The 143,803-nt window shown below is 49.3% G+C and overlaps 2 protein-coding genes across 3 annotated transcripts; both read left to right on the forward strand.

Annotated features, from left to right (window-relative positions):
• The first annotated feature begins 29,639 nt into the window (after positions 1 to 29,639).
• Positions 29,640 to 78,574, forward strand: PMEPA1 (prostate transmembrane protein, androgen induced 1). Of its 2 annotated transcripts, none has more exons than XM_080925273.1 (4): positions 29,640 to 30,072; positions 70,927 to 71,081; positions 76,667 to 76,717; positions 76,970 to 78,574. In XM_080925273.1, exons 1-4 carry the CDS (start codon positions 29,973 to 29,975, stop codon positions 77,489 to 77,491), a joined length of 828 nt encoding a protein of 275 aa, XP_080781399.1. In that variant the 5' UTR covers positions 29,640 to 29,972; the 3' UTR covers positions 77,492 to 78,574. The 2 variants fall into 2 exon arrangements, with proteins under 2 accessions (XP_080781399.1, XP_080781400.1); XM_080925274.1 differs by having other exon boundaries at positions 29,882 to 30,076.
• A 7,968-nt stretch (positions 78,575 to 86,542) lies between these two features.
• ZBP1 (Z-DNA binding protein 1) lies at positions 86,543 to 96,676 on the forward strand (the record flags this gene model as incomplete). The annotated part of the gene is made up of 7 exons (XM_080925533.1): positions 86,543 to 86,576; positions 88,109 to 88,345; positions 89,312 to 89,500; positions 92,297 to 92,464; positions 94,115 to 94,318; positions 95,295 to 95,510; positions 96,516 to 96,676. The coding sequence occupies 7 exons, from the start codon at positions 86,543 to 86,545 to the stop codon at positions 96,674 to 96,676; spliced, it is 1,209 nt and encodes a 402-aa protein (XP_080781659.1).
• Positions 96,677 to 143,803: the final 47,127 nt, after the last annotated feature.

Raw genomic sequence — 143,803 nt, forward strand, 5'->3', positions numbered from 1 at the left:
CCTCTGCTTATACCTGCAGGAGATTATTGTGTCTGAGTGAACTGAGAAGACCTGCCCACTGTGAGTGCTGCTGTTCCCTAGCTGGGGATCCTGGACTGTTAAATAAAGAAAGGGCACTGGGTAGCAGCATGTGTTCATTGCTGTCTGCTACCTGACTCTAGATGTGTTGTCGCTTCAAGCTCCAACTGCCTCAACTTCCCCACGGTGATGGACTGTACTCAAGAACTGTGAGCCAGAATAAATCTGTTTCCTTGGGATGTTTTTGTCAGTGTATTTTGCCACAGCAATAACAAAGTAACTAACACAAAGTCCATGCTTCATGGTGGAATAAGGAGGGGTACAAATCGTCTCCTGCACCCTGCCTCAATTAGCTACAACTATCTGGCTGCATTCCCACAAGGGTGGAGGAACAGAGAGGCCCTGCTGAACTCCCCGAATCATAGACCAGGGCTGCATCTGGCCCACAGAGCTGGCTCTCCACACTTGATTTATTTTAACTTACTTTAAACTGGTTGCCAAAATTGAAATATCAGGACATTTCACATATAAATCAGGATTCTGTCTTCTTTTACATATCCAGAAGGCTGAGAAGCATGGCTCACATCCCTGTAACGGGTGCAGGCAACCACTAAGGCCTACACTGGAAGCCCTGCTCTGTGCTAACCAGCCCCATGAATTTGGACAGAGCACTGTGCCTCAGCTTCTCCTGAGGTAACATGAAGACGCCAAGATGGTGTGTTCCCTCCATCCATGGCTGCTTCGCAAAGGCCTCACCCCCTGCATGGCCTTTGTCCATGCCAGAGTGTACGGCCCCTTAGCCAATCCCCAGGAGATACCTTCTATGTGAGGTTCTGGTCTCAGCTGAAAGGTCTTGGCTTCAGGGAGATCCTCTCAGACCTGCCAACACAAAACCAAACCCCTCCACTCCTACCTGTTCCCTCAGACGGTCCCAACAAGGCCATGATCCACGGCTACATCACTTTCTCTTGGCTCATGATTATTTGTTCCATCTTCCCAAATGCTCACTTGACTCCTTCACAACAGCCTTTGAAGAAGAGGGGTCGGGATTTGACCCTACGTCCCTCTGGATCCACAGGTCTTTTCTCCCATTATGGTGATCCATGCTCGGTGTGCCCACAGTTCTGCCCCTCCAGGCCTCAAGAGGAGAGGCAACAATAGGTTACCTGCCCTTCATCTGAATGTAAGCCTCGAGACCCATCTCCTAGGCTCATACAAGAAGTGTATGAACCAGAATCAAGTAGCAGTACCAAGTCCCAAACAGCTCCCTTATAAGGGTGAACACATTGGCCACCATTATGCTCCTGGGTGCATCTCCTGCCAAGTACCAAAGTCTCTGAAACACCTTCAGAGCAGGAAAGCGCACTGGGACCTCTGATTCTTTGGGATGTTGGCTGGCTTCAGCCCTCGGCATCCTAAGTTTATTCCCATTTGTGGACTACTTGGTGCAACTCAATCAACCCACCCATTTCATTTATTTTTCCATTTTTATGTGTGTATGTGGGATGATTTGTGTGTGTGTGTGTGTGTGTGTGCGCGCGCACACATGTTTGCATGTGACTAGGTTTTGAGGATTTGAACTCTGTGACATTTGCATTGCATGACAGACACTTCATTGCCTAACCCAAGCACTGGACAGACATGCACTTGAAGCTCGGAGATCACAGAAGAAACCTGTCCCAGACAAGACAGTTGTTAAGAGCAGAACAGACCCCCTCTATGGCCTGGGCTCTAGACTGTCAGTTAGAATCCTTAGACTGGAGGACACCCACAGACAGTACCATAATGTTCCCTGCTGAGCCACTATGCACTGTGGGGTCAGAGCTCCTGTCCCTCCATGGTGACTGGGAATCCCTGCTGTGGTTTTATTGGACAGGCCCAGGTGACTGCTTCCCATACAAAGCCACCGGTGGAACCTCTGTGGAATCTTCTGCCAAAATCCCAAGGCAAAACCCAAGGATCCAAAGACATTTCCATCAAGTTCCCAGTTTCCTTTTCCATAGGTGAAGGGCCCTAGGGGCTTTCGCCAGCCTTACACCTACTGCCTCAGGTCAAGGCCAGGCCAAGTTCCATTCTCCACCCACAGTTCACAGGAGGAGCAGAACATCTTGAAAAACCACAGAATGTACTGACTGATAGTCACCTGACCCTCTGGTCCCAGATAGAGTTCTAATGCCTGTCACATGCTTGCTAGCCAATAGATTCAAAGGCCAATACGCTTAGTCAATAAGTTTAAACTGTAACCTTGCTGATGTAACCTGTACCCCTGAAAAGTATAAAAAACTTCTTGTAACAGCCTTTCGGGGTGGCCTCTCCCCTGGATGTAGGCCACCCCAGTGCACTGAACTAATAAACCTCCTGCTTTTACATCGATCCCCAATCTCTCTTCTCATTCATGGAAGCCTCAAATATATAAGACTCAATTTGGGTCTTACAATAGAAACTTTTTTTTTAAACCGAGCTCCCATCATGCCGTGTTCTGTCTTTCCTGCCATGTTCCATCTTTCCTGCATCACTACAGTGAAGTATTTCAGTTGTACAGTTCCCAGTCTGGCCTCAGCTCGCTTGGATAAAACTTTGTTATGTGTCTTGTAAGGCACAGATTTTATATTGCAATGTTCTAGGCAAAAGAAAAAAAATTAATGAAATTGTAAATTTTATTGTTTTCACATGTATGCATATCTAGTGACATTTACATTTTAAAATAAAATTTATGATTCATTTAAAAAGAAAAAGGAATTTGTAGACTGCCAGATCATATGATCTGAGCATGTCCTTCAAAGCAGTAATCTCACCTAGAAGGAGTTAGGCCTTGACTCAGATAGCCAAGAACCTGGGAATAGCTGCCCTAAGGACCCCCTGCTGCTGCCTGATGTCCAAGCTCTGGCTCTGAAAGCTGACTATCTACCTGTGTTCACTGGCTAGAAAAGCTGTGATAGTTAAGGAGGGGGAGCAATCCACTAACCAGCATTCGTAGTATGGTTCTATTTTTGCTTCAATATATATTTAAACACGGGGAGAGAGAGAGAGAGAGAGAGAGAGAGATACCCATGTGTGCAAAGCTGCATAGAAATGAGCCTGGGGTAAAAAAAAAAAAAAAAAAAAAAAAAACAGCAAAATGTTAAAAGCAGCATTGCTGGGCAGTGAGATTCTGCATTCTTTCCACTCTCTTTCTCCTTATAATTTTCTGTTTTGTCTATTTTTTGCCATGAGCATGTACTGCTTTTATATTTGGGGGCGGGTGGAGATTTAAAAAAAAAAAAAAACAACTTAACTATTTTCATTTTCAGAAATGTGCAAATTCACTTTCCGTACTAAGGACAAATCATGGCTCTCTAGAGCCACGGGGTGTGGACAAGGCCCCTCGACCTCTGCTGCTCTCTGCACTTAAGCAACTGATGGCCAGAGCTGTGGGGGGAGGGGAGGAGCTGTGAGATGCTCCCCCATCTAAAGAGGGTGAGTGGGGGAGAGGAGTGGGCCGGGAAGGAGCAGATGGACGGGTGGGAGGCGTAGGCCTGACTGTGGGGCCGAATGTGCCAAGCAAGGCCCGAGGAGGAGGCTCAGGCTGGTGGTTCTTGCCCATCCACAGCAACGCACATTTCTCCATGAGTCCAGCAGGCCGTTCTTAGACTTCCGGGGCAGGGCAGCTACTGTCTTCCATTAAAACCATTCTCTTCAATGATGAACTCTGGGGTGCTGGTATTATATCCCCAAACAGCCATTGCAACCAGCAGCCTTTGTTCTCATGGCGTGTGTGGTCTGGGAACTCAGGGTGGTGAAGATAGAGGGTCCGAGCTCAGGGCTTCTTCGGACACGGGTGGCAGACGGGCTGCAACTATCTGCAAAGACCACGCCGAAGTTCAAAGTCTCCTAAAAGATCCAAGGCGGTCTCTTAACTGTGAGCCCTTGTAAAATCAAAAAGTAGGTTACATCCTTCCAGTACGCAGTGGCATAGAATAAGTATTTCCATCACAAGAGAGAGGAATGGGGGCAGAGCAAGGAAAGAACAGAACAAAACCAAACCCAGTAGAGCCAGCGTCAAACCCTCCAGCTCTGTGTGGTATCCTGAGGACTGCAGAGGCAGCATCTGGGCACCAGCAGGCTTAGACAGGACCCTTCCTACCTCAGTGCAGTTACCTAGTCTCCCTTGTGAGCCACCCACCCCCACCCCATGCTTGTAGCTTTCCTCTATAGATAGCACATGGTCTTGGCATCTCCAACATCTTAGGGTCCCCACTGTCACCTGAACTTTACCTTCACAGCCTCACACAGTGACCTCCTAGGACCCCCTGCGGGGAGTCCAACCCTACATATATGTCCTGGCCCCATACACTTTCTAGAACCTTGCTGCAAGTTTCCATGACCCTTGGGGTTTTGTGTGCCTGTGAAACCAACACCCGTGAGAGGTTCGAGAGTTCAATGTCTGTGACATGTAGCTTTGTCCCCTTGGATCATAGCTGGGACAGTCTCTGGATATCTTTGCCACCAGACCAAGAAAAAAACAGTTCCAGACGTGCCATTCTGGAGCAGAGAATGTCTATGGTATTTTTCTCACTTCAAGCTCTCTCTTTTCAAGTGGGAAAAAGTACAGGGTCTATCTCCACAGAGTACAAGGTTTCCCCTTAACGGTATCTGCTTTATTTAAAAAAACAAAAACAAAAACAAAAACAAAAACAAAAACAAAAACAAAAAAACATAGCAACGTCATCTGCACCTAGTCAGTCTGGCCTGTCAAAGATTTTAGTATCACTCATGCCCACTTCCTTAGTAAACTGCACATTCCTTGAATCTCTCTGCTTTGAACTGTCACCATAAACCTCAAGAGACAATGAGCAGTAGCCACACGCAGCCTGAATGCACTGCTATCCTTACATTCCCTCTGTCAAACAACCTAGCTTATTACTTCTGCGCTCAGCCTCAACTACATCTTCAGGATGGATCAGAAGACAACCACATTCTTCACCAGGACAGAGTGGCCCTCATCCCGGATTCTTTGTTCATGTCGTCTCTCCCCACCCCCAAAACCTCCCAAGTACCTTCTCCTCTGCCCACATTTCTCTTGGTATCCACATCTTCCAGACTCCTACCAGAACAGCCATGAAGATATTTTAATAGTGTCTCTGGTCAAATCTCCAAACGTTTCCACATTCCTCCTATAAGCCAGTACCAAAGGCCTGAGAAACAGCTGGTCAGGTTAGTTGTGGCAACAGCCCCACTCCTGGTAGCAAGTTTCTCATCATTGTGTCCAAATATCTGACGGAAACCTGCTTAAGGAAAGGGTTCTATTTTGGTTCATGGGTTTGAGCATGCATTCCTCCACAGCATGAAAGGTGTGGCAGAATTCACAGCCTCAGGAAGATGAAGCTGGTACTCCCCTATCTGGACAAACTTTTCGTTCATCCCAGGACCCCAGGCCCATGTGACATGTTACACACATCCAGGGTGAGAGGCATCCCTCATCAGCAAAGCATCTCTGGAAGCAACCTCGCAGACGCCCCCAGAGCCATCTCCTAGGTAGCTCCAAATGCAGCCAGGTTGATGATGAACACAGATGTCACAGGGTCTAGGGTAGAGTAGCCTCCTGAAGCCTAGTATTCCCCAAAGTGACCACCAGCAAGACCCCGGGACTCAGAAGTTCCTGGCAGTGAAATGGTGACAGAGAAAGGGTGGAGGAGCGGGTGAGACAGACGGAGATGTTGCCCGAGTTAGAGAGGGAGCACAGCTTAGAAGCCCACGCTCTTGCAGCAGGGTGTGCAGCTGAGCTTCAGACTCTGCATAGAGAAAAGGGAGAGCAATGCTTCTGTCCCAAGTGACAAAGCTGAAGAGTTGAGGCACAGCCCTTGGCAGGACAGACACTAAGGCCCTGTCTCCTGCTAGTCAGACTTCTCTCCGCTGCGGTCAAATGACCTGGGGTTTGCTACTTAGCAGCTGAATACAGCAATACTATGAATGAATACACACTGCATGTCTGTGAGATTCTGTCTGCCGCATACATTCCCAGTATGTCCCTTCCCTCAGTGGCTTTGGATGAGCCAATGGCTGCAGAGACACCATCTTACCAAGAACCCAGAGAAGCTGGAGATTGTTTCTTTTCCATCCTACAGTTTAATGTCAGAGAAGCCCACAGCCCGGCACCATCTTGCTCTACCTGGTAGAAGAACCTTCATCATCTTGACCCCTGACCCCTGACCCCCTCACTTCAAGAGCTCTAAGATCACAAGAGCAAGTTCTATAAGCTGCCAACTCCATGGTAATTCATTACACAGCAGGAAATATCTTATACACACTTAAACTTAAAGATCTGTCTGATTTTTCTCTGCTAGGTAGGGTTACCAGAAACGGCCAATCAGAACAGGTGATACCCAGTTAGCTATAGGTTTCAGAGAACAGAGAACTGTTTTCAACATGAACATTTCCCATAGATATTTGGCACATAATTATACAAATGCATTACCCATGGCTTAACTGGAAGTCAAATGTAACTTGCTGTCTGATGTTTAACCCCACCACTAGACCTGTTGATAAAGATTCCCAAGAGATTAGAAAGCTGAATGCATGCTATCTCTGCCCACATGGTTTTGTGGGTACTTCCAGGGACCCTAAAGGTAATCATATAGACCACTTTGGGAAAGTGTGTCGTGGCCGTGTCTTTGTGCGGATGAGTCCCTGCGTGTTGGATCTCCAGAACTCCCAGCAGAGGGCTGAAGCCACTGCCCACCCAACACTCTCCTGTCCTCTGGGAATAAGCCAGCCACAGCCACATAGCAGCTGGAGGCCTGCAGCTCCGGCTCTGGGTGAGTAAGATACAGTTCCCATCACCGGCACAGGACACAGCAGAGGACAGGGAAGGAGAGAAGAAAGGAACAGAACAAAAGGCAGAAAGGACAGAAAATCAAAGGGAAGGAGAAGGAGGTCAGTGTGCTCTTCTGCTTCTCCCGGGGCATGATGGGAGCTGCACACACACACTGGCTGGGAGATGAGCAGATGCTTCCTGGAGAAAGTGGTGGATATACTCACTGATGCCTTCTTCCTTAGGAGAGCGCAGCAATCTACCAAACAGTCCCATTCATGTGGTTCTTAGACCTTGCTGGATCCCAAGCTTTAGTAGAATGGATATTACTGGTTGATGTTCACTCAGAGAAGACAAAAGTCTGGGCCAGACACTGAACATCCCTGTCGACTCGCCGCTGAGCCAACGAGCAAGGATCCCTGAGGGCAAGAGCCTTTCAGCAAGACCCCAAAGCCACTCAAGCACTGAGGACACAAATTCACAGGCTGTGCCTGGATACTTGCTGGGTGGAGGTGGTACCAAGGATAGTGATGGGTCTCTTTGCTGCACCTATGGCCCAACCCACAATTCTACAAGAACCAGACAAATGCAGGGTGTGGGGTGAACACCTTCAGTCCACAGATCTCTGTGTGTTTCCAGACCAGCCAGGGCACCAAGGGGGCCACACAACATGATGATTTCCTATGCGGGGAAGACAGGAATAGTGCTCATCAGGAGACATTGTGGAACTTCTAAACAGATTCTACCAGGCAGAGCTGGGACTATGGGTCTGAGATGCAAATGTGAATTTGGGGTACAGAGCAGTTTAGGGGAGTCATCCATCTACAGACAAGGCCGTAGACATCATGCCTGTTGCACTAGTTTTACTCGGGGACTCAACAGTCACTATCAGTATACTCAGTCCTTAAGGTTGAGCCAGATCTTGCTCACCATCCCAACTTTGGAGATAGGGTGTGACTTACACTTGGCCAATCACAACACTCCCTCCCCACGGCTAGTAGCTGTGTCAGGAGTAGGTGTGTGAGTCAATTCCAGCCAGTGCATACCAGCCCTGACTCTGGGTCATAAAATGGACGGGGTATTTTCAGAGTCCCCCAGCCCACAAGTGACACACACAGACCAGACCGCATGTGCCTGGGCTTTGTTCCTGAGCTGTGAGGGTGGTTCCAGGGATGGTCGGCTACCCTTGTTCTTGATACCCGTCTTCGGTAAGAAGCTGGCTTTGCCTTACAGGTGTTCATTCTGTATCACCACAGTGTGTGCGTTCATGTCTCGAAGCTCAAGGACAGTGGCTTCTCAGAGCCACGACTTTCTTGGTCTGTCACGGCTCACCCAGCTGACATTTGGTGAGAAAGTGAGCGAGTGGTGAAGCCGGACTCTGACGGCAGAGGTTGGCAGCTGGTCTCCGCTTCTCCCCCAGGTTGAGTGGCCTTGGGTGACCAAGCAGATGAGGTTGGTTCACATCTTGTCTGCAGAGCGATTGTCATACGGTGTGCTGTGTGCATGTTGGGACTGGAAGGGACAGGGGTGTCTCAGGGTGCTGGGCACACTGGTTCTGTTTTTTAAATATTTGTATTACGTGTGTGTGTTTGTGTGTGTATGTATGTATTCCTATGTATATATACCGCACCATATGACAGTCAAGTCAGAGAATATTCATCATGGGATCTAACTCAGGTTAGCAAACTTAGCAGCAAGGACCTTTACCCACTAGACCCACCTTGATGGTCCAATTCTTTTTTGTAATTGTGTGCATGTGTATGCGTGTGTGGTATACATGTGTGTTCATAGTGAGGGGGAGCACACCAACGCATGTGCATGCAAAGGACAATAAGTGTCCTGTTTTTCTGCTCTTCACTCCCCCCCCCCTTGAGACAGGCTCTCTCGTGAAAGCTGGAGCTAGGCTGGTGGCCAGTGATAATATTTCTACCTTCCAACCAACACTGGTGTTACAGGCTCATGTGCATGGTCCCAGTTCCTAATGTGGGTGCTGTGCATCCTCATCTGAGATTTTGTGCTTGCACACGAAGTGCCATCACCTGCTGAGCCATCTTCCAGTCTCTTGTGGTGTCCCTTTCCCTGGGCATTAGTTACCTGAGGTGTTCACATGAAGGACATCCACTCACCTGGATGCATGTGTGCCACACACTGTCCTGTATGGATGTTAGACTCAGATAGAGAACCGCAAGGCAGGTATATGACCATGGTATAGCCTCGAAATGGGAGGGAATAAAGTCAGCTTTAGCTACAGTGTCACAATCAGGTAACAGGAGAGCAGGGCTGTCAGGACATGAAGAACTTTCTGGAGGTTACATCAGTGCGTGGGGTCATTTTGAGATGTTGAGTCCATGTGGTTGTGTCTAGACCAGAACTTACCAAACTGTACAGTGTCCCCAGGAATGCCGCTTAAGACAGAGTTGGAACCCAGAGTATATAGACAGGTGGCAGAGGGGGAAAGAAGGAGGCGTCAAGGGACCCCAGATCTGTGGACCTGGGGACAGGGGAAGAGGGGTGAATTAGTCACTGTCATAATGTTCTGAAGTGACACATAACCGTGACAACTCTCATAAAAGAAAGCATTTATTTGTGGCTGGCTTAGTTTCCGAGGTTTAGTCCATTATCCTCATGGTGATGAGCACCACACAGGCAGACATGGTGCTAGAGAAGGAGCTAAGAGTTCCACATCTGTGTCCATAGGCAGCAGGAAGAGAGAGACTATGGACCTGACTTGGGCTCTTGAAACCTCATATCCAACCCCCAGCAAAGACTTCCTCCAACAAGGGCACACTCACTCCAACAAGACCACACCTCCTGATCCTTTTCAAGTGGTGCCACTCTGTCATTACTAAGCAGTCATACATATGAACCTTTGGGGCCATTCTTATTCAAACCACCACAGCAGATGTCTTTAAACACAGACCTTACTTACTGCTCTCCTTTCTCTGTTTATCTGGAGACCTTTCATCTCACAGAGCCAAGGCCTGTGTGTGTTTAGAATCACTATTGATCCCCAGTGCAGGGCACAGGACCAGGAACTAAGAGCCCGTAGGGTAAATGCAAGCTCTCCATTTGGGTTTCTATGGGGCACGGCCATACTGCCCATTCTGAAGGTGTTGGCCTATGTAGCAGTAAATATTTTAAAAAGGAACTACCATGGGCTGGAGAGATGGCACAGCGATTAAGAGCACTGACTGCTCTTCCAGAGGTCCTGAGTTCAAATCCCAGCAAGCACATGGTGACTCACAACCATCTCTAATGGGATCCGACGCCCTCTTCTGGTGTGTCTGAAGATAGCTACTATATACTCATATAAATAAAATAAACATTATGAATTAATTTCTAAAAAAATAAAAATAAAAAAGAACCACCAACCCTCCCTATCGCTGGCATCATAGAACCACATGGCATCTGCCGGGTATCTCCATCTCAGTTAGCTGGACTTGGCAGACTCTCTGGTCCAACGCTCTTGAAACCTCTCTACCCTACTCGCTAAGTTCCCATGGTGGGTCACTGCCACACCAGCCCCACACATCCCAATTCTATGGTGAGATTGGTGCAACCCACCACCATACCTTCCTCTTGAACTCGGTTAGTTGAGTCACCAAGTGAAGAAAAATACCACACAGTAAAATCAAATCCAATTGATATTGGTGTAAACTGCCCACCTAGATAAGATATTCATAGCTACCTGTGGCTATTTAAAGCCATATGGAGATGGATTATCCTCTTCCTCCTCCATCTTTGCTTCTTGTTCTCCTCTTCTATCACTCCTGACTTTCCAAAACTCTATTCCCGCCTTACTTTTTCACTGCCCAATCACAGGCCTTGCCTTATCTTGTGCCTGCCCTCACCTGCCTATCAACCACAGACCAGTGTGTGTGTTTGAGTTCAAGTCACCTGAGGCAATCCAGGACATGGGGACAGAAGAAGGCGAGAGAGAAAAATGAGGTGGCTACAAAGTGCTACATCTCCGAGGCCCCTAGAATGTGCACCAGAGAACAGCAACTAGCATCACTGAGCTCTCTACATGATGTCACACTACCTGCACAGCCCAGGAATGCTCAGCACAGGCCCTGAGAGTCCATGTGCTTAATAGGCATGAAAACTGAGGCCTTGCAGTTAAGAATTAAGACTCCAGCCTATCCAGGAGCCACACGAAGCCCTTCATTCCTAGTGATTGCTAACTGATATTAGCAAATAAAAACATAGGGTACTCAGTTAAACTTGAACTTCAGATAAACAATGAATTGCCTTTGTAATACAGGTGTGGGTCATGCTTGCACTGTATTAACGGACACTAAAAAGCACTCACTAGCTAAAATGCAGATGTAACCAGGGCTCTTGTGTTTCATCACATAGCTTCAATCCCAGAGGACCAGTGATGCGGTAGGGAGACATTTTGGTTGTTGTACTGAGGAGGGAGATGGAATGGGACTCCAGGCTTTGACAGTCAGGAGAGTGCCCACCCAGAGACAAGGCTTGTCACCAATATCAAGAGCACCAAGGGTCACTGTCATCTCACAGACTGCAGCAGTGAATGTGAGTACTCCTAGTCTTGGGAGGTGGAGGCAGGAAGATCAGGAATTCAAGGTCATCTTTGCCTACATAGCAAGTTCCAGGCCAGACTGAGATACACAATACCATGTCTCAGAAAAATGAAATAAATAAAAAAGAAAGAAGGAAGAAAAGATAGGAAGGAAGCAAAGAAGAAAAAAAGAAAGGAAGGAAGGAAGGAAGGGAGGAAGGGAGGAAGGAAGGAAGGGAGGAAGGAAGGAAGGAAGGAAAGGAGGAAGGGAGAAAGGAAGGAAGGGAGGAAGGAAGAGAAAAAAACTGAAGAAGGGAAAGGAGGTGAAACAAAGAGGGAAAAGCAGAGGAAGACATGGAGACCAACGGTCAGGCAACTGGGAGCTGTGGTGTCTCACTTGTTAGTCACAGGAGGAGCTCCCAGGTGAGAGATAAAGTGTACGAGCACGTTCAGAGATGCCATGCACAATACACATGACAGACATATGCCACATACATCATACAGGATAGACCACATATGCAAACACCATGAGATCACAAACAGCGCCCAGGCTGTGATAAAACAGACACCTTGACAGCACAGAGATCCCATGCAGGCACATGGTGACATGCACAGACCACAGCAATACACACAACATCAAAAGCTCACACACAGATAGCTCAGACGGTAAAGGCACATGTCTCCAAGCCTGACAACGGAGTTGGATAGCAAGGCACCTCATGATGGAAAGAAAAATGACTCTCCTGGGTTGACCTTTGACCTGCACACATATGCATGCAGGTCAAAGCATGCCATGTCATGACAAGCGCACACACAACACATACAAGTAATAAAAATCTAAAAGTTTATACATAGTCAATGCAGAAAACAAATGCAGGCGCAATACACAGCAAACATTCACATGGCCCATATACACAGTACGAAACATGTCATATACAAAACATGAAAACAAACACACTCAGAGACACAATGTACACAGCACATAAATATACAGACATGTAACACATATAACACACACATATACAGAAAGGGCACACAATCTATTACACACAACAGATAGCACACATGGAACAACACACAATACAAAACCACACAACATAGCACACACATATATGCACAGTGCCAACAATATATAACACATACATACAATAAATACCTGTATAGCACACATATGACACACTACTCAGTGTATGCAAAACTCACATATATACCATACATATACAATGTCAACAATGCAAACACATGCAACATATATACATATAAAAATATATACCTACAAAAATCACGCTAATATACAGACACACAGTATACAACATGAAAAGATACAGCATATTACATAACCACGTAAAAACACACAGAGATAAACACAGCATACACACTACATACAATCAGGGACATAACTTATATGTCTGTATCCAAAAGCACATGCATATAATGCTCACATACAAATAAAACTTGCATAGCTCACACCACATATGCAGAAACAGGCATACAATTTCAGGTCTGCACATGTGTGTCTGGTGGTGGCATTTGTCAGGAAAGTGTGTAAAATGACACTCGGGGTCTAAAAACAATCAAATAAATACCAGCAAGGCCAGAATTAGCTGTGGAATGGTTTTAGCATGGAGATTGGGTACAGCTTGCTCTGAGCGTCCTGGTTTCCTTGGAGATGTTGGCCACACTTTAGCTGTCTTGGGCCAAAAATAAAAGATTTGTGTGAGAGAAGCCACAGGACGTTGCTGTGGCCATGGCTGAAGCATTTGTCATCTTCAGAGCAGACCAGTCTCTTCTCTGGGCACCAAGTGCAGGCATGAGGAGCCTTGGGTGCACAAAAAGTCATGAATACATGACCTGGCTTGGGGCTGCAAGAATCCTGGGCGAGGATTCCTGCCTGAGGTGGCCGGTGGCACAGAACAGGTTACCTAGCCACCTCAGGTCTCAGAAGATGGCCTTCTGTGATTAGCAAAAGGGGGAAACCCACCCAGCCAAAGGACCCTGGAGGTGAGCACAGAGCAAGCCTCTGGGACGGGACACAGGAGCCATTTTAACCATGGTCAGCAAGCAGGCCCATGATCAATGTACAGCAGCTGCAGGTCTGGGTGGTCAGTACATAGCAGCTGCAAGCCCACATGGAGGAGACCACTCATGCTGGCTGTGTGCATGCTGAGGAAATGTAAGGCCTGAGATACCTGCGTTTGCCCACCTGTGTGCCTGTCCACCTGTGTGCCTGACCACCTGTGTGCCTACCCACCAGCATTCTTGCCCATCTGTAAGCCTGCTCACCTGTGTGCCTGTCCACCTGTGTGCCTGTCCACCTGTGTGCCTGCCCACCTGTATGCCTGCATACCTGTGTGCCTACCCACCAGCATTTTTGCCCATCTGTAAGTCTGCTCACCTGTGTGCCTGTCTACCTGTGTGTCTGCCCACCTGTGTGCCTGCCCACTTGCCCACTATACCTGTGTCTGTTCCTCCAGTAACCCCACAGCCCAGGCCTCTGTCAGCCTTGTTCAGGGATCAATATGACACCGGTGCCCTAAATGTGCTCTTACAGTGGAACCCATGGTAAACAAGAGCCATAGCTTCCAGCAGCTTCCAAAGCAGCACCTAACACCCTAGTTGCCCACTAGAGTCTTCTCGAAGCTCTTTACATCTCAGTTGCAGGCTGCACCCTTAATCAACCAAGTAAGACTTTGTGCTACCAGTCCCTGGGCTCCGCGTGTGACGACCCCTGTGGGTAACCACTTGTGACCTATGGTTCTCGTCTGGGAATGAAGCAAGCTTTCTTTAAAGGGCCAGAGAATAAAACCATTTTAAGTTCTGTGTGCTGAAATGTCTTTATCACAATGTTCCTCTCTACCACCCAGAAGCAAGAGCTGGAGTGAGAATGACACGGGCTCCCCACAGACCTGACATGGGCTCCCCACAGACCTGACACAGGCTCCCCACAGATTTGCCCACAGGCCAGTCTTGTGGGATTTTCTCAGGTAAGACTGCCCCATCTCAAATGACTCTAGTTTATGTCAAGTTGACATAAAAACCAGCCAGCACACCAGAGAGACAAAAATCAAGACATGGCTGTGAGAGATTTTGCAGATGGGTTGGCTGAGATGGGAAATACCATCCTAAACAGAGACACCAGCACCTAAAGGACTGGATCCCAGACAAGAGAAAAAAGAAATGGTGGGCCGAGCCCCACATTCTCTCTGCCCTGACTGGGTGCCTGAAGCTCTTGCTGCCGGGACTGACTGCACTCTCCGATGACAACCAAGCACAGCCTTCCTCCTCTGAGCTGCTTTTGGGAGAAACAGTTTAGTGGCTAAAAGTGCTACCACAAGCTGGGTGTGGGGGGGGCACGTCTTTGATCCCAGCACTTGGGAGGCAGAGGCAGGTGGATCTCTTTGAGTTCCAGGACAGCCAGAGCTACATGATGGTGAGGCCCCCATCTCGAAAAGAAAAAGAAAATGGTTCCCAGCACCCATGGCAGGTTCACAACTGCCTGTATACATATGCACACACATAAACACACACACAGACACAGACACACACACAGTTATGCACGTGCACACAGGTGAATATCTTTTTAAAGAAAAGCAACTATTACACATACTGAAGATAACTTCTCTAAATCTAAAGGCATAAAACACAGGCCAGGGACAGATCTAGTTTGTCCTTTCTTTTGTAAGACCCCATCAGCTAAGAGTCCAGTAAAGAAAATTCTGGGATGGTTGGCCTCATTTCTGTGCCTCGATCCGTAAATGAGTTTTATTGCAGACACTGACTATTGTCATACTGCCCATGGGGTGAGTGGAAAGGGACGGGGGTGAGGGGGTTACTGCTTCAACCAGAAAGGACGGGGCAGCTCATGGGAACCGGAGAAGAAGCTGAGAGTTCTACATCTTGATTCTCAGGCAGCTGAAGGAAACTGAGCCACAGGGGGCAGAGCTTGAGCAAGAGAACTCAAAGCCTGGTCCCACAGTGACACACTTCCCCCAACAAAGCCACTCCTCCTAATAGTGCTGCTCCTTGTGGCCAAGCTTTCAAACACAGGCGTTTACAGAGAGCCACACCTATCAAACCACCACAGCCACTATCACTGAACACCACTGTCTTCTGGTTCCAAATCTGTATTCTGTACTAATAGATCAGGGCGTCCACACCCACCATATGTACTTACGCGTGTACGTATCATTTTTGCGGTGCTTATTCCATGACTCCACGCCAGCCAAGTGCCCTGCCTCCTTGGCTCCCTCTGTGTTTTAAATCAGCTTCGTGAGTTCGAATCCTGAGTTTACTCCCCCAGGGACAGTTGTCAGAGCCACTTCACAAGGATCTGGGGAGGTCTAGATGGAAGTCTGGGGAAGGTATTAGGACAGCACATGGCACACAGTAGGAACAGAGGCTGAGTCTCCGACGCCTTTGTATTGTTGCTGCCAACACAGGCAGATACATGGTGCAGCCCAGTGTCAGTCTCTGTGCCTTTTCCCCAGTCCCCTTCACAAGTCTATGGACTGAATGACATCAGGAGCCTCAGATATTCTTGGCCATGAACATGGAGGCCCTGCATGGCTGTGTGCACTGACCGACACAATGTTGCTTCTACACAGAGAACTTTCTAGAAAGAACCCAGCATGCTTCATGCCACAAAGAGAGGTCTGTCTGCCTGTCTCTGCCGTGTTGGGAACCACTGTCCAGAGTGAACCAAGAAAGCATTGCTGTTGACTGCCTGTTGATGCCGCTGCCTTCCGCTCATAACTTTTGTGGGACTGGGGGATATACATATCTCAGACAATCACTCAGACACCAAGCCATACCCCCAGCACTCCTTTTATTTATTTGTTTTTCTTTAAATTTTATTTGAGACAGGATCTCATTAAGTAGCCCACATGGGTCTTGAACTTTTGACCCTCCTGTCTCCTGCCATTGCAGCTACAACCACAGGTCTGTGCTACTTGAGTCCTCTCTTCTAAAGACAGAAGGTGTTCCCTATCACTGAGACACTTGAGTCCCTCCACCACAAGGTCCCGCCTACCTCAGACAGCTGTCTCTAGGCCCCCTGCACAGGCTGCCCTGGTAACTTTTTTGAACCTGGGACCTCACCAAAAGGAGCAGAGGCAAATGGTGTTGTAAATGTGGGGTGTGAAGGTCTACTCTCTGGAAGATGACCGCACATGAAAATGGCCTCTGGAGAGGCCGGTTACTGTCATCAGAGTGACCCCCACAGCACCTCCATTGAGTCTTCCCTGCACTGGGCTGGAGGTTGGAGTGACAAGTGAACCAGACAGATTCTTGTCTCCATAAGGGGGTAGCTAAGTGGGGTCAGGTGAGGGAAGTTCCTGGGTACAGGCTCTTCTTGTACCCCCAAGGGAAAAAGGAAGAAGTGGGGATCCCAACCCAATGACACTTGAGAGGTTGCTTGAACGAGAACATTCCAGGCGCTCACTCCAGAATGGAAGCACAGGCCTTGGAGAGGAAGCTGGCCACACGCAAGGCCACGCAGCAACTGTCATTAGTTAAGAGGGACTACAGGAGGAAATCAAATCATCCAGGTAGTGGCTTGGTACTGGCACCCTGAGACCCAGGCATAGGGCGGGGACATCATTTTAACCTTAAGGGCTCTCTCTGGGTCACCTGGAGGGGTTTTGCTGAAAATAGGTTCTTGTCTGCTTCCCAGATGTCAGTCTAATTTGTTTGTTTCTCAGCAGGGGAAAGATGACTTTCTCCTTTGTAGTCAAGAAGTAGGGACTCGATAGTTGCTCGGTCATACTTGGGGTGAGGAAAAGGAGACATAGGGTTTGGACTGTGTCGGGCAGTTTTAGCTTTGTCTGTTCTCTGTTCTGAAGGACAGGTTGTGTCTGGATTTGTGTGTGCATATGAGTGTGCGTGTGTGTGTGTGTGTGTGTGTGTGTGTGTGTGTGTGTGTGTATTAGTGTGTGTCCATGCACCCTGAGAAGTCCCTTCTGATCTGGGGACATAAAGCCTCACAATTAGTTCATAGCTGTTCCTCTCCCATCTTGGGGACCCGAAGCCTGAACATTAAAAAACCAAAAATGTTCACAGAAGCACAGCTGAAGCAGCCAGCCAGGGTGTGAGGAGACAGGAGGACGGTAGGACAGTCAGACAAAGGAACACCCCTGACAGGGAAGAGGCCACACATCACGGTACAGCAACATGGCCCTCACTTACAGGGGGTGAACCCAAGAGAACACACAGGGAACTGAAGTGGAAACTTCTGGTCTCTTTGGAAAGTCAGTTATGTCCAATGACGCTTCACCAGAGCAGACACATGAAGGACTGTTTTCCTGAAGCAGACACTCGTGAAAGGACTCCTGGTGAAGGAAGATATATATGACCCACAGACAGTGGGAGATGAACGTTGGTTTGCTCCGCCTTGATATTCTTTGCTAACGACACGCACGCATTGGCTTGCCTTACATAGCTTCGTTGAGCTCAATTTGTGGTAAGGCTGCCATTGAGAGAAACTCACTCAGCCTCACTTCAGGCCAGTTGGTGAGCCTGGTGGTTTCTTCAGGAATGAACTACAGCCGCTGGTTCATGTGTGACACCTGCCCACCTGCCTGCCCAGAGGATCGAATTGCAGTTGTACTTGGTGTGTCTGCTACAGGACTGGACTGCAACCAAAGAAGACCGAGCTCACCCCCAAAGAACTATCGCTGAGCAGGACCACTTCCCCCATATCCTACTAACTTTTCTCTTCCACTGCCTCTGCTGGGGGATGAGCCAGAGGAGAGGTTAAACCCTTATTAAAAGTGGGTTGCAAAAAAAAAAAAAATCTATGCCTACAGAGAACTGTTTGTGAACACGCCCACAGGGAAGAATTCAGAATCCTGACTACTACAGCCTCAACATCAGGAGTCACCAGATCTTTCTAGAAAGTTTAAGTGAATGTGTCCTGGATTCAGGTGGCACTGTACCTTACACTCTAAAGTTGTTCACTGTGATTATAGGGAAATACGCTGGCATTGGGAGTGCCCCTGTGAACCGGGGTTCCCGCCTAAGCTACAGCCACAGGAACCAAACATTGTGCTCTGGTGGTCTCTCTGATCCCAAGGGAGACAGTCCTCACCCTAGCCCCCTCCGGTCTATTGTTCTTAAAGATGTTGCCGGAGGTGGGGCAGTGTGGACTCTGCCATACAAGGCTCTGCCCTCAGAAGGACAATGGTCATTGCTGTCACCAACTTGAAGTCCTTCCTTGTTTCCTTCCTTTCTAGGCAGGGTTTTGTGTCTTCCAGACTGACATCAAATTCACTATGTACTGGAGAACAGCCTTGTACTCCTCCTGAGCCATCATGTCCGGCCTCTATTGTTCTGAGGATGGGACCCATGGCCTTGTGCATGCTAGGTGAGCACTCTCTGTGATTTCTGAAGAGAGCCGAGGTTGGCTTTTGGTCTATGGAGAGCTAGCTCTACATGTGTAATGTTGAGCTAGGCCCTCAGTTTCTAGCCTGTTCTGAGGAAGAATGACACATTTGTGCCTCTAGGAGTTCAAAGTTACAGAAACTGTGAAACAGGCCGAGCTCGCTCCAGGTTAAAAAAAACAAAACAAAACAAACAAAAAAAAAAAAAACAAAAAAAAAAAACATGGCTTTTGAGCATCTGCTCTGTTCAAACCCAGCTGCCTTCAGAAGAAAAGCAGGAAGCCACTGTGAAGCCACTGTGGAGTATCTGCTGTGTGCCAGGCACTGGCCTATACTCCTCCCCTCTCCTCCCAACAAACTACGAGGACAAAACCAAAACACTTAGCAGAGGAAAAATCAAGGTTCAGTAGAGTGTTACCCCAACACACCATCTGTGCATTCGGTAGCCAGTTATGGCTCTTACATGTTCAAGTTGCCACCTATGTGACATGGGATTCCAGGACAAGCCGACAAACTGAAAACAGTCACAGCCTGCCCCCACAGAGGTGTTTGGGTCACCTGATGGCTTTTTTCCCTAGGTACACTGAGGGACAGATGTACCCAGCGGCACTCAAGGTGGATAGGTGAAGATGGATAGGTACGATAGGAAAGTTTGGGCAGTGATAGCTTATTGGAAAAAGTAGCCCTGGTTAGCCTGGACTTCAGTCTGTAGACCAGGCTGGCCTCTAACTCACAGAGAGCCACCTGCCTCTGCCTCCTAAATTCTGGGATTAAATTCATGTAACCACCCTACCCAGCATGGGAAAAAAAATTGTTTTTAAGTCATGCAGGCAAAATGCAAAATGTGTGCAGACTGTCCCCAGCTGGTGACTGCCAACTGACACTTCCCTGGTGGGGAAGGACGGGCTCTGTGTTGGTCATGTGTCCAGCATAGCACAGCCCAGCACAAGTCTGGCCTGGGGAAGGTCTGAATTTGGGAGAAATGGCCCAGGGGCAGTCAGTCCGCTCATGCCTCTGATGTCACCGCCCTGCAGAGCCTGGTAGGTTCAAGCAGCTGCTTTCTCACCTCATAGTAGATTCAGTAGGACTCTTCCTGAGGCCCTAAAAAATGTAGAGTAGTGTTGTGGTTAGGACCAAGGGCACAATGGGGCTGGAGAGATGGCTCAGCAGTTAAGAGCACTGACTGCTCTTCCAGAGGTTCTGAGTTCAATTCCCAGCAACCACATGGTGGCTCACAACCATCTGTAATGAGATCTGATGCTCTCTTCTGGTGTGTCTGAAGACAGCTACAGTGTACTTATATGTAATAAATAAATCTTAAAAAAAAAAAAAAAAGATCAAGGGCATAAGCTTGTCACACTGGCACTCAGGAGGATCAAAAGTTCAAGGCTCCTGGAACTACACACAAAAAGGAGATCGGTGAAGGCCAAATGCCGTTCCTGGGTCCTCAGAAAACCATGCTGATAGAAACAGGCTCAGCCAGGCTGAGTCACCTGGCTAGGATCCTAAGCCTTGCTGGGGGAGATGGCACTCACAGGAAGGAACAAGGCCTGGAGCTGCCTTGGGCTGCCCTACCGTCACTCCTGGCGCTCGTCCTCCATTGGTCCAGACTACTGGCAATTGTGCCCAACTGAACTAGCCTCTCTCAGAATCTGAACTTGGCTGCCTGTGATGTCATCAGTGTCTGGCACCCTAACCACTTTTAAAGAGTCTTTGCCTTTGTTAAAAGAGCCACGGGGAGAAGAGGCTTAGGCTTGCCTTAGCATAGTTAAGTAGTCTTTAAGTGTTTGTTTGCTGTGTCCTGGAATTCTTGGTAACCCTCCCCCCACCCTCCCAGGATTGGAAATGCAGGCACTTACCACCACCAAGCCAATGAACCCAGGGCTTTGAGCTGCAAGCTCTCTACCACATATAATATTTATAAAGACAGTTGATGGTGATGATGATTATGATCCTTACCCCCTCCAACCCCTCACCCCCCCATGGCTGGCCTGAAACTTGCTGTGTAGACCAGGCTGGAACTTGGGCCTTTTACATGGCAGGCAAACACTCACACATGCATTTATTTGACAGGACTTTACTGTGTAGCCCAGGCTGGCCTGGAACTTGTTAGGCTAGGCTAGACCTAATTCACAGAGATCCCCCTGCCTTTGCCTCTAGGGATTAGCGATGGGGTCTACCCTTTACCACCTTTAAAGTTAACATTTGTTGTAGAAAGCAGAAAAACAACATTTGAGAAACTTAATTCTCAGTAGTCACATTATTTTTTAAAATTTTATTTTGCTTGAGACAGAGTCTTGGATAGCCAGGCTGACCTTGAACTCTTGACCTTCCTGCTCCCTCCATCTCTCTAGCTCTGGTTGACCCGAATGCACCACCACACCCAGCCAGAGCTTTATCTTTGGCTTTATTCAACTATTGCCTACCCCACGCCCTTTATCTTAAATTTTTTCTTTTACAAATGAATAGAATCAACATTCTTGTCTTTTGAGGTAGAGAGAAAGCTGTAGTCAGGGCCCAGTCTACATTGCTATTCTGGAGGAGAGGGGTAGTTTGAAACAGGAATTCACGTGGTATCCCCAGTTGGCCTAGAACTCTCCACCCAGGCTTGCGTCAGACCTATGAAAATCCTCCTGCCTCCAGAGATCTTGGATTGCTGGCATGTTGAGGCAGGCCTGTCCACCACAGAGCTTCCCTCCTTTCCTTCGTTGAGCTGTTCTTTATTGAGCCTTGCCTTGTGCTCGGCGCTGTGAAGAGCCACGTGGGCAGCAGAGGGCAAAGCCGAAGCTGCCTGCCTGTTTTATAATGCAGCACCAATTTCTCTGTGAGCTTGGAGCCTGGATACTCTTTCCCAAAGCCTGCAACGACTGAGGGCAGTGTCCCTTTGCTGAAGGCTCCTGCTGCAGCTGCAGCGGCTGGCATGTTGACCTGGCACCACCTTCTCGGAAGGAAGGGGTTGTTGGGGTGCTGTGCTGCCATATTCCGCTGGTATTCTGAAGGCCTTGGGAACATCTAAGCTTCTATTCCTGGGACAGATACTAAGGACAGGCAGGGACAGCCAGCTGGGGCTAAAGACACAGAAGAAGGCACATAGCAGATACAGGACACTTTGAAAGGGAGACACCTTCGGCTTAGTGTGTCATGGATGAATGGGACTGTGAGACTTTTCTCCAAAGTGTCTCCTAGGCAGGCCTGGCCATCCCGTGTCAGTCCCCACTGAGTCCTAACAGTGGCCCTGTCAGTAAGTGACACATTCCAGAGCTCCTGTTAAAAGAGGAAACTGAGGCCCGACATCTCCAAACAAGGCCACACGGTTAGTAGTAGTAACAGATCCTTACGTAACCTCACAATTCTGGAAACTCCGAATCAACGTCTGGGAAAGGAGCCCATGAAAGTGTGAGCCCCTCAGAGGGTGAGCTCTGCAGAGGCAGAGCCTGAGAGACAACTACAGTCTCTGTACTGTCCCCCCAACCCCCACCCCTAAGCCTGGTGCAGAGCCTGGTATATGATACACCTTCACCTCATGGTTTGTAGCTGGCTGCCTTTGCATACTTGAGACCTTTCTACCAACTTTCTTCAATACAGAGCCACAGATGCCAGGCCCTGGCACCCTGCATGCAGAGGTGAGACTGAGGCAGGATAAAGACTTTGAAATCAGCCTGGAGCTCCTACCTCAAACAAAATAAGGGAAGGAGGCAGAGAGGGGGAGGGAGAGAGGAAAGAGGGAACAAGGAAGGGCCAGAGGGAAGGAAGAAAGAAGCCATTCATACAGGTGAGAACCACTTTGCAGTATTAACCAGTAACATGTATTAGTCTTGACAACATATGAAGATGTTTTTGCAGGTACTTCTGACCCATGAAAGTCAACTTGAAGATAGTTCTTTTGGGGAGTGTTTTAGATGCAGACTGAACATCTAGACTCAGGCAGTCTGAGGTTCAACCTGCGGTATAAAGGTGTAGACGCTAGGCTACTGAAGACTAACAAGGAGCCTGAGGGTTTGGGTCTAGGGCCAGGAGACAGCCTGGGGTCAGCTCTGGTTTTCAGAAACACATTGACTAAAATGGTGTCCTTCCTGGGCCAAGGTTTACTAGTGAGAAGTCAGGACTGTCTAAGAGGCTTCCTTCTCATCCTCTCTCCTTTCTGCCTCCTGCCTTCCTGCTGCGGTTCCAAAGCCCATCTTCTCATGGAATCAGCTCTTCCCTGGAGTATGGAAGTTATGAAGGACAGGGTCAGACAGATGACATTGTCTTGCATGTGGATGTCATGGCTATTGAGCCAAGCCTCTTTGACATACTCTTGGGACCTTCAACCATGTGCCCTACAGCTAAGTTCCCATGTTTGCACCTAGCGTGTAATACACAAGCAAGAAAATTCAGTCCTCTAGACACACAGGGAACACACTTCGTGAATCTGCAGATGCACACCTGTGCATGAGAGCAGTGTGTGTCCACTAGCTCTCCACACGTGCACACACACACACACACACACACACACACACACACGTATGCACGCAAACACTCTATGGCTCTATTGAATAACCAGGCAAATATTTATTCTTGGTTGGTGCTGAACAGGCTTCTAGCTACTTGGTACACAGTAACTGGAAAATGGAGACGAGTAAGCAGGAAAAAAAGAAAAGAGTTGTTAGGAAGGAATGAAGTTGCCTCCAGTATGGTCTGCATGCTTATGTAACTGGTCATCCTCAGAGAACCACAGAGCCTCTACTGTTCCACAGAGCTCAGTCAAGGCCATAGGGACCCACAAGGAAGAAGCTATATGGGTTTGCTGGTTTTCCTGGGACGGTCAGGCAAGTGCTAGCAACCAGGACCTCACAAACATGCTTAAGCTCTTCACCCTCATTGTTAAAAATCTGTCTCACCACCACCCAGGTTCGGCTAGGTGAGGTCACTGGGCCAGGTCACTCACAAGGTATCCAGAAGTGTCTGTCTCTCACCTCACCAGATGCTCTGGCCTTTCTGTAAACACAGCCATTATGCCTCCCAGATAACCTTGTACCAAAGGGGAAGAATGAAGAAAAGCGAATGAAGATTTTGGGGTCCAAGGGGCTGGGTGGCCTGAGATGTCCAGCACCATTGAGACTGATGGGTCCGGTCAGGGCAGGGATGCAGAAGGCTATAATTACTGAATCTAGCTACACCCTGCCCCACTGTGGTTTCAGACCCAAGCATCTCTTCCTAAACTCACTCCTATCTCAAACCCCAGTATCCCTCCGCTGTCAAACAAGAACAAGAATAGCTTAGACTCCAGGTTTTGTGGGGCACAGTGCTGTAAGAACTAGCTCTTCCAGTGTGACCCCAGGCATATTTATGGGGTTACAAAGAAAAATGTGAGGGGGCAGGCAGGTCCAGCCCAAGGCAGGCCCCGGTTAACATTAAGTAAAACAAGCCTGGAGAAAGTCCAGGGAGACTAAGCAGAGCTCAAGGCATGCTGGGAATGACCTGGGGGAAATGCCTCAGCTGGAAGGACTTTCAAAGGTCATGTAAGCCAGGAGAAGAGCTGGGATGGTGAGTCACTAAACCACTTAGAGCTGCCTGGGTCTGCTTCTCCAGAGGTAGCTTGGTCCCCATGAAGGGGGTGGTGACCAGAGGTGAAGGGAAAGGACTGGCCCCAGTAAGCCCTCTCATAGCAAGCTCTTTGTTGACTGAAGTATGACCAGCATTCCAGAGTGCCCAGCCTCTGGCAGCCAGTGGGCACCATGAAGACATTGCCAGCCTCCATCGGCCTCAGCCAAAACCCATGCTGACTCCTGTTCACCCTCATCTGGCAGCCAGTGTAGACCTGGCATCTGCACAAGGCTGGCCACAGGATTTCTGAGGGCCCTTGCTCAAAAATTATTAATGACCACACAGTTTGAGACAACGTGGTCAGAGGAGTAGGGAGCTGAGCCCCAGGTCTTTGGGGTGAGCCTGGGGTCCTGTGAGTGTGTGGTGCTTGGAGGAGCCTACCCTGAAGCTGGTTTCACACTGGCTGAGAAGAAAGCAAAAGACCCTCATGGACAGGACAAGCCCTTTTCTCTCTGCATGTTCCTCTGGAACAGATCCAGCTCAGGGGTAGGGCACAGGGCCATGCTGTCTGGAGTCTCTGAAAGGCCTGTCCCGGCTGTTGCCTGGGGACATAAAACCATTTCATAATTCTGTGACTATAGCTGGATTGGGAAATAGATCCCCAACTCCAGACTTCCTGAGACCAAGAGTGCCCTTAGCTCCAATGCCACCCACGGCTTTAACCCTGGCATCCCCCTGCCTTGCACCTGGCTCCACCTTTCCAGAAAGCCTGCCCCAACTTCCTGGCCACAGTCCTTCTGGTATCTGATCTTCCATTGCATCTGTCTCTGAGTTACCACCAGAACTGTGTTCATACACGTACAATCTGGTCTGCCTCACCTCCAAGAACATATACCTCAGGAGGGTCAAGTCCCAGGACAGGATGACTCCTACCTGGACTCCAGAGCAAGAGGACCGCTGCACGTACGTACCCCTTGTCTCCAGCTTAGCTGCCATGTCTGTGGTCCCAGCGTTTCAGTCCTAGGCCAGTGGGCCGCACGGAGCCCAGCACAGACTAGAAGGGCAGTTTGTTGTCTAATGAACAAATAAACTAGCCAGGCATGATGGCACAGTTACTCGGGAGGCTGAAGCAGAAGGGTTGCAAGTTCAAGGCCATCCAGGGCAACATAGACCCATTTAAAAAAAAAAAAAAAAAGGAAAAAGGAAAAAGAAAGGCCATGAATGTGGCTCAGTGTTGCACAGAGAGGTGGCAACACCAGGTACCTGACAAAGAGAAGGAGGGGGAAGCCCTTTCTCTGACTTGTGTCCCTTAGCCTGGTGGAGAGGAGCAGCCCACTCCTAGCAGAGGGGCTCCACCACCTCCACTTAACACCATCTTGACACGACCCCACTCCCTCTGGACAGAATGCTCCCATCCCGACACCGGGCTCTGACCTCACAGCCAAGTTCTCAGGACAGTTAGAGGTACCCGAGCTGGCAAATAACAGCCGTCCGGGTAATTTTAAACTGTAACGAAGATATACGTGTTAGTACAGGCGTGCCCCAAACACCGTGAGAGAGATACCGGTACCGAACAAGGTGTATCTGAAATTCAGATTTAATCACATGCCCTCCATTTTCTCGGCAGCCCCCCTCACCCGAAAGCTACCGTGAGTGTGAATGGTGCAGCCCATGTTCCTTCCAGAACTCTCCCCTCTCCTACCGACTGCCTTAGTCAAGGGCCTGTCCACAGGTAAGCCATCAGTCTGCTGGCTTGCAAAATGGACATTAATGATAAAAGATTCCTCCCTCCCCAGGGCCGCCCTGAAGATTCAATGAGCGAGAATTGCTATGCCCCCCCCCAACTCAAAGCCCTGAACTTCAGGCCCATTATGGCCTTGCCATTTTGCAGAGGGGAAGACCAAACTGAGGTGAAGACACTCAACTGAGACCACACAGCCATGGCCACTAAACTTTATGCTTTGTAGGTAAGCCAGGAAACCATGAAGCTATCCAATCTTTTTTTTTTTTTACTGTGATGGGTCAACATGGTAAAGTCATGCACTGTAGCATCCAGTAAATGGTAGTCAGAGCTGTCACCCCAGACAGGGCAATGGGAGGTCAGGGCAATGGGAAGGTTGGTTGTTTTCTGACTCACTGATTTTATTGGTTAGTTTAACCTGCTATCATTTAAGCTTCTCCTCTGTGTAAAAGCTGCCTCGTGGGCTGGAGAGATGGCTCAGTGGTTAAGAGTAGGAACTGCTCTTCCAGAGGTCCTGAGCTTGGTTTCCAGGGCCCATTTCAAACAGCTTACAACCAACTGCAACTCCAGCCACAGAAGATATGATGCCCCCTGCTGACCACCCCAGGTACCACACACACACACACACACACACACACACACACACACACACACACACAAATACACAAGTGAGAGGGCTCCCCAGGTTAAGGAACTGGCTGTCAATCAAGCCGGAGTACCTCAGTTCAATTGTTAGAGACCCACATGGAAGGAGAAACACCTCTTGCAAGTCATTTTCTGACCTGCACTTACACACATCACACATGGGACCTGAGTGAAAAATAAACAGAAAGGAAAGGGAAGGACGTAACCATTCCTAAGTAAGAGAACCTTTATTATAGATATGTGGGAGAGCATAGCTGGAGGCAGACACGTCTGGGAGAGTCTTGAATGGTCATGACCTTGAGATGGGGGAGGGGAAAGGAGAGAAGAGAACCAAGAAGAGCAGCCAGGAGGCCAAAGGTTCAAAAGGAGGTCAGGTAACTAAATTGTATGTGCATTATATAGGGAAGAGCCTCTCCAGGAGGGGCTGGAGAGTTCAGGGTAGAGGTCAGGGGTATGCTGGCCATACTGTGTAATGGGTAGGGACTGAGGGATGCTGGGAGAACTTTGCAATGCTAACTAGGCACCTCAGCCTCTTGTCCGGGGTTTGAAACACACATATGCGCAAACATGCACACATGTAAAACTAAATTAAAAGCTGCCTTATTTCCAATAAAACCAACAGTCAAGGCATTTCCCATGGATGGAGAAGCCAGATCTCCTGTAAGACCTCTCTGAAAGACAAGAACTACACCATTGAATTCCTTTGCCAAAGTCCCAGGCTCTCCCAGAGTTTGTTGACGGAGCAAACTATTGGAAGAAGGGTGTAGCCATAGTGATCTCCATCAGCCCCATTGGGGAAAAAATGCTTTTTAAATATTTTTCTATAAAAGGAAGCCTGCAAGGGGCCAATATTCCACAACAACCCTCCCAAACCAAAACCACGCACACCTTGTACAAACTTTTATGCAAAAGAATTCAAATCTTTAAATCCCTCCAACTTCTAAAATCTTTTTGTAAATCTCCCCCACCTTTTATTTTTGTAAAGTAACCCCCCAATCCCCTTCCCAGAACGGCACAGCCCCAGTGCAGCAAAACTCGCTTTCTTGCCTTTGTCAAGATTCTTTTAAAACTAGTCAATCTTGAAAGGCTGTGAGGTTGGGCTCCCGGCCCATGGGGAAAAGACACAGTTGCCACCTGTGTTAGAATAAGAAGAAATAAACTCCCTGCCCTAGTCTGGGTCAAGGCCCAACCCTTTTTTTGGGGGGGGGGCGCTTTGGGAGTTACTTTCAATTTGTTTCTTTGTGCAACATGAAGGTTATTCAGTGCCAGCATCTGAGGTGAGTAGGCCTGGGCTGACCACCCATGAGCAGTCCACCTTCTCAGCACCTTCTTACCGGAGTCAAATGTCAGCCAGACCTTCCCAGGCCAAAGACTCTCTGGGGAAAATGCTGGTGCTGAGAGAGAGGCATCTTGGCGCCAACAGGTGTCATGGCTTTAAGATTGAGCATATACCTGGAGAGCAACGGCTCAGCCCTTGAGGGTACTTTACTTTCTTCCAGAGGACCTGGGTTCAGTTTCCAGCACCCTCATGGTAGCTTACAACCATCTGTAACCCGTAACTCCAGTTCCAGAGGATCCGTCAATGGCTTTCTGCCCTCTGGCAGAAAAGTAATTACATGGAGCACAGAAATATACATAGGCAATGCATTCATACATATATTAAAAATAAATATTAAAAACAAAAAGCAAGATTGAGCTGCTACTTCAAACAAATGGACCGGAGCATCTCGGAATCTTCCTCTGGAAGGACCCCGGGCTCCAGGGTGACTCCTCCGGGAAAGTCCCAGAAGGTTGGGCAGAGGAACCCACTTCCTGGGTTACTCTACAAACTACTCTCTCAGCTCCACTTTCTCCTTCCAGTCTATTGAAAACAAAATAACAGGAATTTGTAAAGGCTTTCCCACTCTCTAAAGACAAGAGGCAAGGCCTGGAAAGACTTAAAGTAGGATCACTTGTAGGCAGGTACAGGCACTCCACCAGCTAGGGCAGAACTGAGGTTCAACCTTCCTGAGCCCCCAATCTGTGCTTAGCTGAACACTTTTCCCTGGCTGTAAAATGAAGCCAAATAATATTTTGTCTCCCCAACTTGCTACGAACGACATTACTCTCTGATGTGTTTCTAGCACACAGTAGGCCCACCATATTCACATTTGAAGCTCGCATTGAGTTTCATCTGAGGCCTCTTATGTAACTGTTTAATATCTTTGAAGCCAGAGCATGGGTTCCCACAGCTCTCCCGTAATTAATTAAAACTTAATGAACAAAAAGCACACTCCCATGACCCCCTTTTACACTCTGAGCCACACAACCCAGTAGGTGGCCCTTGGGGCAGCAGATAGGGGGTGAGGGTAGGTAACTGCTTGGGTGGCCCATACTAGTGACCCCTAACACATACACTCCCAGTCCTGGGCACTAATTTACAAGGCAAGGACCAGGGGGCACTTCTCGGGACGTATCTACAGAAATCCCAGTCTATCCAAAAGGCCCAATTAAAGATGAGCGCTGGGTGCGCGCGGGGCGGGAGTTAGGGGTTGGGGGGTGGCTCAGCCTATTTCTCAGTCTTCTGAGAAATATGGCCATGGGTGGGGGTCTTCATTCCGGGCTCTCGATGCTATCTATGATTTCCATACATTAAACTCTTCCAAGGCGCCCCCAAAACCTTGTAGTCTTCGGGAGCCCCCAAAAGCCTGAGCGGGAGTTGGAGAGGAGAACATCTTAACTTTTCGTCTTGATTCTTGTTCCGGGTTGTGGCCGCCTCCGGCACGTGTTGGGGGGGTCGGACTTGGCCTGCAGACTCCCGAGAGCGCCGGGTCTACGCAGCGCGGGCGACGGGTCTACACGGACGCGACGCTCGGGCCCTTTAAGAGCCCGCCCCGCGCGCGACGGGCCCGCCCCCCGGGCCGAGGAGGGTGCGGGGGCCGTCGGCGGGGATTGGCGCAGCGCGCGCCCCCTCCGCGGCCCCCGCGCGGTGGGAACCGGCAGCCCCGTCTAGCGCTGACGTCAGACCGTCTGCCTGCCTCCGACCGCGGGCGCGCGGCGCAACCCGATCTCCTTGGACTTGAATGAGGAGCAGGCGGCGGCGCTCAGCTGCGGATCGGCCGGCGCACAGGCTGAGCCCGGTGGCCCCGCGCCCCGGCCGCCCGCCCGTGCCCCGCACGCCGCCAGCGGCCACGGCCCGCCGCCCCGGGGCTCCCGCTCGGCGGCCGGGGGACCCAGCTCGCCCCGGGGACCTCGGCGGCTCCCGGAGCCCGCGCCGCGCAGCTCGCTGTATGCGGGGCCGGAGCCCCGCGCGCCGGCCGGAGCCGCCCCCGCGCCCCGCGCCTCGCGCCCCGCGCCGCCCGTGACCGCTTGATGGGGGTCAACGGCACCGCCGCCGCCGCCGCCGCCGGGCAGCCCAATGTCTCCTGCGCGTGCAACTGCCAGCGCTCTTTGTTCCCCAGCATGGAGATCAGTGAGTGAGCCCTGTTCCCCTCGGGACAGCCCCGTGGGATCCCCGGCCTGGGACATCGTGATCGCGTGGGGACGCGGGGGTCGCACGCCTGTCTCGCCCAGGCTCCCCGGCTGCGCTCGTCGCGCCCAGGGCGCGCCCTCCCGGAGGCTCGCGGCAGCTGGCGGCCGGCCCGGCTTTGTCCCGCGGCGCTGCGAGCCTGGCACGGTCCCCGCCGCGCGCGCCCCGCCCGGCCCGACTCGGACCCGGGACTCGGCGGGGACGTCGCGCCTCTCGGGAGGGCTAGGCGGGCCGGGTCCGGGAAGTTTCCATTCCGTTTTCCCTAGGGACCGTGGCGATGGAGCAATTAGGCTCTTTATCAACTTTGGGCGGGGGAGCGGGCGGGGGAGACACTGTCTGGCCGGAGAGGTGTCTGGGGCTCCTGGCGTGCGTCTGGAGTGGCCATGGCGATGCGTCCCAGGTTTTCGTGCGTGTATACAGTGCGCTGGTCGGTCTCTGCGCGTCTCTGGGTGTCTGGATAAGAGTCGCGTTCTGTGCCGGCTGAGTGTGTGTCCGAGTGTTCCTGCATCTCCGTGTGTCTGATTTAGTGTGTGCGCGTGGCGGGGGTTGGGGATATGATCTGAATCAAGCCAGATGTAAAGAGCGTTTGTGTCCAGGTGTCTGAATCCAGGGCTCAGCGCTTGGCGCGACTAGCCCACCACGGTTCCCCAGTGTGTGTCATTGTGAATGTCTGCCCCGGACTCCTATAAATAGCCTCTGTCTGGACTGCTTGGCTCACTCTGACTGGGACGGTGGATACGAATGAGTCAAAGTTTGGGGGCTGTTTCTGTTGAGACCTCCTTGGAGGTGGTAGACCCAGGGTGGTGAGTGCCCAGTTTGAACCTCACGCTGTGCCTAGCAAACCTGAGCCTCCAGAAGTTGAGATCAGGGAGCATCTACTTCCTTCTGTTGGCCCACCCAGGTGGCTGTTGGGTTGGGTGGAGAATTGAGACCTCATTCCCTGCCATCTGCCTCCAATCTGCACCCTTCCCCTAACCCACTTTTTTGGGGGGAAGAGGGGAGCACCTTTTGCCTTTCTGTTTAGTTTCTCCCTCTTACCCCCAAAGCACTTCCAGCAAAAGGGCACACAGCCTCCCCTAACCCAGACAGCGTTCCTCTAGTGGAGCCCAGGGGCAACTGCCACAGAACTGGGCAGTCGCTAGGTGACTCATAGGCTGGTTTCTGCAGGCAGCTGCCACAGTTTGCACCCCCACCCCAACACCTCGGTATATACAGTAAAGCCGAAGGCGTAAAAACATAACCTATGCTGGCCTCACCTGAGCAAGGTAAGTAGGTTTGGGTGCTGGGGTCTTCCTGTCGGCTTTGATTCACTGTCTCCCAGTCTGGAATCGAAAGCCTTGGTCTCACCGAATCCTACTTCTCCCCAGCTGCCTTGCTGCCCCAAGCCAGGAGGTGTCAAGAAAACCTGCCAGGGGAGGTGTTTGTGATCTTTCCTTGGGACCAAACCCTATGGTTTCCCCGGAGCCCCTGTGAGATCTAGAGAGGTTCATGAATTTATAAAGATGTTAGTTGTCTTCACGTGTCTGGCAAGAGGCTGACCCAGCTCCGAGGAGTTCAGTCTCCTTGAATTGCCTTAGGGAACCTCCCAAGGAAGTGAGAGACCCACTTCATACGACAAGGACGAAGCATAGTGGGACATTCTGGTCTTGTCTTTTTCTCTGCTTTCTAGACTTTGAGAAACAACAAAAGACTTCATTCTTAATTGTGTCCCTTTGTTGAATCAACTCTAGCGACAGCAAGACACTGCCAAGCCTGACAACCTGAGTTTTGTCCCTGGAACCCACACGGTGCAGGAGAGAACAGACTGGTAATTGGCCCTAATGCTGTCTTGGTTGAGACCAAAATGGCCTGAAGCTCTTGATGGTGCTGGGTGTTCTCTCCCATCAGCATTGGAATAAGAGGCTCACCCAGGGTTAGTGCCGGGAAATGCCCTGCCACCACCCCCGTTAGTCCAGGATCTGCCCCACATTGTGTGTGTACAGTCTACTTACTAAAAGACAGAGCGAAAGAGGGAGAGGCTCGCTTTCATAATGTAACCGTTTGTTCCTAGTGTTCCCTGAAAGTCTGGGTGGAGAAAGCCTTAAGGTTGGTGTTTTTCCTGGAATTTCTTTGTTTCAAAATATAAGAATGGGGTGGGAAGAAAGACCTGAGGCTGTTTTACCTGATGGAATATAAGTTGGTACCTGCAAGGGCATGCTCCCTGGGGCTTCTCTAAAAGACACTCTTCTAGAAGGCACTTTAAAGCCTTCCTTGGCTAAGTAACCTCTTCCTGATTCCATCTCTCCTTCAGCATCGGCCACAGTGCTGGTGGCTTCCCTCTGGGCCACTGTGTACTCCTCTGAGGTCCTATGTTTCAGACCCAGGAGGAACTGAGTGAGCTTGGAGCTCTTGTACTTCAGGTAGACAGGAGGGAAAAGGAGGCTGGGAGCTTGGCTGAGTTGTTTCTCTTGGACCGAGTGTGCTGTTCCTTGAATTAGGAACTTGGGTGGCAGAGTGGGCCTGGCTTAAGCTCAACACCTAAAAGAGTTCTTTGGGAATCAACCTAAGTCCACAGCCCATGGCTCACACAGCTGTTTTGACCTTTTTCTTGGTTCTTTCCACCTCTTTCCCAATCTATTATGTCTCAGAGTCATAAGCCTGGCTTTCTACTCCTGCTTTATCTGTGCCTTGCAGAACAGACGGATGCACACTGGGAATATTTTCAGTACTGATTGGGGCCAGTTGGTTTTCATTTAGCCAGGGCTCTAGAGGCCGTCGTCGGTGGTAGAAGATGCAGAAACAGCTCAGTTTGTTAACACCAGTGTCTGCCAGGGTCCTAGAGCCAACGGATTACTTCTCCAGCCCTACCTCCAACCATTCAGGGCTCGGTGCTTCCAGAACGCACCTGAGGTTGGTGACAGACACACGGTTATAGTCCCAGCACTGCGGAGGTGGAGACTGAGGGTTTGCTGGCCAGCCATTCTAGCCTCCGAAACAAGCTGTCTCACATAAAATAAAGTAAAATAAAGTAGGGGTCCACAAATGGCTCAGTAGGTAAAAGCAATTGCGGCCAAGACTGATCTGAGTTCAAGCCTCGGGACCCACATGTTGGAAGGAGAACCAACTCTCCAAAGCTACATGTACACTCACACACCCACACACATGTGCACAAAGACACACTCACACTCTAAATGAATAAGTACATGTTGGAAAAAAAAAAGCATTTTACAGTAAGGTAGACAGCATCTGGGACTAATACTCTGGTCTCCACAGTCATACATGGGTGTACCCACATGCACTCACCTCTACCCCTAACCCCGACTCACACACTGTTCTGAACCCTTAGCCACGAATAAGACATCCAGTTTTCCCTTTCTTGGTCTGTCTGACACACGCCATTTGTGTTTAATACTGCTTGACTCCAGGGTGACTTAGCCTCTAGACTGGGCCAGAGAGCTCTCTTGTTGGGAGTGAGAAGGCTAGCCCATGCAGGTGGCCCTCTACCCACCAGATGTCACTACCTTTCTCCTAGTGTGGCACTCAGACTGTCTCAGGCCGTCTGCAAGTGCCCTCCTGGGAACCACTGCTTGCTTCAGCAGAGACGCCTGCTAGAGAGGGACCGTTCAGAGTCATCTACTTTTCCTCGAAGTTGACAGCTGCCACTCACTGACTCAGCTTTTATTGATCACACACCATGTACCACAGGGGAAGGAAAGAAGTGTCTTCTGGAGATGGTTTCAGCCTGGGTGTGTTTGGTGTAGGTTCTGGCTTCAGGGCAGATGGGTGTTTCTAGGTCCAGGGTGAATGGTGTGTATTGGACAGCAATTGCTTTCTTCCTTCTGGGCAGGGACTTTTAACCCACAGGTTTTCTGCTGTCTGGGTTTTAGGTCACTAGGCAGCAAGGGAGCTGTGTGTTGTGACTGTGGTCTTGGGCCAGTCAGGCCATTTTAGTGTTTGTCAAGGTACAAAATAACTGTTTGTTTGCACACTCGGGGATGATCTCACACTCGAAGGAAGGTATGAGGTCGTGGGCATAGTGACTGACCTCCCTTGCTGCCTTCCCTCTGAAGGGGAGAGGGAAGAGGGTCATCCTGAAAGTTGAGATCTAGGTGTCAGGAGTGCGTGTGTGTGTGTGTGTGTGTGTGTGTGTGTGTGTGTGTGTGTGTGTGTTTGAGACAAGCCCCAAAAGTAGGGGCTTCAGGGGAGGGAGGGGCTGAGGCTGGCAGACCCAGAACACTGGCTTAGGTGGGTGGCCAGGCAGCCAACTGTTTGAAAGTAAGGAAGTATCCTAGAGGCAATGCTGGTGGAAAAATCAAAGCAGAGTGCTGTGTGGTGTGGCCTTCTCTTCTGGGGTGTCACCTTCCACAGGCAGACCCGGGAGTCTTACAGTGGAATTCGAGAGTCTGATCCCCTCTCCCACCAAACCCCACCCCCAGCATCATCTTCTTTGAAGATGCCCAAACTTCGGGCAGGAGTTTGTCAGAACCAGACCCTCCAGCTTGCTTTCTGAAGTCATAGCCTAATATAGGCGTGGCACACACACACACGCATACACACACATACATACACATGGAGCTGTGTGTCACCCGTCAGCCTGTGTTACACTCGGGGAGTTAGGGAGCTGGGAAGTATGTCCCTCAGGCCACCATGGATTGGAAATATAGCCCAGTGGTCAAGTACAGGGCTTCACCACAGTGAAGCTGTGGGTTCCGTCTCCAGCAGCACAATACAAGTACATAATTAATTAATAGGAATTAATTGATAGGAAGGTTCCCTGCTTCCACTCAGCCCACCATCAGCGCATGCGCATGTCCCTGTGGACCAGACCTTTCAATTACAGAGTGCCTGGGTGGCAAAGTGGTGTGAAACTCGTAGATTAATTAATGGGTTGATTTTTCTGGGCTGAGGGTGGAACCCACGGCTTTGCAAGCCAGGCAAGGACCCCACCACCAAGCCACAGGCCCCGTTGCTCCTGGGTTCAAAACACTGGCAGCTTTTATTTTATTTTGTTTTTCCTCTTTCACCAAGAACACCTCCAAAACTCACCCGCAGATGTAGTCCACCACTGAGTGACCCATCCTGCAGAGTGACCAAAAGTCAGAGGACAAGCCCAAAGTCGTCACCGCTTTGTCTCCGGTCAGAATGTGGTGTCAGAGAATAGTGCAAAGATGTGGGGGCTGTTGTCTCTTCTCGGGGTAGGAGATGGGGGTGGGCGTAGATGAGATGTGACTATTTTGCCTGTGCTCTGCCAAGTCACAACCAGGCACTTTGCAGCTTTAGAAAGCTTTGTTGCCAAAGGCAAGTTTCTCCGTCTTCAGACCAACTGGGAATGCTGGAATCTGCAGGCCCACCCGAAATGCTGACCTTGAATGCGGTTAATTAAACGTTGGTGTCATGACCCTTGTCTTTGCCAGCATGCCTGCTCTGGTGCAGGATGCCCAGACAGTGTCCTGCAGGGCCTTTCAATCCCAGAAGCTTTGAGTTACGGATGCTGGGGAAGAGGCTGTGAGGGGTTGCTAACTTGAGCCATGGAGTCAACATCTGTGACATCCGGATACCCCCACTGGGTCCAGTTCATAAGACTGGCATCCTAGGGGCAGAAAAGAGACCCACAGTTTGAGAAAACAAGGTGCCTACTTAGCTTCCAGTACAAAGGCCCAGTCTTCAGTGCCCCGCTGATGGTGTGGATGGGAGGGCTATATAGCCTCTGTTCTGGTTCTGCCCTGACTACTTCCCAAAGTGGGCTGTGACCCATCTCGAGGTTGTTCTCACCCTGTGACACTACTAAACCAAACTGTGACACCGTGGGTGGGGCTGGGGTGGTCTCACCAGGGCCTTGTTGGTCACTGGCAGAAGCCACTGTCATCAGGCTGGGGACAATGCCCAGGGAGGCTTGCTCACAGCATGGCTTTGGCATCATGGAGCCTGCAAAAGTTTGGGGTGTCAGCTTTCTGGGAGCTGCAGAATGACTTTCCTCCTTCGTTCCCAGGGTGACTAGTAGATGTTTACTTCCTTCCCTTTTGCTGGTTGGATCTGGAGGAGCTTTTTGTGTGCCAGGTACTGATGCATTCCCCGCCTCCCCATCCCCATTGCCTTGGTCTTAAAAACAACCCAGTGTAGTGAGAGAAGCAATTGTTACTACCAATCTGCAAATAGAAATGTGGGATCTGAGAGGGGAAGACACTTGTCCAAGGTCACACAGCCAGAATGTGATGTTCACTCACACTTAGGTGCATTCTACCTCCCACACCATACCTAGTGTTCTTTGCAAGATTTACCATTGCAGGGTTTCGCTAGCCCTGAGATCGCAAGCTCCCGTTATATAACTTGCTGCTCAGTGTACGTAGCCCATCAACTGCTAACAGTAAGCTGCCAGGGCTGAGCCGCTCCACTTAGCCGGGGCCCGGACATTCCCTAGAAATGTGTTTGCCCCTTAGGCTGTGTGAGTCTCTCTGGGACACCAGCTCAGCACATGTTACGGCTGGGTTTGACACAGGACTGACAGATATCCCCAGAGGGACCACATCCAGACACTGGGGACATCACAGGACACAGAACAGCCTTCTAGCATTTGATAGTATTTGTCCCACGCTCGTGCCTTGTGTCATCCAGGGGAAGTGGCAGTTGGTAACATTCTAAGAGCTGCCGAACTTTCCGCTGAGAGCCCAGCTAGAGCCCATTCCCAACTGGGCTTTAGGTCCTCTGTCTTTCAACTTTCACACCTGTCTTGGCAGCCAGGTGTTTTGTGCGGTCACTTGGTGTCTAGTTTTTTTTTTTGTTTTTTTTTTTTTTTGTTTTTTTTTATACCTTTAGTCACCAGTGTCAAAGAGGCTGAGTCTGGAGTCTGTTGTCTGTTCATTTTAATGTCCCAGGAACCTGGCAGGCACCTCCCGGGAATCGGTTAGCTAGGGAAGCAGGCAGAGTGGAAGGGAGTTCAGAATGGCAGACGCTGGGACCTACAACACTGTTCTCAACCAGTAATCCATCACCGAATCCTACTGATCAGGAACGAGAGTCTGTATTGGCTCCTAAAGTTCCTAGGAGGTGAGGCATTCCTGTCTGAATATCCCAGGCAGATCAGAATGTGGTCAAGGTATAGGCCAGCTGCGATCCTTCCTGTATCTCTGCTTAGCCCCTCTGTGAGATGGAGGAAGACAGCCAATCAGGTTTTCCTGGTACAAGTTATTTCTAATGCTCAGAAGTTCCAAGTCTTTGGGGCAGGAAGCTGTGCCCTGTCCCTCCTACCCACTGCCTCAGAAATTTCAAAGCTGAGTCAAGGTGTGGGAGCAAAAATCTGCACCCGTGCCTTCCTTCCCCAGCCCAGATGTCTTCCAAGCTAGGGTTGCTGTCCTACTAAAGGTGTCGGAACAGCAAAACTACAATACTGTCTCCTGCGTGGAGACCCTGGGAAAGGACTGGGAGAGCAGCCACTGACCTCCTGAGGCAGTATGGGAGGAGTCAGGCCTGGCAGCTCACACCTTCCATCCCTGCACTCAGGAGGCAACCGCAGGCAGATCCCTATGAGTTTGAAGAAAGTTTGGGGCCGTGTGACTTCTTCCTTGAGGAGTTAAGTGGTAGTCATGGTCACTACCACTGAGCTATATCTCCCATCCTTTTTGCTTTTGAGACAGGGTCTCACTGAGTTGTCTAGGGTGGCCTCACAGCCTAGACTTGCTTGGAACTTGTAGCTTTGTGCCTCTCAGCCTTTGAGTAGCTGAGATGGTAGCTCTGTGCTGTTGGGTTCAGCTTTCTCGTAGGAACTTGTTTCTCACAGAGGCAAGAACAAGAATCTTCTGGTTCCTCTCTCCAGTACCTACCTCCCTTCTTCCTCCTTGATAGCACTGGACTCCCCCAGGGATGAACTGGCACAGCCCAAATCTGGAAAGTCACATGGCTCACGTTTGGAGCAACTGCCATATGTATTGCCTGTCCCTAATATACATCTTTGGGGTAGTCGTAGGGTGTGTAACCCTGCTGAGCAGGTAGGACCCATGATCAGTACTATTTCAGATGTGGGTAACAGACAGCTGGTGGGAGAGTGGGTTTGTGCTGGTCACCAGGTTTCTCATAGCTGCCAGGAGACAATGCTCTCAAAGGGACCATCTAGGGTTTGTCTGCCTGTGGCATCTGCCACCTTTCTTCCTGCTACCAGTAGATTTTCATTTGTCAGGGCTGCGAGAGTTCTGTCGGTCCCTGAGGGATCTAGATTTGAGAGTGTAAAGAAGAGGTGAGAGTGTCCAGATCCAACGTTGTACAAACGCACATCTTAAAGCATTTTTATTTTCCCTATGCATGAGTGTGCCTGTCAGTGTACAAGTATGGGAATCCAAGGACAACTTGAGGAAGTCTGTTATCCTTATCCTCTGTGGTCCTAGGGGATCGAACTCAAGATGTTATGGCTTGGTGGCAAATAACACCTTTACCTGCTATGTCATAATGACATATCTCCATGTCTGTAAATAATCATAAAAGCATTGGAATGTATATATACAAACATGTGCATATGTTGTCTGTTTAAACATGTATGAGTTCCCCCAAGAGGTGATGTTTCTGTGAAGTCCCTTGTTCGGGTCCTACCAGGCACTAGCCTTCCATTGCTCCAGTTGCCTTAAGCTTTGGGCAGTGAAGTCAGCTGCAGGCCCACCACACACTGTCCCACCAAACAGTGTCCCACTGAACAGTGTCCCACTGAACAGAGTGGTCCCTAAGGCATCTGGCTCCAGCAGTCTCAAACCACAGATCTTTGGTGAGCTCAAGCCTTTGCCATAGGTCCCACTGTTCCGAGGGCCTCCTAGCTCCTTTGCTGAAGTGACAGAGAAGTTATCCATGAAGCTCTTTGGTGAGAAGTAAGCGTTCGGTGAATGGCATGGGGGAGTAGGCATCAATGCGAAGTGGGACTCTGCCCAGGAGCAGGACACAGGTGGCAGATACAATTAATTCTCCTGAATCAGGCCCCCCTTACCAGGGTAGGCTGCCTCTGACTCAGAGGCTGTGAATAGACAGACGGCAGAAGCTTTTTCATGAGACTGGCGACCCCCTTTCTAATGGACCAGGTCCACCTCAGATATGAATGAGGCTTTGGTCTAAACTGATGGGTTTGGAGTCTGTGTCTTAGCCTTCCAACAAATGAAGGGCTGAGTTCTGCCTCCATGTCTGGACTTGATGACACTGCCTAGAAGTTCCGACTTTTCTACACGGCAGGTGGCTGCCTGCTCACCTACAGAATTTAAGGTCAGTGAAAAAGGAAGAGGCTCCTGGGACCTGGAACCCTCCCTTCAGGAATGTGGACACACACCCCCGTTTTTTAAGTCCCTAGCTCCCTGGCTGGTAAGCTTCATCTGGTCATAGCTCTAATTGCCTTTCCACAAACAATTTAGTCGGTGATAATTCTGCGGAGCCATGAATCAACTTTGCGCAAACAGCCTGAGTAATTTCTTTGTTCTTTCCTTTCTACTTTGTAAGTGGTGTCTGCAAAAAGCCAAAGGTTTGGTCTTGCGGAAGGCGTGATTCATTTATTGGTGTCTGCACCTCCTCCTTATTGTTCAGTCACTCGGTAATACAGCTGTAGTGAGCCACCAGTGATTCATGCGTGTGTGTGTGTGTGTGTGTGTGTGTGTGTGTGTGTGTGCAAGCTCTGTTGCCCCGGGGTCACAGCCATCGGAGGGAGCTATTTCTCTAATCTATTTATGGGATGGAAGGAGAAGAGTGGTATACCACAAGCCGGACTTGAACACGGCACTTGCCCTAGCTAGGATGGTGGAGACCCACTAAATACGCCCAAGAGTGTTGATCTGCAGCGCTGTGTAGCTTCTATGAAAGAAGTCTACTGTGCCTGCCCCATCTCTCTGGCAATAAGTAGGGGTCTTTGCACTGCTGTCGGGCATATGAATTTGTACTTGGCATTATTGCTGTCTAATTTTACTAGTTGCTTTGGGCCTCTAGATTAAAATGGTCGCTTTAGTGCCATCTTGGAGGCAATTAGAGCTGCCTGCCACGTGGCCCGGAGGTGTAATTACAGAACCAGCTTCTGGTGGCCCTGAATCAAGGCTCCAAATGTAAGTCCAGATCCAAGGGTTGATAATAACCTGAGTTTTTCTCTTCCTGTGTGATTTTCCTCCTGGCTGACCTCCTCTTATGGTTCCTCACCAGCAGGGCTTCCTGCAGGGTTGCCCATTCTGCAGTATAAATTCCTGGCTTGGGTATTATCAAGTCTCCAGCTCCTAGGCCAGGCCATGGAGCATGTTAGCGATATCTGTCCAGTCACTGGCCTGGAGCACAAGAAAGTTCACTGGAAGACTTGCTGGTGACTTTATTGACCTGCCATCTGACTTTCAAAGTATAGATTGGGACTGTCTAATGCCAGCCATTCGATGAAGTACTCCACTTGCTGCTCATGCCAGACATTGCTAATCAATTGCAGCATTCTCTTGCTGGGCTCAGATCCTTACTCAACTGGTGTTCCTGGTGTGCTCAGAGTGGGTTGGAGCCCTGAGACATGGTGCTCAGGGTGACACAGAGCAGGAGAGGATGCAGAGTCCTGGCAGGGAGAGGGAACACTCCCACTAGACGTCACCAGGCCTGCTGACTGGCTTCTCCTTGTTGATGTGGAGTCTCCTGGGCTGCTTAATAAGTCACAGGCTGCCCTTTGCAGGGTTCCTGAGCTGTGGGTGATAGAACCCTACCCTCAGCTCTTGGGTCTTCCAAACCCACAGTATGTGTTAGAGACCTATTCCAAGGTGACATAGATTAAAGCACCTGGTGAAACACTCCCTTGGTGACACTCTGACTTTCTATAAAACCAGCATCCCGAACCCCAGTCCAAATAAAAGCTCCTGCTTCATCTTGCCTGCTTCTTCCACGAATGCTGTGACTCTTAGCATCGGCACCTTTTCACTATAGAGAAAAGCGGGGGGTTGGCGGGGAGCTTTTCTCTGGAATAGACTCGGAGATGCTTCGGAAATAAGAGCAAGAAAGGGGAGACCCTGGGAGACTTCGTCAGGATTCAAGGAACAAACCTGACATGTCACGGCCCTGTCTGCTTAGAGGTTGTTCTAGGCACTCCCCCACAGCGAGCTGTGGCTTTTAAAACCCCAGCCATGGCAGATGCTCACAGCATTTGGCACGCCCCACCTCGTTAATCCTCATGGCAACCTCTGTGCACACGAGGAGGCGGAGCCAAGTCACTTGCCAAAGATCACTCAGCACACAGTTGCAAGGCAGATTTGAACCTGGGCTTAGGGTTCCCAATGCGTGGGCTTGCCCAGGCAGAGCCACCTGTCATGGGTGTCAGGGGTGTGTCTGACTCAGGGCCTCTCTTTCCATCTGCCCTCTCAGACTTATCCAGCTGGGTCTATGTGTGTCCCTTTTGGCTGGCTCTGCCACACCCTTCCCTTCTTGGAAGGGTCACTGGGCCAGCGGGCAGTGATCCCCATGGTTCAGAGCAGGAGAGAGCAGGAACTGTCCAGTATTGGGTTGCAGCTGAAGGAAAAGGGGTCACTGTCATCCACAGGTGCTAGGACAAAGCCAAGAGGGAGTCACCAAGGAGCAGCAGACAGGGTTCTGGCAAGCACATCCCCAGAGTTCTGGAGCTATGGCAGAAACAGGACCCTGAGCAGAGGCTTTAACACCTCTTTCTCCCCTATTCTCCCTTTTCCCCAGTTCCCTTGTTTCTCAGAGAAAGGCTCTCTGCTGACTAAACTCCTCCATGGTGGGGCAGAGGGACAACAAGGATTGCAGCCTGAGACATTCACCCAAAGTCACTCCGTTCTTTAGATTTTGTGCCTGTCAAGGCTCACCCCCTACCTGTCCCTACAGGCTGATGTGCTGTGGGTTCCATGGTCCTACTCAGTACCCCTTGGCTTGTCATCTCATCGGCCTCATGACCTTGAGACCACTGCATTGGAATGTGGGTGACCCAAGAAGCAGCCACTTCAGCAGAAGGGCTGGGCCAGGCTGGGCCCCAAGGGAATAGACTCAGTAGAATTCCAGATGAGAGACACTTTACAACCTGCATCTGAACCTTGTGTCTCAGGCCAAGGCCTCCGGCTCCGTCTCAGCCTAGGGGACTCACAGGGCAGGGCCTGTAGTCCCAGTAGGTTTGGCATCTCTGGGACTATGTGGCTCCAAAAGCCACTGTTGGCAGGCCGGAGAGCCTCTGCCTGTACCCGCCTCACCTGGCCTGCGTGCCTCTGTGGGGAATGAGGGTGTGGGTGACCCCAGACAGATGTGAGTCATGTCTTGAGGAAGCGGTTACTCAGAGGTGGTGAACTCAGAGGCTGCTGTGCTCCCAGACAGCCTAGACCGCAGGATGGAGCTGCCTGTTTTATGGGGGTTGGGCTGCTGCACAGCTGTCCAAGTGGAGAGTCCGAAGAACTCAGGAGTGGGGATGACAGACCAAGGTCTCCTCCTCTCTACTCCAGAGGAGGAGGAAATGACAGTGGCAGTGTCCTCAGTCCACGCGGCTTCAGACACATGGCTCTTAGACTCCAACCCATCATCTGTGAAATGGACAAGTTGGTCCTTTGTCCCCCCCCCACCACCACCACACTCCCATCCATAGGGCTGTGTAGATGGCATGCTGCTTGCTTCCTTGATGTGCTCAGTGCCTGATGTGTGCAAGGCATGGCGTGACACACTACCCCGGCAGTACCCCCGAAATCCATTTTACAGATGGAGAAACTGAGGCTTGGGGAGAAGGACAAATGGTTACTACTGATTGGCTAGGCAGGATCCAGAAGCTTTCAGGTATTGACCCTACCAAGAAAGTCCCCAGCCTGCTCCCCTAGAGAAACTTTCACACAGTACAAGGAAGATTGTCTAGTGATTGACAGACCCGTGCTCAAGGGGATGCTTGTCAGACATGTGCAAGGAAAACACAGTCCACTCAGCTCTGCCTTTGTGAGGCTTGGTGTTTAAGGGAAGGCTAAAGGGTAAACGTGAGCAGGAGAGCTGGAGGTGTGGCTCTGTGGGTAGAGGGCTTGCCTGGTGTACGGTCCCGAGTTCTGTTCCCCACACAGAAATAAACGAATCCAACTGTGGACAGTGACTGTAGCTAAGTGCACACAGGAAGCCCTGGACTTCATCCTCGGCCCTGCATAAATTGGGCATGGTGTAGTGGTGTGCACCTCATACCCTGCTGGTCAGGAGTTCAAGGTTACCCTCTACTACAGAGGGAGTTTGAGGCTAGCTTGGCCTATATGAGACCCAGTCTCAAAACAAAAACAACAGCAATGACAAAAAAACAAAAAAAACAAGTATACATGAATTGTTTTTTTTCCAGTTGGGGAATATTAAGCACTTTTAAGCCCTTTCATAGCATAGTTGGGAAGTCCAGAGTGACATCTGGGAGCCATGTCTAGAATGCCAAGCCCTCCCCTACTCTAAGCCAAGCACGTGGGAAGCAGAGGCAGGCAGATCTCTGTGGTTCAAGGCCAATTGGAGCCATGTAGATAAACCCTGTCTTTTTTTTTTTTAAAAAAAAGAATTATTTATTGTATGTATGTGAATACACTATAGCTGTCCTCAGACACACCAGAAAAGGGAATCAGATCTCATTACATCTGATAAATCCTGTCTTAAAACACTGTATTTGAAGGCTCAGGGCTCCCATAAGATCGCCCCTTAAAAAGGAAGCATTGCTATTCCTTCTGTGGTCACCCAGCCACTAGAGCCAACCCCACTGGGTCAGATCTCAGGGGATGGTTGTGATTTGTGTCTGGGTGCCATGGCCCTACTTGAGATAAGGGGCTGGAGACCTGTGCAGATGTGGGTGATGTGTGGCTTCCCGCAGAGAGACAGAGAAGGCTCTTCCTTTAGGTGCTGGGGTCACTTTAATCTTAGGGTGCCACAACAGAATTTCACCATAACAGCCCCCAGAATCGGACTGTGTATGGTCCCAAGCATTCCTCTCTCTGGGACAGAAAAAACAAAAAACCTTTTGTTCATTGTGCTAGGGTCTGAATGGCTTTGTGGCCAGCAAGTGTGACTCGCTGGCTAGCCTCCTCAGGCGAAAAGCCCGTTAGGAAAAAGTGGAGAGATCTGTATAGCCCCAGACTCCTGGCCTTACTTTGAACCTGGCTCCTCCATCCCATCCCTTTCCCCTTCTCTGGGAGGACAGTGTGGCAGCTTCAACCAGCCTAGACTCAAGTTCTGTAGACTTTTCCCCAGTCTGGCAGCAGACACCCCAGCCCTCGTGGGTCCAGAAGGGAGTTCCGGCCCTTCCCACCTTCTTGCTCATCCTGCTCTGGCCTCCGACCTGACTACCTGTCTAGGAATTTTTATTGCAGCCCACGGGGGCACTGAGGCTGGCCGACTGGAATGCCAGCACGCCTGGATCTGGCAGGCGTGGAGCCGACTTTGGGTAGGCAGATCCTGGCCCTGGGCCGGAGTAGATGCTAAGAGCCCCTGGCCTACTCCCAAGCCCAGTCGGGGCATCCTGGGTGTGTGTCTGGGGAAATGTGATGATGCTTTGTGCTTTGATTTTGGTCTGGTGAATTCTGACTTGAGTTTGGCTTAGCCACTTACCAGAAAGACGTGATCTTGGGGGACTCTGACGAAGTCCGGTGGTAGCGGTTACTCGGCCCCTCAGTTTACTGAGACACAGCAGATCACGTGTTGGGGGTTTTGGGGATGCTTGTGTGAAGCATTGTGCCTGGTACATGGCAGAGTCCCCGCAGTTAGCCCCAGCACCCTCTCATCTTTGCAGCAGTGGCTCTGTGCTTGATCAGTCAACAGTCCCGGGTTGAATTGACCTTAGCAGCCAGTACTGGACTGGATGGAGATGGTGGCATAGGCTATGTCGGAGAAGACACGGTTTTCGACTTCTCTCTGGACAGGAGTATTTCTACAGGGCTCAATGGAGGGACACAGGGTCCAGACCAACTCTCTCTTAGAACCTGCCGCAGGCCAGAGGTGCTGAACCAGTGTGTTCCAGAAGTTACTTTTCTTCTTAGGAGGGAACTCCCTCCAAGAGTCCATTCCCCTGCCACAGGCCTTGTGGGGTCTGGTACTTTTGAAAGAACACCTGTGCTGTCTGCAAGGCCTGGTGTAGGGGTTCCAGGCTCCAGCTCCACCATTCCATTAGTGTACCCGCTGTTCTAAACAGGCTGGCAACGCCTGCTCAAGTCTTTGCCAGGTGAGGGCGTTGCTGCTGAGTCCCTGGGGAGAGATGCAGACCCAGGACAGAGGTGCCATTGGCCCATTGTTGGAGCTAGAGGATTTGAGTCTGTCCCCACCCAGGGAGAATGTCCACAGGTACATCTCACTTCAGAGCCTGCTTCAGAATTGGGGGTGATTCTTCCCAGAGTCCTGTGAGAATTCGTGGCTTGGCATGGGCACCTTATTGCTCAAGAGATGGATCTGTTTTATTAAGCTGTGGGATAGACTGAAGGAGAAATGGAGAATGTTTGAGGGGCCTCTGACTTCAGGGGGGGAAAGTTAGGCTCCTAAGGAGATGCTAAAAGGGGCTCAAAAGAATTGAGGGAGAAGCAGGCGATGTAAGTTTGCACTGCTCCTAGTCATGTAGGGATCCCTTTGCCTCCATTGGTTCAAGTCTTTTGGGGAAGTAATGCTGGCTCCTTAGCCGAGATGTGAGTTTCTCTGAGCCTCCTTGGCATTAAACTCCAAGTGGAGCAATGCAAAGCTGGAGGTAGTGTGGCCAGCCCTGCTGAGTGATGGTGGGCAGGCCTTTTTTTCCACCCTGGGGCGTTGAGGTGAGACACCTGTTCGGTTTCTCACAAAGGGTAAAGACCATCTTTGAGTAAATGCCTCAATCCCACCCTACCCCAGAGGGAGGAGCTTGCATCAAGCAGGGGAGGGGCACACAGGAGGCAGCAGGCAGCTAGTACTTCAGACCTTGGCCCTGGCCTTGCTGCAGGAGACCTCCCTCCTCTGCTGAGGAGGGGTCCTGGAAGGGGAGGAATTTGAGCCACCTGTGACTTTACTTATGGCCTCCTTTCCCTTCCTGAACCACTTTATGCTTGAATTGTGTATTACTTATTGAACACCTACTGTGTGCCAGACCTCAGGTCCTATACGTAAACACAGTGTGACAGTCAGAAGCCAACAAAGAGACCAGTGAGTTTGTACCTCAGCTTCAGAGTCCTGCAGAGAAAGCCAGGGTTCTAGGTGTGTCTCTGTAGACACCCCGGAGGCTGCCCGAGAGGAGCCGGAACCGGGTCACTGTTGGGAGAGCACAGTGGTTCTTAGCTCTGATGTGGCCATGAGATGGGCAGGAAGGATTCTGATGTCTTCCCCTTTAACAGCTCTTAGGTCACAGGTTCTAGGAGGAGCCACAGGGCTCCGCTCCACAGAGTCTGCTGATGTCTCACCAACTAAGGAGCCTCAGAGACAGATGTTCCCCATTCCTCTGAGTCTCCTACCATAGGTCAGAGCCGTAGACTCCCAGCTGTGCATATAAACACCTGGTGCTCAGTTGGCCCCTAGTGTCCATGTAGGTGGGAGAGATTTGAAGATCTGTGCTGGTGACTGTGTAGACTCCTCTTTACCATCGTTCTCTGAACAGTGGGTCAGAGTTGCACGCCACACTCACAGCTTTGGGTTACATGCCTGCAGAGAATAGAATTTGGGTACCCTGGATTTAAGCGTATTCTACCCATAACCTGCCTCAAACCCCTCTCTCCTGAAGTATGTGTCATAAGTCACTTATAAGGATTGAGATAAAGAACCCAAAGCACCATGCTGTGGACATGGGCACAGTGTGTCCAAGTGACCATTCAAAGGACAGGCTCCAGACAGAGCTGGCTAGTGTTTCTCAGTCCTCGGTGACAATAGGCTAATTCTCACAACTGAAAAGACAACAGAGAGCTCCCTTATTTAACTCCAAACTCAAAGAATTTGACCAAGATAAGGACAAAAGGCAACGTTAAGTGCCCCTGTGGCTGGAGGCCTTTCTGCACGAGATATTCTCAGATGTGGCTGCCTAAGGGCAGGAGGAGGACAGGCGGCAGGGATTGGGAGTGGCTATAGGGTGGCTATAGGGTGTTCACTGTCCTGGAGTTGCTACAGGGAGTGGATAGGTGGCCATTTGGGAGACAGGCGTCACTTGGGTGTTATTGGAAGCAAACAGCCACCTGAGCCACTGTGGAGTCGTTGGCCACAGAGAAAAAGGCTTCCATATGAGCTGCCAGGGAAATGGGTGACCAGTCACATGGGTGACCATGGGGAAACAACTACACCTTGAATAGCTACTGGGGCGAATGAACTGCTATGGGGTTTAAGTGACCAGAGAGGGTCAGTAGGGGCCAGAGATTACAGCATATGGTCCCTTCCCTAACTCAAGCCTTCTAGTCGGGTTCAGGAAGATCCCTGGCCTGGTCCGTCACCCTGGCCTGGCTGCACTTGTCTGACCAGGATAAGAGTGGCCATTTGTGAGAGTGGGGGTACACTCCTGAAGACTGACTGGTGGCATGCAGGACCCAGGCTTCCAAGGTCTGAGTCCCTATACTGGGTTAGGTCTGTCCCTTCCTGGGTATCGTCCTCTGTAATGCCACATTCCCTAATCAACATCTCTCCTTGGGGAGACCAGGTCCTGTCCCCACCATACAAAGCTTAGTCACACATTTGAGACTGCCAGTCTAGACATGTCACTCACGGGAATAATCCTTTGGATTCTGGAGGGTCAGAGTTTTGGGGAGAGCCCAAGTAGGCTGACTCAGGAGAGGGGTGGGTAGTGAGCCAGGGAAGCTGGCTTCAAAGGAGGTAACCCAGCATGGGACCAGACCACCACTGAAACCTAGGCTGTCCCCCACAGAGATGCCCCATGTATCTCAGTCCCAGCTGACAGCCACTGAGTTTGTGTGCCCAGCACTGCTTAGCTGACACTGGCTAAATAAAACCCCACAGCCTGTGCCAATAAGTCTGGGGCAGGCTGCCAGTGAAGACAAAGGCCCAGAGGCAGTGTCGGGCCAGGGCTGTACCAGAGGAACTCTAGGCATCTGTGCCTGCTCTGTCCAGTCAGGGGAGGCCAGGATGTCTGAGGTCTTGGCAAGAGAAGAGCAAGTGGAAAAAGTCCCCAGTGAGACAGGAACCTCAGCTGTGCCAAGTCACCGTGCCCATTGGTGATAAGAGGGTCTAGCATGTACCACTAGACAACCGCAGCTGCTCAGGGAGAGGCAGCCCCTCCCCTGCTCGCCTTCCCACCCCACCCAACTCTAGTTGTTCAGCCACAAGGGCCTCACTGCTTTGAGCCTCAGTCACCTTGCTAGGAGCATGGTGCTTGGTCAGTGTCTGCAGACTTCTTTGTCAAAAGTAGGAGTGTGTGAAGGATGTTAGTGGCACTTCATGGTAGACCCTGGGGCACGACTGAACTTCCCATGGTCCACAGTACAGTCCTCCCACACCCACACCCTCATCCTTGCTGCCGCCTTATACACAGTGTTTTTCCCTAAGGACAGGCATCAGAGGAACTGGGGTCTAATGCAGTCCAAGCCCAGAGACCTCATCCCCAGTGCAACGCTGACTTAATTAAAAGGAGTGAGGATAGACAGGAAACTGGTCTGAGCTGGACTGGAAAACAAAGAAGCTACTGGGTGAGGTAGACCAGCGACCCTCAAATAGGTTCTGAGGCCACAGCACAATGGTTAGCTGCCCTTACAGCAGCCCCCAAAGTGAAGGGGCCACCTGGATGTGGAGGGGCCACCTGGATGTGGAGGGTGGCTAGAAGCTAGTGGTACTCAAACTGAGCTGTGGCTACCTGCTATGTGATGTCCCCAGTCACCTCTGTCCCTTTGAAGCTCTCTGTGCTCAGGAGAAGTCCCCAGGGCTGGAGAGTCACAGGGGCTGGTCACCAACTAAGCCAGCATTTTAGGAGCCAATTATGTTGAGGTGGAATTTGCCTGGCTTTCTGGGGCACCCAAGTCCATGGGGGACTGGAGGAAAAAGACTTGGAGGATGGGCCTGGCCCTGCAGCGTCTCAGTAGGCCTTGGGGTACCTTAGTTACTGGGGATATTTATGGAGTTCAAAGAAGAGGTGGGTAGCAGGCCAGTTGGCACAATCTTCAGCAGCTGCTGTTTGGATAGCAGAAGGCAGAGAGGGGGTCATTCACCCAGTGCCAAGACTGGGGATGGGGGACTGAGCCAGCAGAAGGGAAAGTTTGAGGTTATGGTGAAGGCAGAGGCCGCAGGCAGACAGACCTGGCCACCCAGGGTAATGTGCCTAGTGTTCATGGATGAGACCCAGGGCCTGGGTGGGTATGAGGTAAGAGGTCAGTCTCCGGACAGAGCACAAAGTGGAGGGAGGGAGCACAGACAAGGCCCCTCTTGACGAGGGTGCTGCTGGGGTTGTGGGTGGCTCCTAGAACCCACTGCTTCATTTGCTTCTGAAGTGATCCCTGAGTCTATTTCCCCTGAATTATTAATTAATCACTCCCCCTCAGGCCAGGGACCCTGTGTTGGAGGACAACCCTGTCAGACAGGTTTTATTTGCCTGATTGGCCAAGAGCTTTCCAGGGCACTGGGAGGGGAAGCCTCTGAGGCCAGGGCTGGGCTATTTAAGAAAGGTGTGGTAATTGATTAGTTTTGTCTGCTCTGGTGGCTAGACAAGGGGAGGTGTGGGGGGGCAGGGATTTGGGGTGTATGTATGGAGGACTCCCAGATGCAAAAAGTGAGTTCTTTCTCATTCTGCCTGGGGTACCCTAGATGTGTTCCTTTTGCTCTGGCTTTGGGGGCCAATTGCTAAGTGACAGGCTGTGGTTCCTTCATCTCTAGAGGGCCTGAGGCAAGTCCAGCCTGGATAAGAAGGAAGTCCCTCCCGCTCAGTCCCTGAACAAAAGAACATGCTGTTCCAGGCAGGGCCTGGTCTGTGCCCTTCCTTCCCTGGCGGATGCTCTGGGGACCTGCGTATCTGTCTAGATAAGCATAAGGCCTTCCCCCAGACAGCAAGAGCCATGGTTATAATTGCAGGAGGAACAGGCTGAGGAGCAGCCATTAAAAATGAGAGTGCAGAAACCTAAACAGAACCTAGAAAAGCCCTCAGGGCTCAGTCCTAGAACACCGAGCTGTGGCTCTCCAGATTCCCTGAGGGTCCCTAGGACTGGCATGGCCTCACTTACCAGTGGCTTGATGTAATCAATCTCTCCTGAGGAACCCTGTACCTGAAACTGGAAAGTTCTCGAAGCACTCACCATGCCCAGCACTTCGACCACCATGGCCAGCACTGTACCCATCACACTGAGTTGCTCTGGTACCTGCACACTCCTTCTGCACTTCTTGCCTCCAACCTTACACCAGATACTTGTAGGCTGTGCACTTGGTTCTAGAAGCAGGTCAACCGGTTGCTTCCTGTGGGGCTGGCCATGTGAAGGCAATAGTTCTGACTATAGTCTAGTGATGGTTGGAACTGAGCCTCACAGTTGGGTAAACTGAGGCTTCGGGGTGACTGTACTTAGATGCACAGCAGACTTTAGGTGGCAGAGTGGGACTTTGATCTGTGTATGTGCTCCCATGTCTGCATGCCAATATCTGGGACAGGGCCCATAAGTCACTTCCTGCAGACTGTCATGTGGCTGGCACTTGGCAGTGGAGGTAGAAAAGGCAGCAGGTGAGAATGACCCCTTTAGGCACCTTCCAAGCACTAGTCTTGCTCAGGGGCTATAACCCCAAGGGAAAGAAATTAGAGGCCCCCATTTGGGAACCTGACCCTAGTGACTGCCAGGCTGGTATGCAGGAGGTGATGGTACATGGCTCTGTGCTGGAGCCTAGTTCTTCCAGGGTGTGGTTTCAGCTCCTTTTAAACCTAGTATAAGAGAATCATAGGGGTCACCCTAAGTCTGCCCAGGAGACACCCCTTTCTTGGCAACTGAGAACTCTTTCTAATGACTCTAGACAATAGAACAAGGACAAAGCATCTACATCCCCATCTACAAAGCAGAAAGTGCACACCAAAGCTCCTTCACACTCCTACACACACACACACACACACACACACACACACACACACATCCGTCAGATACTCTCCTGTGCATTCTAAGGAAACCCTTTGCCTAGTAGCCTAGTAGCCGTTTCTAAGTGAACATCACCACCGCCTGCATTGTGGACTCTAGAAGGGGAGCCAGGGCAGCACAGCTGGGTTAGTCAAAGCCTTCTTAGGACACCTCAGAAAGCAGCCTAGTTAGGTGATTTGTTCTCTCTCTCTCTCTCTCTCTCTCTCTCTCTCTCTCTCTCTCTCTCCCCCTCCCTCCCTCCCCCCTCACCCCCCTCCCTGCCCACCAGCAAACCTAAACCAGACCCATAACTTAGCATTTTCTTTTAAGTCCATCTGACAAATTGTAGCCAGAGAAAGCAACCAGGGTCTGTAAATGGCTACTTTGTCAGCGCCTCTCTACAAGCTGTAAAAAGTCTTTTGTTGTGTGTCTAGACTGCACGCCAGCGGAATATTTGGTCTGTGTGAGGAGAGAGACCTGGTTGGGTTCACTTACCGGCTTATTTCAAGTAGGATTTCAAAACACTGGCTCATAAAGCATCGTGGGCCCCGCCTCCACCAGCCCACACCAGCCTTTCTTGTTTCTGTAGGCTTTTCTGGTTCCCCCCCAACACCCGCCTGCCTGGGCAGTTAGCAACGAGTGCAACGGCCCAGGCCAGGGCCAAGGGACCGAGCTGTACAGCGTCTTTCTTGTGTAATTGTCCTCTTTATGACTGTCTAGACGTCCCGCAGATGCGTGTTCTCGGGGGATGGGGGGATGGCTTTTCCCTCTGCCTGTGCTAAGTGGGAAGGTTGCAGACACCACACTTCCCCGTGGACCGCCTGCCCCTCCCCGGAATGTTCTCTCCTTACCCCCTTAAATTAAAGTACTTTGCCTCCTGGCAGGGTCTTTGTGTTTATAACACATTTACTTGACTGTGCTAATTTTATACCAGGGGCAGAGTCGGGGTACGTGCTAGGACATTCAAAGTGTTCTCCTTTCCGAGGGTGAGCAGGGCTCACATTCCCTTCTGTAACTTGTTTTGCCTTTTTCTTTCTTTCTTTCTTTCTTTCTTTCTTTCTTTCTTTCTTTCTTTCTTTTTGCCTTTCTTCTGTTCTCCCTCCCTCCCTCTCTCCTTCCCTCCTTCTCTCCCTCCCTCCTTCTCTTCCTCCTTTCACAGATATCAAAAAGTGGCTTCTTAAGGAAGTAAATATTGGAGCTACTTAACATAGGCTTGAGGCTTTGTTTTACCAAGTAAAGTCATTAATTAGCCTTTTGCCATAGCTACCCGGCCATTGTTGCCAGGGATAAAAGGGGGTGAGTGCTTTGGTGGAACTGGGTCCCCTGACCACCCATTCCCACAGGACCTGAGGCACCAGTCAGGTCCCTCAATGCCATGACACTCAACTCTCTGTGAAGAGGAAGGCTGCCAACTCTTCCACTCCCTTTGAGGCAGCCACAGTCTGTGGAGTCTTGGAAACCCAGTGTCGCTGAGTCCCAGAGCTGGAGTGATAGCAGGCCCTGCAGGCCTCTTCAAGGGGCCTGCCTTGTCCCGGCCAGCTCCAGCCAGACTTGTTACATTCCTTCCCAAACTGTCCTCCCTTTAGTGAAATATAAGTTTCCACCCCACTCTTGCAGCATGAGTCTCTGGGGGCACAAAAGGTAAAGAGGGATTTTGGGCCACCAGATGTCTCTAGGGACCCCTGGGCTGAATCTTCTTTCCTCCACATACAGGAGGTGGTCCCCCTGGATTTGAACCCAAATGTATGCACCCCAACACTCAGGACCTCAGGTAGTAGGAAGCTGTTCACAGCGCAGCTGTGACTGACTTGGGGTGAACAGCTCCAACCCTCTTGCCACACCAGCGTGTTCCCAGGCTGAGGCCTTTCCTCCTCCTCCTCTCTTCTTCCTCACGCCCCTAGCTGAAAGACCAGTAGACTCCTGGGCAGCAGAGGATGGGTTTACTGTAATTAAGCTGAGATGTCGCTGTGCTTTTCCTTAAGGCAAAAACTCCGGAAGGTGGTATTTGAGGGTGAGAGACTTAAGAGGCAATGCAGGACAGACAGACAGCACGTGCTTGTTCATAAAGCAAGTGTGCCCCGTCTTCTGTGCTTGCACCCCAAAACCTCCATGGGCATGTGCCTTAAGAGTCTGGGACACTCTAGAGTTTCCGGGTCGGCCACGGACAGCCACAGCTGTGCCATAATTAGGTCTGTCCTGCAGTGATTAGTGGAGCGGAAGACAGTGGCCCATCACTGAGTCAATGTGGGGTGTCCCGCCTGTTCTCTCCCTGAATTGACCTTGCTCATCACAAACTCAAAAGTCGCACCTTCAGGCGGGTGAGATGGCTCAGCAGGTAAAGACTCCTACCGATAAGCTTGACAGCCCAAGCTTAGGGCTGTCACATGAGTCACGTGAAGAAAAGATAGAACTGATTTTCAGTTGTTCTTTGGCTTCCACCTGAATGTCTGTCCCGGCGGCTCTCCCCACCCCCAATCCCCACTCCCAGTCCCCGATAAAATGAATAAAATGTTTTAAAAAGTGTGACCTAGGCTGGAGTCGGGAGGAACCAATTATGCCAGTGATGGTGATGGTGATGATGTACTTGTTAGTAATGATCATGTCTAGTGACCTCTTTTTAAGTGGCAATGGACCCCTTCCCCACTCTAACTTCAGCCTTGAGTTGCTCAAGGAGAGCTGAAGGCCACTCACAGCTCAGACACCCAAGAGAGGAGTTGGGTAAAGTCTGGAATGACTGGGCTTCCCCCCCTTCCCTCCCCATTTTTTCTTCTCTGTAGCTGAGGAGCCGAGCTGGCTCTGGGCACTGCCGTATTTAGGAGGCGAATTGCTGCCCATGTGTCAGGCAAAACAGATGTGGCGGGGAGACAACATCTATTTTCATAATTCGGAACAAATCTGGCGAGCCGCCTCCCTTTCCAGCGGGGCCCGCTCATGCAGAAAGCCCAACTCCCTGGCAGCTTCAGAAGTATTTATAGCTCCGTTGAACTTGTCTTCCTCCGAGGAGGGTTGCTTTCTGCTGAGGTGGGGACCTGGACTCTGGATGGGGGCGGGGGAGGGAGGGAGCTGCTTTAGGAACATCTCAGAAGATCAGCATGGGACAGACCTTTAGTTTCCTGGGTTGTGTGGTGTCAACTGGAAGCTGACAACTCAGCAAACTCATGCCCCCAGCATCCAGAAGAATGCAGGTCTGAACCACCCCAGTCCACAGAGACCTTGTGATGAGGTTGGACAAGGAGCTGGTACTTCCTACTTCCTGTAAGAACAGCCAGGGTGGGCCTGCCTGAGGTACCAAGGTGGTCTGACGACCGCCCTGGCCTCCTGCCTCTGACCGTTTGGATTCCATGCCAAGAATCACTTGATAACACTGGAGACCATGTTTCAGCCTGATCATACCTGATCATGCGTGTCTGAGTGCCAGGGAAAGGAGACTGGGCCATTGCACATTTGCTTTTCAAATAAACGAGCTGCTGTGTGCTGCTGACGGGGCTGGAAAGGGGCCAGTGGTGAAGGAGCCTTGTCCCTAAGCAGCTAAGACCTGCAGGTAGAAGGAAGACAGGGAAGGCACAAATGCCCTAGCCCCTAACACTGGAGGTCATAGTGGGTACTGTGGGGGTAGCAATGGAATGAGAGTTTCCCACAAAGTGAGAGGCCAAAAGGGAGTCTCTTGTAGTCTCGCTGTGGCTGGATGTGTCCAAGACTCAGCCTGTGTCCACCTAGAGAGGACCTTCCCTTCTGAAACACTCAGGGAGTGTCTTAAAAGCACACCAGCTTTGCATTTGTCTGGGACAGTCCCCACGTGCAGGTGTTTAACACCTGCCCATCTGGTCCCTGTTTGTCCAGCACAGGTCATAAAGAGGAGTTGCCTACAGACTGGGTGCAGCATCTTGTACTGATAGTATGTACAGAAGCCTCCTGGGCGCCCTGGTATGAGCAAAGGTGTGTGACATTCATGGGCATGGATCCCATGAGGCCATTCCTTATCCAGGCACCGGCTCTGCTCACTGAGCTCTCGGCTTCTTTTCTCTGGCCTCTCTTGATTTCTCTGGCCCCAGAGACCCCAGGCAATGAATGACTTTGGAGCCGCCTAAAGCTGGTCACAGCATTTCCTCTGTCACCTGAATCACCTCCCAGCTCCGCTGTCTGTGCTGCGTGGACCTTGACTGCACACAGCGTCACCACTCCCTTCCAGGAAGCACCGAATGCCAACCTCCCCTTAGTGGCTGTCTCCTTGTCCTGTGCCCAGGAGTAGCTGCTTTCTTTTCTGTGAATGAGGCCAGTTCTCCTGCCTCAGGACATTTGCACTTCTGATTTTTGTCTTCTTCCCCAGCTCAGATTGCCGACCACCCCTGGTGCAGGTGCCTTTCTCCCCAGTGTTCACTCACAGTTGGAGCCTGCCCTGACAGATACCTTGGGAGCTGGTAGAGGACCTGTCCCTGGGGGGCACAGGGGTGCTCTGCGTCACTTGGGAGCTTTGCACACGCAGGGGTTACACTGACAGTTTATAGAGCCACTTTGCACATTTTCCTACAAGGGCTGTAACTGTTGCTGCTTACAGGGCACGGGCATTGCACACATCATGAAGTACTTTGCACGGCTGATACTTTGGTGCTGAGCTTTGGTACTCTGGGTGCTGGATTGTATCCAGGGTGCCATGGCTTAGGGAAGCCCACACTCTTCTTCCTCCTCAGGCTCTTGTTCCCCTTTAGGAAAGGAGGGCGAAGGCTCTTTTCTCATGGCGGAGACAACAGGAGCCACCACCCTCAGGTGGCTTGGAATTCCCTCTTTTCATTTCTGAATGTTAAATGGTGTGTTTGGAATTAAATCTTCAAACCTAGGAGCCAGACTTCAAGTTGAAGGGTGGCAGCCGAGGCTGGTTCCATGCGGTTGCCTGCAGCAGCCAGATGGCAGGTGCTGGGCGGGGATCTGGGGGAGGCTGGGAAGAAGAAAGGAGGAGGCTAGGAATGGGGAGGTTATGGGAGGGGGAGAGACTGGGACAGAAGGCGTTAAGAATAGGATGGAGAAAGGGAGAGGCCGGGACTGAGAGGAGAGGCTGAGGTGGCGGGAAGGGGTCTCTGCCGGCCATTTGTTCTCCTGTAGCACACTGCCATCCTGGGGGTTGGCTGGGTTGTACCCCAGGGATGGTTGCCAGGGATACCCTCTGCAGGGCGGTCCTGGTGACATAAAGGGATGGTGCCTTCCTGGACCATTCACTTAATGGGGGAAACCCTAAAATCTTCATTTGAGGTGGCAATTTGGGGGCCATAGCACCTTCCAGCATCCTCTGACTATAATACTAAGGCCAGAGAGGTTCACCATTCTAGCCCTCCACCGAGCAGTGTGCGGGTGTTTGTCCTGCGTCCTTTAATCTCGTGTAGATCTGTGTAACTGCCACAATTGAGCCCCACAACAATCCCATCGCAGAGACTCTGCGTCTTCCCTTTATAGCCACACACGCCTCCTCCTCCCCTGACAACGTCTAATCTGTTCTCCGTCTCTATAATTTTGTCATTTCAAGGATGTTACATAAATGGGATCATACGGTGTATATAGCCTTCTGAGACTGCTTTTTTTTCTCCCTCACTCCGAGTAATTCCCTGAAGATATGCCCAGGCTGCCAGGCAGAGCATTTTCATTGCTGAGTAGTATTCCAGGGTGTGACTGCAGGGTGCTACCTGACCCTTCACTGTTGAAGGGTACTCAGCCTGTATCCAGGTGTTGGCTGTCAGTAAAGCTTCTGTGAATGCTGGGTCCAAGTCTTGGGGGTAATGAAAGCCACTGTTTTGGGGGATCAGTGCCCAGGAGTGTTGAGTTTCAGCCTTTGCAAGACCCTTAGCTTCTCATTAACTGCCCCACTACAACCTCACCCATCCATGCCCTTCTGGGTCTTGGAGGTGGAACCCTTCAAATGTCCGTGGCTCTGTGGGACCTCAGAGCCGGGGGTCCTCCCAAGTGCCTCCCAGCAGGTGATATGCAGACCCCTGTAACCGGGCTGGCCAGAGTGGGGAATAAAGGTAGTTCTCAGTCCTGGTGAGCTGTTTGCCTGATGCTCCCATAGCACTGGCTACTCTCTGGCTATTTGGCAGTCCTCCTGCAAGCCACGAGATTTCGGTGGCCATTTCTGCCAGGAAGCAGGAAGCAGGAAGGTCGGATATAGAGGAACTCCAGAATAGAGTCTTAAGCAAAACAGACCTTCCGCTGACTCGGGGGCATAGCTGGGATGAGAGAGCCTGTGAGGGTTCTCTTAGCAGGTAAAACCACTTTCAGAGGTCCTGGGGTGGGGGTAACAACCAGATCAGCAGAGCTATAAAGGTGTGAGCTGGTGTGAGCCGTCAAGGGTCTGTGAAGTGCAGTGGAGAGGGAGAGGGGGAAGCCTTCCGGAGTCTAATGTACTGTGAGGAGCCATCAACAGTTCCTTGATTATTAAAAATCCTTACACTGCTGGGGTCCGAACAGTGAGGGAGTGCAGAGGAGGTGTGAGGCACAGCAGAGAAAGGAGGTGACAAAGGCGGGTAGATAAACCCTTTGCTCTTGAGGTCTCCACCCACCTCTGCCCTCTCCATCCCTAAAGCCACCCCATAGGGTGGAGTCTCCTTGTGACTGGACCACAGTACTGCTGAGTCCTGAGTTGGTGAAGGGCCACCTCAGCGTGTAGCCATTGCTGAGCCCCAGCGGGTCTATCCTGAGATAAAAGGCTCCTCGCCTGTCACTATTTCTTCCTCTCCATGCCCACCATTGCCCTGTAAGCTGAATTCTCCTGTCCTGTACCAGCCACTGCGGGTCATTAATAAACGTGGTGTGGACATCATTACACACATACCCTCCGGGTCAGTCAAGCTACTTACTGGCTTTGTTATCCAATGCCGGCCTCCACTTACGCACCTACTGTTTATCATCGGGTGTTGCAGTGGTTGGCTACTACACAACTGGAGTCCTAGCAACCACTAGAGGTCAGGTCTATACAATAGCTCAGTGTGAACTTCCTGGGGGGGAGGAGGGGTGGTACCTGTGCCAGCATTCCAACCTACAGCTGGGCCACCTGCCGCACGGCACTGCTCACCACATATACAGACACACACACACACACACACACACACACACACACACACACACACACACACCCCTAACCCCCATCTCAGAACAAAGGGTTTCTCTGTAGTTTCCGCACTTTCCTTGGAGACCCTAATCAGAAAGAACCTTGCCCTACCTAGGTTGGAGACTTTTTACTTGGGGAGTTCGGTGCTGGGGCCAGATGAGACCCCTGTGCAGTGCAGCTTTCTTTCTGGGGTTGGCTTTGCCAGGTGAGTGTAAAGGAACGGGAAGAGACAGACAGTTGGAGGTGTTGGGGAGAGCCCCATGGATTTACACCTCAGATGGACCTAACTGGACAGACCTGAGCAGCCTCTGGGAGGGAGGAACCCACAAACTCCAAAAACCCTCCCACATTCTCTGTGGCTCTATCTCTTGAGTCTCTGAGGCCACCAGCCTAACCACACCCCTTTCTGTAGGTGTCACCAGGCCCCCTTGATGGCTACTCATATATAACCAACACTTTTCCCTTACCAAACTGTTAGACAGCCAGAAAGGGCTAACCCGTGCCCCAGGTTCTTCCTTGGGTTCTGAGTCCTATGTAAGGGGGTAAGAGAGGTAGAGCCTGGGGTCAGCAGGTCATCCTGAGGACATACATGTGAGATCATCCTGAGGACATGTGTTACCATGACCTTGCCTTCTTGTGCAGCGAGTCAGGGCCCACTACCCTCTCGCTGCTGCATTTACAGACTAAGGGTGGGAAGGGCAGAGAAGAGGCTGTCCTGGGAGTGATCATGGTGAGGCTCCTACTACCTGCAGTGGCCTTGCCTCACTCACTGATAGAGCGTAGGGCTGCATCACCAGACCCCTCTGGTGGAGGGGACATTCATCCCTGTCCATTAAACTGTGTGACCCAGGACAAATCACGATGCTCCTCTAAGTCTTGAAGACAAAGGCCAGTCCTGGAGAGCTGCAGGGACAATCCTGAAATGACAGTGACCCTGCTCCTGCCTGTTAGGCATTGTCAGTAGCTGGAGGAAGATTCCAGATCACTGTATGTCCACATGAGTCTAACTGAAGAGAGGTCAGCTAAGATGCTAGGAGGCGTGAAACTTTGAATCACTACTCTAGGGCCTGGTGGGTCACTGGTACTCAGGTGAGTGTGGCATAGCCAGGGCCCCTGAGGACAGGCCTGTCAGCAGGCCTACATCATCTATGTGAGAGAGTTCTCTGCATCCCTGCATGCAGATTGAACTGGGTTGTTGACGTCCCCTATCCCCAAGAGGTGCCACTGGCTTGTGTCAGTTTGCTTCCCAGTGCAGAAGCTCCTGCATCCACAGCCCAGCCAATGCCAGTTTTTCCTGTCTGCACTAGTCACCTCAGGCCACTAGAACAATCCCCTGGGGACTTGTGACTCAGGCAACAGACAAGTATCTTCCTGAGGTGTGAAGAATAGAGCCGCTCAAACTGGGGCACTGGCATGTTGGGTCTGGACGAGAACTGCTTTCGGGCCTGTCCTGTACCCACGCCCTCAGCATTCTGTGGTGCACCAGTGTACAAGTGTTGGGGAGACACTGGGTTGCGTGGTGATACAGTCTCCTTTTCCAACAATAAGTGATATGTTGTAGGTTTCTTGTGAGCCAGGCAGCGTGCAACCCTCTTTTTTTTTTTTTTTTTTTTTTTTTTTTTTTTTTGTGGGATTCTAACGCCTACTGAATGAGGATAGCAACATTTGGTCGTGGGGTCCGGAGGTGGGGAAGCCCCAGCTTTGTAAACCGTGGGTCGTCACCCCATATGGTGCCACAAAACTGGATTTGGGGGTTGCAAAAAAAAAAAAAAAGAAATCTGGCAACAGGAACAGGTTTCTGAATGCAGCGAAACCAAAAACTTAACTGGGAATCGAGTTGTCGCGGAACTGGGGTGCTACTCATGACCTTCCTCAGCCTCACTGCTGCCTTGACTCAGGACACAGAGCAGGGCATGTATGCACTGAGCATGATGTCACGGCACACGTCCCCAGTGGACGGACACGGCCTGAAAACGCCTCCGCTCCCGCCTACAGCGAGACTACAGTGTCGTGGATTGCGGTGTTTTACTGAACACCGCTGTCTTCTGCTCTGAGTGGAACAAGGAAGCTTAATAATGGGAAACAAAGATTTGTAATGTTTTCTTAGTGTCATTCCTCAGCACATAGCAGATTAGTATTCCTTTGGATCAGATTGTGTTAAAATCTAAAATACTTATCTTTATTTTGTGTGTGTGTGAGTGTTTGATCTGTGTGTACACATTGTCCTGTTTGCATGTGCTGTGGGTAGAGACCGGAAGACCGAGTCTGGAGTTGTAGACAGGTTGAAGTCACCTGATACTGCTGCTGGGAACTGAACCCAAGTCCTCGGGAAGATTAAAGTCCTCAGGAAGATTAGCAATGCTCTCATGACTCCACTTTCTAGCCCCAGCTTTTTCTAAAAAGGCAACAAAAGAGAACCCTCTAATTCTGGTTGAGATTACAAGAAAATTTTCAATAATTTCAGAAATGGCCTGCCTACCATTTTGTAGTTAAGTATTTATGCAAATATGCTTTCTCACGTTCTCTATTACAACATGAAAATATCAGCCAACTCTAGAAAGCATCGAGGATGTTCCATCCTTCAGGACCAGATATTCATCTCGGATTTAATTCTTTATGTGAAGCAAATGGACACGCCCATCTGATTAGTATGCAGATTGCTTTCATACTTGATAAATAGTAAAATTATACAGATTCCAAAGATTACTTTTAAATACATTTCTTTGTGACTTACCATTAATAAATATTTGCATACTGTTTTATATACCTGTATCCTTGGAGTTCCGTAATATTTTCTCGAGTACAAAGGAAATCGCCAGGTTTAGTGAGTTGGCCCAGCAGGTTAGAGGCACTTGCTACCTAGCCGGACACAAACCAGATTCAATCCCTGGGAACCACGTGGTGGAGAAAACCAACTCCTGCGGGTTGTCCTCTGACCTCAAGTGCGCAGTGCCACGCCCACTAAATAAAATTTAATAAGGTTTTCTCTTAAGAAGGGGTCAAGGGTGGAAAACAAGCCGAGGCCACACAGCATCGAGGCAGGCGCCAGGCATAGCCTGAGAGCACCTGCAGTGCTCCGAAGTGGCTGCCTAACTGAGCGTGTGTGGATAGACACCTGGTCTGCTCACTGCTTGAGCGCCATTATAGCCCCCAATAGGGAGGAGGGATCGCCCAAGGGAACTCTGAGAGTCTCTGCAGTGGTCTGGTTTTGTGCCTCAGTGGTCACTGGCAGCTCTTGAGCTGGGCTTTCAAGGGTGATAGGAAGAAGTCCTGTGGGTTAGGTAGCATGTTTCTGGCTTGCCAGGCTCATGCCAACTGAGGGTGCCCGCTGGACCAGATTGCATGCTGACAGACTGGCACCACTACCAGAGGCCACTGGAATGGCCAAGTGGCTGTCACTCTTGACTTAACCGTTTTCTTAGAAGTCCCCGTGGATAGAACAGGTGGTGTTTGCAAAAGTAAGTCCTTCGTGGAAGAGTTTAAAGTGGGCAAGAGAACAGAATGGGGAGGCAGCCACAGTACATACAGGTCAGCAGGAAGGGGTAGCCTGGGCTGCATGACTGGTACAAAGTCATCAGGAGGCCACAGGTGATATTAAACAGGGGGTGGGGCTGGGGGAGGGACTGGGGTGGATACTGGGCCCGTTAGGCCTGTCTTCCCAGTGACCCTCTTTGAAAGCAGCTGACTTCATCACCCATATCGATGTGTAGGGCTCTGTTACTTGCACTGAAAGAGGTTTCTCTCTCTCTCTCTCTCTCTCTCTCTCTCTCTGTGTGTGTGTGTGTGTGTGTGTGTGTGTGTGTGTGTGTTTGTGTGTCTGTGCATATGGGTATAAGTACCCTAGGAGGTCAGGAGAGGGTGTCAGGTTCCCCTGTCACTGGAATTCTAGGTAACTGTGAGCTATCTAAAGTGGGAGCTGGGAGTTGAACTTGGGTCCCTGCAAGAGCAGCAGCATTTGTAACCATGGAACTGCCCTTCAGCCTCAGATGCACCTCCCACAGCTGTTGACCCCGATCTGCCCTGCAGCCTTATGGAGAAGGTGCTTAGGGATCTCTGCTTTTTCCAAGTGGAAACTGAGGCACAGTGAAGGAGCCTGCACATTTGCAGTGTCACACACTTGGCCACCAGGAGAGATTTAGAGATGGGATTCAGACCCTCACCACCTCCTCCAACCACCCACCTCTGTCCTAGACAAGACCAAGAACAGCCACCCCTCCTTGGTCCTGAAAGGCAGGGCTACCCCCACCCCCATGAGCACTGAGGCTCCTCCCAGCTGACCCTTGGCTCTTCAGCACGAGGCAGGCCTCAATGAGGCCCCTAGGAGTGAATGAGGAGCCATTGAGAAAGGGCTCAATACCCAGTGTATTGTGCCTCAGCTTTAGAGCTGAGCCTTTTGTCCCAAATCCTTGGAAACATAGCTCGAGTTCACTTCCCTTCTCCCGGGTGCTGAAGCCGCGACTCCTGTCGGGAAATGCCAGGCCCTTGAAGATCAGTAATTGAGGAAAATACATGCTGGTTTCCAGAGAACACAGGCAGGCGCCTCCCGGGGTGGGAGGGCATGAGGAGCTACTAGCCACGTTGTTGGCCAACACTCAGAAACTCGTATATCCATAAACAGACTCGTACAAGGGATCTCTTAAGTATGTCATTAAGATTTTTTTAAAATTAAAGAAGCCTTGAATCCCAGCACCGGGAAGGCAGGTGGATGGATCTATGTAAGTTTGAGGCCAGCTTCATCCATATATGGAGACTGTCTCAAAAGGTAAAATAAGTTACAAATGCTTTTCTTAAAAGGTCAAACTGTGAGCCTTAAGGGATGGCTCAGTGGGCAAGTATGAGAACCCAAATTCAGTTGCCAGAGCCCACATTAAAAAAAAGCAGGATATGAGTCGTGAAAATGGTTTAGTGGTTAAAATAGTGTTTTGGTCTTTCAGAGGACCCGAGATCGATTCCTAGCACCTGTCACATTGCTCTCAACTGCCTGTAACTCCAGCTCCAGGGGGACCCAACACCTGATTCCATGGTTTCCTGCATATAGGTGTGCACATGCATGCACATATGTGCACACAAATACACACACACCTGTACACACACACACACACACACACACACACACACACACGAATGCAAACGACAGTAATACAAAGGATAAAAATAAATTCTTATTCTTTCAGAAGTCAACGTTCTTAATTTTTTTTTGTTTTGTTTTGTAAAATGGGTCTCTGTTCTGTGACCATTTTTTTTTCCTGTGCCACCTTCCCCTGACAGACCTGTGAACCATCATCTCTCAGCTCAGAGATCATCTTTTGACTAGTCCATAGGATCCGGTAATGATGTGTGCCGGGTTTGTTGGGTGACATTAGGTGACATCTAGAAATACCCCATGCAGTGTGGTTCCCCCCCACACACCCATGGATGCTATCAGCAGGGATTGCTAAAGTTAATTCTGTCACATGCCATGATGGAGGTTAGATTTGCAGGGTCGAAAGGTTGCGAGCAGGCTTGATTTTTTAGCAGTCTCTACCACAGTGCCCTTCAGCGTCATTGACCATCCAAACTGCCACCCTCAGACAGGCCCCCCCGCCCCGGCCATCCCACCACCGCCTCTGCTCAATACACCAGGTCCGGCTGATTTATTTTAGATATCTTTCGGGTACAGCTCCCCAGTCACGTGGATGGAAGCGTTCTCTCTCACCGAGAATTCTCTCTGCCCTGCCAATAACTCACGAACAGGATTGACATTGTGCTGACAGCGGGTGTTTAAAGACGTTCGATGCCGGTGACAATAGAAAAAAAAAGCCCATTACTTCTTTCCACTTGGGTAATAGCGAGAAAGATAAAAGGTGCGGCTTTGCCCTCCCTTATTGAAGCGGCGTTTCATCACGTAGCTCTCAAGTGATTAGACAGGCCTGTCACCTTCCCTGGGACTCGGTGCTTGATGCTTAATGCTGGCCTCCTGTGTGGTCACCGCCTCTGCAGCTTGGCAGGGAGGTGGAGATTTGAGTCTGTTCCCAGGTGGGGACCTGGACTCACCTAATGCTGCTGAGGGAGAAGCCAGCCCACCTCTAGCTGACAGTCCTTTGCATGCCAGCACAAGGCATCAAGCCAGGAGAGAAGCATGCAGAGCCAGGCTTCCATTCTGTGAACCCCTAAATGCCTGTCTATCCCTACTTCAGTGGGCAGACCCCCGTGGAGCCTTTGCTGTTCACTTCCTTCTGGACAGACCCTGGCTGAAGAGTTGATGTGTGCCTGACCCAGGAAGGGTTAGCCCGGGGCTCCCCAGTCACTCTGGGAGCTTGAGGCTCGAACTGGGCCTCACAAGAGGTGCAAAGATGTGTAGGTATCATGAGCTGAGAATAGAACTTCTTTTCAAAGTGTCAGTCATGATTCTAGCAAGGGAAAAGAAGATGGATGGAGAGTGGATGAGAACCTGGATAGGTGGATGGTTAGATGACAGACAGATGTAAACATGGATGAATGGGTAAGTAGTGGATAAGAATGGATAGATGGGTGGGTGGATTGGTTGGTGGATGGGTGGGTAGGTGGATGCAGGAATGGATAGATCGGTGGGTAGGTGGATGGAGGATACGTGGATGGATGGGTAGGTGGGTGGGTGGATGGGTGTGTGGGTGGGTAGGTGGATGCAGGAATGGATAGATGGGTAGATGGATGGAGGGTACGTGGATGGATACATGGGTGGATGGATGGGTGGATGGATGGATGGATGGATGGATGGATGGATGGATGGGTGGATGGATGGATGGATGGGTGGATGGATGGAATAATACTGATATGGGAAGGCCAGATAGACCCCGACCATCCATCTGAAGCATGAAGGGGAAGGAATGGTCTCAGAGCCTCCTCATTCTCATTGTTACACAGGATGTGAAGGCCCAGAGAGAATACCTTTGTCACTGGAGTCCTCCCTGTGTTGAGGAGAGGTCATGGGCTATTGGCTATCACTGGGTGGTGATATGGATGTGGCCACCTGTTACCTCCCAGATAAAGAGGAAAGGCTCAAGGGAAAGGATTAGCTCCCAGTCTCCTGCACCCTTAGGAACCTGGGGAATGCCTGGTGCCCCTCCCTCCTGCTTTGTGGAGGGTATACACACACAGTTAGTAGCTAACTAGTTTCCCACCTTCAGTCCCAGACACCACCCCTCCAGCAGTCCTTGTCACATGTGGGTGACAATCTCAGCAGAGAGACTACCTGAGTGTCTTGTTACAAATTAGGTTGCTTTAGAAATGGACTTAATGCCCTCCTCAGTCTTGTACTACACATTTAATTGTATGTGTTCATAACTGTCATATACAGAACTGTTTTTATGGAAGGAACATCCTCTTTCCTGGGTGGGGTAAAATGTCCCCTGGGTCCCCATAATTGTCACTTTGCACACACCTACTGATTCCTGTGTCCCCCTCAAAGTGAGATTTGTGTAGAAAAGTTTGTCATATCTTTATTTTTAATGTAATACGTGTGTGTGTGTGTGTGTGTGTGTGTGTGTGTGTGTGTGCGCGCACGCGCGCGCTGATGTAGAAACTTGGACATAGAGGCCAAAGGTCAGCCTCTGGTATTGTTTCTCAGGAGTGGGTGTCAGAAATGATGGACAGGAGAGGTGGATGGCACACAGCAGCTGGCATATCCATCATCTGTGGTCGAGGAGCTGTTTCCCCCTGAACTGTAAGTGACAGGCTAGGGTTAGAACCCAGGACCTTAGGGTATGACCTCATTCCCTTTGCCTAGCATGGTCTGTGATCTCTGTGGGAGGTAGAGGCAGGTTATCTGAAGTTCAGAACTATCCTAGGCTGTATATCAAGAACTAGCCTTGGCTACGTAAAAACAAAACAGACTGGGTGTTGTGGTATGTGGCCCTTAACCCCAGCACTTGGGAAGCAGAAGCAGGTGGATTTCTGAGTTCGGAGGCTAGCCTGGTCTATGTAGTTGTGACAGCCTGAGCTACATAATAAGACTGTCTTGGAAGGAAAAAGCAAACAAACAAACAAGGCTACCAAGAGCAGAAGGGCCCTTTCTAACCCCCATGAGACAAGATGATTCTTCCTTGCTCTCAGTGACTGTAGGTGCAGGGGCTTGAGGAATGTCACCCGGGTCATTCAAGGTCACCTGGCTAGTTCTGGTACCTAGCAGAACCCAGCAAGCTTTCTGAAAGCCTGGCAGTCTGTCCTGAAAACCAGAACCTGCTGCCGCCTGCTCTCCAGTCCACACACACAAATCCTTAGGTTAAGAAATAAATGTGCCTTCAGGGGTGTTTGAATAGGCACCCTAAAAGTGACAAAGTTATCCCTTTGCCGTCTAGTCTAATTTTACTTAAATTCAAGAGTGTGGGGGAAGCCCGTTTATATTCAAATACAAGAGGCAGTGGGGGAGGGTTGTTGATGGAGTGGCCGGAACCCCAGCGACTGGGGCTCCTCAGAATGACAATGAGGCCGCCCGCCGGGTCTCCACCAGGCCGGCCTAACGAGATTAGATTTTCATAAATTTCAGACACTGCCAATTCCTAATTCCTCTGCGTGCGGCCCACAGGCCAGACAGGGCCTGGTGCAGACTGCTTGTTAACAGGGGAAGGATTCTGCTGTCTTCCCCTGAGGCAGCCCCAGGGGCAGGCTTGGGGAGATCATCTGGTCTAGGAAAACCCCCCACCAAGGCTAGGGGGAGCCGGGTGGATCTGCCCAGCGCTGTAGCTCCTCACCGTGCTTCACTGTGAGCTGGAAGCCTGGGGGCGGGGCAGCACATCCAACCCTGTCCCTTCGCCAGGGCAGGTGCCAAAGATGGGATGCCACCTTCTCCTTAGCAGCTAGATGTCACAGAGCAAGGTTGTGGCCCTTGCTGGGATTTAAGGTGTGTCACTATGCCTGCCTTGTTTCATTTTTGAGACCGTTCTCATGTAGCCAAGGCCACCATCTCTTAGGGACCAGCCATGGAGTTTGTTAGGAAAAAGATGGAGAGACTGGGAGGGGTATGGCCCATGGAGGTGCATCGAGGCATGGGGGTAAGAGGGATGCCTCTGGGGGACCCATGTTGGGAATCCCTTCCCTCTGAGGGACCAGCCATGTGACGGTATAGTATAGAATAGAGTTTATTCAGGGCATCGGGGAGTTAAGAAGGTAGTAGAGGCAGAGAGAGAGAGAAGAGGAGCAGTAGAGGCCCGCCATGAGCAGGTGGAGAGAGGGGGGAAGGGAATGGAGAGAAGAGGGACAAGGGAAGAGAGCAAGAGAGAGAGGAGGGGGCAAGCAGCCCCTTTTTTAGTGTCAGGTAACTGGGGCAGAGCCTACCTGGCTATTGCCAGGTAACTGTGGGGTGGGGTATACCTGGCTGTTGCCAGGTAACTGAGGATGGGGTTTACAGAATCCCAACCAAGGTGTCCCACATTGCCACACAGGATAGCTCCCTTCTCACCACTCTAGCTAAATGTTTGATAACTGCATTAGGATGTCCTCAGCTTCCTTTCCTCATTTACTGACAGTTCTCACCCCATGGAGCAGACTGGCCTGGAACTCATTGTGTAGTTCAGGCTGCTCTTGAGCTAGCCTCAGCCTTCCTGCCTCACCCTCCCAAGTACTGGGACGGGAGACATGAACTGTGAGCCTGGCTTCACTTCTCTTTCAGCCTGTATGTTCTCATAGAATCCAGAGAGTGTGTTCTCTGCTCTGCCGCAGACATCATCGTTTGGACACCATGGCGTGGCTTTGCTTGTCTGCCCAGCCTCGCCAGGGTGGGGTCCAGCTGTACCTGGCCTGTGTAAAATCCTGAGGATGCTGTCCTCAGCCAGCTGTGTCTGTGTGTCTGCCTTGGAGGTACAGGGACTCTTTCGTGGTCTGTTCCTAACCTAGCACTCTACTCTGCTTCAGTGGGTAATGAGGTACCCTGCAGACCCTGTGAGAGCAATTCCGTGGGCATTTCCTTTTTGATGGCCAGCCACACTCAACGAGCTTTTTTAGACAATTCCATAGACCTGGTTGTTCATTGTTTTGGGTCTTTGTTTTCTTCTCACAGCTTATGAATCTTCTGGGTCTTGCAAAAATTGATAGTCGTGGAACCCCGTAGCCTGTGTGTACAGGGTCCTCCCCTCACTTTGGGGAACAGCTCTACTTTCTGGATACAGGAACCCAGACTTGTCAACCCCAGACCCTTCAGGGCCCTTGCCCATTGTCCCTAAGTCCTGTCAGCTTCTGCCAGCCCTGCTGCCACAGCTCCTGTCTCCCCAGTCCTCCCATAGCCCCAGACCACCCTAGGAGGAGTGGAGCAACCCATCTAGTCCCTCAGGCCACCAGAGGACAGGAACAAAGGCCGCCTGCATCTCCCCATTCCTTTCAGGCCTGGTGTGGGCAGAAGCCCCAGAGAAAGCCAGAGGGCTGTCTCAGGCCAGGGTGAAGAGCTCACAGAGTTAGGGAGGAGGAACTGCGGGCCCTTTGGAGGAGTGGGGGTGTTGCACAAAGCAGGCCCTGTGTCCCTTGAATGCACGCCTTTATCCTGGGTCCCAACAGCCAGACCTGAGTGCCCAGCACATTTAGGCCAAACCGTCCACCCTGGGCCCGCCTCTGCTGGGGAGACAGGAGCATAGCCACAGTGACCCAGTCTTGGACCTCACCATGGCCCTTATGTTCTGCACAGAAGGGGGACAGCGTGTCCACTAGAAGGGGCCCCTCTTTGAGGCATGGGTGAATCTCAGCAGAGTCCTTGTAGTTCAACGCTCTCCTCACTTGGCTCCTGCAGAGTGAGATGGGCCTGGCTCTGAAGCTCCAAATGTCGCCCAGTCTTGGGTTGGAGCCTTAGTTGTGGGCACTTGGACTTTGTGATACTTTATTCATGGTTCTGTGTTTCATCTTGAGGTTCTGCCCTTCAGTAGGGCTTGAGAAAGCACTTACATCAGGAGAAGGGACGATACTCGCGGGGGGACGTTCTGTCCTGGGAGAAGCATCCTGGGTGCTAAGATGTTCAGTAGCATAGGGGGCCCTGCCTAAATGTAGTCAATCATGGTCCATGCAGTGTCCCAGCAGTGTGATGGACCTGCAGTGGCCCAGCGATGTGACAGACGTTCGGGAGCAGAAAGAAAGGATGGTATTCCAGAGACTGGCTGGGGCCCAGGAACAGCCTGGGACAGGGATCCTCGGAGGCAGCTCTATGGGCTGCAACCTCTTCACACACAGTAAGATGCCCATCTTGGATGTGTTACCCTGCCCAAGGCAACAAGGAAACCATAGTGAAGGCAGGAGAGACTTAATCTTGCTTGGGTTTGAGGTTTGGGCCTATGGTGGCTTCCAACCCCTCCTCAGTTCCTGTCTCTGGTAAGCACAGAGCTGAGTCAGCCACCTTGCCTCTGAACTTATGGCATTGGGGTCCCTTCCCTCTTTTACAGCAGGGAGTGCTCCCCCAAGGTCTTCTTCCTCCCATGGCTGGGGAGGCTCATCACTGTGCCTCTGCCTCTGGCAGGACCTTTGGGTTGCCTGCTGTCCCTCTGCTGAATCCAATGCCCTGCTAGACCCCTGGCATCCTGCGTGTTGCTGAGAGGCTCTACCGGCACCAGCTGCAGCCAGCTGCTAAGCCTCTGCCCATCCGAGTCAGCAGAACCACCCGTTTAAGCAGGATCAAAATAGCCGTTTCCCTTCCCAGCACTGGAGGGCTTTTCCTCCTTCTAGAGGGGAAATAAACTGAACCGGAAAACAGGGGGAGGGGCTGCAGAAGAGGCCCAGGAATGGGGTTTCTGAAACAAATGAGAATCCCAACCAGGGCAGCACCTGGAGTGTGTCTAAGGCCTTCACTAGGAGGGGCCTGTAACCATGACCCTGTGTGCTGGGGTCTGCATTTACCTGTGTGGTCTGTGCCTGTGTGGTATGTGTTCTTAAATGTTATCTCTCTCTCTCTGTGTGTGTGTGTGTGTGTGTGTGTGTGTGTGTGTGAGGGGGGGGGGAGGGAAGGAAAACCCTTGTTTCCTGAGGGTGTCTGAGGTGTGTAGCAGATTTGACCTTTTTTTATTTAGCTTTTTTTTGGGGGGTGTCAGAATATTGACGTTGGTTTGGGGGCTGCCTGTGGGAATGCTGAGGTGTGTAGGAGTGGTGACTGTTTTGAGGAGTGTAGAAGGGTATGGAGAGTCTGAGATTTAAGAGTGTTGACAACAAAATGGCCGTGTCCGGGTCTACAGGATGTACAGACCTTACGCTGTTGTTTGGGAGCCAGTGAGTGTTGGAAAGTTGATGTAAAGAAGATTTGGCCATTTTTGGGGGTGTGTTGGAGGATTTGGGGGAAGTTGGACTGTGTAGGAGTATTGAGACATTCTTCTGAGGGATATACAGTCAGGGTGGGATGTTGGTGGGGGGGGTTGGTTTGGCTGGTGGGGGGGGTTGGTTTGGCTGGTGTTGGGGAGGGTTGTGAGAGCACTGGGCTGTTGTTTTGAGGATGGGAAGGTTGGACTATTGCTCGCTGGGATGTGTGAGTATCAGGATATTGGAGAACCGTTCACTGAGCTGATCTTACATACACGCATGCTCATGTGTTGCCTCTGCATCTGTCCACAACCCACTCCGGGCCCCTAAATGAAAGGACCCTAGCCAGTGGGACTCAAAACACAAGCTCCTTTCTGAGAGCCAGGCAATGCCTAGCATCTCTGAGGGTGAGACCGAGTCTTCATGCATGTCCATGGCTGGGACCTGGCCACGTGCTGAACAGGGTCTCTGAGCTGTGTCCTTCCTTGTGCCCAAATCCTCAGCTGTATGTCTATGAGAACCTATGGAGGCTGACCCTAAAGTCTTACATGTCCCTCTGCCCCACAGCGGAGCTGGAGTTTGTGCAAATTGTGGTCATCGTGGTGGTGATGATGGTGATGGTGGTGATGATTACGTGCCTGCTGAGCCACTATAAGCTGTCAGCCCGTTCCTTCATCAGCCGACACAGCCAGGCCAGGAGGAGAGACGACGGACTGTCCTCGGTAAGTGGGGCCGTGGCCTAGCTTTCCAGCTGCTGCGCGGAACACTCTGAGAGAACATTCACGTCACCCCCGTCTGGGTGCTTACAGGTTCAGGGATGAGGGCCCAGAAGCCTTTGCTTTCTCTACTCAATGGAGCTGGAACCTCCGCATGCTCTGAGGTGCAAAAGACCCAGGAGCATGTCTGGAGGGAAGCTAGGAATTGGCACCAAGAGGAGCCCCACAAGAGTGTGAGGCGGGGCTGGGTGGGATCTGGCTTAGTCCCCATAGCTATGGGCTGAGTAGGCACAGATTTGGGGGAGCAGGGAGGTGGGTGATAGTTCAGGGGAGACAGCTAGGGCACATGACAGCAGGTCAGGCCTCCTAAGGCCATTGAGAAGCTGGATGAGACAGAGCAAAGGGACCGCAGCTGCTGCCTGACTGGGTGCCCACCAGGACAGAGGTATGGGAAAAGTGCCCCCGGTCTTGGGGCTGTGACCCACATGGAAGGAGGCGGCGGCCCTAACCTCTCGCCGTGTAGTCCAAGTGTCCCGGGAGATCATGGAAGCAACCAGACACCAAGGCCTCTCCCACAGCCTCATCTGGCTTCTTGGGTGTGACAAGCCAGCATAGGGAGCCTCCTGGGCAATCCAGGCTTGACATAGTGGGCTAGCCATCTTTGGATAGAAGGCAGCCTCGTCCACATGACACTTCACCCGCCAGCTCTCTGCTGAATAATCTCTGTGTGCCCAAGCTCCCCTGGCACAAGAGACTGTAGGCGAGACCATCCTAGGACTGTGGTGGCAGAAAGTCATGCCGGCAGGAGCTCCACATAAGGGGCTTCCGGCTTCGGGGGAAGCTGTGCAGGAGAGGTGTAGGCTTTTCGGGCCTTAGAGCTGGAGACCTGATACTCTTGGGAGGGAGGGAGGACCAAACATAGCCTGCCTTGGGATCAGGGTTCAGCGTGCTGGGACTCAGCCATCCCCAGAGCCCAAGAGGCAAGCATTTGCATGCGTGCTAGACCTCTTGTTAGCCTGAGTGAGACTGTGTAACTAGTCCCAGCTCATTTACATCCTACCCAGGGCAGTCAGCCACCTAGAGTACTGTAATGTAATGAACCCAGAGGAGTACTTGGTCTCTGCAAGCAAGCAAGCAAGCAAGCGTTTTACCACACACACACACACACACACACACACACACACACACACACACACACACACACACTCACTCACTCACTCACAGACACACATGCAGAGCAAAGCTAGGGAATCCTACAACTGCCCTCTGTTACTGAGGGACGATCACCACACCACAGGGGATCATCCCAGCTGACATTATAAGTTTTGATGCTTCAGCGCCGTGAGCATCAGGAGCTCCCTGGGACCCAACAGTGTCCTCTCTGGACTCCAGAGTCAGTGCCTGGGTAGCCATCTCCCACGGGTGGGACTTGCCCCCCCCTGACTATGATATCAGGCCCCTTTGGGAAGCTCTGTCCTGCCCTCAGATCTTCACAGTCAACAGTAGTAAATGAGGCATAGTCTATGGTTCACAGTGTGGGATAGGAAGCCTAAGACGGGGGGGGGGGGGGGGGGTACCTCGTCTCCAGGATGGCTCAGCAGGTGCAGGGAAGATGGGATGAGCTGAGCCATGCCGGGCACAGTGCCCCAGTTTTGGGGGAGGGTGTCCCAGGCTGGCAGAGGCACCTAGAGTCTAAGGGCTAAGCCAAGACAGAACTGGCCGAGAAGCAAGGCTGTTCCTGGCAGGTTCAGGCATCTCTGCTTGCGTCAGGACCGGTTTCAGTTCATCAGGGCAAGAGCTATGACAGAGACACAGGGACTCCAGACTGAGGCCCAGGACGCAGCCTGAGGGCAAATCCGGCACCTGCTGTATAGGAATCCTGCCCACCATGCCCTGGTTCACCTGGCTCATTTGTTATCTCTGTTACCTAGCAATAAGGCACCGCCAGCTGCCTGGCAAGGGTTCCTCACACTGCACCAGCCATGAGTGACGTCTGTCCGGGGCTCACTCCCTCACAGAGGAGAAACTAGGGCTCAGAGAGGTGGGTGGGGCACTCGCCCAAGGCCAAACAGCTTTCACAGCTGTGCTGCGTGAAGATCCCCATAGCCCATTGCAGGGTGTGCTTAGCCAAGAGTGGGGTGTGGAAGTGGGAGGTACCAATGTCAGAGAGAGCGCCTCATTCTAGATGGACACCTGAGCTCAGCTGCTGTTGTGACAGACAACCTGACCCTCCTCCTCCTGGCCCTCATAGAGAGCGTCTCCTTCACTGTCTCCTCAGTACCACCTGGCTGGATAAACAGAGGACCCAGGGGAGGAACAGAAGGTGACAGTTCCCCCGGGACTCCCTGTCTTTCCGACACAGTGCATCCGAGGTGTCTCCAGGCCTTGTGACCTCCCAGAGAGACCTAGATACAGCTGTTGTCTGCCTGGGCTTAGTGTGTCATACTAAGCTCACCTGATACACAGCGACCTTGCCCCTTGGATGTCTTTGGCAACTGGGGTGGAGGCCCCCCTCCCACTTATGTGAGTAGGCCACAGATCCATCTCTGCACACCTCCCTTATGGGAAGATCGCCTCTCCCCCAGACCTAGAACAGGAAGAGCAGGGGGGCCTGCCTGACTGAAGCCAGGTCTCAGCTTCCCCCTCCCCTTACTGAGTCATACTGGCCAAGTCACCCCCCCAATCCCACCGCCCCATTTCTCCATCTCTCTGTGAGATGCTTTTTTATGTGATAAATAGTAAGGAGGGTGATGAACATGAGCGTCAAGTGCAGGGAAGGACCCGCAAGCCCGCTCCTCAGCATCCACCATTTTCAATTTCACCGAGACAATTGGCTCCTACTTCCACACAGCCTGTGTCACCCAAGGGTAGTGTGGTTTGTCAGTGAGGAGCTCAGCTGAGGTCTGAGATGGACCTGTGCTTTACATTCTGATCAGCCTGGGTCTTCTGATCTCCATGGAAGCACTGACTGCTGAGAGTCCTTGTCCTGGGGCCAAAGGCAAAACTATAGTAAAACCAGATGCAGGGGTCAGCCAGAGAAGACACCTAGGCGTGGATCCATACTCAGCTTCAGAGGGATTCAGACCTTTCTCAGCCTGGGGCAGGCTGGATCCCAGGTCTCCACCTGCCTGAGGTTTGCTTTGTAGAATTAGATGGTGATCACTTGTCTACAGAACGGGAACAATTGTCACTGTGGAGTTGAGGGGACAGTCAGAGCCATGTTCAGAAGCAGACCAAAGGGACTTTCCAAGCAGTCAGTGACTCTCAGTCTGGAGTTGTAGCCAAGAGGGCATCATCAGGCCACAACTGGCCTAGCCCAAGGGCTATATACCTAGGTTTGTAAATAAAGTTTTATTGGCACACAACCATGCCTGTTAGTGTTTATGAGCTGTTAGAATTTAGCAAAGCAGAGACTGTTTGGAGTTTTTTTTTTTTTTTTCTTCCCCTTCCTGTATAATGTTTTTTAGTTATTCTTTGAGAGTTCATGAATACAGAAACTTTTATTCAGACCCTTTGTAGAAATGGCTGGCAGACTCTTGCTTTGGGGACATCCAGAGGGAGAGGCTGTGGAGAGGTCGTGGTAAACTCAGGTATCCTAATTGAGAAATGATCAAACAGGAGCCAGCACCCCCCAGGTGTGGAAGGAGCAGGAAGGAACCCCAAAGCCATCGTAGGGCAAGGAACATGGTTCTAGAAGAAGGAAGGAATGGGCTGACTAGGGCTGGCAGCATTGACTACAGGCTGGAACCCTGTCTTTCACCCCCCCCCCCCGCAGCTGCCTGAAGCCCCAGGGTTAGGGAACACTAAGAGATAGCTAAGTGATACTCGATTGCTGTAACTTAAGCAAGCATGTGCTGTGAACCACACTAGACATTAGGCACAGGGGATATGGTAGTCCCTTCTGGCACAACTGCAGCTTTGCAGGGAGAGTGAGCCATGCAGGCACATGATTATGAGCAGAGAGGAGGCTGTGTGCAGGAAGAAAGGGGGCTGGTATTCTAGGCTGCTTTCTGCGGCTGTGATAAAACCTCATGACCGAAGGCAGCTCGGGCGAGGAAGGGGTTATTTCAACTTACCCTTCCAGGTAGGTCACAGTTCATCGCTGAGGGAAGTTATGGGAGCCATGAGTTTCGCTGAGCTAGCAGTGGGTGGATGGGGCCGCCATCAAGAGGATCTAAGTAGATTTGGGAGAGGATGTGGTTAGGAAGGAGTGGACCTTGTGGGAAGGGGCAAGCCAGAGCAGAGTCAGAACCCTGGGGGTACAGCATCTGAGGCCTGTTGGTGCCTCCTTGCCAGGGGCCCCACTGTTTCCTCCTGCAGAAGCTACATCTTCCCTAAGTGTATACCTGGTGTGTCTGCAAGGCAGGGCTGGATTATCCAGGAGGCAGAGCAAGCAAAGTATTGCGTATTGCGGGGGAGACCTAAGGGAGGGAGGCTCCAGGGATGAAGACACCCGGAAACACCTGTGCTTCTGGCTTGTGTGATTTAAGGGCAGCCGGGGTCATTCATTCACTGTATCCGTGAGGTACTCCCCTCCTGCAGGTGCAAGCCCCAGAACCGCCTAGTGGCCACTAGGTGAACTGCGGTCCCCTGCAGCTCTGGTAGGGACTTCTCCAAACTCAGAAATGGCAGCCTAGTATAGAGTGGTAGAGAGATGTGTTGTCATCTGGATTGCAGTGAGGGGATGTTGGTACTTGGTCACACTTTAGGTTCTGAATGTTTGAGAGTTACTTCTGTAGGTACATTTTAATAAAGCCAAAATTAAGGTGGCTTTTCCGCAGGCTGGTGGTTACACTAGAACCATTCAGGACAGCTCAGAGCTACTGTCCCCAGCAAGGATACCCTCTTTCCTGGGAGAGTTTGCTCCCTTCCTGGGACTCCCCCTACTGCTGAGGACACGAGCCTCATGAGTGACAGCCATCACATAAATGATTACATATCTGTTTATTAATTAATAATAAAGATGTGAAAGACTATAAATTATAGTCTGTAGGGACCCGTGCACTGACCCCACTGTGGAGTGACTAGTCCAAAGGCCTGTGGCACAGGCTGAGACATGTCAGACCTGGTTTCTGTGCGGGGATGTGTGTAGTACTTGTTACTTTCTGATGTCCCCCAAGGATCAGCTGGATTGTGACATTCACTAACTTCTCTAGCCAAGTGTATGTGCCTAACGTGTTCAGATGCTGAACCCATGACATCAAAGTTAAGCACTTTGGGCATGATTATGCAGGAGCAAGCAGTACTGGAGACAGGAGGCAGGCAGGCAGACCGGCCATGCTCCGCTTCCTATAAGCCAAGTAAAGGTCTAATGTCCAAGTAAGCTGCCTGCAGGCTTTGGGAGGGGGTGCCCCACAGATTAGATACGTGCTTTGGAAGTCTACAGACAGCAACAGGAGCTGAGGGAGGAGCCAACAGCATCTGTGTGGCCTTGCCTTTGACCACACAGAAGTGGTGAGGTTGGAGGATGAGAAGTATATGCGCCTGAGACATCACTCCTGAATGACAAGTTCAAATCTAGGATAGGTGGCGTCTTCTGTCACCAGCTCTGTCCACTGATGGTTGACCCTGTGTCTTTTTCCATCCTACAGGAAGGATGCCTCTGGCCCTCAGAGAGTACGGTGTCAGGAGGAATGCCAGAGGTAAGACCAAGACCAAGCCTCACCCTCCTTTGTTCTCAATGGACCAGCTTCATCCAGTCACTCCCTGACTCCAGGAGCCCCCCCACCCTCACCCCAGCAGTGCCATCTGCAGCCAGCCCTGTTTCTAGGGCCTTCCAGGGATTCACCTGGGGCAACCTCTCCTGTGCTCACAGAACTCCCTGTGTGACCTCTGAACCTGGGGGATCCAATCTCAGTCTGCCTCCCTCCCTAACCCTACTCTACCCCCTCCAGCCACAGGTCTATGCCCCACCTCGGCCCACTGACCGCTTAGCTGTGCCTCCCTTCGTCCAGCGGAGCCGTTTCCAGCCCACCTACCCCTACCTGCAACACGAAATTGCTCTGCCACCTACAATCTCACTGTCCGATGGGGAGGAGCCCCCACCCTACCAGGGCCCCTGCACCCTCCAGCTACGGGACCCCGAGCAACAGCTGGAGCTGAACCGAGAGTCTGTGCGCGCACCCCCCAACCGGACCATCTTCGACAGCGACCTTATAGACAGCACCATGCTGGGGGGCCCCTGTCCCCCCAGCAGTAACTCGGGCATAAGTGCTACCTGTTATAGCAGCGGTGGACGCATGGAGGGGCCACCCCCCACCTACAGTGAGGTCATCGGTCACTACCCTGGCTCCTCCTTTCAGCACCAGCAAAGTAACGGGCCAGCCTCCCTGCTAGAGGGGACCCGGCTCCATCACCCTCACATTGCCCCACTGGAGAACAAGGAGAAGGAGAAACAAAAAGGTCACCCCCTCTAGGAGTGGGGGCCGGGGCACCTATAGGCAAAAAAAAAAAAAACGCAAAAAATGGAAAAAAAAAAACACTCCGCACTTCTTAAGAGAGAAGAGAGAGGAAGGCAGGGAACACACAGGCTGTGTGGCATGTGTAAGTTCTCCTGTCTGTGTATAAATATTTACATGTTCTGTGTGGTCTGAATGCAGAAGCTCAGAAAGCTTACAAAAAAAACAAAACGACAAAAAAGATACCGTGTTTCTTTGTTGAAAAAGAAAAAGGATACCATGTTTTTTTGTTGAGAAAGAAAGAAAAAAAAAGGATACCATGTTTCTTTGTTGAGAAAGAAAACAAAGAAAAAAGATACCATGTTTCTTTGTTGACCCATGTCTTGAAGATAAAACGGAAAATGTTCCACTAGCCTTTTCTTCATTGTTCTTAGTTGAGCTCTGTGCGCGAATGCTTAATTTCTTTTGTTTATGATGGTTTTACTTAACTTTAAAGACATATTTGCACAAAACCTTTGTTTAAGATCTGCAATATTATATATCTATATAAATATATATAAAATAAGAGACTCTGTATGTGGGAGAGCAGGAGTATTTTTGTATTAGAAGAGGCCTATTCACAAAAAGTTGTTTTCTGAACTAGGAGAAAAAAAAATGGCAATTTTTTGAGTGCCAACTTCGAAAGTGTGTATTACCTTGTAAAGAAAAAAAAAACCTACAAAGCAGGGGTTTAGAGCTATTTATATAAATGTTGAGATTTTGCACTATTTTTTAATATAATATATCAGTGCTTGTTTGATGGAAACTTCTAGCGAGTGTGTTGAGACTTGGAGAAATGTTGAGTTTCGGTCTGAACAGAGCAGTGGGGGTGTGTCCCCCCCATGCCACCCCCTGGGTCTCAGATGGCCCCCACTTTGCAGGAAGCCAGGGCCACGCCCCTGCAAGCCGATGGATGCTTCTGCCCAGACAGGCTGTGAACAGTTACACATTCCCTGCCGAAGGGGACCCGTGTCGTCCCTCTGGGTTACAGCTGAGTCAGGACCCCCCTTACCCCCACAGAGGCACCCAGTTCCAGATGCCTTTCCCAATATGAAAATAAACTGTTACTGAAGGAACCTTAGCTTTTTTCTTTTTCTTTCTCTTTAAAACACAAAACTATGAAGGGTCAGTGTTTTTCTGGGCAAGGTGTGTCCCCAAATTTGGTGGGGGGTGCAGCAGCTTTCTTTGTACAGAAATGGGTTGGACTCCGGTGTTCCAAGGCTTGGATGTATGCAGTTCCACACTGGTATCTAGGAAAGGCTCAGGGTGATGGCTGCTTGACCTCAGACCGTGTATTTCCCTCAGTATTGATTTTCACTTCCAGAAGCCAATTAACGGTCAACCCAAGATTGAAAGGGACAAGCTCAAGTGTTCCCCCAGGAAGCCCAAAGGGGCTTGAACAGACTGCCAACAACACCAGCCCATCCCTCCTCCTCTAGCGAAACTTTCCTTCTTACCCCAGAACCATCCCCTCCAACCCAGAAAGAGTTGTTTTTGATTCGGTCATTTGACTGCCTTATCACATGTTTGCAGGGTTGGGGGTCTCATTTCCCAGGCTTTAATGAGTATGTGGGACGTATGCTGAGACCCCCTTGGGGTTCAGAAGGAGCAGAGGCATCCCTCAGGTGAATCTGCTGGAATTCCTGGAGTGACCCCACCCCTTCTCCCCATCCTCAGGGTGTTCCTACTTGCCGTAGAAAGCTAACGTGCAAACAAGAGAAAAGGCAATAACCTGAATACAGCACTTTTTTATTACTTGAAAGTCGTTTGGAGTCCAGGCCCCCATGCCGGTTCAGACACCTAGGGTTTTTAAAGTACAGGTTAACCTGGTGCCCCACTGGACCCTGAACCAGGAGCCCTGCAGATTTGTCCTGACATTCCCAGGAGACCCACCTCATCAGGAGTGGCTGAGCTGACATTGGATCCTCTCTCAAAGAGGATTCTTAGAAATACCATGTAGAGGTATCAGTTTGTTGTCCCGAGATGTACTGTGTTTTCCCTGTGTGCATAATCCGATGCCTTACTGAGGAAGCGATCTCCCTGTGGGCTCTGGGTGGGGGCACTCCTGTACAGTGAGTGTCTCACTCATGGGGCCAGTCCATCAAGGGCTACTGTTGGAGTTTAACTGTGCACACCATTTCCCTTCCCCACAGTGCATGTGCCCTGCTTGCGGGGGGCCCCCGCTGTCCCTGAAGCCTTCTTATGGAATACTGCATGAGGCTTCCATCCGGGTGGAGAACCTAGACAAATAGACCTCATTTGTGTATGCAGCTTCAGATGAAAGCCAGGCCGAATGTGCCCACCGTCCTCTGGGGCCAAACTGGCTGTCCTTGCTTCTTTGTATAGGTTGTTGCAGGAGCTCTGGGCTCCTTTGGAACATTTAGGCACACCTACTCCCCTGGATGGAAAAGGGGGATTCCTTGGGTGTGTGTTATAGGGAGGAGCTCTGAACAAACTGAGCAAACCAAGTGTCAGGCTTCCAACTCCTTCAGGCTGCTGGCTGTAGGACCCCGAACTCTGACCAAACTCTCTAGATGCTGGCTTACACTTTATCTCTTCCCATGGCCAGTCAGACAGGTCCTGGGAAGTGGCTGTTGGAGAGGGTAGGCTTGGGGGGGGGGGGGTCCTGCTGCTCCTTGAGGTTCCAAGAAAGGGACAGTTCTTGGCTCCCTTTGCCCACGTTCCCATCTCCAGTGCTTGCTCACTCCAGGGAGGTCACGGCCTCTCAGAGCTCCAGACTGTGTCAAGGCTGAAAGGCTTTGCAGAGCCTGGGGCTATGAGACAGCTTTGCAGAGCTAGGGGCTGCCTGACTTTGCCTGCTGCAAAAGAACCTTCTTTGTAGAAGTCTGTTGTTTGAGCAAAAAGTTAAGACATGACCCCTGTACTCCACATGTGATAGGAGTCAGGGCCAGGCAGATTCCAGATCTTCTCTGTTCAAGGTCATTGTCGTGACCTGCATGGCTGACTTCCATGTTTCTCAGCTTCCAGAACCACAGGATATTGTAATGAGAGACATGTTCTCCACAGTCTAGTGGGCCACACCTGTGTCACCTGTCACTTCTCCCCCCAGCACACTGCTGCCTGGCTCTGGGATGCCCTTCTTTGCAGCTGCCCCCCACCCCTCCTGTTCCTGGTCAACACTTGGGATTTCTCCATGCCTGGAGCACACCACTGTGGGAGCCTGAAGAAGCTGTTCTCTGTGTATCTATAATCTTTGGTGCCAATGCTGGCATTCTGAAAAGCCACAATACACAATAAATTTTACAGTTCTTTGGAGAGTGAATTCCCCCCCCCCTTTTTTTTGGCTGTGTAGCTTTCCTTTCCTGCATACTCCCATCCATCCTCTGTGACAACATGGGGCACATGGCATAAAGACAAAGGCTAATAGCAATTAAATAATATATTATTATTATTATTATTATATAATTATATAACAATATATAATATAATTAATAATCAACAGCAGTTGGGGACCCTAAGACAGTTTGACCTCTATTTGAGGTCACTTGGTGCTCAGAGGGTGTCAGAGGAACCCTTGCTCCCACAGGCGGCCCTAATAAAGAAGTTGCCCAAACATTAACAATGTCCCCCATTTCCTGAGGAAAGCTCAGGAAAGGCCTTCAGAAGTCAACTCTGAGACACAGGCTGTGTGCAGGAGGCTTGATGTCATTCTCTGACCCCAGAGGAAGGGAATGTAAGACAGATGAAGACCAGCCTCAGATTGCTACCAATGGGGCCTGTAGAGTAAGTTACACCCAGGAGTACCATGTCCTCAGTGCCCAAAAATGGAGCAGAGAGGAGTCCTGGCAGTACATGGGTGCCCTACTCCTGGGTGCTAGGCTTCAACATAAGGCTCTTAGAAGCTGGGGGTGGGGCACACAGACTCCCTCCAAAGAGCTCCCAGATGGTTTTATCACCCACCATCCAGACACAGAGTACCCAATGCAAATACTAGTTACTTCATACAGAGCCATCTTTAAGGCTGAGGTTTTTAAAACTGTCAGTCATTACGGAGGTGGATTTCCCAGGGGTGGCCACCGTTTGGCTTCAGGTCGGGGTTACCTAAGATTGTGGGGTATCTCACTTCTTTTGGGACTGCTGCCAGCTTGACCGGGGTACTCGGCTACCCACCTTCAAGGCAAGTTTCCTCCGGAGCGTTTCAGAGAACTTAGGAGGAGCCTAACGAGCTTGCTTCCCTACCACTTTGGGGACACCAGGGGCCACCTGTACATCCCCCCAGCTGGCTCCTGGGCCATATCTTCTCTAGGAATATTCCCACAATTCATCTGTGTCGTCCCCCTTCCCCCATCAGCTATTCTGATTAGCACCCTGGCTTTGAAGTTCCTTATAACCAGGTGCTCCTTGAGCCTCTGGATCATTCACAGCGAGAGCCACAAGCACTAAGGCACAGGCTAGCCCAGCCCAGGGATGACTGTGTGCCTCCTAGATGCCCAGCTTCAGATTGAGTGCCCACAGCACACACAGGTGAGGGTCTGATAGTGTGAAAGAAAAGGAAGAGTTTGAACCTCGAACCATGGAGAAGAAGGAAAACAAAACAAAGCAATGCCTCAGTAGATGTTTAATTAGCCATCTGGAAACCCAAGGGTCATGCCAAATCCATTCATCATTGCACTGAGCTGTCTTGAAAACTTATGAGCCTTTGCAGTAGTTGGGGATTCTACAGTGACAAATTCTCTCTCACCCAGTGATCCTGAGTGTGACCATGGCCAGCTTTGGCTAAGCGCATTTCTTGTCTTTTTAAACTCTATCTGGGCCTAGGGAGATGGTTCAGTGGTGAGGTGTCTGTCATACAAACATAAGGGCCCGCCTTCATATCCTTAACGCCCACATAAAAGCCAGGCATGGCAGCTTGTATCTGCAGCTCCAGCACCCCAAGCTGGGGTTGTCAGAGCCAGAAATCCTGAGGTTTGCCGGCCATCTAGTCTGGCCAAATCTATGAACCTTATGGCCCATGACTCAAAAATAAGGTGAAGTATTATAGAGAAAGATACCTGGAATTCCACACATACACACACACCCACATACACACACACACACACACACACACACACACACACACACACACAGACACACGGAGGGGGAGGGGTGAAGTCCAGCTGTGCATGCCTGTAATCCCAGCATGCTGGGATTGATGCAAATCCCAAGCCAGCCTGGAACAGAGTGAGAAACAAAAAAAAAAAAAAAAAAAAATACAAATTAAGAAAACTCGAAGCTGCAATTATAAAATTCACATAGGGGTGGATGTGGGAAAGGCAGAAAAGTAATTCTGAAGCAGGTTGAGGTGGGAGGAAGGGGAAAACCTCTCCTAGACACTGGCTGACCAATGGCAGCCTTCCCTGGTCCACTTCCTGCTGAGAGTTCTCACTACTATCAAGATGCTACCTTTCCCAACTCACTAGGAAGCCTTCTCTAGCCCTTGTATGGCTATCTGGGAAACTGTTTCTCTGAGGCCTGGGTGGGTGTCTAGGCTTCCTGCCCTGGCCTAGTCTCACACTGCTGGCCAACCAGGTATCTAAACTCTTTGGTGAGTGACCAGGTAGATAAATAAGATGGCTTTGATACACAGAGGGACAGAGACAAAGAGATATGAGGCCCATGCCACATGCTCAGCTCTCTGAAGGGACCTCTCGTGCAGCCAGTCCCTGGTTAAGAACTGTGGGATGCCAGTGTCAAGAGGAAGCTGAGACCCATATAGGGCCTTATTCAAGGCCCAGGGCCAACAAGGGGAGATGCCCAAGTGTGCTCAGTGGACAAAGGGGGACATTGAGGCCCACTGACTGTCCTGCCTCCATACCTCCATGAGACTTCAGAAAAGCTTGTCACCTCCAACACACCTGCCATAAACGATCTTGTCTCTGCTCTAGGCGGGGACCATAGATACTCTTACTGTCTGTCTGTCACCAGCCACCTCTGACCAAAGCTAGCTCTCAGTGTCCCTCCTCTCCCTGAGTCTTACATCGCGATCCTGGCTATGGGGAAGGAAGGAGATGGGGTTTTGCCAACACAATATGTGGTAAAAATGTATCTCTTTTAAAAGAAAGAGCATAAAACCTGAAGACTGGAGATTGGTAACATGTAATTATCCCCTGATTTGGGTGGAGAATTCTAATAGTTTCCAGAAAAAAACATGGAGTGTGTTCTCCAGGATAAAGAGACCAGTTTGGCATGACATCATCTATCTCTAGACCCTTCCTACCCTAGAGGAGAAAGCACCTTCCTTCCTCCCCACACTACCCACACCCCTATTATTCTTGAACACTGCCAGAGGCTCTCAGGATGCCCGGCTGTGGAAACAACTTCAATCAGACCCCACCCAGGATCTGTTGGAGAAAGAGGCTGGGAGGTGCGGAGTGACACAGAAGGTCTCAACACCGGACACAGAGTCACGTGTTTGCTTTCTCTCTAAGGAAGAGCCTCGAATCAACAAGGACACCTAGGTCTTTGCCGGTGACTGCTATGGTAGATCACTGTGAGATGAGGTAATGCAGCTCCAGTTTTATCTGGGGGAATAGGCAGTTATCAGGGGTACAGACCTCCTTCCCAGCATTCCACGGGGCACAGACCATAAGACTAAGTTCTGTCTGATAGGGTACTAGTGGGAAGTTGTGCAGCCTGAAAGATGTGTTCTTCAAAGGTGGATATCTACTGTGTCCACTTACGTCTGCTGCTGCAATACAGGGAAAACACACGCTCACACATGTGTGCACCAGCACACACACACGCACACACACACACACACACACACACACACCCCATCACAGAGAGAAGTGACTTTAGAAACGGAAGCAGAGACCCACTGGGAGGAATGCTGCCCACTGGCCCATGCTCACCCAGGTTTCTGATACTCAGCCAGGTAGATGAGCCTAGGAATGGTGCCGCCCACAGCGTTCTCAGTCATCAATCATGATATTCTCTCATAGTGTGCCCACAGCCAGTCAGCTCTGAGCAATCCCTCAGCAGAAACTCCCTCAGATAGCTCTGTATTCAGTTGACAGCTGAAGCTACCCTCTCCCATCCCCATCCCCATCCCTTACTCCTTACATCCCCATCCCTTACATCCCGAGGAGTACCCACATGATAGGCAGAATTCCAGCAACCGTTCTAAAACTTAAGGCAAACCCACAAACAGGATGCAAATGGCAGAGCAACAGGAGGAAAAGAACCTTGGTGACTGACAGCACCAAGTTGGGGTGCCTGCCAACCTTTGCAGGCAAAAGCAACAACAACAACAACAAAAAGGTTCATCTACACCATCTAATCTGCAGCTACAAAGGCTGAAGGTAGACCCAGTGTTGAAAATTAACTTGAATTATTTTTCCTTTTCTTTTTTTAAAAAAGTTTTTCTTTTAAAAATATTATGATTTGTTTATTGGGGCTGGAGAGATAGCTTAGTGGTTAAGAGCACTGGCTGTTCTTCTTCCTAAGGTCCTGAGGTCATGAGTTCAATTCCCAGCAACCACATGGTGGCTCACAACCATCTGTAATGAGATCTGATGCCCTCTTTTGGCATGCAGGTGTACATGCAGATAGAGTACTCACGTGCATAAAATAAATAAATAAATCTTTTATTATGTACAGAGTACTCTGCGGGTCGAAGGACATTTTCACAGGGGTCGCCTAAGACCACTGGAAAACACAGATCTTTACATTATGTTTCATAACAGTGGTAAAATTACAGCCACGAGGTGCTGATGAAAATAATTTCTATGGCTGGGGATCACCACAATGTGAGAAATTGTATTAAAAGGTTGCAGAGTTAGGACAGTTGAGAACCACTGACCGAGGAGGCTCTGACTCCTTCCAGGCCAGCTAATGTAAGGAAGAGAGGGGAAGGAAAGCAAAGGATGCTAAGGAAAAGAGAGAGAAGAGCAGGCATATCCTGCAGCCCTGCTAAGTTTGGAGCCGGGGACCAGGCAAGACCCCATAGGCAAGAAGCGATTGATGAGCAGGTGCCACCTGGTGGTCAGTCTTCAAATGGCACCTCCAGGGAACCTGGGCAATGTCCCTCAGCAGGCCCAGCTGAGAGCTCATTTAAAAGCGACCTTATTTATTTTGGGTGGCAACAGGCAGTGCAGTTTCTGTTTTCCTTGGCTGGTTCTGAAGGCACTGTTTTTCCTCCCTGGAAGTCATAAAAAGCACTTGGAAATGTTAAAAGTTTTCCCAAGCACAGGCCCATCCCAAGCTGTGTGGACCTGGCCCAGCCATGGCCTGTCCCCTGACCTTTTCAGGCTCTGTAAGGTGAAGCTGACTAACCATCTGCCCTCAGCTGCTTGCTTTGCGGACATCTTGTAGGCACAGCCGGAACGTCTGGTCTCCATTGTCTGTTCCTGTCCTGCCCTGTGCACCAGTGACCTGCACACCAAACAGGTACAAAGGTACCAAGATCATGTCCTCAGCACTCACCCTGTAGCTGGGACCCAGATTCAGGGATTATTGGGGGACGAGTGGTAGGCACAAGACCATCTATGTGAGCCTCGATCCCCTCTTCTGTAATATAGACCGGAGAGATGTCTGAACTGTTCTCAGATGACTGAGAATTTATAAAAGTGGGGGGGGGGTCTTTTTCTAGAAGGTATGTGAGTAGACGGTATTAGACCAGCCTTGTGTGCAAGTAGGGGAGGCACAGTGGGTGCCTTTTCCTTGATCACTATCTTCCTCCTCACAGGGACTTTCTCAGAGTCCTCTTCCGGTCTTGCTCTCCTAATGGGGGATCCAAGTGGCCCATCCCACCCCAGAGGCTGAGCTTCCTCCCTTCTCTGTCACACAGTCCACTCCAGCTTGCTCACCCACCCCGATTTCGACATTCTTTCGAGAATCGAGGTTTCATTTTCTCTTTCTTCAGAAAGCTGAAGGGCGGGGAGGGGATGGGTATTGGTTTCCGGGGTGATAGCAGCTGGTGTCTGCAGGTCCAAGAAACCATTCTTTCTTGTGAACTCTGAGCTCCAGGCCTGGCCACAGTGCAGGAATCTGCCACCCCCAACCCTAAAAGTGCCCAAGGCTGCTGTGAGCATGGCAGAGGCTTCTGTGGACCCAAGCACAGGAGGTAGGTGAAACCCCTTCCTTCACCACCCTTGGGTCCCGGGTGAAGTTTCTATGGCTCCTAGCTCTTTCCTTGGCCCAGACAGCAGCAGGACTCTGAGGTCACCAGAGGGAAGTCAGCTTGCTTCAGGGATCCTTCATGTCACCTCATAGATGAGGTCACCAAGGTTGGTGACGGGCCTCGGGCTCTGAACTGTCATTTCGAGAGAGGACATTGCTTTGATAGGAAGATGTGACTTTGATTTTTATATTCAAGTTCTTCTCTTACCCTAGTTGAATCCTTGCTGTGATTCAGCTCTGTCTAGGGGCTTCTGGGCTACGGGAGGCTGTTCGAGGCTGCAGGGTGCGGGGCCGTGTGAGGCTGAGATGCTGTTGGCAGGATTTAGTTTACTGCTTTCCTTCATTAAAAAAAAAAAAATATATATATATATATATGCACATATATATAATTTCTTATTTCAGACTTCATGACATACTTACTAGAAGTTGTTGCTCAAATATCATTTCTTATTTCAGACCTCACAACATACAAGAAGTTGTTGCTCAAAAGCTATCAGGGAGGGGCCAGGCCAGGTGGCAGGTTCAGAGCCAGGCAAAGGAAACCAGGAACTAAGGCTCACCTGGCTCCTGTGGTTTCCTACAGCCAGTCCTTCGAGTTCACCCTTTGGAGAAGGCTTTGCCTGCCCTGCGTGTCCTTTGGGGACAGTGGGGGAAGGAAATGAAGGAGAGCCCACTACAGGGCACACTCCCAGGCAAAGGCTTGGCAAGGCAAAACCTAAGCCAGGAATAGAGAGTCTTGTAATTCTGGCACTGGGGTGGGGTGGGGCTGAAACAGGAAGCTTGCTGTGAGTTCCAGGCTGTCCTGAGCTATATGGTAAGACTTTGTCAGGAGAGGAAAGAAAGGCAAAAGCAGACACATGGATCAGCAGACAGTGCTGAAAGGAACATGAGGGGCCCCCTCAGGGTCAGGCTCAGAGGAGGCAGGGTAGCTAGCAGAGGCTTATCTAACCTCCCAGTGGGGGGATCTGGGGACTGGGGGAGCCTTCTGGAAGAGGCTGGGGTAGAAAAGCAGAGCTGGGTTTTTAAGACTCCTGCTCTGTCAGACATGGGAGGAGATCCATTTCTCTTATCTGCTGGGCTCATGACCTGGGATACCCATTTCACAGATAGGGGTGCCGAGCTGGAGAGAAAGGGGGTCAGGCTGGGAGAGAGACTTCAGGGCCAGACTCGGTTTCATGCCTTTCCTTCTTGTTCCATTGTCTGAGAGTTGAGGGTCCTACCTGTTTGGGTTCCACGCAGTACACAGGGCAGGCTGTATACTACTTTACTAGTCGGCCATCCAGACATCCACCCAACTGACAGACTGACACCCTGGCCTCTGAGTGGTATCCTTGTTACTCTCTTGCTTGGCCCAGGTCATGGGTGCCTTCTCTGCTCTAGGCTCTCTCAGGAGCTCTCTCCTGCTCCTGAAGCCTGGGTGCAGGCAACCCCTGGGGACTGGGCCTGGCTCAGTTCTTCCCTGTGTCCCTTCCCTAGATGATCTGGAGCAAAAGATCCTGCAGGTGTTGCGTGATGCCAGTGGCCCTGTGAAGATCGGCCAGCTGTTGAAGGAGTGCCAAGAGCCCAAGAGAACCATCAATCAAGTCCTGTACCGCCTGAAGAAGGAGGGCAGAGTGTCCTCCTCAGCCCCTGCAACGTGGAGCTTAGGCGGAGATGCTTCTGCAGATGGGGCTCCTGCAAACCCCAAGGACGCCACTGCCCATCCTAGCCTTGGTAATCTGTCACTAGGCAGAGCAGACATACACACACACACACACACACACACACACACACACACACACACACACGGGGGGTGGGGGTGGTGGAGGGACACACCATACCTTAAGAGTCATCTTGCAATAGGGCAAGCCCAGATTCAGGCTTAGCTTCAAATCTGAGCTCGTCCATCCCCTCTCTGACTCTTGATTTCTTCTGGCCAATGGAGTTATTAGAAAAACATGGTAGGTGTGCCATCGACACCAGCAGTAGTGAAGACACAATCCAGGCAATAGTCACAATGGTAGTGGGGACTGATTGATGGTAAGGATCCCCTTGGAGCCTTCGGGTGACTTTGATAGCCATGGAGCAGAAAGGACCCAGAGTTCCAAACACTGATGTTGTCCCAGAGTCACCTTGCTTTCATTTAGCCCTCAGATAGAGACGGGAAAGGAATCAGCCTCTGGACCTCAACCTTCAACAGACAGCATTTGTGACCCAAGCAGGATAGGGAGCCCTGGGACCCAGCCTATCGGGTTGTCCCTTCACCACCTCCCCGAAAAACTATTCTCCGTGTTTAGTGAAGCAGGGAACACATCCTTCTTCCAGCCCCAAGATCCTAATGAGATGTAGGTGCAGCACCAGGGAGCCCTGGTCTGCAGCTCGGTGCATCCCATGGGCCTCCCCAGACTGCTGAGGCTCCACGGGAGAATCAGCAGCCAGGCTCACTGAAGAGAGAGGCTCTAAACGGCGAGATGTGGGCACTGAAACCCCTACACCAGGCTGAGCCAGCTTCTAGAGTGAGAGTCTCATCCTCTTGGTCTCCAGATGACCACTGTACCAAAGATGACCCAACATGTGCCACTGACAGACCATCACCATGTCCCTGGGCTTCACAAGTATCCCAGGCCACAGCCAGTAGGTGGTAAGTAGATGCGAGCTCAGGACCCTCTTCACACTAAGTGCCTTCCTCCCACTTTGCAGAGGAAAAAATAGTAAGATTTCTAGAGGACCAGGGACGCCAAAGGGCCCTGCATATCGCCAAGGCTCTGGGAATGACAACGGCCAGTGATGTGAACCCACTCCTGTATAGCATGAAGAGCAAGCACCTTCTGAACTATGATGGAAAGACATGGGACATCTACCGCTCAAGCCAGAAAGACCAAGAGCTAGGTATGAGAGGTCAAAGTCAGTTTGGGGAGGTCTTGGGGGTCAAGGGTCAGGTTGGGAAGGTCAAGTTTTAGGCCAGGAAGGTCAAGGATCAGGATTAGGTCACCAAGGGTCAGGGTGAAAAAAGAAAAAATAAAGGATAAGGATTGGTTGGTGTAGGGCCAGCTTTGTTGTTGTTGTTTTGGACTTCCTTTCATATTTATGTGTTTTATTTTATGTGAACAAGTATATCGTCTGCATGCATATGCACACATGCATGCAATGCCTGCAGAGGCTAAAAGAGGGACTAGATCTCCCCACTGGAATTGAGGTTTGCAGATAGCTGTGAGCCGCCATGTAGGTACTGAGTCCTGGAGCCTCTAGAAGAGCAGTCCAGTGCTCTAACCACTGAGCTACCTCTCCAGCCTTCGGGTTAGATTTTACTGATACTCTTTAGGCAGGTGCTCCAGAAAGGAGGGTTGCTGCCAGGATTAAGGAGGGAGGCTGGCTGGTCTTGGCTGGTCTTGGCTGGTATGGGCCTCCCTGCCTCATTCACAGTGCCTGTAAGGTCTCCAGCCTCTGAAAGAAGAGTGAGCCATCCACATCTTTAATGAAGTCAGTGGAACCCAACAAAACATATGTGTAGAGGAATTTTAGCCCAGAAACATGACTGTTCTGACAAGGGATCCCATCCAAAGGCCTTCTAGGTCTGTGTGATTCAGCTAGAATGCAGACATGTCTTGAGTACACATCTTTAATCCCAAACAATGTAGGTAAGGTTAGTTTGTAGAAGAGCACAGCATTGTTTGAAAAGTGCTGTCTAATTGAGGGGCAGACCAAGTGACAAACCAGAGAAAGATTTGACAGAATGAGCCAGAGATAGAATACGCCCAACACTCAGGAGAAAAGCTGTTTAAGAGCCTCTCAGGGAGAGAGGATGTAGTCAGTGAGTGGGGGTCGGAGTCCACTGGGTGTCAGTGCGGTGAGCTCAGTGCGGTGGAGCTGAGTTTGGTCCTGAGTTCATGCAGGTCAGAGCAGGTCGGCAGAGGTGGCTGAAGCCAGAGAACGAGAAGGAGCCGGGAGATTAGAACAAATTGCCAGTTGTTTGAAGCAAAGCAGAGCAACTCAGTGAGAGAAGCCAGATTGAATCAGACATCTCGGAGAGGCGTTCTGAGCCAGAACAGCCAGAGTTCAGAAAGAACAAGAAGGGTGAGCTTATTCTGCAGTAAGCCTACAAGACAAATATCTGGCAAGTAAAATTTACACATACACATAGGTAGTTTCTTCTAGCCATCGCCAAGGAAAGAGGAGCCTGGGGTTCAACTGAGAGGCTTCTGGAGGCTTCTGAGGGCTGAGATGTAAAAAAATCTGGAGGTAGGGACACATGACAATTGTTCAGCCTGGACACAGGGGTCAGCCTAAATTGAGTAATGATTCTCTGTGGACACTTTGTCTAACATGGAGGTTTCAGTCAGTTAAAGAAGGAAGGCATTACAGCACAGAGCTCTTGTCCCAGCATTAAGGAGGCAGAAGGAGAACTTCAAGTTCAAAGCTATCCTAAACTACAAAGCTCCCCACAAAACTCAAATTGAATAACAAGTAACTAAGATTGTTTAAAGAGAGTTCTGGGTTGGGCTTGCGTTCAAGACTGGAGATGCCAGGGGTTGCTCCAGCTCTGAGCCCTGGTGCTCTCAGGAACCCCCAAAACGTTCTTCGTAAATGCATTTTTTTCCTTTTCTTTTTTTGTGAGATAGTTTTACCATGTAGTCCTGGCTGTACTAGAACTCACCATGTAGATCAGGCTGGCCTCGAACTCAGAGATCTGCTGGCTTCTCCCTACTAAAGTCTGGGATTAAAGGAGTGAGTGCACTGCTACACCTGGAAAAACATCGTTTAAAGCCAGTAAAAAAGTTTATTTAAAGAATTCATAAATAAACTACCCCAGCCCAAATGTGCTCATTTTTACAGAAACATGGTTAGAAATTTTGTTGGTCTTATTTTTCTTTCTTTACCTTTCTTTCTTCGTTCTTTTTTCTTTCTTTCTTTTTTATTTTTTCTTTTCTTTTTTTTCTTTTCTTTTCTTTCTTTCTTTCTTTTTTTTTTTTTTTTTTGAGATAATTTCATGTAACGGAGATGACTTTGAACTCCTGATCATAACTACAGATGTCTAATACTACGCTGGGCTACTTTAATTTATGGAGAAAGAAGTTCACAGAGCTGCATACACCTCCAGTTGGAGCAGGCCCTGTGGTACACTGTGTAAGCATTGAGCTTGGCTGGTGTGGGCTGTTCTCTGTTCTCTCTCCCTCTCTCTCTCTCTCTCTCTCTCTCTCTCTCTCTCTCTCTCTCTCTCTCTCTCGGCTTTTGGAGGAAGCGACATTGTGTCAGGCAGCTTTTACACAAAAGGTCATATCTTAAATTTTTAATAATGTCACTAGAGCTCAACCAACCATATGGGGCATTATCTAACCATTGCTGAAGTGAGAGGAGCCTGGGGCTCTGCAGGGACTTGGTAACAGGGACAGGGTAGGGAAAGAGTGGCCGTCTCCATCATCCTCCCAGCGAGTCTCTGTGGCTGGGACACACAGGTAAAGCATCTGCTGTGGGGATTTCAGGAAAGGCTCCAACTGATCTACCACTGTGTCCATCAAAGATGAGGAAGGAAACCTGGATCTTACCTTGCGCCTCTTTCTCAGGCCCCCAGGGTGGGGTCTGGGTTCATGTGGTAGCGAGCTCCCAGGAAAGCTCAGTGCTGTTGATTGATATGAGACCCCCACCATGTCATCGAGACAAAGAACTCAATGGAATATTATTCTGTAGCTCATTCTGGAGTCAGACAAGAGTCCCATGTGGTTATTTATCAGCAAAATCCAATCAACATGATCTGCCAACAAGGACCCAATAGCCACATCTCCATTTCCGAATCAAAAGCCATCCAGATTGGTCATGGGAATGTCATGTTAAGACAGACAACCTGTGGTGAACCAGGTAAGAGGAGGGTCCTGGCTGGGGACCGGGGTTGGGGGGGACTAAAAGGGAACTTGGTCCTCTGAGGAGAAAACAGCTGCTCTATCTTCTTAGGCACAGCCTTTCTCAGAGCGAGGCCCATGGACCACACTCACCTGCATTCCCTTTCATTTTGTTCCTTCTCAATGAGATCAAACCCTTTTGCAGGAGAATAATCTGCCTCCCTCTCTCTCAGCAGGACACAGTATGAGGGTTACCACAGTTCTCTACTCTGAACACATTTCTGCCTCTCAAATTATGCCACAAAAAGTTGGGGTCATCTTATACTCAGTGGCTTATCTATCTCTATCTATCTATCTATCTATCTATCTATCTATCTATCTATCTATCTATCTACTTAAGTGTGTGTGTGTGTGTGACTGTGTGTGTGTGAGACTATGTGTGTGACTGTGTGTGTGAGTGTGTGTGTGTGTGTGAGTGAGTGTGTGTGTGTGTGTGTTTCTGAAGCCCGTTCAGAGCCAGCGAATGTCAGGTGCCCTGTTCTGTCACACCCCATCCAGACAGGGTCTCTCACTAAACAAGACTTGCAGACAGGAAGTCCCAAAGATTCTGTCTCAGTGCCCCTCAGCACCTGGGGTGCAGGTGTATGCAGCTAGGCCTGGATTTTTACATGGGTGCTGGGATCCAGACCCAGGTTCTATGCTTGCAGGGCAATGTCCCCAGCCATTCCCCAGCCTCAGCATCCTGGTTTTGATACATGTTGGTACTGTCCAGCCAGTGAGTGCTTCCTCAGTACTAAGCATATGACTTAGAGAGTGTGGGGCCACCTCACACTCTGGCCCTGCCACCCATGCACTAAAACATCAGTCCCAAGCCCAGCTTCTCCCCCATGCCCTCAGGAGAAATGCATTCTACAGCGGGGCTGTTTCCCCCACCGTGACTCCCCTGGTTTTGATGGCTGTTTTACTTAGGGATGTTAAATGGCTCACTGGTTTCTCAGAATCAAATGTGTTTTAAAAGTTTCTGTGTTCCTTTCACTTGAAAAAAAAAATCATAAAAGTGAGACCAAAAACTGAGCACCTGAGAAATAAGCACAGCCGAGGCCCTTCTCCGAGCCACGCATTATCAACCAACCAAACCCTCCAAAACTCCTGTGGACTAAAACACCAACCTTTGTGCACACATTACACATTGACAGACCTATTGATCCAGTTGCATATGTAGCTGAAGATAGCAGTGTCTTCAGTGTGAGAAGAGACTTTTGGTCCAGGGAGGGCCTGTTTTCCCAATGTAGGGGAATGTCAAGGCACTGAGGCGGAGAGAGTGATTAGGAGGGAGTGCAGCTTTGTGAAGGTAAATAGAGGGCAGATGGGAGCAGAGGGAATGGGTGTTGGGGGGGTTGGGGGGTGTCATGGGAGGGGAGGGATAACATCTCAAATGTAAATACAGAGCATCTAATTAAAAAAAAAAAGAGCCATAGAGGACTTGTTTCTGCTTGGGGTGGGGGTTAAAAGTTGAGGAGAGCCAGGACGCAGGTACCCTAATAGTACCCCAAGCCCCCGCTGAGAACGCAGACTGCCTGACTCGGCCTGCTTCCGGTGCCCACACCTGAGAACAGAGCGATCTGGAGTCTGAGTCTCTAGCAAATCTTTAATTCTCTGTCCCTCCCAGATCCCAGGACCCCTCACCATGTCCCTCTAGCCATGCCAGAGGACGCCTCTGCTCAGGACACTGGCCCCGGTGCCTACGGAGCTCAGCACATCACCATGAACAAGTCCATGCTCCGACGCGTGCAACTTGGCCACGGCAACGAGATGAGCCTCGTGAGGGATTCGGTGGAGCACAGCACGCATAGCTTTACTGGCAGCCCCCCAGGTACGGTGGCCTCTGTCACCCTACATATCTAGAAAGGACCGGAAGCTGAAGAAGCAGGCTGGAAAACTCATTTCCGCCTTGATCCATTGGAAGGGTATCACCGCATAGTACCGGGCTTTTAGATCTGGCACTCGGGATCTCCAGGCTCCCTGCACCAACATGCAGCAAACCCCAGTTTAGCACCTATGTATGGAGGCTGAGTGGAAGGAAGCCGGGTCATAGGGGCAGGCGGAGGCCTGGATGGTGGCCTAAGGAAATGGAGAAGGAAGCCATTAGGGAATTATAGTAACAGTGTCCCGGTGATACAGTGACTAGAAGACTGCCAGAACTCTACCAGCCACTGCAGATTCTTAGATGATGAGGTCTCAGGGGGACTAACAGGGCCAGGGAGAAGTGTCTTCAGAGAGAAATCGGTCAGGGGGGCAGCATGTAGCAGCAGGACCAGCGGTGGCCTTCTGTGACAGTTTCTTAGCGGGAAGGGGAACCTACTTGTAGGGGGTTGGGAGAACCAGGCATGGACATTTCCTGACTTTTGAGTGTGAAAGCGAAGGAGACATCAGGGTTCTGGGGACGGCGAGGTGAGGCTGGGGCTGGAAGAGAAAAGGTATGAACCATAGTAGGAGAGTATGTCCTTCATCTGCTACCTGGGAACTGGCCTTAGAGAAGATGGAAGGCCTCCGGAGGTCCAGAAGATGCTGAGTCCAGAGTTGTTTTGCCGGACTCAGGGTAGGGGGCAGGGGTGGTGGTGGTGGTGATGGTCTCCAGTCCAGTGGGGACATGTGCTGGGACATGAAGGTAGGGTGGCTAGGCAAAGGCTATGGGCCAGATGTGCAAGGCTACTGATGAGAGTGAGCCATGAGAATGGGACAGCCAGGTTGGGTGTGCATGCCAGGGGGGACAGCCAGGTTGGGTGTGCATGCCAGGCCCCCTGCAAATTGCTCGCATCTCCTGGCTTCTCTCTTTGCTTTACTCGAAGTGTCAACCACCACCACAGACCCAAAAACTTCATTCAACACGCAAACACCGGAACCAGGCCCTCACCCTGAGGGAGACACAGCCCAGAGAGTCCACATCAAATCCTGCTTGCTAGAGGATGCCACCATCGGGAACAACAACAAGATGACCATCCACCCCAGGTCAAAGGGTAGAGTTACGGAGTCTGGAGACAGTGAACAGCAGAAAGAAGACACAGGTGAGCCCGGGCACAGGTGTCTGTGTGTACCCTGACTTCATTCATCCACCTTCAAGCATCAAAGCAATGGCCTCATGCAAGGACACAGGGTGTGGCTCCAGGGACCATGTAGGCCTATTCATTGGGGTAATAAAGAGCCACAGAAGGGCTTTGAGCAGGACTGAATTAGGACTCTTTGGATCTAGAGTAAGAGAACGGTGCATAGTCCTACACATGGATGGTGAGAATTAACATGAAGAGACCAGGATGTCCGGATGTCAGGTGGATACGGTGTCCCGATGGTGACATGCTGTACGGCTCACACAGGCCACGGGTGTCATGGGTCACAGTCACCAGACCCAGGCAAGGAATTCTTTAGGGAGCCATCATGGCTGCACCCATGAGTGGAAACTGTGAGCCCTGTCATTAAGGAAACTTTAAGAGAACTGAATGAGGAGCGAATAGGGACCAGCCAACAACCCCGGAGAAGGGCTGCAAGAGTAAAATGGCAGGCGCCAAGACCCAGAGGGAGAAGAGAAGCAGCACAGAGCAGGAACCTGGGAAATAGGAGGGACCCGCGCCTGGCTTTTCAGAGCCTGAAGGCATGTGTAAAATGCCTCCGTCTTATTTAAATGGACAGAGACACATGCAAGGTGTGTGGCATATTTAAGTCCCTGTGGGCCAGCGAGATGGTTTGGTATTAAGGACCTGAGTTTGATTCCCCACCACTCACATAGTGGAAGGAGAGAGCCATCTCCCACCCATTGTCATCCGTCTTCACAGACACACAGACACTGACACATGGACTGAATACATACATACATACATGCACGCATATATATGCATACATGCATGCATACATACATACATGTATACATACATGCATGCTGGGTGTGGGGGTTAGGTCTCCCATAGGGCAGTTTGGGAACAAAGTCCTGGAGCACACAGGCAAGCAGAAACCCATCACAGTGGGTAAACACTTCTGAAGAGTCTGCAAGATACCTTTTGTTCCTCCCCGCCCCCTAGGTACAAGTTCTGAAGTCACGCCACCCAGAAGCTGCTTGCACACGCCTAATGACTCCTTGCTGAGAGCTATGTTTGTGAGAGACAGCAGCCCCCAGACCACAGAATCGGTGCTTAGAGAGGATGAAGTCCAAAACGCAGGAGGCTGTCAGACACAGGACTGAGGTGAGAGGAGAGAGATGACCAGGGCACAGGCAAGGTGGAGAGGCCTGTGGGGCTTTTTGTGGCTGCACGCAGGGCCTGGACTAGATTCGTGTGTGTGTGTGTGTGTGTGTGTGATTAAGATGTGATATTTTCCCTGAAAAGGCCCAAGTATTGACAGCTTGGTCCTGCACTGGCTCCAAGATCATCCACACACCTCTAGATGGATTTGCTGTCGAACGAGGTTATTGGGTTGGGGTAGAGACTTTGGGAGGGCAAAGAAAATGAGTCACTGAAGACAATCAGGGACTCATGCGGTTCAGACTGGCTTTGATCCACTATACCAATACAGCCCCAGTTCCAACCTGGGTCATGCCCTTTTCAGTCTTTTCTTCCTGCCTGCCCTGAGGCGAGCATCCCTTTTCTGTCATGCCCTTCTGCCTTACCACAGGCCAGAAAGCAATGGAACCATGGGACCATAGGCTGACCTCTCTGCTACCATGAGCCAAACCAACCTTTCCTGCCTCAAGATCAATCACTCAATCATCAATCAATCAATCAACTATATGAGCTGGCTCTACCCCTCCTGCCTGCTCACCAGAAGGAAAAAGTCAACACAGAGAGATCTCTGCACATCTGTGTAGACTGTGGTCCTGTTCCCAGCAGCTAAGAAATGGAACCTACCTTGCTGTCCAGCCATAGAAGATGGGTGAATTGGAGTATGCACATAGCCAAAAAAAAAAAAAAAAAAACAAAAACAAAAAAAAAAACTGAAGTTATCATTGGCTGGAAGAGGATGTGAGCAGAGACTACCATGTTAAGTGAAAGAAAGCCATCTTAGAAAGACATGGGTCATGTGCTCCTCTCTATTGTGGCTCCTAGACTTTAGATAGATTCATAAAATCATATACACATATGTGACATGAAAGTACATGTGACACTGGCCAGGGAACGAAGGTACCAACAGGAGGATGGGGAGGAGAGGCAGGGTCACAGCCTAGAGGACTCATACCTAGGGGTGTCACAGTTGAAGTGATCACAAGGGTAAAGGCCAAAAGGGGGTAATAGCCAAGGGGGGTCAAGGCCAAGGAAAGGCCACATCCAAGGGAGGGTACAGCCGATTGGGGTAACAGTCAAGGAGGGTAACAGCTGAGGGGGGGCACAGCCTTTCGGTTCACAGTCTAGGTGAGGGTCACAGCCTAGGGGGTTCATGGTGGGTCATGGTCAAGTGAAGAGTCATGGTCGTGGGAGAGGGAGGTCAAGGCCCAGTGCATTGTACTTTTTTTGTACAAAGGTGTGCCTCTGAAACCCAAGCTAGTGTTTCATTTGACTAAAGAGCATCAAGACACTCAGAAAACAGATTAAATGAGCTAAACCAGGGGCAGGCCGGATGGCTCAGTAGTGAAGGTGCTTGCCCCACAAGCCCCATGATCAGTTGATGCCTTACAGAAAGCTGAGGGGCTCATTAGTCTCCCCTTCCTTCCACTGTGAGGTTGTGAGGCATCATTTAAGGAGAGTGCCTCACTAGACCCTGAACCTGCCATTCTGACCTCCGTTCTCCGGGATTCGCGCACCTTAAACAACTTTCTTGTCATCATAGTCCACACAGCTCAGGTGTTTGTCCACAGCAAGGCTGTTGGCCCACTCTCTTTTCTCTCAAGATCCCCCAAACCCACCTGACCTCTCTAGAATCCTTCCCTTCTGTCTCTGGTCTCACTGGATTCCTTAGCTGAACTTCCAGAGAGCAAAGGGGTCCCACTCCTCAGTCCTTGGCCCTGTATCAGCGATTAGCTGGCCCATGTGTCAATCAATCAGCCTTGGCCAGTCAATAGTCAGGAATCACTGTATGACATCATGTGATGTAGGGGGCATGGTCACTAATGCTTTCCAAAACCTTGGGGTTCTGAGGGCTGGGGGAAGGGTAGTGGAGCTTTGAAATGGAGGTAAAAAGAGGAAGAATCAGCTAACGCTACCGGAAGGCGACTCCTACGTGGGACAAGTGCTTCTTAATGCGTGCATGTGATGTGCAGCCTCCCAGTGCCACGTGCATTCTCCCTCCCCCTTTCCTCTGCCTTCCCTGTGAGGTGCAGTCTGTCTTGGTGTGTGTTGGTGCAGCTCAGCACAGGATCTCAGAGGGAATCTTGCTGTCCTCCCCAGCCTTAGCCATACATAAGAAGGGTCTTGGGCATCCCTACAGCATTCCAATGGGATGGCCTGTTCCTGCAGGGAGTGCTGGGATGTGGTGTCTGGTTCTGGTTCCAGCTACTCTTGAACCAGAGACTAGTCCTGCACTTGCCTATTGAAAAACCCAGTGGTTCCCTCAGTGCTGAAGCTGGGACAAGCAGTGCAGTATGTCCGTTCCTCTCTCCCACACACCCATGACCTTTTGTTCACCAGAAGCTTCTGAGCTCAGACAGTTCCTGTGAAGCCCTTCATTCCTTGCACTATTCTGTTACCATCAACACTGCTTTCTCCGGCCCCACCCACCGATCATACTCTCTGGCCCCACCCACCCTGCATGCTCTCTTCCGGCCCCACCCACCGATCATACTCTCTGGCCCCACCCACCCTGCATGCTCTCTTCCGGCCCCACCCACCGATCATACTCCTGGCCCCACCCACCCTGCATGCTCTCTTCCGGCCCCACCCACCCATCATACTCTCTCTGGCCCCACCCACCCTGCAAGCTATCTCCAGCCTCCATTCATCCTACAAGCTCTCTTCACCTTTGTCCACTCTTCTCCAGCCAGGCGTGCCGCTCACCTCTACAGATAAGCCGACTGGCTTGCTTGTTGAGGTCAGAAACCTGTGATATATGTGTCTGCATAAGGGACAAGCTGTGGCTCGTAAGTAGAGCGTTCCAGACGTAAGACCTACTTCAGAAATATATGCATCCGAGGACTCTGGCTGACCCAGCCCCTCCGCCGCCCCCAACTTCCTTCATTCTGCTTCTCTCTGTACTGGTAAAGATGGCCCCGGGCCCCAATATGACTGCCAGTGCAGGGAGACCTCCTTCTTGATAGTGAAAGGTGCACATGACAGCTTTGATTTCCTTCCCCATTCAGCTGAAAGCCACCCTCTAACTAGTCGTGGGCCAGAGCAATAAGACAGTTCCGTGACTAGCATTTGTGTTAGAAGGCTACCTCTAGAGCCAGAGAGCCACTACTGTCAGAAGCCAAGGCTGTGGGAAGGTGGCCGGCAGGGACGGGCCTAGGGTGTATGAGCAAATCTCTGAAGCATTCGGGATAGAGTTGCTGTGCAGACAGGAGCCTCAGCAGCCATGTGGTGTAGAAACCATGGCTCATAACCTGGCTTCCTCGCTCTCAATCCCCTGGGACCTCTGGGGTCTTTGCAAACTGCACTGGGCCCTGGGGCTACAGACAGGGAAACTGCTCGGGAGTTGGAAGTCAACGGCACACCTCGGAGGGGATGGTTGCAATGGATAATTGGCCCTCAGCCTCTGAGCCTCCGCGCTGTGCTGAGGAGCCGAGGACTCTGTTCTGGTCTCTGAGGTCAGGTGAGGGAAGTCTGAGATCTGAACGAACGTACTCTGTGGGGACTCAACCTCACCAAAGCATGAAGCCCAGAGAAAGGCAACAGAGTTAAGGGGGCCCTTGGGGAGGATTCAAGGCCAGAGGTTGGTTGTAGAAATCTTAGCCGTAAGCCAGCTTACCGGTAAATGTGTTCCCTGGAAGCTGGGCTGTGGGGCTCGCTGTGAACAGGGATCCTGTTGATCCTGTACCATGGCACAATCTTCTTGGTCACAGTGGTGTGGTGCAGTCTGGAAAGCATGTGGCTTTGGGGCATCCCATTGTCAACGGAAGCTAAGAGCAGGGTGGCTGGCTCTCCCGATCGACTTCCTTTATCACCCAGCTGAAAGCCAGAGGCGGATCTCAGAGCCGGCCTGGGGTCCACAGTTGAGCCGGCCCGGTGTCTATGGGGAGCAAACTGAGCTCCTGAGCTTGTCCAAGCAGAGTCCTCGCTGCCCGGCGCTGGTTCCTCCTCTGCAATTAACTTCTCATAAATGCACTGATAACGCGCTGCACGGCTAATGGAGGCTGGAGGTGAAGGGCGAAGCCATCTCCCAGGAGAGAAAATTAACGAGGCACCATTAAAAGCAAGAAGTGATTGAGTCAGTGGTGCTCAGCCCACCTGCCCCCCCTCAGGGAGAGGAGAGAACTTGGCCTTTGGGTGGGGGATGTGCCATCCACTCACCCTGAGTACTGAGGGGTCCTTCACCTGTGCTTTTGTGGAGACCGATAACACCAAAACCTGAGAGTAGGAAAGGGGATGGGAAGCTCATCCCAGATCCTGTTGCTATGGGGAAATAGATACAAGTATCCCAGAGATTATAGGATGGCAGGCTTCAGGAATGGCTGTATCCAGGCACCCAAGCCTTCATTATCAACAGCTCGCCTTCCATGTGACTGCCAGCCACCTATAGCAGAGCCCTGTCTGTTAGCAGAGACTTCAGATAGAAAAATACCAAGAAATGTCCCACAGAGAATTCTGATTTGATGGGAACAGGTCACATGCTGATTCTTGAACCAATCATGATTCCTGTGACACCAAATCCACTCTCTGGTGCTAGTGAGAGGCGAGATTTCCTTGTGAAGTGTGTCCCAGGAAAAAAGGAAGCAATTTTAGGCAACAGAAACTAGAGCCCATTTTAGGTACAGCTGTGGATGTTTCTAGAAGCCCTCAGAATACAGAAAAAGGTTCTTTTCTGTTTTTAGAAAAGACTTATTTATTATATATAAGTACACTGTAGCTGTCTTCAGACACACCAGAAGAAAGCATCAGATCTCATTTCAGATGATTGTGAGCCACCATGTGGTTGCTGGAATTTGAATTCAGGACCTCTGGAAGAGCAGTCATTGCTCTTAACCACTGAGTCAGCAACCAGAAAAAGTTTCTTAAACGAAGGGGAAAACATCTCTACTTGAAAGCAGTGGGGATGTGAAACACTCCGAGAGGCTTGAAAGTGGATTCGGACTCAGCTGAGGCCTCAGGGGGGTGGGGGGGGAGGGAAGGCAGGCTTCAGGCTAGCTGTTCTATGGGTCAGCAGCCTTACACTGAGACAACAGGTACTAGGGACAGAGTATCTCAAAGAACAGCTTCCTGTGACAGGGCCCATGCTCACTCTCTGACACTTCTTGTCCCACACCAGAGCTTCCTCTTATGTGTCTTCTGCAGAACTCTGGAGGTTGCGATGACAGACGGGACATTTTCAGGAGGGTTTGCTTTCCACATTGGCTCTTGTGCATGCTAGGCGTGTACTCTGATATGTAACTGAAGTTTTGCACTGGGCTGTATGCACAGTGGGGAGTTGGGATGAGCTGCCTGAAAATTGCAGAAACCTTACTCACCTTAGAGTATCTCTTTAAAAAAGTGTTTTTAGAAGAACTGGAAATATGAAGGGCAGAGGCAAAGTTAAGATTTTGCAAAAAAAAAAAAAAAAAAAAAAAAAAAGACAAGGGGTTGTGATGGTGTTTGAGCTGTTGTGTCAGCACCCTTGGGGGAGGTTAACACCTTGGAACAGGCAGTCAGCCTGACACAGAATGCCCAGAGGGCAAGAATGGGAGCCTGTCTGTCACAGTGCAGAAGAGGAAACATTTTCAGCGTGACATAAGGTTTGTCAGACAATATCTGGAAGGAGAGTCTCAGTGAGATCTATCTAGGTCAGGTTGACATGGGAGCATGACTGTAGGAGATTGTCCTGATTAAGCTAATGGAAATCCCAGCCCACTGTGGGCAGCACCATTCCCTAAGCACGGCAAGTTGAACTGTATAAGAGTAATCTGAGCACAAGCTAGCAAGCAAACATGCTTTAACTTCTCTCTGATTGTGGCTTTGGATGTGACATCACCAATTGCTTCTAGTCCCCTGCCTTGGCTTTCCCACAATGATGGATTATAATCTGGAATGGAAAGGTGAATAAATCTTCTTTCTTCATAAATTGATTTTCAAGGTGTTCTGTCATGGTAGAGGAATAGATCAGATGGTAAAGTTTTACTCGTAAGATGGATATCAATGGGTGAGGGTGGAGATGTGTGTGTGTGTGTGTGTGTGTGTGTGTGTGTGTGTACACGCATGTGCCTGTGCCCATGAAAAGTTTCTAGGGGTTTAGCTTTCTAGGTCTCTTAAGCACGAAGTGTGGAAAGATAGAAACTTGTGAACTATACTTTAAAAGTTATTTTGTTTTTCTGGTTGGTAAACTGAATTTCTAGAGGGAAAGACTTTACTCTCTGATTGGTTCAAAGATCAGCATGACTCCATACTTGACCAATCAAAATTGTCAGAGAGATATTTTTCCAGCAGTGTTCTACTTAGAGAAGTCTCTCTGCTCTTCAGCTTTTCGGGGCAGCTCAGCCCTGAGTTGGATAAGGAGGAGTTGGGAGCTGGAGAGATGGCTTGGTGATTAAGAGCAGGTGTAAAGAACTGGAATCTACTACCCAGCACCTATATGTCTCTTAAAAACCATCCATAACCAGTTCCAGGGGACCCTATTACTTCTTCTGACCTCTGCAGACACCAGTCATGCACACGGTGCACAGACATACGTGTGAGCAAACCCATACACAACTAAAATAAATAGTCACTTAGAAAAGACTTCAGACAAACAAAAATGGATATGCACAAGAAAGTTCTGGAATTCAAATGGCTCCACAAACACATGGTGCCACACGCTTCCCTGCCCTGTACCCCTGCAGAGGGCTGCAGACAGGGCTGGAAGTGAGGTCCAGATGTGTTATAAGGACTGTTCTGCTATGCTTTTGTCCTGGGAAGAGTCTGTAGCAGAAGGAAGTTGGCACATGGGAAGGCAGGTGCTGTGTGGAGAATCAGAAAGTTGTTTGCTGAGGTGACGGGGGAATGTGGGCAGACAGGCACGCTGCTTGTTTGATTGTCATCTTGGTATAAACTAGAGTCACCTGGGAAGAGGGAACCTCAACTGAGGAGTCGCCTCCATCAGACCGGCCTGTGGGCAATCCTGTGGGGCATTCTCTTACCTGCTGATTGATGTGAGAGGGTCTAAACTGGGCAGGTTGCTCTGGAATGGATAAGAAAGCAGGCTGAACAAGTCAAGGGGAGCAAGCCAATAAGAAGTATTCATCCAAAACCTCTGTTTCACTTCCTGCCTCTAGGTTCCTGTCTTAAATTCTTGCTCAGCTTCCCTGGATGATGGACAGTTACCAGTGAACTAACCCTTCCCTCCTTAGGTCGTTTAATAGTCCTATCACAGTCACAGAAAAAAAAAAAAAAAAAAAAAAAAAAACCAGGACAGAAGCGTTCTCTATTTATCAAGCACACAAATGGAAGCCAATAATTTAAGGTTTGTGGGGTTTTTGTTTGGTTTGGAGTTTTTTTGGGGGGGTTGTACATGTGTGTCTTAATCAGGGTTTCTATTTCTGCACAAACATCATGACCAAGAAGCAAGTTGGGGAGGAAAGTGTCTATTCAGCTTACACTTCTACATTACCGTTTATCAGCAAAAGAAGTCAGGGTAGGAACTCACACAGGGCAGGAACCTGGATGCAAGAGCTGATGCAGAAACCATAGAGGGATGCTGCTTACTGGCTTGTTCCCCCTGGCTTGCCCAGCCTGCTTTCTTATAGAACACAAGACCACCAGCCCAGGGACAGCACCACCCACAATGGGCTGGGCCCTCTCCCCTTGATCTCTAGTTGAGAAAATACCTTACAGCTGGATCTTCTGGAGGCATTTCCTCAATGGAGGCTCCTTTCTCTGTGATAACTCCAGCTTGTGTCAAGTTGACACACGAAACCAGCCAGTACATTCTTGTAATAGACGCCTTATCTCCAACAGTCTACCTCTTTGTCACCCTTCAACCCTGCACCAAAGACCTTTTACCCTGGTAGCAATATTCCTTCAGCCCATCCCAATCATTAGACACCTTTGGGTTGTTTGGTGGGTGTGGAAGGTGGTTTATTAGATACCTTTGGCCAACAACTCAAATGAATGTAACGTTCTGGTACTGGAAGCTTCATTTAATGACAAGATACAGCCATTTGGGACTCTGTTCCCCCCCATTATTTGAAGATTTTAGTGGAATTCGCCCTCATATATATTTTGATAAATTTTCACTACACTGGGTTTCCATACCACCCCCAAATACCCCTCAACTCTAGCTGCCCCTCCCCACATTCCCTTTTTCAGCCCATCTCTCCTCCCCCCATCCTCCACTTCCTGCCCCTGTCCACCCATAAAATATATTCTATTTCCCGCTCCCAGGAAGATCCATGTGTCTCTTCCTCTGCACATGACCTCTCTGAGTCTATGATTGGAGACTGGTGTCTTGGGATTTCTCTTGCTGTGAAGAGACACTGTGACCACAGGACTCTTATAAGGGAAAATGTCTAATTGGGACTGGCTTACAGTTCCGAGGTTTATTTCATTATCATCATGGCAGGAAGCATGGCAGCATGCAGGCAGACATGGTGCTGGAGAGGCAGCTGAGAGTTCTTCATCCGGATCAGGCAACAGGAAAAGAGAGTGAGCCACTAGACCTGGCTTGAGCTTCTGAAACCTCCAGTGACACACTTCCTTCAACAAGGGCCCACCTACAACAACAAGAACAGACCTCCTAATAGTGCCACCCCCTGTGTGCCTATAGGGGCCATTTTTACACCCTTGCTTTTTATTTATTTAATGGCTAGTAATATCTGCATATAAGCAAATGCCTCATTCAGGATGATTTTTTTTCTAATTCCATTCATTTGCCTGCAAATTTCATGATGTCGCCTTTTTAACAGCTGAGTAATACTCCATTGTATAGATGTACCACATTTTTAAAAATCTATTTAGGTTGCCTCCGGTGTCTGGGTATTATGAATAGAGCAGTGCTGAACATAGTTGAGTGGGTGACCTTGTGGCAGGATGGAGCCATTTTTGGTTATATGCTGGGTCGTGAGATAGATCAATCCCCATCTTTCTGAGAACTGCCATACTGATTTCCAGAGTGGTTGTACAAAGTTTGCACCCCCACCAGCAATGGAGGCGTGTTCCCCTTGCTCCACGTCCTCACCAGCATGCGCTGCCACTTGCGTTTTGATCTGGTATAAGATGGAATCTACATTTTTTTTTTTTGATTTTCATTTCTCTAATAGCTAAGAGTGTTGGACATTTCTTTAAGTGTTTCTCAGCTTTTCAAGTTTCCTCCACTGAGAATTACGTTAATATCTGTGCTCCATTTTTTAATTGGATTAATTGTTGCTGTTTGATATCTAGTTTTTAGAGTTCTTTATATATTTCAGATATGAACCTCCTATCAGATATGGAGTTGGTAGGAAATTTTTCCCCTCTCTGTAAGCTGCTGCTTTGTCCAAATGATGGTGTCCTTTGCAATACAGAAGCTCTATAGTTTCCTAAGGTCCCGTTTATTAATTATTGATCTCAGTGCCTGATATTTTGGTGTTCTGTTCAGAAAGTTTCCTGTGCCAGTGCATTCAAGGCTGCTCCCCACTTTCTCTTCCACCAGGTTTGGTGTGTCTGGTTTTATGTTGAGGCCTTTGATCCATTTGCAATTGAGCTTCCTATGCAGAGCAATGAATGTGGATCTGTTTGACTTTGGCTACATGCAGCCTTCCAGCTGACCCGCACCGCTTAACATGCTATTCTTTCTCCAGTAGGCATTTTCTGCTTCTTTGTCAAAAGTCAGATGTCCATAGGTATGTGGACTTTTGTCTGGGTCTTCAATTCAGTTCTGTTGATCAATGTGTCTGTTTCTTATGCCAATACCATGTAGTTTCTTATTGCTATAGCTTTGTAGTATAATTTGAGATTAGAGATGATGATACCTCTATCAGTTCTTTGGTTATTCGGGATTGCTTTAGCTATGCTAAATTTCTGTGTTTCCATAGGAAACCTGAGTATTGTCCTTTCCAGTTCTGAGAAGAGCTTGGGGTTTCCACGAGGATTGCACTGAAAATGTGGCGTACATCGGTAAGACCATTTGTCAGTGTTAATCCTACTGATCCATGAGCGTGGGAGATCTTTCCATCTTCTGATATATTCTTCAATTTCTTTCTTCAATGTCTTAAAGTTTTTTTTATCATACAAGCCTTTCATTTCCTTTGTCAGAGTTATCCTAAGGTATCTTTCTTTTTCTTTCTTTATTCCCCCCTGATTTCTTTCTCAGTCCATTTGTCATTTGTATAGAGGAAGACTACTCATTTTGGTCTGTTAATTTTGTACTCTGCTCTTTTGCTGAAGAGTGTTTTTCAGTTGTAGAAATTTCCTGGTAGGGTTCTCATGATCATTTATGTATAAAATCACATCATCTGCAAATGAAGATACTTTGACTTCTCCCTTTCCTAACCGATATCTTTCAGTTGTCTTACTGCTATAGCTAAGAATTCAAGTACCATATTGAATAGATATTGGGAGAGTAGACAATTTTGACTTATTTCTGATTTTAGTGGAATTGCTTTGAGTTTCTCTCCACTTAAGATGATGATGGCTATAAGCTTGCTGTAAATTACCTTCATTATATTGAGGTACGTCCCTTGTATCTCTAAACCCTTCAGTACTTTTTATCAGGATTTTGTCAAAAGTTTTTCTGCATCTAATGAGATGATCATGTAGTTTTTGTCCTTCAGTCTGTTTATGTGGTAGATTACATTTATTGGTTAATGCCTATAGAACTATTCTTGCATCTCTGGAAGCTACTTGATCATGGAGGATAATCTTTTTGATGTGTTCTTGGACTCTGAAAGTATTTTGTTGTAAACTTTTGCATCCATTGTTGAAAGGAAAATTAAGCAGTAATTTTATTTCTTTGTTGGGTCTTTGTGTGGTTTAGGTGTCAGGGTAACTATGCCTCTTAAAACAAGCTGGGCAATATTGCTTCTGTTTGTATTTTGCAAAGTAATTTGAAGAGTATTGGCAATAATTCTTTCTTGAATTCTGTGCAAAAGTCCATCTGCTCTGGGCTTTTGGGGGGAGATTAGTTGGTTAGTTGGTACACTTTTCATTACTGTTTCTATTTCACTTGGGTTATCAGTCTGTTTATCTGACCTTGATTTAACTTTGGTAAGTTTATGTATATCAAAAAAATATATCCATTTATTATAGGTTTTCCAGTTTGGTGGAAGACAGGTTTGAAAAGTATGTTCTATGATTTCCTCAGTATTTGTTGCTATGTCTCCCTTTCCATCTCTAATTTTATTAATTCATATTGTTTTCTACCTTTTAGTTAAATTGTCTAAGAGTTATTGATCTTACTGATTTTCTCAAACAACAAACTCTGTTTCATTGAATCTTTGTCTTTTTGATGTTGTTTCTATCTTATTGCTATCAACCCCTTGGTTTATTATTTCTTGTTGTATATCTTGCCATTCACTCCTTTTGGGTGCTGTCCCCTCTTTTTTCTAGACCTTTCAGGTGTGTTCCTAACTTACAAATATACGATCTCTCCTTGGTGCTATGAGCCACCTTCACTGCACCCCATAAGCTTTGGTATGTTCTGTTTACATTTTCATTCAACTCTAAATTTTTTTATTTTTCTTCTTAATTTCTATCTTGACTCATATTTTGTTAATAGCAAGTTGTTTAATTCTAATGAATCTGTACATTTTCTATTGTTGTTGATATCCAGCTTTGATCAAATAGAACGCCAGGTATTATTTTAACTTTCTTGTATTGGTTGAAATTTGCTTTGTGTCCAAGGATGTGGACAGTTTTGGAGAAGGCCCATGACCAGCTGAGAAGAAGGTATAATCGTTTTTGTTTGGGTGAAATGGTTTATAAACATCTGCTAGGTCCATTTGGTTTACAACATCCTTTAGCTCCAGTATTCTCGGTTACATTTTTGTCTGGTTGACCTGGCTATTGGCCACTGAGAGTTATTAGTGAAAGTGGCATCAAGTCACTAATTCACTGTGTGAGGCTCAATATGTGATTTCAGTGTTTGTTTCATAAACATTGCTGCCTGTGTATTTATCACATAAATACTGGGATTGTGAAATCTTCTCTGTAGGTTTTCCCTTCCCTGAGCATGTAGTGTCCTCCCCTATCTCTCCTGACTAGTTCTGGTTTGAAGTCCATTCTGTCAGATATCCAAGTACGTACACATGCTTGCTTCTTGGATACATTTGCTTGAAATATCTTCATCTACCCTTTTATCTTGAGGTAATGTCTATTATAACAATGATAGTGTTTATTGACTCCTGTTAATTTGTTGGTTATGGTGTATCCCCCCCACCCTGATTTACTGCTCTAGGGTTTTTCTTCGCATTTTCTTGAGTGTGGTTAGCCTGGTCATATTGAAATTTTTCTTCTAGTGCTTTTTTCTAGTGGACTGGTAAATAGATACTGCTTAAATTTGTTTTCATCATGGAATGTTTTTCCTTCTTTGTCTATTGTGGTGGATAGTTTTGCTGAGTATAGTAGATCGGGCTAGCATCTGTGATCTCTTATAGTTCGTAGAACATCTGTCCATACCCTTTTGAATTTTAGAGTCTTCAATGAGAAACTGGGTGTTATTCTAATGGGTCTGCCTTTATATGCCACTTGGTCTTTTTCCATGGCAGCTTTTAATATTCTTTGTTCTATATGGCTAGTGTTTTACTTTGTGCCACGGGGAATTTTTCTTCTGGTTGAGTCTATTTGGTGTTTGGTGTGCTTCTTGTACCTTGATTGGTGCCTCTTTGTTTAGGTCAAAGAAATTTTTTTCTATGATATCATTGAAAATATTTTCTATGCCTTTACCTGAGTTTCTTTTCATCCTCTATTCCTATTATTCATAGTATTCCAGATCCTGAATGAGTTTTTGTTGTTGTTGTTGTTTGGTTTTGTTCTTGTATTTTGTTTTTGAAGGTTTTTTTGTTTTGTTTTACATTTTCTTTGACTAGGGTATCCATTTATTCTGCCTCGACTTCAATACCTGAGATCCTCTGTCTTGTACTGATTGGTGAGACTTACCTCTGAAATTTGACTTCCTAAGTTTTTCATTTTCCTACCTTGATTTTTCTTTAATTCCTTTTTTATTTTTGTATGTTGAATTGTTTTCATAATTTTATTCCATGGTTTGTGTTTTCACAGACTTCAATAAGGAATTTATTCTTATCCTCTTTAAGGTCCTTGATCATTTCATAATAGCTTATTTAAGATTATTTATCAACTATAAGTACAGTGTAGCTGTCTTCAGACACACCAGAAGAGGGCATCAGATCCCATTACAGATGGTTGTGAGCCACTATGTGCTTGCTGAGATTTGAACTCAGGACCACTGGAAGAGCAGTCAGTGCTCTTAACCACTGAGCCATCTCTGCATCCAGACTGGTCATAACTACTGATTCTCACCCAAGGCCTGTTAGAGTTAATGATTCTGAGTTAGCTTAGAAGCTACATCACCTTTCATAGGGTTGTAAAGCATAGCCACTTTGCTACCTGAGGGCAGAACTCTGTGGCTCCATGCAGCATCCAAGAAAACTACCAAGTCACACAGAGAAAAGCTTTTTCCCAAACAACAGAAACAGCAGCATCAACAGCATCAACAACAACAGCAAACAGTCAAGCAGAAACACGGCCCAAAAACAAAAAACAAACAAACAAACAAACAAAAAGACTTCTTCTGTATCTTAATTCCAAAATTCTTCCCAGCATGCAACACCCTGGCTTGTTTTCAAAAACACCTGGATATCATTTTAACCTTCTGGATTGGGGTAGGCAAGATGGCCTTACAAGCAAAGGAGCTTAGCACTGAGCTTGTCAACCTAAGTTTGATCCCCAGAACCCACAAACTGTCCTCTGACATCCACAGGCGTGCCTCCCAAAACAAAATAAAATGTTTTCAATTCTGCCAGCCCTTTCAGGGGAACAGGCAGGCTGACTGAACATCTTCCCCTCTCCCTCAGATCCAATGCAGTAGAAAACACAAACCAATCTCCTTTGGATCTCACCATCCCCAAGGGATCACAAATAACTTCCCTCCAAACTTCCCTCTCCCACTCACCCATTTGTCCCAGCCTGTAACACCAGCAGGCATTCTCAGGGAACTGAGCAGGCTAGGAAATTGGGTCCACAGCAAATTTCCTACCAGGCAACACATCGGACCCACCTGAAATCCAGAGAGGAAACAAAAACCAAGGAACAAAACACCTACCCAACAAGGATGAAAGCATATATCGGGACCTAGACCTACAACCATCCTATCCCAGATGGTAGACACCAACATAAAAAGCAATTTGTAACACCCAGGACAACATGTCTCCACTGTAGCCCAGCAACCCTACCACACCAGGCCCTCAATAGTCCAACAGAGCTGAAGTTCAAGAAACCCCCTATATGAAAATCATAGAGGCCCTTTAAAAGGAAATGAATAAACCCCTTAAAGAAATCTATAAAAACACAAACTGTGTAAGGAATGAATGATGCTGTTCAGGACCTGAGAATGGAAATAGAATCAATCAAGAAAATACAAACTTAAAAGAAAATCTGGAAATGAAAAATTTAGGAATTTAAAACAAGAATGAAAGAGGCACACAGAATAGGAGACATGAGACACTCTCAGTTGTTGGTATGATACATGTCTCAGGGAAGAAAAGGATACAAAGAAAATGTTAAATTAAGAAAGTTTCTACCCCACTCTCAAAAAAAAAAAAAAAAAAAAAGAAAGTTTCTGACAAACCTATTCAGGAAATCTTGAATACTATGAAAAAGTCCGAACCTAAGAATAATAGAAATAGAGGAAAAAGAAGAATCTCAGATCAAATATTTTTTAGCAGAATTATAGAAGAAACTTTCCCTAACCTAAAGAAGAAGATGCCTATCAAGGTACAAGAAGCATACAGGACACCAAGCAGGTTGGAGTAGAAAAGAAAGCACCTACTAATAAAAAACACTAAATGTACAGAGCAAAGGAAGAATATTAAAAGCTGCAAGGGGACAAGGCAAGTCAGATTCTAAGGAAGGTGTATCAGAATCACACCTGTCTTCTCAGTGGAGACTCTGAAAGCCAGGAAGGCCTGGACAGGTGTGCTACAGATGCTAAGAGACCTACAGACTCTAAGAGATGCCAGGCCAGGCTACTATACCCAGCAAAACTTTCAATCACTATAGATGGAGAAAATAAGGCATTCTGAGATTAAAAACCAAACTTACGCAATATTTATCTATAAATCTAGCCCTATAGAAAGTGCTAAAAGGAAAACACCAACCTAAGAAGGTTAACTACAACTGTGAATACACAAGGAATAAACAATATCAGACCAGCAAAATTAAAAGAAAGGCAGGACAGGCAAACACACACACACACCAACAACAGCAACAACAAAATAATAGAAATCAATGAACATGGGTAATTGATATCAATATTAATGATCTTAACTTTCCAATAAAAAGACACAGACTAACAGAATAAATGGGAAAACAGGATCCTGGGATATTGGATCCATCTTCCTGCTGCATCAGAGAAATACACCTCAGTATTCAAGGACAGATATTACCTGAGAGTAAAAAGTTGGTAAAAGATACATTTTCATGGAAATGAAGGCACAACATACCCAAACTTATGGGGCACCATGAAAGCAATGCTAAGGGAAAACTCATAGCTCTGAGTGCCTCCATAAAGAAATTGGAGAGAGCATACACTAGCAGCTTGACAGCACATCTGAAAGCTCTAGAACAAAAAGAAGCAAATACACAGAAGAGGAGTAGAAGGCAGGAAATAACCAAACTCAGGGCTGAAGTCAACCAAGTAGAAACAAAGAGAACTATACAAAGAATCAACAAAAGCAGGAGCTGGTTCTTTGAGAAAATAAACAAGATAGATAAACCCTTAGCCAGACTAACCAGAGGGCACAGATACAGTATCCAAATTAACAAACCAAAAATAAAAAGGGAGACATAACAGAAAATGAAGAAATTGAAAAAGATCAGATCGTACAAAAAAAATAGACAGTTTTCTAGATAGATATTAAGTACCAAAGTAAAATCAGGATCAAATAAACCATTTGAATAGTTCCATGACCCTCAAGTAATAGAAGCAGTCATTAAAAGTCTGCAAACTAAAAAAAAAAAAGTCCAGGATGAGATGGTTTTAGCACAGAATTCTATCAGACTTTCAAAGAGGACCCAATACCAATAATTTTCAAACTGTTCCACAAAATAGAAACAGAAGGAACACTACCTAATTCATTCTATAAAACCACAGTTATATTGATTCCTTAACCACACAAAGACCCAACAAAGAAAGAGAACTTCAGACCATTTCCCTTATGAATATCAATGCAAAAATACTCAATAAAATTCTTGCAAACTGAATCCAAAAACACATCAAAATGGTCATTCACCATGATCAAGTAGGCTTCATCCCAGGGATGTAGGGATGGTTCAATATATGGAAATCCATCAACATAATCCACTACATAAATAAACTCAAAGGAAAAAAAAACATGATCATCTCATTAGATACTGAAAAAGCCTTTGACAAAATACAACACCCCTTCATGTTCTTGAAAAGACCAAGGCTCACACCTAAACACAGTGAGAGCAATATACAGCAAACCAATAGCTAACATCAAACTAAATGGAGAGAAACTTGAAGGAATCCCACTAAAATCAGGGACTAGACAAAGTTGCCCATTCTTTCCTACCTATTCAATAGAGTACTCAAAGTCCTAGCTAGAATAATTAGGCAACAAAAGGAGGTCAAGGGGATAAAAATTGGAAAGGGAGAAGTTAAGATACCACAATTTGCAGATAATATGATAGTATACTTACGTTACCTCAAAATTTCCACCATAGAACTCCTACAGCTGACAAACAACTTCAGCAAAGTGACTAAATATAAAATTAACTCAAACAAATCATTAGCTTTCCTCTACTCGAAGGATAAATGGGCTAAGAAAGAAATTAGGGAAACAACACCCTTCAACAATAGTCACAAATAATAGAAAATACCTTGGTGTGACCCTAACCAAGGAAATGGAAGATCTGTGTGACAAGAACTTCAAGTTTCTGAAGAAAGAAATTGAAGATGACCTCAGAAGATGGAAAGATCTCCCATGCCCAGGGATTAGCAGGATTAACATAGTAAAAATGGCCATCTTACCAAAAGCAATCTACAGATTCAATAAAATGCCCATCAAAATTTCAACTCAATTTTTCAAAGAGATAGAAAGAGCAATTCTCAAATTCATTTGGAATAACAAAAAAACCCAGGATAGAGAAAAACCATTCTCAACAATAAAAAAAACTTCTGGGGGAAATTACAATCTCTAGCCTCAAGCTGTACTACAGAGTAATGGTGATTAAAAACTATATGGTATTGGTACAGAGACAGACAAGTAGATCAATGAAATAGAATTGAAGGCCCAGAATTAAAACCACACACCTATGATCACCTGATCTTTAACAAAGGAGCTAAAACCATTCCGTGGAAAAAAGAGAGCATTTTCAACAAATGGTTCCGGTTCACATGGCAGTTGGCATGTAAAAGAATGCAAACTGATTCATTCTTTTTTTCCCATGTAAACTATTTTTATTGGATAGTTTGTATATTTAAATTTCAAATGTTATCCCCTTTTCCAGTCCTCCCTTCTCCCATCCAGCCCCTGCTTCTATGAAGACACTCCTCCTCCTGTCCAACACTCCCTCCTCAATACCCTGGCATTCTCCTATTCTGGGGGAATGAGCCTTCACAGGACCAAGGGCTTCTCCTATTGATACCAGACATTGACATCCTCTGGAGCCATGGGTTCCCTCATGTGTATTCTTTGGTTGGTGGTTCTGGGAGCTCTGGGGATATGGTTCATTAATATTGTTGTTCTTCCTATGGGATTGCAAAACCCTTCAGCTCCTTCAGTTTTTTTTTTTTTTTTTCTAACTCCTCCATTAGAATCCCTTTGCTCAGTCTCATGGTTAGATGCAAGCATCCTCATCTGTATCAGTAAGGCTCTGGCAGAGCCTCTCCAAAAATATCCATATCAGGATCCTGTCAGCAAGCACTTCTTGGCATCAGCAATAGTGACTGGGTTCGGTGGCTGCATATGGGATGGGTTCCCAGGTGAGGCAGTCTCTGGATGGCCTTTCCTTCAGTCTCTGCTCCACTCTTTGTCCCTGTATTTTCTCCCATGTCTATTTTGTTCCCCCCTCTAAGAAGTACTGAAGCATTCACACTTTGGTCTTTTTTCTTCTTGAGCTTCATATGGTCTGTGAGTTATATCTCAGGTACTCCAAAATTTTAGCTAATATTCATTTATCAGTGAGTATGTACCATGTGTGTTCTTTTGTGATTGGGTTACCTCACTCAGAATGATATTTTCTAGTTCTATCCAACCTACAGATTGGGAAAAGTGCTTTACCAACCCTACATCTGATAGAGGACTAATATATAATATATACAAAGAACTCAAGAAGTTATACTCCAGAGAATCAAATAACCCTATTAAAAACTGGGGAACAGAGCTAAACAAAAAATTCTCAACTGAGGAATACCGAATGGCCAAAAAGCACCCAAAGAAATGCTCAACATCTCTAGTCTTCAGGGAAATGCAAATCAAAACAACCCTGAGATTCCACCTTATACCAGTCAGAATGGCTAAGATCAAAAACTCAGGTGATAGCAGATGCTGGCAAGCATGTGGAGAAAGAGAAACACTCCTCCACTGTTGGTGGGATTGCAAGCTGCTACAACCACTCCAGAAATCAGTCTGGTAGTTTCTCAGAAAATTGGAAATAGTTCTACCTGAGGACTCAGCTATACCACTCCTTGGCATATACCCAAAAGATGCTCCAACATATAACAAGGACACATGTTCTACTTTGTTCATAGCAGTCTTATTTATAATATCCAGAATATGGAAACAACCCAAATGTCCCTCAACAGAGGAATAGATATAGAAAATGTGATACATTTACACAATGGAGTACTACTCAGCTATTAAAAACAATGACTTCATGAAATTCTTAGGCAAATGGATGGAATTAAAAAACATCATCCTGAGTGAAGTAGCCCAGTCACAAAAGAACACTCATGGTATGCACTCACTGATTAGTGGATATTAGCCAAAAAGCTTGGAATATCCATGATACAATTCACAGACCACATGAAGTTCAAGAAGAAAGACCAAAGTGTGGATGCTTCAGTCCTTCTTAGAAGGGGGAACAGAATATTCATGGGAGGTAGAGACGGGGAGACTTGGAAGGGAGAGAGGCAGGGGAGGGGTAAAGGAGAGCAGGATCAGGTGTGGGAGATGGAAGTGCAGAGGGTCAAGAAGTTGAACAGAGGTGTGTAGTAGTGTGGGAGGGGGAACTGGGAAAGCTACTAGAGAGTCCCAGATGCCAGGGAAACAAAAGTTTCCCAGGACCCAGTTGGGAGGACATTAGCCAAAATGCCAAACAAAGGGGAAATAGAACTTGTATAGACCATATCCGATGGTTAGGCACAGCCCCTGGTTGAGGGATGGTACCACACACCCATTTCAAAAATCTTAACCCAGAATTGCTCCTGTCTAAAGAAAATACACTGACAAAGGGTGGAGCAGAGACTGAAGGAAAGAGACTGCCTCACCTGGGGATCCATCCCATATGCAGCCACCAAACCCAGTCACTATTGCTGATGCCAAGAAGTTTTTGCTGTCAGAAGCCTGGTATAGCTGTCCCCTGAGGGACTCTGCCAGAGACTGACCAGGTATGAATGCTTGCTGCCAACCCTCAGACTGAGCACAGGGACCATAATGGAGGAGTTAGGGAAAGGACTGGAGGAGCTGAAGGGGTTTGCAACCCCATAGGAAGAACAATATCAACCAACCAGACCACAGAGTTCCCAGAAACTAAACCACCACCAAAGAGCACACATAAAAGGACCCATGGCTCCAGCGGCATATGTAGCAGAGGATGGTCTAGTCTGGCATCAGTGGGAGGGGAGGAAGGCCCTCGGTCCTGGGGAAGCTCAGTGCCCCAGATAGGGAGATGCTAGGGCAGTGAGGTGAGAGTGGGTGGGTAGGAAGCACCCTCATAGAAGCAGGAGGGAAAGGAATGGGATAGGAGGTTGCAGAGGAAAGCAGAAAAGGGGACAACATTTGAAGTGCAAATAAATAAAATAACCAATAAAAAGGTTAAAACAACCCCCTGCATCCTCTCAGAGCACCACAGATTAAAGATTCAACAACAAGAGAAACAAAGAAAGCTTAACAGGCTCTTGAGAACCAAAGAACTCTTTACTGAATACAAAAAAAAAAAAAAAGACAGAAATAAGGAAAGAAATTAACATCAATGAAAATGAAGGCACATCATACCCAAACTTACATGGTGAAGGCGGGCCAGGGGAAGAGTTCATAGCATCAAGTGCCTTCCTTAAAAAATAAAGGGTGGGGGGGTGTTCTCCTGTTAGTCAGTAGCAGCGCACCTGAAAGACCTGGAACAAAAAGAACTAACATAGAAAGGAGATGGCAAGAAATCATCAACCCAATAGACACAAGAGAACAATACAAAGTATCAATGAACAAAGAGCTGGTTCTTTGAGAAAATCAGTAAGACAGGCAAACCCTCCTCCAAACTAATGAGAGCAAGCATATCCAGGGTAACAAATCAGAAACTAAAAGGAGGGTTTAACAACAGACAACAAGGCAATCCAGAGAATCATAAGGCTGTACTTAAAAAAAAATCTATAACCCACCAAATTGGAAAATCTAAAAGAAACAAATATATTTCTCCTAAGTACCACTTATCGAAATTAAATTCAGGCCAGATAAATAATTTAAAGAGACCTAAAACCCCTAATACTAGAAACAGTTGTTAAAAAGTGTCCCCACCGTAAAAAGGACCAGAGCCAGATAATTTTAATGCACAATTCTAGCAGACTTTTGAAGAAGACCTAACATCAAAACTTCTCAAACTATTCCACAAAACAGGAACAGAAGGAACCCTGCTCAGTTCTTTATATGAGGCCACAATTATCCTGACACCCAAACTACACAAAAACCCAACAAAGAAAGAATTGTAGACCAATTTCCATTATGAACATTGATGCAAAAATACTCAATAAAATACTTGCAAACCAAATCCAAGAACACGTCAAAAAAATATCATCTACCATGATCAAGTAGACTTCATCCCAGAAATGCAGGGATTGTTCAACATATGATCAAAAGTTAGTGTAATCTGTTGGGAGCATGGTATGGAGGTCCTTGTGCTCACAGATCTCCAGGGAAACCAGGAATGTTTAGCACACAGGATTGTCCTTCCAATGGGAAAGATGAAAAACCTGTTTTCCATCCAGAAGGCTGGGAGTTGACTAATGACTTGGTGGATCTTTGTTATCTGTTGGGCCAGACATATCATGCTCCTACAAGTAGGATTGAAGATAGCCAGTAATCTTAATGATTTTTATTGCCACAGTTTCCCCCAGGCTCCCACAACCAGGACCAAAAGTTGAGGTAGAAACGTTTAGTTTCCTTGGAATGTCAGTTATGTCAAAGGATGTTTTGCTGGGGGAAAACAGGTGAAAGGCTGTTTGGATGTAGCAGACACGTGGAAGGACACTTGATGAAGGAGTATAAATATTACCCACAGACAGTGGGGGAGGGGCACTGAACATTTTCTTCACTAATAACACACACGTATTGATTCGCCTTACATAGAGTTGTTGTGCTTAACTTGGGGTAATGCTGCCATTGAGAGAAAGTCGCCAAGAACTGCTTGTGAGGTTCCTGGGGCAGCTTGCTGCTTCCTTGGACACACCTCAGGTGCTTGGCAAGCCTTGTGAGTTTCTTTGGGATTGAATTACAGCTGTTGGTTTATGTCTGGTGTCTGTCTGCTAAGAGAACTGGACTGTAGCTGCCAGTTCCTGTGTGCTGTCTGCCTAGAGGACTGGTCTGAAGCTTCTGAATTGTATTTGGCATTTGCTATGGTTTTGAACTCCTGCCACAAAAGATAGAGCTCACCCCCAAAGAACTCTTGTTGAACAGGTCCCCCTATATCCTAATATCTTTTCTCCTCCACTGCCTCTGCTGGGAGGTGAGCTAGAGGAGAGATCGAACCCTTATTAAAAGTAGGTTACAGGCTGGTGAGATGGCTCAGCAGTTAAGAGCACTGATTGTTCTTCCAGAGATCCTAAGTTCAATTCCCAACAACCACATGGTGGCTCACAACCATCTGTAATGGAATCTGTTGCCCTCTTCTGGTGTGTCTGAAGACAGTGACAGTGTACTCATATATAATAAATAATCTTACTTTTTAAAAGTAGGTTACAAAAAATTTATGCCTACAAGAGGTGGCTCAAATGACCTCTATCCTATCTGTATGACAGAGACCAGGCTAGACCTTTAGGTCCTTAAGCTAGTACAGGTGTCGTATCTCCAGAACCTTCCTGAAAGAGATGACATGTACCCTGAGTTGAGGTCAATGTAATCAACTTTCTTTATACAGATGGGATTGTATAACACTATGAAAGTCCCCCTCCCAGATTTTACTGGGCTTAAATACATTAAGAATAAATCAACTGCTTTCAGACTCCCCGAAGTGTGATTCAGGTTGATAAAGTCCATCTGCACTGGGTTTTCTTATCTCTTTGTGTGCTCTGCCTTCCTGTATGACACCTGCAAAGATCTTCTCAGTAATAGACCATATAAATGCATCGAAAGGGAAAAAAAAAAACTCCACATGATCATCTCAATAGATGCAGAAAGGGCCTTTGATAAGTCTCGGAGAGATCAGAAACACAAAGAATATACTTAGACACAGTAAAGGTGATTGACAGCCAGCTCATAGACAACCTCAACTCCAAGAAACTCAAAGCAATTTCACTAAAGTCAGAAAAAAAGACGAGGTTGTCCACACTCCCTATATTGACAACATGGGACTTGAGGGTTTGGCTGGAGCAGTATGACAACTAAAGCAGACCAAGGGAATGCAAATTGGAAAGAAAGAAAGAACCCTAAAAACTCTACCAAGGAACTCCTACAGCTGATAAACACTTTGAGCAAAGAAGCTGGTACAAAACTATCTCATAAAAATTAGTTGCCCTCCTACATACGAATGACAAAGAAATGAAGGAAACAACACCCTTCCCAATAGCTTCAGATAATATAAAATATCAAGCAAGGGAAAGACTTGTATGATGAAAAATCAAGTCTTTGAAAGAGGCAATTGAATAAGCCATCAGAAGTTGGAAAGACTTCCCACGCTCCTGGATTGGTAGGATTAACAGTAAAACTGGCCATCCTACCAAAGCAATTTACAGATTTGATGCAGCCCCCGTCACTTGAAAGGACAGTTCCTAGTTTAATATGGGGAAAAAAAACTAAGATATCTAAGACAATCTTGAATGATAAAAAAGATGCATGGTGGTCTCTCCATTCCTGACTTCAAGTTGTACTACAGAGCTATAGTAATGAAAACCACACCATAATGGCATAAACAAACACGTTGATCAATGGAATTGAATCGAAGACCCAGACATAAATCCACACACCTATAGACACTTGATTTTTGATTAAAAAAAATAAAAACAGAAATACACACTGGGAGAAAAAACAGCATCCTCAATAAAGTTGGTGCTGGCCGAACTGGTTGTTCGAATGTAGAAGAATGCAAATAGATTTGTACTTATGACCCTGCACAAAATTCAACTCTAAATGGATCAAAACCTCCACACACACCAGATACAGAATCTGATAGAAGAGAAGGTGGGGGGCCTTGAATGCAGACACAGAAATCTCTAAACGAACACCATCAGGATAGACACTAAGGTCAACATTTAATAAGGGACCTCAGTACAATGAAAAGCTTCAGAGGCAGAGGACACCAGCATTTGGACAAAGTGACAGCCTACAGAATGAAAAACTATTTTTACCACCTATACATCTGAAACTATCTAAAATATACATAGAACTCAAAAAAAAAAAACTGGACATAAAGAAAACAAATAACTCAATTAAAAAAAAATGGCGGCATACAGATCTAAACCAAGAATTCTCAGCTGAAGCACAAGTGGCTGACCAAAAAATGTTTCGTTTAATGTTCAACATCTTTGCCATCTGAGAAATCCAAATCAAAATTACTTCAAAATTTACACCCGTCAAAATGGCCAAGGTCAACAAAGCAAATGATATATCATGGTGGTAAGGATGAAGAGTTAGGAAAACACTCCCCCATTGCTGGTATGAAGGCATTTTATGGCTACTGTGAAAATCCATGGGGGAGCTTCCTCAGGAAGCTGGGCATAGATCTACCTCGATATCCAGCTCTACTGCTCCTGCGCATCTTCCCAAAAGCCTCTTCATCCCACAGAGATGCCTTCTCAGCTGTGTTTGCTGCTGCTGTAGCCATAAGAGGCAGGAATCGGAGACAGCTCAGATGCCCACAGACAGATAACTGGATCAGGAAAATATGGTGTGTTTACACATGGAATACTATTTATCCCTTTAATAAAATTATGAAATTTATAACTAAATGGATGGAGCTAGAAGAAAAATTATCCAGAATGAGGGAGCCCAGACCCCAAAAGACAACTCCAGTATGAATTCTTTTATATGTGGATATTAGCTTTTAAGGTACTTGATAGTTATGCTGATATCTGATTGGCCACAAAGGTTAGTATTAGGTATTGGTAAGGAATTAGGGAGGAGGTAGGTATAGAGTAAGGTGTGTGTGTGTGTGTGTGTGTGTGTGTGTGTGTGTGTGTGTGTGTGTGTGTATTCATTCTGTAGTATATATTTTTATATTATATATATAATATATATATATATTATATATAAGGGGGAGAGAGAGAAGACATTGGAATGAGAGGGTCACAGAGAATGAGAGGGAAGATCAGAGTAAGGGAGACGTATGGATGGAGAAGGAGGGCTAACACTATTGGACAGCTGAAAAATTATAGAAACCTACTATGGTTGATGCTTTTAATAATATGCACACACATGAAAGAAATGTAAAGAGGATCACTATATAAAAGAGAAAATGAAGCCTTGCCACCAAATGAAATCCAGAACAAGGAATGGATTGCTTCTAATGGAATGGCTGGCCCAAGGGGTCTCATGAGAAACCCCCAAACATCCCAGACTATCGCCACGCTGTTGGTTGTTTCCCACAATACGAGGCCAGGGCCTTTTGCTGGAGACAACACCGACGTGATTCACCGAACACAGAGAAGGCAAGCTGCCGCCTAACCAAAGCTGCTCCGTGCTCATGGTACTGGAAGGTTCTCTGTACACTACCAGAGGAGGAATAGAAATACTAAGCCCTGCGCAAAACTTTTGATCTACAAAGTTGACCTGCCCACATGATATACTGGCGCAATAGCGGCAAAGAGGTTGCGGAAGTAACCAGACGCTGTCTGAGTAGATTTAAGGACCACTCTGAGATGAAACCCATGCCGGACACTGCTTGCATGGTCAAGAACCTGGGGCTAGATAGGCCATGGGCCTATGAGAAGAGGAAATACTATCGTTCCACTAAAGGAACACGGTGATAAAATGACTCCTCATCCCGGATCAGCTGTCATCAGAGAACAATGAGAGCTCCTGCAGGACTTAGTCCTAAATGTGGTGTCTCCAACAATTCCCTCCCTCAGGGCTCAGGGGATTCTGAGGAAGAGGGGGCAGAATGTTTATAAGAGACAGACACCAAGGAAACTGTCTCCAGACACCACAGGACTGATGACGCACACATGAACTCACAGAGTCTGTGGCATCGCACACAGGGCCTGCACAGGTTCAAACCAGATGGGGTTCCAGTGCTGCAGTGGGGCAGTGAACACGATCTCACATCCCTAACCAAGAAGTTATCTCCAGCTGACTACCTGTCTCAAGGGGAAAATGAGTTTCTCCAAGTGAGTCTCATAGGATACACAAACCACATTGAATGACAGGCCCCGTGCCCAGAGGTAGATGACCAACACAAAATCCAAAGGTATTTTTGGAGAGTTTTTTAAAAAGACTTATTTTATGTGTGTGAGTATATAGTTTCTGTCTTCAGACACACCGGAAGAGGGCATCAGATCCCATTACAGATGGTTGTGAGCCACCATGTGGTTGCTGGGATTTGAACTCAGGACCTCTGGAAGAACAGTCAGTGCTCTTAACTGGTTGAGCCATCTCCCCAGCTCAGAGATTTTCTTTTTATCTTGGGTTGTTTTATTTGGCCTTTAAAAAAACAAAACAAAACAAAACAAAAAAAAAAAAAAAACAAAAAAACACCTTGTTTTGCTTCTATATTGTGGTTTCTAATTTTGTGGTTTTATGGCATGTGTGCATGTATGTGCATTCTTGCATGTGTGAGTGTGTACGTGTGTGATATACACTTCTCGTGGTCTTTCATTTCATTTGTTTTTTTGTTTTGTTTTGTTTTGCCTGTCTGTTTTCTTAAGAGAGGGGAAAAGGAGGCATGGAGTTGGGAAAGGTATGGGAAGAGACAAGGGAGGGAAACAGATCAGAATATGCTATATAAAAATAACTATCTTAAACGCAAGGGGAAAAGAACAGTGAACTGCTGACAGGTGGGCTCAGATTTTCCTGTTCCCCTGACCATCCCCCCACCCAGGCCTGAGCCCTGCCAGGTCCTACTCCCTGAAAACAATCCTCCTCCCATGAGAGGCCCTTGATCTGAGACTCCCGGGACACCCACTTGTGCCCACAGCCCAGTGCAGTCTCCCTGCCCAGGGAGGTAAAACGAGTCTCAGTTGCTGAAGGGACAGAGGCAGACTTCAACCTCAGGCTTCATGGCCCTAAGCCTAATTGTCATTCTCAATCCACTTCTGTGGCACCCCCTCCCTAAAGTGCCTCTGTGGTTTACTGGCTGTCCCCCAATCCTCTGGCCTGGGGTAGTACCTGATAAGGAAGTGAACTGCGTCCATCCTCTGTTGGTCTGTCAACCTTGCTGATATTATGAAAACCAAAGAATGGGATAGGATTGATGCTGGAGCCCAGGCCCATGCGGGACTTGAGTGGGACCCTGCCCATCTCCTCTGTCCCTTTGGTAAAGTGGGACAAAGGTGAGGACAATGCCTTCCTCAGAGTCCACTCAAGGGCAAGTGAGGGCAGACACCCCACCACTCCAGAACCAGGGCAGGGATGGGGTACAGGGAAACAAGACACAGGCTCTGCTGTATGGATGGAAAGGGTTGCTACATCCTTCCCCGCTCCCCAACTTCAGAGCGGAGATGTCTCAGCTGTCCCCGCCCCAGCTGAGCACAGCAAGAGCACAGAGGGACCCTGGTTCTCCTGGCTACACAATCAGTTTCCAGTGCTAACCCTCTGGTCACTCTTGATGGCTTCAGGCACTGGGCAGGGAAGTGGCCAGCCACCTCGCTGGTATCCCGGCTCTTGCAGATTTACAGCCTTGAGCCGAGCGCCCTCTGCTGGCTATGTACTGTCTGGCCACCGCCCCACACAGGGGCGAACTTCAGGGTCTCAGGTGGGTCAGGCAAGGGACTCCTGGGCTCTGCACCCGTGTGGCTAGACATATAGTAGATTCCTGGAGTTTTACGTCACACCAGAACTTGTAAACCTACTTCAAGTTAGGATTCTCCTTACACGGGCTCTCGCCAAACAACACCAATGCTCAAAGTTGAAGGACCCTCACCCTTACGGGACAACCCTGCAACGCGCTTTGTCTGTGAAGAGTTCCCACCCACCCAAGACCTGCTTGCTCACTCCTTGAGCACACAGCTTGTCCGGCAGTTGCTGACACCATCAGACCAGCTTTACCCACCATGCTTATGTGTGAAGAACTGTCCATTCCAAGGAGCACACGGGTGTTGAACTATTTGCCAGAGGTAACACGACCTGCACAGAGCCCACCGAGATTAAACTTGGAAGCCCCGTGGGTAGGAAAAAGACCTCCCCCGTACTGTGGAAATATCTCCAGGATGGAGAGGGAGGGGCAAAGATGAGGAGGGACCAGCCTAGATTGGTGATTTTCCTGTGGGGTCCCAGGGCACACAACCAGCCCACAATCCCTCAAACTACCCGAACCTATGCATGAGGACAGACATTGGGACACCTCAGCTTCAGTTTAGGCCCACGACCTTCCTTGTGGGGAAGATGGTGTGACTTTGGACAGGGTCCTAGTTGCTGTACCTCAGTTTGAGAGTGACGGTCGCTCCAGCAGGACTTAGGGAACAGAACACAGTTGGCCCTGGTTAGTGTTAGCTGTCCTCCGGTCAGTTTGTGCTCTGGACTGTGACACCCTCAATGACCCATCTTCTACCCCAGACCGACTCACACCCGGGGTGGGGAAACGTCTCCCCACAGAGAGCCATACCACTTACACGTCGCACAGTAGACTAGCCAAGTCACATGGCCAGTCACATGGCCAGGGAGAGCCCCACCCCCACCCCAAACTTTCCCCAGTGGGAAGTGACTGACCGGGTCCTTGGACACTCAGCAAATGTGCAACTCAATTTGTTGTTCCCCTCCCTAGGCCTCAGTTTCTCCATCTGGAAAATGGACGCCTGGTGTGACAATGACCTCCTGCCAGGCTCCACCTTGCCTCTTCCACCAGTGGCAAGAGCAGACAGGTGACTGTGACGTTGCTCCAGCCCCCCAGTCAACAACATGGATGTGGTCTCTGTGCTCTGAAGTCCTCTGAGTGGCCAGGGAACCTCCACTTAGAAGCACAGCAGACGCCTGCCGACAGTCCCTGGGGTTGAGGTGCCTCCCGGTGGATTTGCTCTGCCCTGGCTTCCACATGCCCACCTCTATCAGGCAGAACCACAGGTCAGACAGCCCCTGGGACAGGCAAAGGTCTGTCCTGAGATTCCACCGTTGTGGACAGGAGCCCGGTAGCGTGACATCTGTCCCCAGTCTCACTCGCTGTCCCCTTGGTGAGGTCTGTGATCATTCTGTCTCCCTCGGTGGAGGGAGAACAAGGGAAGGGGACGCTGGGAAGCTCACCTGGCTCCTGATCTCGCGCCCTGTCTGGTGGCATCTCGCACTCACTCTCTGCCCATCAGAAGACATCTCAGCTGATAGAGAGGGAGAACCCCCATCTTGAAGTGCGTGGGAGCCCAGCAGCTCCCTGACTTTGTAGGCTGCGAATCACTTTTTACATTAGAAAGTACCTGGGAGTGTGAAGAAAAGTCTGGAAGGAAATGAGCATGTGGGAAGAGAGGCTGGTACTGGGCGTGAAACGCCAGCCTGTGGATTTCTTTAGGGTCACCTGGCTTTCTGCAGCCCCTGCAGACAACCCATGATAACTGGGAAGCATACACAAGTGTCTTTTGAGCCCACTTGGGACACTCACACACCTGGACGGAGGTCTGGTCTGAGGCTTCCATGGCTGAGATTCTGGCCACCAGGTGGCACCCCTGATCTATTTTTAAACAGATGGTTCAAATTCGGACTTGGCTAACAGGTGGGCAAGGGCCAGACTAGCCCAGGGCCCAGGCCAGGAGGGTTCCCAAGGCTCCTTTGAGATCCCCTGTGGAGCAAGGGAGCTTGTTCTGCTGTGAGTTCTGTCTGATGTGCTGCCTTGAAGAAAGCTGTACCTCATGTCCCTGCCCCTGCAGAGGTTACCAGCAGGAGTATGTCTGTGTCACAAGGACCACCATGGGGCTGGTGCCATGCTGTGCTTTCTTCCCCAGACTCTAGGTCAGCTCTGCAGCACAGACTCACCCCCACCCCACTGTGTCTGTGTGTGTCTGTCTGTCTGTGTGTCTGTGTATGTGCATGTATGTGTCTGTGTGTATGTGTGTCTGTGTGTGTGTATGTGTCTGTGCATGTGTGTGTCTGTGTGCATGTGCATGTGTGTGTGTATGTGTCTGTGTCTGTGTACATGTATGTCTGTGTGTCTGTGTGTGTGCATGTGTGTGTCTGTGTGCATGTGCATGTGTATGTGTGTGTGTGTCTGTGTGTGCATGTGTGTCTGTGTGTCTGTGTGTGTGCATGTATGTGTGTCTATCTGTGTGTATGCATGTGTGTGTCTGTGTGCATGTGTGTGTATCTGTGTGTGTATCTGTGTGTGTGCATGTGTGTGTGTCTGTGTTTCTGTCTGTGTGTCTGTGTGTGTGCATATGTGTGTATATATGTGCGTATGTGTCTGTGTGTATGTGTGTGTCTGTGTGTGCATGTGTGTGTCTGTGTGTGTGTATCTGTGTGTATATGTATATGTGTATGTGTCTGTGTATGTGTATCTGTGTGTATTTATGTGTGTCTGTATGTATGTGTGTGTCTGTGTGTGATGTGTGTCTATGTGTATGTGTGCATCTGTGTGTGTCTGTGTGTGTATGTATATGTGTGTATGTGTCTGTGTATGTGTATCTGTGTGTATTTGTATGTGTCTGTGTGTCTCTCTCTGTGTGCATCTGTGTGTGTCTCTGTGTGTGATGTGTGTCTATGTGTATGTGTGCATCTGTGTGTGTCTGTGTGTGTATGTATATGTGTGTATGTGTCTGTGTCTGTGTATGTGTATCTGTGTGTATTTGTATGTGTCTGTGTGTCTCTCTCTGTGTGCATCTGTGTGTGTCTCTGTGTGTGTATGTGTGTGTGCCACAAGAGTCTGAAAACCAAAGAACAACTTGGAGGAGTTTCTTCTCTCCTTTCAATATGTGGATCCCCAAGATAGAATTCAGGCTGTCAATCTCTTCCCACCCATAAAATCTGCTTTCTCTGTAGCCCTGACTGTCCTGGAACTCAGTCTGCAAAGGTCCTTGGGTAGGAGAACTTGGGAGAGGCTGAGGGACCTGGGGCTCGGGCTGAAGATGGAAAGATACCAGGAGGAGGGCACAGGCCAGTGGGGTCTGGTCAGCCAGAAACAGAGAGAGTACCAAGAGAGAGTGGGGTCTCCGGTTGGTGAGATGGTTTGGCAGGTTTACCTCTTTGTCAGGATTGACAACCAGAGGGTGGTGGCACGCCCCTTTCATTCCAGCACTGGGGAGGTAGAGGAAGGTGGGTCTCTGAGTTCAAGGGCAGCTTGGTCTACAGAGTGGGTCTGAACACAGCTAGGTTTACAGAGTGAGACCCACGCGGCATGCAGTAGTGGCTTACCTGGCCACACGTCTGCTTGCCAGGAGCCCCTTTAAACTCCTGCTTTGGTTCTCTTATATCTATTGGGGTTCCCATCCACCTGGCTTCAGGCCTCAGTAGAAGGACCAGGTGACAGTTGACCCCTAGCCAGCCCTTCTCTGAGTCTCCACAGAATCTAAACTCACTTTCTCACTGGCAAGGGCCCTCATGGCGACTTCGAACTTTGAGCTCGAGCTGGGTGTTCACAATGACCCGAGTTCCCTTGGAGTGTTGACGTAGAGGCCGGTGGCTCCCTCAGAACCACTGGGTTAAGCATTAATTTTTCCGGTCCATTCTGGCTCAGTAACTAAATCCAGAGGTCACAGGTGGCTGAGATTCACCCCCCCCCCCCAACTCCAGATTGGTTTTTTTGTTTTTTTACCTGAAATGAAAGGACATGGGGTAGAACGGGGTGGGTGGGGTTAGGGTGAGATGGGGTGGAGTGGGGTGGGGAAGGGTGGGGTGGGTGGGATGGAGTGGGGTGGGATAGGATGGGGTATGGTAGGGTAGGATGGGGTGAGATACAGTGGGCTGGAGTAGGGTAGGGTAACATCTCCCAACTCCCATCTTCCTAGCAAACTGTCCCTCACTTCTGTCTCATGAGCCTCAGCTCAGCCTGAGAGTGCTCCCTGGACCCCAGTTTGCCTCTCTTGGGAAAACTGGGTGTTGATCCCCTTCCATGCTCTGCTCTTGCTGTATCTCAGGGAAGCCTGGCTCTTTCCTGGGAAGATTAGAAGAGCCTCGGGCTATCCTCAGATCTCGTAGTCTGATCAACCCTGGCCCCCGCTGTCTTGGAGTCCCCCCTCCTCTAACTGGAAGCAGTACAGTGACAGGCCACCACTGTGTCCCTGAGGAAGCCTCCAATGCTGTCCTCGCCCTTCTTCACCTCTCTTCATCCCCTGCCCAGAGACCAGGGACCTCAGGAAGACAGGTCTAGTCACGTTCTCTCTAACCACCTACGGTCCCTTGGATCAAGACCCTACCCCTAAACTGGGCAGATCCAGCCATTACCCCTTCCCTTGCTTCTATCTCAACCTGGGTGGGCTGGCCACACTGCCTAAGCCAGCTCTGGACACACCTGACCAGGTCCTGCCTCCCTGCCTCTTGTGACACTTTTGATGTCTAGAACACCTTTCCTATCTCTCCACCCAACTGAGGGTCACAGGCCTCCGAGGTCTTAGCTCACACATCCTTCTCTGACTAGCCTGCCTGAGCCTCATAAGGGGCTCCCTTGAAGCATCGTACCGCTCCACCACCTCCAACACAGGGCCCAGAGACAGCAGACCACTGGTCCTGGTCACACAGCATGAAAGCAGCTGTGGTTTTTCCCATAAGCACTTGGCAGCCCACTTTTGGTGGTATGGCCTAACTTAGGACTACCTTTAGGTGTGTCCACAGAGAGAGTGCACCCTGGAAGCCTGCCTGGGTGGGTGGCTGATGTCTGCCACAGAGAACCAACAGTATGGATGGTGCTGTGTGGTTGTAGGGACGTGTGCACTCCTGTAGCAGAACTGGGTTCAATTCCCACCTCCTTCCCCAGACCCAGGTAGTGTCTAGCCTCCTGAGTCAAGCTGACCCTGTGCATATCAAGATGACAATGCCTGTTTTCTTCATGTGTAGGAAGAGCCTCTAAGGGGTCAGTTCTAGATGCCTCTGAAAGTGTGGAGCTCCATTTAACCACCTCTACTGGCCTGCGCAGGAGCTGGGGTACCCAGGACTCAGCTCCAGAGAACCCTAGACAAGGTCCAGAAACATTGTCATAAATCTAAGCTTCATTTCTTAATTCCCTTGGGCCTCAGTTTCCCCGTCTGCTGAGCCTGTCCGCTTAGCAGGTGTGAGGTCTTTTCCTGCTTCTGTCACATGTTATCTCTGGGCTTTGCCTGGTCCTCTAAGACAGCTGCAGAAGCATCAGACACATGGTGACTGAGAGCACCTCAGCACATGGGTAGGGAGCACCTCAGACTGAGAGCACCTCAGCACATGGGGAGGGAGCACTGCGTTCACGGCCTGGGTGGTAGCGGAGCCTGGTTTTTGTTGGTTTTCTCCCGGATGCACCAGGGTTTACAGGGCTGCAGGTCCAAGCCTGCGGAGGTGAGCCTCCCTCTTCTTCCTTTCTCTCACCTACATCTTGGCAGCCTCCGTAGGCAGAGCGTGGAGTTAGACCCTAAGCAGGCATCAGGATGTTTTAGGGTCCCACTGATTTCTGCGTTCCGTGGTTTTGTGTGCGGTTCAGGATGCAGAGCAGGAAAGAGGACTAGAAGCTTGGACTCCCCCCAAAGAGTCTGGATGTTTCTAGAGTGCTGCTGTTCAGATTCCCGAGGATCCTTCAGTGCGGTGGGAAATCCCTAGGCATGGACACCCTCCCTGGAAAGTGTGTCTGTGTCTGTAGGGGTGCCTGTAGAGATCAGCTTGTGCGCAGTGACTCTCTCTCCCACTGCCTTGTGTATGTATAACAGAGTCCTGTGTCACTCTCCTATTGAACCAGCTGTAGCCCCAGCAGAATTGCCCCGACTACGGCCCCTCCAGTATAAGCCTCTTCCCTCTCCCATCTGTCATTCTGCCCCCCTTTGAGAAATGGTTTCAGTGGAAGATTAAAAAGAGAAAGAGGTTTTTTTTTTTTTAACTGAAGTTATCCTAGACGCTAGAATATGTCTTTTCTAGAAGAATCCAGAGAGAAGATGGGCTACCCTTCTGTGTCTAAGACTCACTCTGCTGCCTGAGATATCATCAGGGGGCTCTGGGTCCAGTAGTAGATTCCCGAGAAGTTCCCCCACAAGGGCTACCATGAAGCAGGCAGTCTGGAGGTCCTCTTGTGACCTTGGCAGATCCTGGCCCTCCCTGGCCCTCCACACCACTGAGAAGGGTCTGTAAACCACAGGTGTGTGCCCTGTGTGAGCGGGGGACATGTGCTGTGCCCAGATGTCAATGTGCCTATGTGCAGAATAGCCCTATGAAGTTTAATTAATTAACACAAGCTCAGCTGCTTCCTGAGGTACCTCACACTGGCCTTGATGCCAGCTGCCCCAAGACTGGCATGCCTGTGCACCATAGGGTCAAATCTCCGCACAATGACCGCTCATGGGCACCTGCCCCTGCCAACCCTGGTGGCCAGCCTTCTCTGTCTCCAGCCTCACCCCACCTCTCTCTCTCCACTGCCTACACCGGTCAGGGCATAAGACTGAAGGTGGTTTGTGTGGGTGTCGGAATAGTGCCTTCCATTCACAAAAGGATGCTTTTAAAAACTATTTTTTATTTTATATTATGGGTTTTGCTTATTTTATATTATATTATGGGTTTTGCATATTTTATGTTATAGTTTTATTTATTTTATATTATGGGTTTTGCCTATTTTATTTTATATTATGTGTTTTGCATATTTTATGCTATAATTTTATTTATTTTATATTATGGATTTTGCATATTTCATTTTATATTATAGGTTTTGCATATTTTATGTTATAATTTTACTTATTTTCTATGACAGATTTTGCATATTTCATTTTATATTTTAGGTTTTGCATATTTTATGTTATAATTTTATTTATATTATATTATGGGGTTTACCTGGATGTATATGCACCACTTGCATGCCTGAAGCCGGAAGAGGGTGACAGATTCCCCAGGAACTGGAGTTACAGAAGAGAGTGAACCACAGTGAATGCCGGGAGTCAAACCCCTGTCTTCTAGAAGGACAGCCAGTGTTCCCAACCACTCTGCCACCTGTAGCATGTTTTAAAAGTATAATCAGATCACTTGAAGCCAGATGTGCTGGTATATGTTTCTGATCCTGGCATTCAGGAGGCTGAAGAAGGAGGATTACTGTTAGTTGAAAGTCACCCTGGGCTGCAAAGTTAGTACCAGCTGAGCCAGGGCTACACAGCAAAACTTGTCAACAATGATGATGACAATAGAACCCCTGTATTTTAATCAAAACATAAGGACAGGTCCACTCGCCAGCCCATGTGTACCCGGGACAGCCAGCAGGCGGCTCTCCCAGGAGACTTTGCAATGTGAGCAGATTGCTGCAGAGCTGTAATGTGGCTTCAAAGTTCAGCCCTATGTCTTCAACCCTCTCAGGGAATTTGTTATTCTCTGAGCACAGGATATTGCCCAGTTAGAACAGCACAGCAATTGGAATGGGCTAGCCCTAACCAGATTGTGCCTGCTGGGAGCAGAGGTCCTGGGCAGAATTCCACCCTTTCACAGGCCAGGAGCTCGATGCTGGACTCTGGCATTTGACACCTCTCTGAGAGCTCTAGGGCGGGCTTTATGCTGTAGGGCAGATGGTCCTCCAGAGAGATTTTTGTTTTGGAAGATTCAAGGCACCCACAGAGGAGACAAACCACTAGGCTGTATATGTTCTCTAGAGATCTCCTACTGGAACCTGGACCCACTGGTGGCAAAGACCAAGAGCCTGTGGCCCTCCCAGCCTCTCCTTCTTACCTCCAGCATGTGGTCTGAGTTAACCCTATCGCCCCAAAGTCACTTCCTGAAGCACAGCTACCCCTGCTGTCTCCCCCATGACTTACAAATACTAAACCCTTCCTCTGCAGAAAAGTCCTATTCTGGAGAGAGATCCTAAGCCCAGCCCCAGGTTTCCTTCCCAGGTTTGCTAGGTTTCCCAAGTGACCCTATTTAGGGTCCCCGTCAGCTGCTAATGCATCTTCTGGCCTGTGCACTGAACCCCACTGTGACTTCCAGCCAGAAACCAGAGACACAGGTAGTTACAGCACAGACTAGGGAGCCAGACTGTTTGGGGTCAAACCCAGACTCCACCACTTCCTCTGTGTAGACTTGAGGCTTCAGTGGGCAAACTCAACATCTTTGCTGCTATAAACATGAGAGAGGATCCTAGGAACGCCCAACAAAGATGGTGAGCCAGGAGGAAAGTGGAGGTGGTAGGCCTGCGGTTTCGTGTTCCTCAGGGCACCGGGAACAATACAGGACACAGCTTGGTTATTTGGAGGCAAGAACTGAGTCTGCCAAGACTGGGTCTGCCACTGTCCTCAGCATCTGTGAGGGGTCTGAGAAGACACCTGTGTTCACAGAGCCTAAAGTGAGGTCATTTCCCCAAAGCTCCCCACCCTACTCCCATCACACCCACTTGACTCTGGAACTCACCCCTCCCAGCCTTTCAGAATCTCCAGGTGTGTCTCCCTGTACCCCAACTACAAACATGCCTGGGCTGACCACCCACCTTTTGTAGGGTGGAGGCAGTGTAGACACTTGGATGGGAATGGGGGTTCGATGCAGACATATAGGCGAGTGAATGGTTGAGTGAGTAGATGGATGGATGGATGGATGGATGGATGGATGGATGGATGGATGGATGGATGGATGGGTGGGTGGGTGGATGGATGGATGTATGGGTGGGTGGGTTGATGGGTGGTTGGGTGGGTGGGTAGATGGATGGATAAATGAATGGTTTGATGGGTGGGTTGATGGGTGGGTAGGTAGGTAGATGAATGAATGGATGGGTAGGTAGGGTGATGGGTGGGTGGATGATAGATTGGTGGGTGGATGGATGGACTGGTGGGTGGGTGGGTGGGTGGATAGATGGATGGATGGATGGATGGATGGATGGATGGATGGATGGATGGGTGGGTGGGTAGATAGATGGGTGGATGGATGGACTGGTGGGTGGGTGGGTGGGTAGATGGATGGATGGATGGGTGGGTAGATGGATGGGTGGATGGATGGATTGATGGGTGGATGAATGGATGGATAGATGGGTAGGTGGATGAATGAATGGATGGATACATAGATACATAGAGACTAGTTGGACCCTATTGTCCTGATTAAACACCCAAGGTTTCACCTAACTGGTACTAATCTCCTTGATGATCACAACTGTTTTTTCAGCCCAGCCAATCAACACACACAGATCTTAGCGAAAACATTACACAATAGCCTCCAGTTTCATTCTCCTCTAAGACCTCGTAAGTTGGTTTTTTTTCTGTGTGAAGTGCTGTGAGCACTCCTGTCTGCCATGGCCCTGCAGAAGAGGCCACCAAACTCCCTGCCCACAGAATCTCATGGCCTTTATACCCCTAAGTCTTCCATATTCCTCCCCTTAAAAAGGATTCATGGGGCTGGAGATATGGTTAAGAGCACTTGCCACTCTTACAGAGGAGCTTGGTTCAGTTCCCAGAGCCTATGTGAAAGTTAACAGACATCTTTAACTCCAGATCTAAAGGATCTGCCACCCTCTCATGGCTGCCTCAGGCACTGCACACATATGGTGCATAAACATACATGTAGGCAACACCCCATGCACATACAAATAAGTAAATAAAGTTTTTCTAAAAATTCGGATTAATTACATGAATAACCCCACTTCTTCAGTACCACTTCTGTACTGTCTCATTTCCATTGGTGTGATAAAACACTCTGATTTGAAAAAAAAAAAAAAAAAAAACTTAGAGGATGAAGAGGTTTACTTCAGCTTACAAATCCAGGTCACAGTTCATCATTGTAGGGAAGTCAAGGCAGAAACTTAAAGCTGCTAGTCAGGCTGGAGAGATGGCTCAGTGGTTAAGAGCACTGACTGCACTTCCAGAGGTCCTGAGTTCAATTCCCAGCAACCACATGGTGGCTCACAACCATTTATAATAGAATCTGATGCCCTCTTCTGGTGTGTCTGAAAACAGCTACAGTGTACTCATATAAATAAATCTTTAAAGCAGCTAGTCATACCACACCCATCGTTAAGGCAGGAAAAATGACTTTATGCTTGCTCTCCACTAGATTTCTCCATTGTCATGCAGCTCAGGACACCAGCCTAAGGAATGGTGCTGCTCACGGTGGGCTGAGTCTTCCTGCATCAGTTAGCATTCAAGGCAATTCCCCTACATATATTCTCAACCTTATCTAGATAACCCATTATGAAGATTATATTCCCAGGTTGTGCCAAGTTGATGGCTAAAACTAGCCATTTTAAGTAGCTTAAACCAAATAGTTTATTTTGCCTCCAAATAATAAAATCCTAGAGAAAGAAAACACACAATTAGCAAGTCACTTAGAAATCACTAAAGGTCAGATTCCCCTCTTTTTTAAGCTCCTCTATACTTAATACTATATTTCTATTTCATAATCCAATGTAGCTGCTGGTGCTCCAGCCATCAAGTCCCCTTGCCAGATAGATGCCAGGAAAGAGAAGTGGACGTGGAGGAAATTTTTCTGGAAAATAACACACGACTCCTCCTCCACTTTTGCCTTACTGGTCAGCACTTGGGCACAAGTTTATGTGCTTAGAAGTTAAAAAGTAAGGATTCTACCCCCAAAATATGAGGCTAGTGGGTAGTGTGGGCAACTGACATTTCTGCCTGGTGACTGGCCAAGACCAGTTTAGAAGTGATTGGTTCATCAGTCAGAGGCAGGGGCTGGATAGGTCCTTCCTACACAGACAAAAACCCAGTCTGGGACAAGCCAAGGCCTGTAGAGAACTCAGAAGAAACAAAAAGACATAGATGAGAAAGGTGACCGGCCCAGGCCAGGGGCAGGGGTCTCAGAGGAAGGTACACTTCAGAGGACAGGAAGCAGATCCTCCCAGGGATCAGGGAAGGGGCAGTTCACAGTCCCCAGCTCAGCCGGGTACTCTGAGTCTCCAAGTTCCCACCTATGACCTACGAGCATTGAGTGCACTGTCAAATGTTCTGCGGATTGCAGATCTAGCCCGCAGGTGGGGGTCTCTATAAACAAAACATGCAGCCTGGAGACCCTCCCCTTCTTCTTACACCCTAACTGAGAGAGACTCCAACAGAGCCTAGGTCTGGGTGCATTTGGGATTGTCACAGCTGGGAGGAGGCTGCTGTGACCAGCTCATCTTAGAGAACAAACCACCACACTCAGTAGTGTCAGAAGTCTCCAAACCCTGCCCACACAGCTATGGGGACGGTGTACATTCTCCTTGCTCCTCCCACTGTATCCCAGGACCCCTTCCCTACCCTCCCACTGTGTCTTAGGACCCCACCTCTCCCCTCCCACTGTGTCCAGGGAACCTCCTCTCCCCTCCCACTATGCCCCAGGACCCTCTTTGTCCCCTCCCATTCTCTCTCAGGGCCCTCCTCCCTCCCACTGTGTCTCAGGACCCTCCTTGTCCCCTCCCAATGTGTCTCAGGACCCTCCTGGTCCCCTCCCACTGTGTCTCAGGACCCTCCTGGTCCCCTCCCACTGTGTCTCAGGACCCTCTTTGTCCCCTCCCACTGTGTCTCAGGACCCTCTTTGTCCCCTCCCACTGTGTCTCAGGACCCTCCTGGTCCCCTCCCACTGTGTCTCAGAACCCTCTTTGTCCCCTCCCACTGTGTCTCAGGACCCTCCTGGTACCCTCAGAGACCCTGAGCCCATTCCTTGGCATTGGCCCCTGGATCTAGCTATCTTCTACTTCACAAACACCAACAGTGACTCAGGCTTTTTGTGAAGTTCCGACAAACTAAACTTCTGTGTCCTTATTCAGTGCCAGGCACGTATCGGCCATCCTCCCCCAAATCCATTACCAGTTAAAGCACAGCTATTATTTTTACAGCAGTGCTCAGAAATGGCTTGCAATCTCTAATTTGCTAAATTGATGTGTATATTGACTAAATAAATATTCGGCACGAAGCCCGCGTCCCCTCCACACTTATTAATCCTCGGGAAATGGAAACACAAGACACGAAATGAGCCTTTGCTCAGAGCTGCAGACAGGAATACATTATGTTGTTTTCCTGAGCGTTCAGGGACTCGCGTCGCTGCAGCAGAGACCAACCAATCAACGAGCTCCAAGTTTTCTGTGACGCACTTGTCTGCCCAGGACGTGCCCAGGTTGCTAAGGCTCTTCAGAAGTTTAGAACAAGAAACTTTTGCTTCTGTGGGGGGGAAAAAGCAGGGGGAAACAGCTTTAGAGGGGGTTTTTAGGGGGTTTATGCCTTCAGTGTTTGCAAGAGAAATTAGAACTGCTGTCAGGGCCCACAGGAGTCTCCCTGGTAACAGTCCCTGCCCTGTTAATAGGCATATTAGCATCCTTGGCTTGGGGGAGAGAAGACAGCTGCCTGGGGAAGGGGCCCTGTCCCTGGTTGCTAAGCCCCTGGGTTGACAGCTGGTTGCCATGGTGATGTACATTTGATTCTTTCCTCACTGGGGCAAGGCCCACTGTGCACTATCACTCTAGGATGGCTTGTGCCACGGAAGCAAGGAGCCCAGTGTTGGGAAAAAAGCCCTGCAAATGGGAAGTGGGCCCAGCAGGACAGGGACAGCACTTTCTTTTTGCCCAGCTAGAAGGATGTGACACCCTAGGCGTGAACATTGCAACTCACATCCCCTTGACCCAGACCAGAAGCTTTCTCACTGGGCAGACACTGGGCCACTCCAAAGGGGGCATGAGTCCACAGACTGCAGCTGAGGCAGGCTTCATTCCTGTCCCCAGCTGTGCCCTAGAGCAAGTGGCATACTCAGTTCAGTCTAGTTCTTGATGTCCATGCTTGGGAGTCATGAAGGGATCACCACGGCAATACTCCCAGCACCCAACCCATGTAGGCTGGCTGCCGCCAAGGTCAAGGGGCATACATCTACGTTCAGATGGATGGAGTCCAAGCAGCAGAAATAGCAAGTGCAAAGGCCCTGAGGTAGAAGACTTCTAGCCAGTGTTCAGCAAAGGGCTAGCAGAGAGGATAATGGTCTAGGACAACAACAGAGAGGCAGCCAGTGCTGGTCACACAGTCCTTTGGCTGGTGGGAGGAGGAATTGCTCCCTGTGTAGTGACAGGCACAGAAGGCTCTTTAGAGGGTCTGTCTGAGTCTCAGCCTCCACAGCCCCAGGCCCAGCTGCAGCCCCACGGAGCTCATTCTGAGCCAGCCTCAGGACCCAGGAGGCCTTGTGAGATCTGTACAGTACATAGCTCTCCCTCGAGATACCACTGACCACCGGTCATGAAAATAGCTAGCAACTGCAATTCCTGAGGATGTGAACAGAGGCCCCTTGGCTTCTAGAGGCTATAGGTAGGAGCTCTGCCCAAAAGTTCCTCATAACCTGCATCCTGGCATCTCATTTAGATTTATTGACTCAAGAGAACATTCTAGAAAGACTAACCCAAGCTCTCATTAGCCTTTACCCAAACAAGCCCAAAGAGACATAGCCAGGTGGCCATGAGGAGGAGGAGAAGGGTCACTCAGGGTGGTCACATGTAGGGAGCTGGGTAACTTGGCGGTTTGGGGAGTGGAGAGGGAGTGGGGTGGGAGTAGAGCTCGCCCCGCGGTGCCAGCCCCATGAGAGTCCACTTTCCAGAACATGAAAGCCCACTGCTTGGCTTTGAGATGTCGGGGTCACTTCCAGGGGACCTGATGGAATGTTCTAGACTGGATCTGAGAGGGAGCTGCTCTCTGTTGCCTACCCTCACCCCTCACCCTACCCAATCCTTTGTGGTTGATATTTGTGTCTTACAGGGATGGATTGTGCTGTCTCAAGTATCTTCCCAGGGGACCCGCCTTGGTCTGGGGTCTGCAATTGGCTCATCCTCCCCGCGGAGGCCTGAGTTTCTAGGCAGAAACAGAAGTTCTGGGTGTCCAAAGTACCTCACTCCGGGGAGGGGGGAGCCGAGGGTTTCTGAGGCCACCGCGCCACTGGTGCAGTGATCCATCTTGCCTCGGCAGGGCTGGGGAATTGCTTGGAGGCGAAGCCGCATCTTGAATATTCATCTGATTTATGGTCGCTGCCGACAGCTTTATGAGTCCACCCACCTCTCCCTCCAGCCGGCCATCAATCTTCCCCCAGACGGGGCCTCTGCCAGCAGCTCATGAATTAAAGAGGCCCCTCCGGCCCTCAGCCTGCCGCCCTGCCCGCCTCAGCCCTCAGCCCGCCGCCCTCCCCCGCGGCGTGTCGTGTCGGAAGAGGGTCTGACCAGAAGTCACAACACTGTGGTGTCTTGCTGCAGTGGCGGCTCTGGCGACCTTGGATGACTCTCCCTAGTTGTTTATTTCAAGTGAGAGCAAGTCACGAGCCCTGAGGCCTACCTTGCTCAAACTCTGAGACTCAGTTTCCCTGATGGAAGGGAGGAGGGGGGGATGCATAACCCAGTTCCCTCTGCGTATCTGGGCACCAGAACACAGGTTAGCTTTGCTGTCAACATGAAGGGGGCCTTGGAGAGATCAGTATAATGTAGAAACAAATGCCCAGAGTCTGTGGGAAAGGTCTCTGAGAAATCCTGGCTCTGGGCAGCCCTCCATGGGCTGGGAGGTTGTGGGGTTTGCCTAGGACATACATGTGAACTTGGCTTTACTTCTGGGCTTGAGAACCCACTCGGGAACACTAATGGAGTCCAGCCCTTGGAAAGGGACCCCATAGAAAATTTGTCCATCAAATCCTGGGCCACCTGGTCCCAGAGCCCCTTCACCTACCATTCAGATGGGATAGGATGGGCTATCCTGTGCCTAGTCACCAACACTGGTCCAGCCTGAAAGAGGCAGGAGGTCCCCCTAGTAGTTTCTGTGGACTTTCGGGGAACAGCCTGTTTTAAGTGTCCTCCATGCTGGGCTCTCACATATGTCTCAGGGCCCTGAGAGGGGAATAAGGAGACACCCCTAGAGTCACCGTTGCCCTGAGCATTGATCCCCAGGTTTTGCCTGTGAGGAGGGTTCGAAAGACAAACTTAGGAGAGCTTCCCAACCCTGCAAGTCACCAACCCTTCCTCAAGGCCCACCCTCACCACTATGAGCCTCAGTCTCCTCAGTCTCTCTAGATCCACAAGCCCGGGACTGGAGAGATGGCTCAGCGGTTAAGAGCACCAACTGCTCTTACTGCCCTTCCAGAGGTCCTTAGTTCAAATCCCAGCAACCACATGGTGGCTCACAACTATCTGTAATGGGATCCAGATGCCCTCTTCTGGTGTGTTGAAGACAGCTACAATGTACACACACATACACATGAAATAAATAATTCTTAAAAAAATATAAAAAGATCCACAAGCCCTGTTCCAGCTGGAACACTGATTTGGGCTGTTTGAAGAAGTACCCTGAGTTGGCTGAGCATATAGACCCTCACTCTAGATAACCCTGGAGACAAGACCCAAGTATCTCCAAGCCATAGATTTGGTATGAGAGCAGGGGACCTTGGATGGAGGTGAAGGATGGTGAAATCCAGTGAGCATTCCCTGAAAAGGGATAGAAATAGGGCAAATGTCACACGGGACAAAGTCTCAGCATCGGAGGTTCCTGACCTGGACTTTTACTTCTGCTAACCACGCTGGCACTGGTCATGTGTACCGCATGGAAGGGAAGGCCAGCTGTGTGCAGGCTGGGGGATGGGCCCAGGGCAACCTGGGATGGTGCTTTCCACACCCTCTGTGAGTCTCACTTAGGAGCAGAAGCACAGACAGACAGGTGGAGAGGGTCATGAAGCCTGGCACTACTCCCTTCCTGCACTGGAGATGACGGTGACAGTCCAACCCTTCCTCTCAGCTGACTCTGAGAGAGATACTTTGCAGATTTATCTATTGGAAGGGGATAGATATAGCATCCAAGTAACGGTGTTGAAAGGACAAAGTGGTTGGAAAAATCTACAGGGAACAGAGGCCTCTAAGAAAGCTGTTAGCTTTGGAATATCACTAGAGAGTTAAATGGAGGTAGCCATGGGCACTCATCCCATACCCACCCATCATCCACTAACCACCAGTCATCACACCAGGCAGCCCAATATCTACCCACCTGTCCACCCATCCTTCCATCCATCCACCTTCCTACCCATCCATCTATCCACCCTTCCATTCATTCATCCATCCATCCACCCATCCACCTACCCTTCCATCCATCTATCCATCCATCCACCTACCCATCCATCCATTAACCCAGCCATCCACCTACCCATCCATCCATCCACCTACTCATCCATTCATCCATCCATCTATCGATCCACCTACCCTTCCATCCATCAATTCATCCATCCATCTATCCACCCACCCATCTACCTACCCATCCATCTATTCATCCACCCACCTATCCATCTACCCTTCCATCCATCCATCCATCTGTCCATCTACCCTTGCACCCATCTATCTGTCCATCCATGCATCCATTCACCAGTCTATCCACCCATTAGTCTCTCTGTCCATCCATCCATCTATTCACCAGCCCCTTCATCTGTTTCTCTACCTAGATGTCCATTTATTTATTGCCTAATCCTTCTATCCATCCATCCATCTATTCATCCACCCATGTATCCATCCATCCACCCATCCATCCATTATTCTGCCAATCCCAGTTGCACATGTGGGGGTAGAGTGGCAGCAGGTGGTTGGCCATGTAGACAGCTAGACAGATGGGCGAGTGAGCCAGAAAGTGAGAAGATGGCTGGCTTAGTGGGTAGATAGATTGTAGGTAGATGGATGTTCCAGTGGCCAGTTAGATGGATGAACAGAGAGACTGTTCATCTGACTGGGACCACATTCTCCATGTTAAATTGTCTTGTTCCCCCAGATTGGTAAATCGAAGTAGCTTCAGGCCCTGCCTGATGTGCAAGCAATAGCCAGACCTCAGGGGTCCAAGCCTCAGCTCTCACAATGTCCCAGAGTTCACCAACCCACAGGGTAACAGGATGACATTTTATGTTCCCTCTAGGAGTACCTGGCCTTTCACTGAATGCGGCACCCAGCTGTTTGCTAACTTGCCTCCCCTTGGAAGGACATTCAGGCCCCTGAAGTCAGGGGCCTGGTTTCCAAGATGAGGGGACACCTAAAGACTCAGTCCCCTCCTGCAGCTGCCTGGCCTCAGTCTCTCCACAACCCCACCAATCTCTTAATTACCCTTCAGTTAGGGTTTAATTTATCACTCGGTGGCAAAGCAAGCACTGGAGAAAGAGTTTCCCTGGCAACGAAGTTTTTAAACACAAGATTCTCTGTGTTTTCAAAGCCGGTTCTCATCTAATTTCCTCCCTGGAAATTAACTTGGAACTTGTCAGGTGCTGGAAAGTTCTGCCTAACAGCAGGCCGGCACTTAATGTGGGAAGCCATCAAAGGCCTACTCCATGCCTGGCAGGGGCCAGTGCCGGGAAGTGTCTGTTTCTCTCCATCTCTTTGTTCCAAAATGGCCATTACAAATTGACCATGGGGACTTGGCTTGACCACCAAGCCACTAGTCATGCTGATAGCAGTTGGCTTCTGACTTCTGGCTGCCAAGGTTCTCTGGAGAGTAGCGCTGAGGACATGAGACTTGAAGTAACGTGAGGAAAAGCCTGGGCCTGAATGCACAGGCACTACTGGCTTTATCCCCCAGTTTGAGAAAAGCGTTTAAGGAGGAGGGCTACTGTGGTCACCAACCTAGATTCCTAACAAACAAAATACAGCCTAGGTCAGGTGGCTTCTCATCAACTTCCCCTGTGTAAGGCTGGGCACACTACAATTCTCCTGTCCCCGAAGACCTCCATCCATCCAACATACAGCCATTGATGCAGCATCTCCCCTGTGCTTCTCTTCCATTTCTTCTCCATCATGCCTCAAACCCTGATGCTGTGTTCCACGCATCAACATCTTAGGATTCCACATCATCCCATGGACTACTCAAGAGTGCTCCTCACAGCTCACAGCTCTTTCCGGGCTCCCTGTGTGCCTGTTTGCTTTAGAGGTGACAGATGGACTGATGGCACATGGGAGAGTCAGGATGGTTCAGTTGCTGTCTTAGTGATAAGGTGAAAGGTGGGGTGAGGACAGGCACAGGGGCTACAATTGGTCCTTGGAGGGAGATAGAACAGTGACTAGAGACAGAAGGCAAGAAGGCGAAAGGCACGGGTGATGTAGAGCATCTAGAGGCATAGATGGTTAGAGAACATCAACATAGGTAGCAGAATAGAAGGGAAAGAAACTAGTCAACAGGCAGGATGGAGAGAGTGAAAGAAGAAAGGGGGAAAGGAAAGCTGTTTGTCTGAATAGGTAGATTGAGGGGTAGGTAGATGCATGAGTTGATGGACATATGGGCAGGCAGGTGATAAATGTGTGGGTGGACGGCTATGTGAATGGGCAGATGAATGAATGGTTAGGTGGTTAGGTTGATGGATGGATAGATCAGTGGATGGGTGGGTAGGAGGAATAGATGGATGAGTATTTGAGCATATTGATTAGTGAATAGGTGGATGAATAGGTAGGTGTGAATGAAAGATTGATGGATGGGTGGATGGATGGATGGATGGATGATGGATGGATGGATGAATGTTGGATGGATGGATGATGGATGGATGGATGAGTATATTTATGTGTGTATGTATAGATGGATGAGTGAATGGATGCATGCATGCATGAATGGACAGGTAAATGGGTGAATTGGTAGAAGAATAGATGAATGGGTGGATGGTGAATGGGTGGATAAATAGGTGGGTGGATGGATGAGTAGATGGATGGATGGATGGATGGATGGATGGATGGATGGATGGGTGGGTGGATGGGTGGGTGGAAGAATATGTGGATGGTAAATTAGTGGCTATGTAGATAGATGGGTGAGTGAAGGAATGAATGGGTGGGTGAGTGGATAGATAAATTGAAAAGGCACATCCCAGAGACACCTGCTTTCAGCTGCATAGGCTAAATTGCATACTCTGGGGTGTGGCCCAGAGGTAACCAAACAGTTGTGAGTGCAACAGAAATGAGAACCTGTGAATCTTACACAGACACACACACACACACACACACACACACACACACATAGTTACTCTCGAAATGTGGGGACTTCAAGAACTTTGTCAATGACCCCTAGAGAAGGAGAAATCTTCCCATGGGATCCATTCATTAGGAAAGCCAATCCCCATAAGCTCATTTAAGTACTTGGGCTGACTCTAAGTGCCAGGCAGTCAGAGGACATTCGCTGACTATTCATTGGAAAGTGATGGATCGATCCTGGCCACCTGCCACTGCAGAGAAGCATGACTGACAAGGGACAGCACAGGTGCCTTCACTCCTTGGTAGCCAGTGCTCCCCCAGCCTCTATCAGCCCTGAGAGATGCTGGGACTCTCATCATCTGCCCTGTTCTCCATGGTTGTACAAACAGTATCCCCAATACACAAGAGGGGTCAATGCCTCTTGTGCTGACACCATACACGGGAAACATCAAGCTCTACTCACATCTGACACAGTGGGCAACGAAGGCACAGGGATGACTTGGATTATGACCCAGGTCCTGGGAGACCATTCATCCACAAAGCCAAAGGGTCCCCACCCTGTGGAGCTGTTG

The sequence above is a fragment of the Micromys minutus genome (genome assembly GCF_963924665.1).
Source record: "Micromys minutus genome assembly, chromosome: 11".
Taxonomy (NCBI): Eukaryota; Metazoa; Chordata; class Mammalia; order Rodentia; family Muridae; genus Micromys; species Micromys minutus.

Bases quoted from the DNA above. Each gene is read 5' to 3' on its own strand.
- PMEPA1 (XM_080925273.1), top strand. From the start codon at position 29,973: ATGGGGGTCAACGGCACCGCCGCCGCCGCCGCCGCCGGGCAGCCCAAT. The intron at 30,073-70,926 runs GTGAGTGAGCCC...TCTGCCCCACAG, and splicing joins GTTCCCCAGCATGGAGATCA to CGGAGCTGGAGTTTGTGCAA. The intron at 76,718-76,969 runs GTAAGACCAAGA...TACCCCCTCCAG, and splicing joins TGTCAGGAGGAATGCCAGAG to CCACAGGTCTATGCCCCACC.